This window comes from Ambystoma mexicanum, chromosome 4q (assembly GCF_040938575.1).
Source record: "Ambystoma mexicanum isolate Mex_15411 chromosome 4q, UKY_AmexF1_1, whole genome shotgun sequence".
Classification (NCBI taxonomy): domain Eukaryota; kingdom Metazoa; phylum Chordata; class Amphibia; order Caudata; family Ambystomatidae; genus Ambystoma; species Ambystoma mexicanum.
In genome coordinates this window covers 300,731,605-300,867,893 of record NC_090928.1, presented here as the reverse complement: position 1 = coordinate 300,867,893, position 136,289 = coordinate 300,731,605, and the positions used below count along the sequence as shown (strand labels likewise).

At 45.6% G+C, this 136,289-nt stretch overlaps 1 protein-coding gene across 1 annotated transcript; it reads right to left on the bottom strand.

The window, feature by feature from the left end:
• Positions 1-60,616: 60,616 nt before the first annotated feature.
• On the bottom strand, positions 60,617-124,622 carry CALHM4 (calcium homeostasis modulator family member 4). The gene is made up of 2 exons (XM_069607871.1): positions 123,833-124,622; positions 60,617-61,432 (listed from the first exon to the last, which is right to left on the bottom strand). Exons 1-2 carry the CDS (start codon positions 124,391-124,393, stop codon positions 61,022-61,024), a joined length of 972 nt encoding a protein of 323 aa, XP_069463972.1. The 5' UTR covers positions 124,394-124,622; the 3' UTR covers positions 60,617-61,021.
• Positions 124,623-136,289: the final 11,667 nt, after the last annotated feature.

Genomic DNA, 136,289 nt, shown 5'->3' with positions numbered 1-136,289 from the left:
CATTGACTATCCTTCCCTTCTCACTAAGTCTGGTAGGAAGAAGTTCAAAAAGGATATCTTGGCCTCTAATCCTGGTCTTCCTATCACCGACACCTACTCCAATGCTTCCGCCAGACAGACCCTTACCGAATCCTCTTTGTCGTTCCTTCGCCAGATCTATGGACTCCTCATATGGTCTCTGTGCTCTGCCCTATCTCCTCCTCTCCCATTAATGGTGGCACTCGCTGGGAAGTTCTCATGGCTTCCTTCGACTCCTCTAAAGTCATCATTAATGTCTACCTAAATGGCACTGTCATGGTCCAAGGCCCTCAGGCCAATCTCCTCCTCTTTGATAGGCGCTTCCCTCGCCTCATCAATTTCCTTTCATCTCCTGCTGTCTCCTCCTCTCCCCCCTTGGCTACTTTGCCCTCGCTCTCCTCCTCCTCTGCCCCTCCGAGGGCTCTTTCTCCTCCACAGGGCACACCTCAGATCTGTAACCCTCCCCGGAAGGTCTTTAAGGATGGCAACCTTCTTCATATTGCCACTCTCAACTCTCGCTCTGCCGTCAAACACTCCTCTGACATCTGCCACCTCCTTGAAGAACTAGACCCTGATGTCCTTGGTCTTACTGCGACATGGTACACAGCCAGCTCAGTCACGTGCTTTGACACTCTCCTCCCTGATGGCTACAAGATCCTCTCAGCACCCAGATCCTCCCGGTCCGGTGGGGGGGTAGCCCTGATCTTTCCTGAGTGGATTCCTGCCTCTATCATTCCCACTCAGACCTACTTCTCTTTTGAATGCCTTGTCTCTAGGCTTTCTCTCTCGCCTACCCATTCTCTTACTGTGGTTACCATCTACCGGCCACCTGGTTAAATCATCTCATTTCTCTCTGAGTGGGCAGACCTCTCCTCCTCCCTCGTGGCCTCTACCACTCAACTCCTCCTCCTCAGTGACCTAAATATACATTTAGACTCTCCTTGCTCCTCCTCTGTACTCTTCCGTGACCTCTGCGACTCCCTCCCCCTGTCCATCCTCCCCTCTGGCCCGACTCACTCTGCAGGGCACACACTCGATGTCTTGATCTCCTCTGACCTCCCCCTCTCCATCCCTCTGACCACTCCTCTCTCCTGAAGCGATCACTCCCTCCTCTCATCTCATCTCTCCCTCTCTTCCCCCCAAGCCAAGCCTACCCCAACACTGCCACCTACCTTCTCGGACATCCGGCCCATGAAGCGTGTGTCAGTTGAGGCTTTTGCTGCCACTTTCTCTCCCCCCCTCCACCTTTGGCTGTCTCACATCCTGACACAGCCCTGTCTCTGCTCTACTCTTCAATTTCTGATACGCTTGATGCTCTTGTCCCTGTCATGAGGACCCGTTTGAAGTCCAAAGCCAAAATTCCTAGTATGACTCTGACCTAGCTACACTTAAACGTAAGTGTAGGGCAGCTGAGAGGAAATGGAGGACTTCCTGTTCATCCTCTGACAAACTGGCCTGTCGCCTGCTACAAAGGCAATACCGACTCTCTGTCCTCACCAAAAGAGAGTCCACATTCAAGCTCGTGTCTCTGCGGCATCTAACAACTCGACCGAACTCTTTAAAATCTGCAAGGAGCTGGCCAACCCTGCTGCAGTCTCTGCCCCTCCTGTTGCCTCCCAGGCTCTTTGCAATGCCCTTGCCTCTCACTTCATTTAAAAAACCCAGGACATCCTGTCCACCCTCTCCACCCACACTCCTCCTCTTCCCTCTCCATCTGTGATTGCTGACCCTCCTTTAGCCACCCTCCCACCATCCTTCTCGTCCTTTCCTCTTTTCACCCCTGACGAGGTTGCTAGACAAGTCTGAAGCACTCATTTGTGCATCCTCTTCTTAAGAAACCCACAACTGATCCTTCTTGTCTAGCTAACTATCGCCCAATTTCCATTACTCCCTTTCTTGGCAAACTCCTGGAAAAGTTGGCCATCTCTCAGCTTAACCTTCATTCCAATTTGGTTGGCTGTCTCCATGACCACCAGTCTGGCTTCAGAGCTGCCAGAAGCACGGAAACTGCTCTCCTAAACATCCGTGAAGATCTGCTCACCAACCTTGACTCTAACATTCCATCTGTCCTCATCCACCTCGATCTCTCTTCTGCCTTCGACACGGTCAACCATACCATCCTGCTCAACCGTCTCCGTGAAAACCTGGGTATCACTGATCAGGCTCTGGCTTGGCTAACCTCTTTCCTCTCAGATCGACCCTCCCAGGTCCAACTTGGGTCCTTCCTTTCATCTATCTTCCTCTCTACCTGTGGTGTTCCCCAGGGGTCTAACCTCTCGCCCTGGCTTTTCAACCAATACCTGGCTACTCTCGCCCACTGCATTGCCATTTTCTGCTCAAATTACCAGTGCTACGCTGACGACACTCAACTCATTTTCAAGCTGCCCTCTGCCACCTCCTCTCCTTCTCTCATCTTTGATTGCCTAACTGCCATTCAAGATTGGTGTTCCGCCAATGATCTTCGTCTGAATGCCAGCAAGACGGAGATCCTCCTCATCGGCACACCTTCACCATCCTTTCCCCTCACTCTCTGGCCGGCATCTCTTGGCCCTCCTCCTACCCCCACCTGCGAGGCTAAGAACCTCGGGGTCATCTTTGACTCCACCCTTTCCTTCTCCGCCCACATCTCTGAGGTCTCTAAAAAGTCACATTTCTGACTGCACCTCCTCAGAGGTACTCTGCCTTTCCTCTCCTTCCCCCAGAAGCTCATGGTATCTCAAGCTCTGGTTCTCTCTTGCTTGGACTACTGTAACAGCCTCTTTCTAAATCTACCTGCCTCTACTCTCCGCCCTCTGCAACTAATCCTGAACAGGACTGCAAGACTTGTCCTTGGCCTCAAGCCCTGGGATCATATCTCTCCAGTTCTGAAATCTCTCCACTGGCTCCCAGTGGATGCAAGGATTAAATTCAAAACCCTCTGCATTGTCCACAAGGCATTCTGGGGCCTGGGTCCAAAATACCTTCAGCTATCCCTCCGCAAATACCTCCCCTCTCGAGCTCTTCGCTCCTCTACCTCCAACTCACTCAGGGTCAGTCGTTTTTCTAAGAAACGAGCTGGGGGTAGATCTCTGTCTTCGGCTGGGGCCTCCCTCTGGAACAGCTTCCCTGCCATTCTAAAACTTGAGGAGAACCATCTCCGGTTACGGAAGCACCTCAAGACCTTCCTCTTTTCATCTGCCTTCGCTCCCCCTCTCCCCTGCTGATCTGTTCTCTCTTGGCACCATGCACCTGGCCACCCTCTGTCTTTTGGGCCCAGCTACCTGCTCATCCTGCCACCCTCCCGCACTGCCTCCGGGCCACCCCTTGCACTGGGGTCTGTATCTGTACCCATACAGCCCCCCCTTTTTCTTCCTGCACTTATCAGACCTACCCTGTCTGCTGCCTTAATCCTAGCACTTGCAAATTGCTGGCTGCATTAACACTGTTTGTTGCCTTTATTATTTATTTATTGTTATTTATCTGTTTCTCCTCTGCTTCGCACTTTCCACCTCTCCCCACTTCCATGCACTTTTCCCCTCCCCCCCTGTTCCCCTCCCTTGCTATGTTGCGCTCTGAAACACTTGTGTACGAGCGCGATAGAAATAAAATATCAATCAATCAATCAAAAAAGATACAAGTTCCAACACCTTTATTAAGTTTTGAATGGGGGTTGGAGACTTCCTAGCTGGCCCTAATTCTATAATGGGAGTAGTCTCAACCATCAGAGTAAAATAACGGAGTCCATGTCAGTCAGTCAAACAAAGAAAAAGTCTATGCCAGAAACCTATACTTGCCCACACGCTTTACAAAAACTAAGTGTGGGAAAATGTATGAAAAATAAAAGTGTATCAAAAGAAAGTCAGAATGGCAACAGAGTTGGTTCACAAGTTTAAGTCAAGGGGGCTCTTTAAGAGTTCCTTCAAAGTGGGTAGTAGGTACAGTTCAAAGAATTCACATAAGTCTTTCAGGCTTCCCTTGCCAGACTCAAAATTAGTTCAACATGTATCACAGTTCTCTTTAGGCTTCCCTCGCCTGTTTCACAAAACACAATCACAGTTCTCATCAGGCTTCCCTCACGTGTTTCACAAAGCAGAATTCTTCTCAGGCTTCCCGCAGCTGTTTCACATGACACCATTCTGATATTACGATATTTCGGGTGAATCTTTCACCACGGACCCCTTAGTTTTCCCTCACCGGAATATAGGCCTTTCAAGAGTTTAACTTCTTTCAATTTGTTGTGGGACTCCCTTCCCCAACCTTCTTGGTTGTCAATTCACTTTCACATCGAAGACTTTCCAAACTGCATAGTTTTACTTAGGCCTATGCATGACCACTGCGACACAATGCATCTTGGTTATTGTAGTTCCTTATATTCACATGCGATCTTCTTAACACCATGGTTTCTTATCCCCCATCTTGGCACTTTCTAAAAGTCTCACTTCCTTCATACTTTAAACATTCACTTTATTCATCATCAAGCCCTTTTGGGATCACAGCTTATTTTCTTGTCAGTCTCCCTGTTCGACTGGCTTCAAACATCCATTTTTAACACAGTTAGTTTTCCACTGCCTTTTCTGAGGGAGATTAGAGTTCACAGAGACTTTTGATAATGCATCTTTCTTTCACCGCAGGACCACTCTGCTACTTTGTATTTCCAAAAACAAAAATCGTAATCTTTCTCATCTTGCGTCTGCCGTCAGATGCGTTGACTTGCTCGCAACATTGTTAGCATTTGTGTCTTCACAAGCCGGGCTCTCCTTTCATCCAAGAACTCGCCGGCTGTGATAGATCGTAACTGGCTCTTCTCTGCTATCGCATCCGAGGTCAGGGTATCTTCCCCTTTCCTTCTCAGACCTTCCCGGGCACTTGTGTCACTCCGGGGAAACGAGTAACCTTCATGCACATCAAATAAAGGATTCCTCCAGCTGCCGGGATTTCCTCTTAACACCTCTTTGGCTTCTTGGAGAAATGACCCCCTCACTTTGCTTTCTCTTGCTCTCGCTCACAATATGTCATTGTCTCAGCCTTCCGTTCTCCGCAGCCTGGTGTTCAACAGCCCTTGCTCAGCTGCTCCTTCTCGTACCCGGGTGTCACGGCTTCAGTTTCCAGGCTCAGGAGTGGCACAAACCAACCAACCCCTCCACAGTCGAGGTGCCTGCAAGTTGGAATTTACACAAGCCTCCGAGACCCTGGCGGGGAAAGAGAGTTAGGATCACGATGGTTGGATGGGTTCCGAAGCAAGGGTAACCGGTGAGAGGATTAGGATAGGGGAGGTGGAGAGGGGAGGGAACAAGGGCTGAGAGCCAGGAAGAGACTTATCTCTGGGGTGAGTGCTGGCCTCCTGCCGGCACACTCTCAGATCCGGGGTCCGGAGCAGTATTACTGCTGAAAAGAGAGTAGGAATGACTATTTGTGTGTTTCTTCACACACCAAACATTTGCATGCTTTCATTCACACAAGAGGTTAGTTGCACCCTTATGCATGCTCAAAGGCGTGCCATGCACCCATATGTTAAGTGCGTGCGTTTGTTCTGGGTTATCCCCAACACGTGCGGATTTGTAGCCGTGCGTGGCTTCGCAAAGATTGCTTGCCAAAGGTAGAGGTTTCTGTTAATATGAGCCTCAACGTGGAAATGACCCATGCTGTTAATCACACGTGACGGGTTGCGGTTATTCTGCAAGCCGCGTATTGTTAAGTGCGATAACTTCCTGCATCATGGCACATGGCTAATTAGTATGTTAAACACATGAACTGCTTTCGCGCTGCCGCCCACTAGGATCTGTGCGTGGTTCAAGCTTGCCTTAGAAGAGACTATGACGCTGGAAATGAGGGCGCAATAAACTTAGCTTTCGCTGGAGCAGGAGGACGTGAGAACCCTGGGCAGTGCCCCCTGCGTGTGCCACTTGCCGCAGCTGCTGGAGAATTTGCTTGCTTCCCTTCGTTCCTTCACAACGGTGCGCGCCTTCCCCCAGTGCTGCTTGGGCTCCCTGAGGCGGGCAGGACTTATCTTTAACAGGCGAGGGGCCTGGGTGGAGGATCTTTGGGGTGTGGCCCCTCGTGGTCTTCCCCTTGCTCGGAGCTACAGAGAACACGTCTTCCCTGTTCGAGCGTCTGAGCACAAGCCCCATCCCTTGGATGTTCCTGCGCGAACGCGCGCACATGCTCCGCCCAACGGGGGCTTACTTAAGTAGTTCTTGGCCCTAGGATACCTGGGAAATGTAGTCTGCAGGCTATTTCTCCTGCAAAAAGGACATAGGAGCCTTTTATAAGGCTGGATTCTCCTTCCACCTGCATGTTCCTTTAGTTTACTGGCTATCAGTAGTCTATGACCCCCACCAGGAGCTGGCACACAGTGTTTACTGTCTTGTCCCATGACACCGATCTTGCTCTCTCTGTCTTTCTGTGCTCCACTGCTTATTCTCTGGGTAGCCGTCAATGAGTTTCAGGTGATTGTGAGTGTGACTGAGTGCGTGATCCTGCCTGGCCTCATTAGTGGTACAGGGCCATTATAAATCACTAGTGGTAAACTTCCTAGTCGCAGTCTTCCTCTTCCTCTTCACTGTAGTTCTGCTGATAAAGAAAGGAGGGGAATTATGTGAGTTGCAGTATACAATAAAGGTAGAGGGAATGTGGGGTAAAAAAAACAGTCAGGAAAGAGGGGCTACCATGTCTCACCTTCCAGTGTTTCTTCCCTACTCCCCAAGGACCCCCTACCCAGGTGATCCTCCCTCACTTGTCTACCGCCAGGGCTGGGATCCAATAGCGATGGCCCTTACCTGGCCACCTGAATAAGGGGTACCTGGGGGATTGAGTAGTGAAACACCCTCAGGTGTTTCACAGGAGCTATAGTTGAGCAACAAGGACGCCCATTGGTACCACCTATAGGCCTCCAGAATTTGAGTAATGTTGAAGACTCGGCTGCCTTATTTATACATTTTTAATGAGCGATCGAGATAGCTGGTTGTCCCCTTGAACATTGGGCATGGTACATCTTCTGATGGGCGAGGCCTAACAGGTATTTAAAGCTTTGAATCCCAATGGAGCCATCCCATATTGTTGCATATTATTTATGATGATTAAGTTATGAAATCTGAGCATATTTCCAAGCCATGTATTTAATTTGAGCCACTAGTGTAATGCATTTGAAATAAAGCAAGAAGTAGGGTTTGCATCTTTCTCAGTGCAGAGAATGGCGTTGGTTTGGATTTCCGGGAGCAACGCCAAGATTATCTTGTTTTGGTTCTTGTGGGTACATCGCGTAAACTAAGTGAGACTGTATTCATAACTATCTGGGACGTGTGCCAAAGTGACTTGGTAATAGTAAATAAAACTGATATTGAAAGAACTACCGAGAACTACAGAACAGGACTTCCTGCTAATCTTGAAGCTGCCGAGTAACTTTTATAAGTGGGTGTAAGGTGCATTAGCCTTGCTCTCAACACAAACAAGCTTTTATCTTCAGTAAAATTACGCTTTACACTGATACTAGTCCTGTGAGCTCAACAGCTCTTTGGGGCTCAGCTGCATTTTACTCCCATTAGATAGTGGAGAGGAGTGGACAGTTTAAGCCCAGAAAGCACAAAGGGGCGGCTTCAGAAGGCATAGCAGGAGATTGCTGTCAGCAGACGAAGATCAGAGGCAGAAGGATGGCTGGAAGCAGAAGCACTAAGACTATTATGCTCTATGCAGAGGGGAGGGGTTGAAGTCCCTCATTTTTTTCCTGGCTGAATTTTAAAGTCACTAAACCAGATATTTGGCTATTTGGAGGCATTCGAGTCCCAAAAGGACTCTGTCTATTGACTTTTGAGCAGAACTATTAATTTTGAGTGAGCTGTATGGGGAATCGTTTTTCATTATCCTCCTAAGGCAAATCAGTTCACCACCTATGAACAGATTGTATACTTAAATGGCTACATGCTGGCACCATGGTTAATCCCAATTGACATCATCCCTTTTTAAAGCATTTTTTTCTATATTTCTTCTTTTTTGAAAAAAAAGATCATGGTCTTTAATAGGTGACTTTTGACATTATTCCTGGATTTTAGACCATCCACGGCATCCAGTCTTCCCCAGCCTTCTCATCTCCCTACTTTTCTATGGATAGTGAGTATGATAATTTGTTACCCTTCATTGATGTCACATTGAGAAAGCTGTTGAAAGGGGAGGTGCTTTTAGGTGCGTCTATGAGGTTGCCTAGCAAGACTGGTGAGGCAGGTAGTTGGTTTTAAGGTGGCTTTGATGTCTCTTTACTGATGGGCAGTGATAGGTACATGCTCTTCCCTATCTCTATTCCTATCACAGCCCCTACTGGGGGGGGTCTTGGACACTCCCGTGGGGTTGGAGGAAGGGCTCTGTAGATAGAGGTGATAAGACTCACATCAATATGAACCTCTGAAGAAGAGGATCCTGGAAAGAATGGGCCCTGACCGGTAGCATTATAGGCTATGGCTGAGACATCTACAAGTACGGCAGGGTGAAACTCTAAAGCAGATGTCATATCAGGTGAAGGATTTTCTGAATAAATGGCTGGGACAAAAGACATATGAGGACGATGAAGACATGATCATGGTGGAGCAATGTGTGAACTCTGCTACCTTACCTACAAATGATTGTCTACCAGTTACATGAGCCCTCACTTGAGGAAGCTATTCAGAGAGTCATGTACTCCCGGTACCCATTAGTGGAAGCACGGAAACCTAGAAAGGCCGAACCTGGAGACTGTGTAAGAGAATAAAGTATAACCCAGGGCAGGCTGGCTTCTGGTTCATCCGCCTCAGGTTCAAAGCTTGCATTGCTCCAGCAAGTGGATCAGGGCAAGCCATGACCCAGCACGTGTCCAGATGTAATCTGATGCTTTGCCGGTGGGAATCCCGGGCATGTAGCTCGGTTCTGCCCAGAATTGAAGAGGGAAGAGCCAATGGTGATATGGCTTCTGAACCTGGAACACCAATGAAGAACCTGACCAGCAGCCTGAACCTGACTGTGAGACAGAATCCAAAGCCCGGAATACCTCCTGGTCTGTTCCCGAAGAAGATGATGCTCACGAATTCCCAGCTTGGATTGTATTTACCACATGAGAGGTAGACAGGAAATTTCAGCTTCCAGTGATGGGCCTTAGAAGACCAGCAAAGGGTCTCAGGGAGCAGGAGGACGGCCGTTAGGGGTGCAGATATACATCCCAAGCCTAGGTAAGAATCCAGGTTTTGGGGTAGAGTATGTCAGTTCTAATGATCGTATTTAGCGGCCTACTGCAGGAAGTATAACTTGGGACAGATTTACCACTTTTTGACCAGTGCCTAGAATCCCTCCAGACCGTGGCATGAAATAAACAAGCGAACGTGAACTTCCTCTCTGGACACTCCCAGGTAGTTAGAAGGCCCATGGAGGATGGGGGCTCAGAAGAAGTAGGGGAGTTATGAGGGGCTTAAACCCATCAGGGGGACGAGGGGCCCCTCCCAGCCTGGGGCAGAAGGCCTACCAAGGTCTTTACCATAGCCAGTCCTGCACCAAAGGTGGGGTGAGTTGGGAGGGCCCCAGTCTCTGCCCGCCTGCACGTGTCGTGTTGAATGAATGTGTTGCAACTGTCAATCATGCCATACCATGCCATTTTGATGCTGGCCCGAGTTCTTTATCTATCATTTCAGAAATACCAATACTAGCATACTGTGATGAATCCTATGGATCCCTCACTAAACCCCTGCCTAAAGTCTCCTCCCAGGTGGCCCGGAGAAGACAGACATTTCCTGATCCTGACCTGGGGGTGGTGTACTGTGGGAGGATCACCTTGGAGGAGAGAAGGCCCAAGCTATCCATGACTCATACAGGGTGTGTCACAGAGAATTGCAAGGTCCATGGACCAGGAGCGACAGCAATCATCTGTGGCAAGTACTCCACTAACTGTTGTGGGCCAGAGGGTGAGAGAGCTGACGAAGGGCATATCAGCATTTGCTGAATCAATGCAGGCCAGCATTCTCCTGACCCTACAGCACATCCATGGCCCAGAGTCTGACCAATCCACCTCAGTCACCCCCACAGAGGGGTCATCAGCTTTCAGCCCATGTGCAGCTCATTGCAAAATGTGGCCCGTCCACAGCCAGAACAGCCTGGCAAGTCTAAGAGGGCAATTGTCACAACCTTGTGTAAGACTTAAAGTTACCGTAGGGGTATTGTCCGAATGCTCCGTTTTCCCACCCGATGCACCACTCTCCTCACCTGAGTCTTCAGGGTCTGACGCTCCGACGCCGTGTCGGTGGGCAAGGTAATCCTTTTTACTCTTTGTTGTAAGAGCTCTGACACGGAACGAAGCCGTGGTGGAACTCTGAATTGGTTACCACCTTGGCTCTGGTCCCGTATGCAGGCGGGTAAGGGGAAAAAGCCCGAAGGCGGAAAAAACCCCTGGATCGCGGTAGAACTGCTGGCCGTGTCTTGCGATGAGATATGTAGCCATAGTAATAGTAGAATTCAATTGCATCGGGAATCCTCGAGGTAAACAAAGCGAAGATTCATCCGGAGAAAAAGTGACAAGGAGGGAAAGAACACTGGCAGAAAGCAGGTAAGCGCCGAGACGCAAAAGCAGAGAGAAACCGGCGGAAGAGGGGGGCCGCCAGGGAGACGGAGAGGAAGGAGGAAAAGAGGAGAAGGTCCCCGAAAGGGGGGAAAAGGAGCGAGCGAGAGAAAAGCACTGGAAGCGTCTCACCGTGAAAACGAAAGGAGACGGTTGCAACGCAAGGAACCATGGGTAGCAGGAAGTAAATAGGCGAGAGGAAAGAACAGAGGAAAACACTAGACCGTAAACAGAGAAACGTGAACAACTTGGTGGCAGTATTAATGGCGGCGAAGCCGTAACAACGGCATCCATCGCCAACCGAGAGGGTTCATGACAGCAATGAAATAAAATTTTTACTTCTTGACACTTTTTCACCAGGCATGGGCTAAGTGGGGGTTCATGAATGTTGGAGATGGATGTTTTTCACAGTTCATTATTAAATACAAGTTCCCTTGAAGAAATGCTAGGACATTCCTTTTTGTGTGAATGTGAGTTATCCAAAAATGTGGCTATATACAAAGATGAACAGTAATGTGTTTAGAAATAATGTTCTATTAGTTCTCGCCACACCAGACGACCATTCATTCCATCCTACCACTCACTGTGTGGCAGCACTGCACCTGCAGGAAGTGAGTCATCATCCTCTGGGCATGTCCTCATCAGGGGGTGGGGGAACATTTCGCCTGAGGTAGATTATGTGCAGATGACATAGGCAAGAAATATTTGACCAATCTCCTCTGGCCGATACATCAAGGTTCCTCCATTCCGGTGTAGACACCGGAAACAACGGGCCAAAGGCCGCTCTATGCACAGCCTGGTCCAGATGTGTGCCTCATTGTAGGCCACCTTCTGTGGTGTAGGTGGATTGCGCACAGGTGCCATTAGCCATGGTAGCTGTGGGTATCCAGAGTCGCCTGCAAGGTCAAAGGTCACTGGTGTTCGTCACAGTGCATTGCAATTTTCAAAGACATGTTGATGGACACTCTGTTCATGCTTTTATTGCGCATTGCTGTACAACAAGGTTTTCCATCCCAGCAATTGAATTCAGTGTCATACTATGGGGGCATTGTCATGTTACACTGTGCACACAGCTCCACAACCAGCAGTCAGTTTCATGGCCTGTGATTGTCTGTGCAGAGTGCATATTTTCTGTGTTAGGCCTCTGCATTGCTATTATGCATATGCCCCGATGGGTGATTTGTTGTTCTTGTATCCATTTGCGGTATCTGCATTCCTTCTATTATGGCTTCACATGCATGGTTAGCAGATGACATGCCATTACTTTCTGGCAATGTTGCATTATCTTTGTGCAGTGTGGAACTGTAACATTGGATGGATAGGTAGGTGTTCCCTATGCATTGTGAATTCTGTGTGTGTGTTACTTATTTATTGGGGCAATATGCATCACTGACATACTACTGCATTGCCCTGCATGGCCTAGTCCTGTGGGCTGGTGGCTGTCATGTGCAGGGTGAGAGGGCAGGTCCTGCATGCACAGGGCCTTGACAGGTCATGCATTGATCCGTTGTGGTAATGCCCCCATCACATAGTATTTCACTTGTGCTGCGGGATTCGTTTATGTGATGGCACTTGTACTCACCCAGTATCCATGTCTGTTGTCCTCTGTGGCTCTGCATGAATTCAGGGAGTGTACTGTTCTGCAGAACCATAGCATTGTGTGTGGAACCAAGGAGGCGGGCACAGCAATGTTGGATCACAAGATCGGCATTGCAGGTGACTCTTTCATGAAGTGATATTGCGTCCTGTTGCGGTATGCATCTTTGGATACCTGGGAGGCAACCAATGCTAAATGTGTGCAGTCCAGAGCAGCAATCACGTTGGGCAGGCGGGCTGCTGTTCAGAAAATTGCCTTTGTGGCATTCATCTACGCCGGGGTGGTGGGCAGGGAAATGTACCAAGAGGCATGGTGTAGGAATGCTTCTAGCACCTGCTGAAGCACAAATGAAAGTGTGGTCTGAGACATGCTATGCAGCATGCCCACAGTGTGCTGGTAGGTGCCAGTTGCAAGGAAATTAAGGATCGACACAAGCTACAGCAGCGGGGATAAGGCAGTTCTTATGTTAATCCTGCTCTGTATATCGTCATGGATCAGGGAGAGGAGCTCTACAATGGTCTCCCTGTTCAGCCAGTACAGGGTTATCAGCTGGATATCAGTTAATGCCTAGGGTGAGGGCCTGACCTGGGGTATGTGCACTCACCTTGCATGGTGTCTCCTCCTCCTCTCCGCGGCCTGCGCTGCTGTTACTGCCTCTGCAGATCAATGTGGAGAAGGAGGAGCTGCATGTCTCAGTTAGCGACAGCTAGTGGCAGCATGGAGTTGGAAAGTGTGTTTGGGTCAGGTTCTCCCTTCCATCCACAACAAGGGAGTGGATAGAAGGGAGGGTTGTGACAAACTCATATTGTATAAGAAGATGGTGACTTTGAGGGCTCAGAATGACTACTGGTTGAGTGAATTACCACCAGGAGGTAGTACACGCAGGATTTCTCAGAGTCCATCCACACTTCCCAACTCCTTGTGCATCATTGAATCAGGAATTCAGGCCACATCTCTTTTCAGTTATAGGAGGAAGAAAAGTGTCCCCTCAGTTTATATATAAGCCTAGTCTGAACTAGGGCGACTCCTCACGAATCATCAAACCATGGTTACACAGGTAGAGCAACAGGGAGAGGGGACAAGTGAGATTAGTGTAGTCAAGCACAGCAAAGGGGCAAGTGAACACCTACAGATGAGAGGGCAGAGCAGAGATTGTAAAACGCCTTGGGAATCATTACACTGGGATCAGGAGCAGGTCCATTGACAAAACAAAGAGGAAACAAGGCAGAAAAAAACCAATCAGGACCTTAGGCGATAATTGGTGTAATTGGGAGGTGTCACATAGTGGACGAGGATAAATCATCCGGACAGACTTGTGCTAACAAGCTGTCTTTTGTAAGCACTTTATTAAGCATAAATTACAATTAAAGGATACACATCAAGAGAGCAGGGCAGGTTAATGCAGCATGGCTTAAATATCCTCCGAACAATACAAATCAAAGCTTTACGATATGTTTTTTTTTAAACGCATAACACCGGTACTCTCTAATAGGCCTACCACCTCCACACAAAAATACCAACTAGACAGTGCCTGTTGTTTACAACTTGTCCTTTTTAGATTGTTGCACGTTGGGACAACTTAAACAATTGGGCAGCAAATGATATCATATAAAAGGACAGGATGGGTTTGTCAAAGGGTCAGTGTTCCTCCCAGATTCCCTGTCAGGGTATTTATTCAAATACATGTCTCTGGGTAGCAAAAGCTCTTGTTTGCTTGCCCAGCCTGGGTCTGAGCTGTTTCCCTGTGTCTTTTTGCACATAAAACGTCAATCACAGTCACTGCATGGAAGTGTTCCCTACACTTCCTTCTTGTTCCTTCTGTTCTCCTAGGCACTGCTGATTTTCATACCGATTTGTTATAGGGAGGGGTGGGATAATCAAATATATTGTTACACCAGCATCATGAAAGTGTTTTGAAATGGTAATGCTGACATATATTGGTGTCATCAGCCCCCTGAACATGATTTAAATTGTCAGTACTGACATATATTGGGGCACCAGCACCACACAATTGTTGTAATATGGCAATGACAACATACATTGGGGCGTAGCATGCATTCAAACAACAATAATTACATATAGGGGGTCATTACGACCCAGGCGTTAACCATGGTGCTATTAGCGCCATGGTTGACGCCGGTATTTTACCGATTGCGCCATGGTGGATGGCGGAATTACCGCCCCATTCCAAGGATGGCGGGGCGGTAATTCCCCATTCAGCATTGGCCCTTCCCCATTCCCATTTTTGCCCCCGTAGGGCTCAATGGGAATGGGGACGGCGGTAATTACGGTACCGCAAATCGCGGTACTGTAATTACCTCGAAAGCCCCTTTGCGGGTCCCTTCCTTAATGGCTGGCAAACCCAGCCATTAAGGTGCGGACCCGCAAAGGGACCTCGTAATTAGGCGGTACGGGTTAACGGCGCCGCCACCTTTTACGGCACCGTTTACCCCTTACCGCCTGGGTCGTAATGAGGCCCATAGTGTAGAATACAACATCAGAAAAGACTTTGCAGTGACAGTGATGACATATAGGGCCAAATTCACAGAACGTTTTCCAAAGGGGTTTTGCCATTATAAAATGCTAATCGGCATCATAAACGCATCTAACATTGGCAATGATGACGTACAGTGTGAACACTTATATAGCATACAGCACTCCCAAAGAAAAATGGCCTCTGGTACAGACCAGTATCATTAAAGTGTTATGATAGGTTATTTATAACGCGCTTAATAACCAAAGGTTTCTAAGCGCGGACCCGGGGATCGAGCCTGTGTTGCTCCGTGTGGTCTTGCTTCCAAGGCGAGTGCGTTGCCCCTGAGCTATCCTCCCGTTTGACAGTGCCAAAGATGACATACATTGGGGGCATCATCAGCATCCTGATTTAAAGCTGCAATGACGACATATACCTTGGCACCCACGTCATGAATGTGATTGAAAGTGGCAATGATGACATATAGTTGGCCGAGTGTCTGGAAAGAGTTTTACGGTGACAATGATGGTGTATGGTGTGGATACCAGCATGAAGGTTTTTGACAGTAGCCAAGATGACCTACACTGGAAGCATCAGTGTCATGAACATGATTTAAAGTGGCATGAGGATATATGTTTTGGCACTGGTATCATGACTGTGATTTTAAGTCAGACAAATGACATTGGGCCTCATCACGACTTCGGCGGTAACCCTTAAATCCGGCGGTAGCGCTATTACCGCCGGATTTAAGGGTCTGCCGAATCAGGGCTTCGGCGGATTTCGCCCCAGCTCTGAGCTGGCGGGAAATCTGCCGAAAATTTGCGCTATTACCCGCCGGCGGTATTAGCGTGAAGATCCCCATTGAGCCCAATGGGGAATGGGGCATTCCCGAATGGGCTCAGTGGGGAATGGGGACTTACATTACAGCCGAACTCGTGATCCGGTGCTATTAGCGCCGGGGAGTTCGGCGGTAGGGCTAATACCGCCCGCGCTAATAGCGTTACCGTTACTGCCCAAGTCGTGATGAGGCCCATAGTGTGGACATCATTTATTTGTACATGTATAGCAGCGCATACAGCCCATAGGCATCTAGGTGCTAGTTACAGGTGGAGAAACCGAAATCAGTAGGGATCGGACAGAAGGGAGGAAAGTCAGTTAAGCAACTGTGTTTTGAGTTCCTTTCTGAAAACATTGTAAGAGGGTTCTGCACGCAGGTGAGGGGGTAGCTTGTTCCAGAGAGATGGCCCTCGGACTGGGAAACTGGTGCCCCCCGCTTTGACACGATTGAACCTTGGGGCGACGAGGCAGTGACTGTAGGCTGCCCGAGTAGGTCTTTCTGAGGTGTCCTTTCTTAAATTGCCCGCCAGGTAGTCTGGGGCGTCATTCGAGAGACACCGGTGGGTAAGGGATAGGATTTTTAAAGTGAGTCTATCCTTAACAGGAAGCCAGTTGGCGGACATCCTGACTACTTATATGTGGTCCCGTTTGCCAGTGATCAGGACGGATCTGAGCGCATTGGTCTGGGTGGGTTGAAGTTTGCAGAGGTTTTCTTCTGAAGTGCTGCAGAGCAGGGAGTTGCAGTAGTCCAGTTTCGAGCATATTACTGCTTGTGCAACTTCCAGATGGTTCATGGTGGTGAGGAAAGGTTTGCTGGCGTTGATGAGTTTAATCGCATAGCCTGATGTCGAGGCGATGTGGATGACGTGGTGAGACATGGTAAGCAATGAGTCGAGGTAGACCCCCAAAGTCTTAATAGAGGGTGTTACAATAATGTTGTGGCCATCAATGACGGAGGATGTGTAATCCTTGGGGAGACGCGTGGGGCGGGCAGGAGGCCCAATGGGAAGGAGCCCAGATTGGTCATCATTGAGGCCGAGACTTTGTGCCGCTCGATGGCATGAACTGTGGGAATCAATGTCATGAAAACCTTCTATAGATGCATGGATGACGTATAATGTGGACACTACAATCATAAAAGCATTTTACAGTTGCAATGACATAACCTGTGCATTACAGTGGCAGTGCTGGCATGTACTGCGGGCAGGGGTATATTGAAGATGTGTTGTGAAATTGTACTGTTCAGGACCTTCATTCATTGGATTCTTTGTATGTGTCACTCTACAGACCGGATTCTAAATGGTATTGTGTTTTAACCAGTGTTTAGCAAACTATCGGCTTTAGAATTGACGATTTGGGTCTACTTTTGGCGACTATGTATTGTATCCCCGTTTCTGGGTTACCCACGACACCCATAAGCAATAGCCATAGGACTACGAACCCGCAAAAGCGACCGTAGCAAGCCCGTATGAAACTAAAGTCGGTATTAGTTTTATTATTATTAATAGGTATTTGAAGAGAATATTTCCCATTCATGCAATTTAGGCCCGATTCAGACCAACCTAGCCATGACGCCTGCAGGCTTTGCTTAATTAATGCTAACAATTCCAGGAAGTATGGGTATCGCAAACCAGAACCCCCCTTTAACTCGGCGACCCTCATCCCATTTATTTACGAAGAGAAAAAGAGGCTTAGCTCCTGCCATATCGCCAACTTAATATGGACTTCACGTCACTTTTATGGTCTCGTGTCTGCATTGCATTTTCATATATTGCCAGAAGGGGGTAGTATTACTGCATAAATGATGCCTGAGCATATGGGCGGAATCTATTATGTGGAGGACCAGATTTTGGTGATACATGGCATTGTATACATTGCTTATTTTTTAACAGTCCGCTATGTTCGTTAAGTGGGAAATATTTGAAAGTGGAGACATTATGGGATGAAGTAGTCAAGTGCAGAACGGCATGTTGACGAGGCTTCGTCTGAGTAGACTGAGGGCGGCCATGTTGGAAGCTGTTCTGTGTACACCTGGGTACATGGGCGGCAGGCTCGGACTTGGCCTGCTGTAAGCCAAATACATCGCCAGAACGTCTGGCCCAATATTCTAATGTGGGCCCGTTTTTTGGTCAATGGGTTCGGCTTATTTGATCGCAGTGGGCCAGTTTGGTGTGAAACTATTTTAGTTTCAAACAATTTCACTAAACAAATATGCTTTAGAATGCAGCAAATTTGACCAAAAACTCCCCTCTTCGGAAGTACTCAAACAGACTGTCTCACAAAGTAATAAATTGCAATTTTCAATTGTGGGGCACTTTTTCATTGTTGCTCAGGCAGATGGTATGTCCCAGTTCGACGGTGTCAACAACAGGTGCCGAGGCATCACAGAAAGAGGTGGGCAATGACTTAGGGGCAGGGGAGTTGCTAGGTCTGGAAAAGACCCGGGGCTATGCTGATGTCGGAACTGTTGGGACTGGGGGCTAGCTAGTCTTTTGGCTGTAGCTCCTGAGATTCTATCCGGGGCTACAACCAAAAGATCAGGGGCTATAGCCCCCTTAGCCACCCCCTAGCAACGCCCCTGCTTAGGGGGATCAGATGTCCTGGTTGGGAGGGGGACACCGTTTCAGTGATTTCACAACACATCCCCCTGTCCAGATCAGGTTCTGAACAACAGTGAAAAGTACTGCCTTTCAGAAAAAAAGTGAGATTCTTATCAGAACAGCCCTCTGATTAAGGGTGAGTCTAGCTTGTGTAACTGTGCAGACCGAGCCTGTGTCGGGGGGGAGATGGCGATAACATAATGATCTCCTCTTGCGTCCCGTCAGGGAGAAGAGAGGAGAAAAAAGGACAGTGGGGAAAAGTGGTAGGATAACTGGGAAGAAACTGCGTCATGGGGAGCGGAAGGATGGAGGGGCGTGCAAGGAGCGGAAAGCATGGAAGTAATGGGCAACGTGCCCCCAAAGAGTTTCCAGTGTGCAACCATCACTTTTGCATAAAAATACCTCAAATATCCCATGCGAGGTTTAAAGTATTTGAAAAGCTGTTGAATTTGTTGCAATATAAATACCTTAAATCGGGAAAGCTCTGGTTTGCACTACATGTTAGTCTTACAGCTATCTGTGGGTTTATTAGTTATTTATTTTAATTTATTGTTTTTTTTATAACGAGCTAATACGTACTTGAGTTCGGTTTCTAAGCGCAGATCTGCGATTCGAGCTTCTGTTGCTCTGTATGGTCTTGCTTCCAAGAACAGAGCGTTGCCTCTGCTATCCTCCGTTCAGTTCTTTATATACATTCCAGCATTCAGGCTTTCATGGCAGATTCTCACAATCTTTTTTTGGAGCAAGTGAGGAGATGCACTCAGGCACAGGTCGCAGGAGCATGTGGTGTGTGTGGAAGGAGGCTCCGCGAGAGAAATGGACAAAGGAAACGTGAGGAGGGAGAAAGGGGACTCGGTGGGAGGAGGAGAAAGAAATGGCATAGCATTATGGTTGGCTTGAACTAGGCATTTGTGGCCTATGTGGCAGACCTGGCACTTGTGCTACATGGTGCCTTGCACATCAGGCCGGTGGGCGCTCCCCTAGACTTACTCCAGTCCTGCTTCGGGAGGCACCCAACCCCCCACTTTGGAAAAAAAGTGCATGCCTCCGTCCTGCCCAGCAGCTCGCACTGTTCATGGAGGCTCATGGCCGCCCTGGTGCCTGCCTTAGTACTGATGATCAGGCCTACTGCGGTGCGGCTGCTCTGAGCCTTTTGTGTAGTCTGCTGGTCACACCTATGCACATGGATCTCCTGCAGCCAGGCTTCCTCCAGGCTACGTGGACCTCAGACCACTCCAGTCTATCCTGTGCAGGCCTTGCAGGATGTGAAGTCTGGGAGGCCCCTCAACTCTTTCTCTGGGGATGTTCTCCGCTGAATGCCACAGTATTCCGGGCATTTGGTGTTGCCACGTGAGGTCTCCCAGTTACACAGAATGCTTGCCTATCCACACTTTTCTACATAAGGTTTTCTGGGGAGGGTTTTGTTGCTGTGCTGGTGTGAAATTGCATTTTGATTGATGTTTGATGTTTAATTACCTGCATATCTAAAGATGATTGTCAACCATTGGTACAGTTTGCTCACCGCATTGGCGTAACAGCCCAAATTTGGCCCCTGGATCCCCCATGCATGTCCCTTTGCCCCGACCGTTCCCCCTTCTGCCCAACCCCTTTCCAGGACTTCCACTGGCCCCATGCGGCCCCCTCTAAGAATTATCACACGGAAAGCAACTTGTGGATAGGGGGCAGCTGCTTTATTAGGCAGGAGGCAAGTTGCAGGTGTTCCATTTTCGGCTGTACAGCACCCTGATCGTTGGGTTTCCCTGATCGCCTTACCTCTTACCCCTTTTACTAATTTCTCCGGTCTTTGACCCTCTGTGTCATTTACTTCTTCCCCGGATGTTGTGCCCTTCTCCAGTGTCTTTTCTCCACTGCCCCTTCCTAATATACGTGTTGCTCCCGCTGAACTTGACTCTCTTTGCTTGTTAACCCCTACTTCCTTCCCCCATCCCCGCCACCCCTTCTTTCGCCTACATCCATATGGCCCGAGACTCTGCGGAGGTTGGACCCAGGTGCCAGCACTTTACGTCGGTGACTGCACAGTGTCTTGTAGTTCCCCTGAAGCCGTTGTGCGTCTGGCAAATTTAGCGGCCACCAAGGTCTCATGCTGTTCACCACATCCATTGGCATAGCAGCGACAGCCTAAACTTTGCCCCCGGAAGCCACATGTATGTTCCATAGTCCCACCATTCCCTATTGTGCCCCTGGCCAACCCTTTTTCAGGATCTCCACTGCCCTCACCTTGCCCCGTTGCCCCTTAACAATTATGAAGAACAACTTGTGGATAGAAAAGGCTGCATCTGGTTTATTAGGCAGAAGATAACCTAAGGGTATTCTTTTTTGGGCCACAGAGTGCCAGGGTTCTGCTCTGAGCTGGCGCCCTTGTATCTTCAGACCCTTCACCCCAAGATGATCTCCTCCTTGCAAATGGCGGCCATACTTTCATGTGTATCCCAATTACATACGCTTTTCCAAGGTGTCTTGATCTTTTATGCAGTTACTCATTACCCCCAAGTGGCTTGACTTCCTACCAAATTATTCATTTCCCCAGGGGATTTTTCCCCTTGTTACTTTCACCAGTTCTTGAGACCTCTTACCCCATTCCTTGGTTTCCCCCTGATCGCCCTACCTCTTACCCCTTTTACTCGTTTCTCCGGCCTCTGACCTTTTCTGTCATTTACTACTCCCCCCAGATTTGGTGCCCTTCTCCAGTGTCTTTGCTCCTCTTCCCCTTTCCAAAATACGTGTTGCTCCCGGCAAAATTATCCCTTGTTGATCGTTAAGCCCTACCTCCCCAAATCCAGCTCTGATTTTTCAGTGGCTGGCACCTTGCCTGAAGGGTTCCCCCACCTGCGTCAACTTCTACCATGATAGGCACCAGTGCCCGATTGCCCATTTCCCCCTATCCTCACCTTGCCATTCATCCCCTGTCATAGCATAACATTGCTTTAATACCACACAGCATTGATCTAGTTCAAAGATTTATTGTGCACAGTTCCGAAATTCTCCACATTACCTTCTACAATTAGCCCATTCTCAGCGACCAGCGTAGCAACATTCTTCCTGCCCCATCTGCCCTTCTTCCCACCGGGCTGCTAGCGTCTTTCTGTCAACCCCCTAGATCTATAACCCAATTCCTCCAATGCCTCCCTGATACTCATTCCCATGATTGCCATACCCACATCGGACAGGTGCACCATGTTCGTTGCAAAACAGTCAGGTGTCCTCAGAGTGATTAGTGTATGGCTCATGTACCGCACACTGATTCCCTTTCAGAAATGTCCTTAACTCTGTATCCAACCTCATCTTGGACTGTTCGACACCTTTAGGACTGTAAGCATCTCACCAACTCATGCCTTGATATAGTTTCACTCCATAGTATCTCGGTAGTGTTCAGCATATGTAAGCGTGTTTTCAGCCTGATTCGGTGCTCGGTGGGGGAGACTGCTCATTTTTAGGACCAAAGGTAGATCTTGGCTTTACCACCGGTTAGTATATGGGGGATAAAATATATATCTAGATTCATGTTAGTGGGATATCCGGATCCTAATGGAGGTTGTGAAATATGATTGTGACACGCTACGAAGCATGAAGAACCAGAATGGATTCCTATCACTCCGTGCACTGAACAACATTCAGGGGGCAGGCATTGAAACCAGCAGTGGTTTCAGATCCGCAGAGCCAGGGGTTGACATAAATGCTGCCCTGCTAAATGTCAGGTCAGCAGTGGCTCACGCCTCAGAAATAAAAGACCTCATAATTTCATTTGGACATTTTGTTTTTGACAGAGACATGGCTTATGGATACTTCACATGCCATGTCCTGTGGTATACTGACGGAAGGATATTTGATTCAATATATCGACCGCTCTATGAAGAGAGGAGGTGGAATTGCAGTCATCTTTGGTAACTTTTTAAAGTTTCGTATTTGGAACTTTTGAAATGGGAGGATGCTGCTGAGATTGGACGGTTGGTCTTATGGACATCACCAAGCAGCTCTTGGAGAATACTATTAGCCTATAGGCCACCACACTCAACCAGTGCTTTTTTGGAAGGAATGTACCAGTCTCTCTTTAACATGCAAAAAATAGTCCATAGGCGCCCCTGTTCTTTGCGAAGGTACCCACTCGAGAGTCCGCAGTCACACTTTAGCTCACTGTACCTTTCACAGATGGGAAATATCCATTTGCATATCAGTCTGTCCCGCCCACATGGGCAGTCCAGCACCGAAATGTTATGGCAATTCCTTTATGAACAAGAGTACCAACAGCAACCCCATACACATGTTTCAGCCTGGTTGGGCCTTATCAGTGAGGTGGAGCTGTGCCTCTCCGAGCACAGTGAGCAAGGGGTCCACGTTTGGATGACCATAGGAAACTTAGGGTGACTAAACCTAACTCCCTTAACCAATCAGAAAATAGTCCTTAGGCGCCCCTTTGCAAGAACGAACACGGGCCATCTACCTGTTCTTTGGGAAGGTACCCACTTGAGAGTCCGCAGCCACACTTTAGCTCACTGTACCCATCACAGATGGGAAACATCTATTTGCATATCAGTCTTTGTCCCACCCACATGGGCAGTCCAGCACTGAAATGCTATGGCAATTCCTTTCTGAACAAGAGCACCAACAACAACCCCATACACGTGTTTCTGCCTTGTTGGGCCTCATCGGTGAGGTGCAGCTGTACCTCTCTGAGCACAGTGAACAAGGGCCACCTATGGACTATTTGTTTAATTTTTGAAGGGACTTAGGTTTAGTCACCCTAAGTTTCCTAATGGTTATCCAGACGTGGACCCCTTGCTCACTGTGCTTAGAGAGGCACAGCTCCACCTCACTGATGAGGCCCAACAAGGCTGAAACACGTGTATGGGGTTGCTGTTGGTACTCTTTGTCACACTCGGAGTCCTCAGACTCTTGGCTCACCTGTTTGTTTCTTGATGTTTTCTTTCTTGTGTTAGCAGATTTCTCCTTCTTTATAGAAGATCGGGTTTTGTATAGGAAGGGGCGTGTCTCCTCCATCGCCAGTATGCAGGCAGGTAATGTGTAGATGTGATTTTGGGCTCCTGCCGAGGAAGGATTCGATGGCCCAGAGCGTTCAGTGTTCCAGGAAGGATTCCAAGAAAGGCCGGATAGCAATCCAGGAGGGAAGACAACGATTCCAGGAAATTATAGAAGTAGCTTGCATGGATCCGCTAAGCGGAGATAGCATGGAGCGGCACAGAACAACACAACGGGAAGGAAGGAAAGGCTAACTGAAAGGAAGCCAAAGGATTAGGAAAAGCGGGACAAAGGAAGGAATCAGAGATACAACTTGCCGGAACGAACAGCACGGACAAGCTTATCGTTGAGACGCGGCGAGCCGTGGGGGCGTGTCGGTTTTCAAGGAAGCAACAGGCATTACTGGGAGACTAGACCGTGTGTTTCCCCGCGGCGTAGGCCATGTTGGATGTACAATGGATGCAATACTACGTTGTTTGAGGGACCATGTTGTCCAGGAGGGGCGGAATCAGTGATTCATGACACTCTTGTTCAGAAGGGAATTGCCATAGCAATTCGGAGCTGGACTGCCCATATGGGTGGGACAAAGACTGATATGCAAATGGGTATTTCCCATCTGTGAAATGTACAGTGAGCTAAAGTGTGGCTGTGGACTCTCGAGTGGGTACCTTCCCATAGAACAGGGCAGTGGGCCGTGCTCGTTCTCGCAGAGGGGCGCCTATGGACTATTGTTTTAATTTTTTTATCTTTCTAACATGGCAAGCAAGTCCAAAAACGTGCTTCTTATGGGTGATCTCAATATCTGTTTGGAGGATCTGTTAGGTAGACGCTAAACAGCTAAGGGAAATAACGGAGGTGCATGATATTTTGCCATTAGCAGTCACGGCCTCTTATATACATGGGCACTGTCTGGATGTGCTGTTGATAAGACAGATGGGATTTCCACTGAAGGATACAATTCCATTGTCATGGACCAATCACTATCTAAGTTCTTTTTTTTGTGAAGCAGAATAAGCATGAAGTACAATCATACAGCTCTAAAGGACAGGTAGTAGCATGGAAGCAAAAGGAACTGGAAAAATATCAGGTATGGAACTAAGAAAAGGTTTAGATTTGATTGATGCCTCACTTGATTGTAAGTGTTTTTTAAACAAGGCTCTGTAATAGTAGTATATGTATCCTGAATGCTCCTTTTTGATTAAAAGCACCTTAAAAAAAAGCCTAGTTTGGACCCTAATGACCTGCAGAACTATTAGCCTGTGCCAGGTCTTCCGTGGCCTGGTAAAATCTTGGAAAAGGTAGTTACAATGCAGCTTCAGGACTATGTGGAGAAATAACTTCTACTAGACTCCTTACAATCAGGTTTCCGTCCGAAATTCGGAACAGAGACAACCTTGGTTGTGGTTTGGGATGAAATACTGCAAGTGGCGGATCAAGTGGAGTTGCCACTCCTTGTTATGCTAGACCTATCTGTGGACTTTGATACAGTGGATGATGACAATCTCATTTATTGATATATAACCATAGGGAATGTCTCATCAGCAAGTGCCATCACATGGTACACTTCATTTTTGTCTGAATGGTTCCAACAGGTTAAGCCGGGGGGGGGGGGGGTTCTATCACAGGCACTCCGCAGCATTGTGGAGTCCCTCAGGGCTCCTCTTTGTCACTGCTACTGTTTAACTTGTATCTCCATCCTTTAATGGATATCTTTCAAAAGCATGGGCTTTGCTTCCAATAATATGCTGATGACACCCAGGTCTTTCTTAGACTAGGTGACATCGAGGAGTCTTTTTTATGGGTGAGTAACTGTCTAAAGGAAGTCAGTGCATGGATGTCCACTAACTGGCTCCAACTCAATCTGACCAAAACTGAGGTTATTCTGTTCGGCCCAAAGCATCTGCTCAGTGAGAATAGATCTCCTCCACCATCTTTTCTTCTAGGTTCAGAGTTGAAGTATGCTCGTAGAATAAAGAACCTGGGCTGCATAAGGCAAAGTAATCTGGGTTGCGACGGACACATTGGAGCCAAAGCACCACCATTTTTTTATAACATCCGGCTGCTTCGGCAGGCGCTTTTTTATGTCCCCAAGACGGATCATGCAGCAGTGGAAGGGTCAATTGAAAGCTGGACTATTGTAATCGTTTCCTGGTCTTGGCTCCTGCAAAACAAATATCCTAGCTGCAGAAAGCTCAAAATGCAGCCGTTAGACTGGTGTTCGTAGTTAAGAAGTCCTCGCCAATCTCATGGCTACGCCGGTCGATCCATTGGTGTTAATGAGTCATAGAGGGTGGCGGGGGTGAGATATGATGTAACTCTGCAGACACATTGGTCATATTAAAATGCCTAAACAATCTAGCTCCTTCCTATCTACTTGACCAGTTAAATCATTACAAACAATTACGGCTTCTAAGTACAAAAGACAATCCCTCACTGATGATCCCCTCCTCCCGCTTTATATTCAGATGGGACTGTAGATTTTCAGAATATATTGACCAGGGCTGTAGAACAGTATACATCTAGAGATCAGGACAAAAGCGTTGCTGGCCAAGTTCTGAAGAAAAATGTAAACCTTTTTTGTTTAAATAAAGTTGAGGTGGCGGGTTTAGAGACCGTTTAGGAATTTCACTGTTGGGGCAATAGCACTACAGATAAAGATGTAACATCTGCACCTCAATATAATTTGTTTCTTGATAGTAGCGCAATACAAATCCTCAATCGATCATGTTCCCCAATTGTAGCAGTGTTCCCCCGCATTTTTTGTAGCAATACTTTCCTTCCCTCTTTTTTATGAAACCATTTCCCCCTAGGTGTATCACTGGTATGTGTAGTGCTCCGTACATTCTTCTCTTCTTCTTCACCTCCCCCACCAGCTGCCCACTCTCCTGTACCAATACATTTCTGTTTACTCAAGGGTCAAATTACACCATCAATCTCCTTTTCCTGCTCGTCATGGCACTCTTGCAATAAATGAGTGCCCCATAAATTAACTCAAGCAACCTTTGATCCAGATGAGGAAATGAAAATCATTGTTAAGCCCAGACTGTCAGCAGTACAACCAAATGTCACTGCATTATAAATTCCCCCCAAGCAGACCACACCCTGTGGCAGCGTTCCTTCCCTGTCTTCCCAAATTAAGCGTGTTTATGTCACATTCCTTTTTTTCCTTAGCCGCCCACACCACCGCAGCATTACCTACCTAACCTCCTATGTGTTGATGCCCGCATGGCCAATCTTATCCATTGCACACAGCCATCCACACTGTGGTGGCGTTCCATGACTTAACCTCTGTTTTGTTATGGAACCCTGTGCCACCTTGGCTCACTCTCCCTTGACCCTTCTGCTTCCTCCATCACTGCAGTGCATGAATGATAGGATTTCTGCCCCCCCCCCACAGGTTGCGTTTTAACCTACGTAGACAGGGCCACCAGTGCTACAGTATGTGTGGACTGTGTTCCCCTGGGTCCGTTTTGCACCACGGCTAATGTAGCGGCCATTAAACCCTCACGCTGCTCAGTGCATCCACAGGCATTGTTTATACATCTCTAGTTCATTGTGGATCACAGATTTTGGAATCATCAGAAATAGTGTACAAATGTAAAAATGACAATAGTACCACAAAGCTGAAGCTGGTTACAAAGATCATAGAAATACATAGCATGTACCATGTGCTACAATTCATTTGATTTTTGCAGAACAAGGACTATGAACTTAAATGCATGCTTAAGCCATCTTTTTACTTCAATACATGTTCTCATATTTAGGACACCTGGTTAACCTTTGATCGCTCCATCTGTTACTTGGATAACAGTGGTAATTCTAGAGCTAATACATGCCGACGGCCGCCGACCTCCCGGGATGTGTGCATTTATCAGACCAAGACCAATCTGGGCTCGCCTGGCCGCTTTGGTGACTCTAGATAACCTTGGGCCGATCACACGTCCTCGTTGCAAGTAGGATTGGAACTATTGAGTTGGTCCAGATGGCTTTTAGCTACACTGCTACACAAAAGATGGATGGGGAACGGGGCACGCCCTGGAGTTGATGCTGAATCATCTGTGGTCTCAAATGTACATCTGACTACTTGTGTTATTGATTGTGCTGAATAACTATATATGGGTTATATCTAGAATGTTTCAGCCCTACATCTATTTTGGTGAAAATGATCAGACTATAACTGGGACATATGGTCCAGGCTCTATTACTACATTGTAAGGTGTACGGTGAACAAACAATGGTGGACCTCCATACATACAGATTTTTTACTTACCCTTTTCTTTTAGCAGGCAGTAGCCTATTTAGATAGGATGTTGTACCATTTGCCCAACTTTATCGACCTTGCATGACAAAATGGACAATGAGCATGATGTTATGATGTAATTCACCCCATTTCCCATTGGGGCGCTCTCATAATAACACCACATTTTAAAATTATTTTAGTTATGTTGACTTGGACACACTGGGTTGGGGTGCAGCCCACCCGTATTATACTTAGGAGACATGGCCTGCCTCTTCCAATATGGTGCCCACAATCAAAAAGTGTGCCTTGACATGCACATCGTCAAACCGACACGCACATCGTACACCATGGTCACTATCACGTGACTTCGACTCCCACATGACTATTTAGTTTAGCGTTGCTCCGTTATGCATCGGTATGCAGTCCTGTGGACGCTGAAGGTGTAGAACACACTATTACGATTGAGCAAAAGTAAATATAACCTACCAAATAGACCATTGATGTACCATCTGTATACACCTCTCTTATCGACACCGATGTTATTCGTGTACAGCCTTTAGAGTGATGAGAAACATATTAGTCTCGTTTGTTTTTTCAGAAATGAGTGCATGCAGTTTGGGAGTACGCGCCAAATAAAGGTATTTTCCTTTACTTTGAGAGAGGCGCGATCCTCTGAGAGAACTTCACATCCTGGAAATAGGAAGTTGGAGGTGAGATACCAGTGTTTAGTTATTGGAATAAAATTGGTCGTGGCGCGAGTTTACATGAGTTGCTTGTCTCTTCTAGATATCGGTGACATGATTTTACACATGATTTGATCTAACATAAGAGGCCATGTAGGCCTTTGGCATATTTCCTTATGTTTATAGGGATGCCAACCCTAGGAAGGGTATACATCTTTACACATTGGCTTTGTGGTCATAAACAATTAGGATAATACACTATTGGAGTACACCACGGAAACACTTACCTGTACACCCCTTGGCATGTGGTGACAGGTGATGGTTGCTATTTTCACACGGCTCGGTTGGATTGGAATTGTATATAATGATGACTGACTTACGTTATGATATTTGCAAAGATTATTGGTATTGTAACTGATGGTTCTATATGGATTTTTTTTTAGAGTGCCATTTGCTCCTGAAGAAGAGGAACATATCCCCGAAACGCATTGAGCAACTTTTTGGGCCTCCTCTGGAATATTACTGAATACATTCATCTAGATTATTTCATCAGAATCGTTTGCATCAAATTTGTTATGAGAAACTAGTATGCTACCCGACCAAAACATTTTTTGGGCTGATTTCAGCATATAGCTGTGCGGGGGAATGGGCGTGTCCATAGATTGGACACTTTTTTCCTGCAGTTTGTAATACGATCTCGTGTCAGGGTCGTTACTCCTCTCACCTTGCACCCAAACAGTTGCTATTTGTTGTTAAAAAAAATCTGAATACCATAGTTGGTGTGCACTGACCATCAGTTTTCATTACACCTTTTGTAAACACATTTTTACAAGTAAATGTACAGAAAGCCATAAACACCTAGTTGTGCATTTGCACCCATTCACTGGATGTACTTGGTTGTTTTACTTTTTTATGTCACTTTTCATTATTCAAATCAGGAGCAATGACTGATTTCACTGCATGTCATCACCCCATGTGATGTCACTGCATATGTAATTTAGGGGGCCCCATAAATCCTAGAGCCAGCTCTGCACAGTATGTGGAGGGTGGAATCCTGATTGGCTGAGAATGATGATGGCAGGGAACTCTAGGCGAGATAGCAGAAGAAGGGGAGAAAATAAGGGTAAGCAAGAGCAAAGAAAAACATACGGATGTAGACGGAAGTGGGGTAGTGGCAGATAGACTGGAAACAGTGATGTAGAGAGAGAAATGGGACTTAGGCCAGGGGCGTTGATAGGTCTGTAAAAGATCCGGGGCTACGCTAATGTCTGGACTGTCGGGACTCGGGGCTTGCTATAGCCTTTTGGTTGTACCCATGAGATTCTATCCGGGGCTACAACCAAAAGACCCGGGGCTATGCCCCCTAAACCCCCCCTAGCAACACCTCTGACTTAGGCAGAGTGAAAGAGATCAGGGTTGTGGGGGCGGGAATCAGGGAAAGAGACGGAGCAATGGTCAGAAGGCATCAAGGCTGGCCTTAGTGGCAGCAGCTCCCTGGGCGAATTGGTGCCCCCCCTACCCATGCGCCCCTGGTCAACAGGGGAGGGGGGACAGGATGCGCCAAATTTTTTTCCCTCGCAGGGAGCTAATCATTTGAATAGGGCGCTCATGCTAATGCATGAGCGCCGTATTCCAATGCAAACCGCCTCGCTCCCGTGTTACAGTGAGGAGGTAATCATGTGGTTCATCAGCACCCTATTGTTATTAAATGCGTCCCGCCGCCACTGGCACATTTAATAGCAAAAGGGCGCTTGCTGCGCCTTCTATCACTACGCCAGCTCGGAGGAGCCCTTGAAAGACTCCCCTGAGCTGGCGTAGCGTGGTGCTAATGGCGCTCTGGGGAACATGGCGCCCCGGGCTGTCACCCGGCCGCCCTGCCCTAAGGCCGGCCCTGGAGGGGATAAGGTGATGTAGATGGCGAAAAAAAGGGAATATGGTCCAGAAAAGGAGAGAGAAGAGACACAGTGAAGTGGGCGATGTAACAGGACGCCCCGAGACCTGCGTCTGGTAGTGTAGAAACTCAAATTGAGCAAGGGGAATCAGAGCGGTATGAGGTCAAAATGATGGGAAGTGTAAGAAAAACTGCGAGTGGAACAGAGAAAGAGCGAGAGTATCCAAAGCAGGATCTAAAACCTCTTGCAACAATATTTATTTGGTGACAACCTAGGAAACATTGGTAACTAAGGAACTGCTATGTAATGTACCTGTACTAAGTGAATAGGCTGTAACAGCGCCACGATGCCCACAGGCCGCTGGGCACTTTATAAATTCAAATAAATAAATAAATACATTTATCTACTAGAGGTTTGCCCTACATAGCTAAAGGGATTGCTAGCAGCGGCAGGCGTATTTTTTTACCTATTGCATTTTTTTTTATCTATTACAAAATATACCTGGCATGAAAGGAAGAAACATCTAACAAATGCAAAAAATAATAACAATCAAATTAAATCAAAATAGTTCAACACAGGCTTGATTCCATGCCGCGCAGGGTGTTATCCCTGGTGCAGAGCTATGTTTCAGGCATGTAGGTCAGAAACTCCCACCACAGTTAGATATTTGAAGGAGTTCATGTGCCTGCTTCACCGATGTGTGGGTAACATGCAGGACACTTGGGACACATCTCTCTCTACAAAAACAGAACACGCGTGGCCCGACCCTCACTATTCAAGCCCATCGCCCCAAAAAGGAAAAATAAACACACCGATTAGCTGCTCATAAAAAAGCAATTGGAAAGTCTTCTTCTGGGATAAAAAGGGGAAGACATGTTTTAACGAACAGGTTTTCCCTTCCGCCAGAGCTCTGCAGTGGTCAGTGCAGTGTTGATGTGTAGATTTGGCGTCTCCTGTGTTTCAATGCCCTGAGGCATTGGAGGTTCCTCCCAGACACAGCAGAGGCCAAAGTCAGGAGAGGAGATGGGTTTCTGCCTGGGTGGGGCCGCCACCAGGAACCTGCACCAAAACTGAATTTCCAAGACTCCCGGGGTCACTGCCGCGTGGGGCTTCGTCCCACTTGAAGCCCCCGACTGAGACACGCAGTTAGATAGAATGTCCGGACAGCAGCAGTGTTGATGGGAGGAGCGGTGGGTGACTGAGGCGTTGCGAGTGGGGGTTATAGGCCCAGGTCTTTTGGTTGTAGACCCGGATAGAAGCTCTTTTCCAGACCTAGCAACATCCCTGGTGGGTGACATTGAGTGAGAGCGTGCAAAATAGTTATGTGCAGGGGAGGAAGGATGCCTGAGATGTGCAAAAGGAGAACTTGAAGAGAGTGATGCAAATGGAAAAAGGCATCAAGAATTGCCCACACAAAGGCACCCTATACTCTTTAAGGTTTCATTTGCAATCTCATGCCTCAGATTGATACATTTCAATGCTCACTATTCTTTAAATATCCACACCTTTACCCATTTACTTTCTGTTTCCACGAAACGCCCGAAAGGCATGCATGAAAAGTTAAGGTGTCTGTGGGAGTTACATCATATCTCACCCCCTCCACCCTCTATGACTCATTTACACAGACTGGAGAAGCAGGTTTTACAGCTCCTATGCTGCTGGCTCTCGCTTCCTATGTATGAAGGACTTGGACGACAGTCTCAAAGATGCAGAGAGTGTTAACACAATTCACATTTCGACTCCCTGGCAACTCCCTAAATCTCCTCCCATTGCTGATGGTGCACACTACCTCTAAAGACACCTCGCAGAGATGTTTATGGCGAGGGCGCTGCACCGGCGCCTTGCGTGGGGCAGTGATGTGTCTACCATCTAGCTGAAGATGGGCTTTGCAACTTTGCACCTCTATTCAAATGAGTGGTCAATGGGCATAGCGCTGACAGCCCACACTTGCACCTTTTAAGTGCTGTAAGGAACTCATGGTGGCAACAGTAAAGACAGACACAAGTGATCACAGTTCATGGGTGTTTATTGAACAATGAATGCAGGGTGGAAAAAAACCTAACCGAAATCTAAGATGGGAGCAAGCACCGACCATCAAATGAAAAATAAGGCTGTTCTAGTGGCGTTGTGTCAAAGTAAAAGAGCCTACGCTAAGAAAAACCTATTGCCAATTCCTTACAACTAATTATAGAAAGAGTGTGGAATAGGGTTTCAATAAAGAAAAGAAGTGTTCCAAATAATAAGTCAGGATGTGATTGTCTGGGGTCTCCCTTCACCACATTTTCAGCACGGGACAAGGTGGAACCTTGGAGCACAGCACACACTGGAGCTTTCTCAGCACGAGACGACAGTTCTGTTCCAGTTAGCAGGGTCTTCGAGGGTAAAGTCTTTTTGCATAAAAAAGTCTCGTGCTGATGCATCCAATAAACAAACGAAACGTTATTGTCCACAGTTGAGGTTGGGTGATGGGTTCTCCCCTGGGTCTCCCTCTTCTGGGCGCCGACACCTCATGTATAGTATTCAACCAATCAATTGAACAGTTCCTTTCTCAATGAACTTTGGGTGCTAACATTTCACCCCTGGATCTCCCTTGTCCGGGCTCGGATCCCAAATGATAAGGGGGACAGTTTCCTCCCCCTTGTCTTGCAATACTTCTCATGTTTACAGTTCAGTGTCTTTTTAAAACAAGTTTTCTGGCTATGCCCTTCATCACTGTTTAACCTTTTCTGGGTTCACTCTCGCCACCTTTCGGTTGTCGGTTTCCCTCAACCGGTTCACTTTCGCCGATAGTTATTAGCAGTTCATCATGGGACTTTCGACTTCGCCGCCTCTCATTAGCATCCCTTTACCGGATTCACTCTTGCCACTTTTCAATTTCCTCCTACTTTTTATGATTGCAGGATCTACTTCCATTCTTTCTCAACAGTTTGTCGGTCAAAGACCTTTGATTGTACGGGATTTTGCTCGACCTCCTGTATGACCACTTTGACCTGTCTTGGTGGCTCTCCCACGCCCTTCTGGTATCTGTAGTTTTTACTCAGATGGGGGATGCACCAGGGTTTCTCGGAGCAGCACCCATGTGGTGCCAGTTCCCTCTGCAGCTTGTCTTCCCTTAACAATTTTACAGTTCTTTGAACTCTTCTTTATATGCCAATTTGCGACTTTCATTCAACACAGCCCGGTTCTTATCAGTTCTCCCTTCGACTCACCAGCTGTGATGAGCTGCTTGGCTTTCCTTGGATCTGATGTCAAGGCCGGTACCACGGTAGCAGGAGTTTCCCTCACTTAGGGCTATCAACGTAGGCACGCTCTGTATACCGTTTACATCTGCTGCAAGAACCTTGGGCTATTGTCCACGGCCTTATGATTCCCTCTGCGGAAGTTTCGCCGGTCTGAGTCAAAAAGGGCAGGTCGTGTCTCTCCTTGTCAGCCTCTCGATATTTGCCACCTTTCTCCTCCTTTTGAACTGCCAGGTCTGGAAAGCTGTCTAGTCGTGCTGTCTGCCTCTCGCTCTATGTGTTCGTGTGCTCCACCTTTTATCCCTGTGGGGAAGGGAAACGGCAAGGGCCGTTGGGTGTGTGTGATTCTGGTTCATTTCCTGACTTTGCCTGAACCTTGTATTGGGACGTGTCGGGCAAACGGCTCTGGTGTTAGTCTCTTGTCCTTCTTGTTGTGCAAAAGTGTTCGTGTTGTAAAAGGTGGTGGGGAGTGTTTTGGAATATCCTGAGGGGTAGGAAGGGAAAGAGGTGTTATATGGAATGATAACTTTCGAAAGAGGGGGTTTGGTAAATTCAGAAGGGTAAGATTTGCAAGGGGTGTGCAACAAATGGGAAGGACCAGGATTATTGTGGGAAAATAAACAGGGGGCATTGTGGAACGGGAATGTTTGGACCACGTAGACTGGGAGTGTGACAAACCATAATCAGAGAGAAAAATGACTGGGAGTGTTCGGATAGGAAACAGAAAAACAGGGATTCTGTGAGTTGTGGTTTTTAAGTGTTACATGGTTTCGGCTATTAGGGGATTTGCCAGATATAGAGGGGCCGTTTGATTTGGGTAAGGGAAAGTCTGTGGGTGGAAGAGAGGGAGATGTGGAACAACACATAAAGGTTTCGGGGACACCGTCCTCCTCACCTTCGTCCCTGGGGAAATACTGTGTCTCACTTTGGATATTCCCCCAAACATAATCCCGGGATCCCCTACCCAGGTGATCCTTCCTCGCACGTTCACTCTCAGGGTTGGGCTCTGAGAGCGCCAGCCCGTCCCTGGCCACCCGAATAAGGGATTCTCAAGGTCTATCTGGGAGAATACCCTCAGGTTTCTCACAGTACACAATTCTTCACCCCCCCCCAAACAAGACAACCATTTTATTTTATTTTTTTATTGGGTATTTATAATGCGCCTAAACACAACGTGTTTTGAGGTGCAACAAGACAAGGGGGTGTGGAGGGGACAGGCGTACAAAACAAACGTTCCTACTAGGCCTTGTGACATTCAGATTGTGCAAGTGCAGTAACGAGAAGTGCAGGGGAGAAGGGAGTGGGGAAGGGAAGTGCCGGTCATGGCAGAGGTCCTGTGAGAAAAAGTGAGTGCTAGGGGAGGCCAGGTGGACAGAGCCAAAGGAAAGCAGAAAGTGCAGGGGATGGAAGGTCCACGGCTAAGTGCGAGGTAAGGAGCTGGAGGGCTACAGGGGTGCAGGCCCAGCCAGGCTAGTGCAGGGGAGGTGTGTGGAGGGCAAGTGCAGCATGAGGGGGGGTTCGGGACACAAAGTGCAGGGGTAGATTGGACTAGGAGTACCTGGTGCCCTGTAATTATCTGAAGGAACCAGGCAGCCAGTCAAGAGGTAGATGGGGACATCAGCAGGGTAAGGGGAGAAGGAAGGAAGAAGAGAAAAGGAAGGTCTTGAGAACCTTCAGGAATTTAAGGAGATCTGGCTCAAGTCTGAGAGCGGCAGGGAGCCCCCTCTCAGACTTGATATCTTGTACCCCCTCACAGCACTAACCCACCCCCACCCAAAACACCCCCCCACCTTGAATGTAGAGCCATGACAGTTGTCAAGGTGGAAACATGGAATTAAGCCACGAGTGATCTTACCAGTGACCTTTTTATCCACCACACCTTAGGATTCTGTGGTGGGCGTGGCTTGCTTCTTCCCTCCCTTCCCTGTCGGCTCATCAGGATCTGGCCATGCCATACCTTTCCCTACTTGGATCTTCCCTCTCTACCCATGGCCATTTTTTCTTTTAATTTCAGATTTTCTTTCCCATTTTGATTTTCCCTTCATTCCATCCATTACTTCCCGGGACTTGGTTTGAAAACGTGCATACAAGTTCCCCAGGTTTATGTCCCAGTTCTTGTATGTCCGCCACAGGTACTTGCCTCTAGCCTGTGTGACAACCCCATCAGTACCCTTTGCCTCCTTTCCTCCTCTATTGCTCAGCCTCATCAGTTCCCTACCATCAGCGTGACCCTGGTCATCCCGCTCTGCCATAGGCGTCCCTCGAACTTCCCCCTTAGTTGCCCTTCAGCCACTGCCCTCCCCTTCTCTTGCCCTTTGGCCTCTCACCAACCTCAATAACCCCTGACTCAGCCAAACCTCTGGCTGGTGCCCCTCCCACAGCCAAATAGCACCGCCCCTGTGAATTCCCCAAGGTTACTTGCTCCCTTCTGACCCCATTTCTTACAGTTTGTCCCCACTCCTGGTAGTCAAACCCCCTCTTGTTGGACAACTTCCCCTCCCTTGTTTCTGCTCCGATTCCCCTCAGGTTTTATTTCACAAACCCTTTGATTCCTTTCTTCGTCCCTTTAGTTTCAACTTGTTCTTATAGTCTTTCCCAAGCCTAACCTTTGTTTTTCCCACCACCAACATTGTAGCATAAGTGACATTCTCTTACTCTTCCCCACCCTCCTCACGCGTTATTGGAGTTGGAAGGACTACCAAGCCCCCTATCCCTCCCCTTTTTGTACTGGGCTCTCACTGGAGTCTTGTACCCTTGGGTGCCTGTCTTCCATACTGTTGACTGCGCAGTACCCTTGTGGTTCCTGCCAGTGCTTTACTGTAGGAATCAACCTGTGGTTCCGCCACAACTCTCTGCTTGTTACCGCCGGCAGTGAGTTCCCCCCCAGTCACCAGGTCGTGGCTCAGCCTAATAAAAACTAGGAACTCTAATAAGGCAACACGTATTTATTCGTAATCATGTACCATACATTCTTAATGAGCATTCATACAACCGGAAGGCCCCCCATCTGTGGTCGATGGTGCGATGAAATGAGGGGTGAGGGGTGTTCCCAAGCTCTCACCCCCAAGTGAAGGTGTCTCTGTTGCAGATATTCACTCTCTATTTGTCATCGCGCTCCTCTGGCCTTGCCCCTTTACCTACAACTCCCTCCAAGGCATCCCTAAATTCAATGATCATTATGGCCACGCCAACTTTCGACAGGTGTTCCCTATCCCCCCCACCCTCAACGTAGCGCAGCATTTGCAATATGATCCAAGGGTGCTTGATCCAACAAATGCCCCTACTTTTAAAAAATGTTCCCATTTTTAAATTCACTTTCTTCCTGGACTCCTCTATCCCTTTATCGGAGTATGCCCACTGCCATGATTGCCTAGGTATTATTTCAGACCATGGTAGCTCTGTGCTCCGGAAACTATTTCCCATTTACGTCAGTGCTCCCTGCATTCTACTAAGAATCTCCCTTCTCCCCAGGGTTACCAAATTGTTTCCCACCAAACGTATTACAAGCACATCTGGGAGCTCGTGGCGCTGCACACTTTTGTTCAAGATCTCCCACAATCGTTCCCATAACAACAACTCCTTTGCGAACCACAATGGCTGTGTCCGCAAGAAACCCAAATTGCCGTTCTGTCTTTCCTTCATTGCGCCCTCTGCTGCTCTTGCAATGAACGAATGGCCGATGACCCATACCAAAGTGTAATCTGTGAAGAAATGAACGGATGTTAGTCCTGATGAGGGATGTTGCCAATAATTATTGGTCAGCAACTCCTTCCCCCTTGCCATTAACCCTCACCTAGCCCCCATCCAACCCAACGCCTTGCTCATGCACCAGCAAGCCCCCCATCTATGCATCTCGATCACAAACTAGTCCCCTTTGGCCCCCCTCATGTCTGAAGTACAGCTTATATCTGTTCGAGTCCCATCTGCCTATGCTCTTTATTTCCTCGTCACCTAAGCCTTCCATGTGCGCTGTTGTGGCCGCACCTATCCGAAATGTGTGTGGAGAGTAATGGTCCGTGACGCACTCTGATCTATCTAGAGTCACTACCATTACTTTCTTTAACTGAAATTGCATGAGGGGAGAGCAGTCTGTGTGTGAGAAGAGGCATGTTGCTCTCCAGCCCTTAAACTGAGAATTTCACCCATGGCCACTATCGGGCAAAATTCGTCCTCACCCAGCCTTCTTAACTCCAGGGATCTCCCTTTGCCACTTTGATCATGCTTAGAGAATCTTATCTTTATGTATAGCATGCTGCCCCTTATAACCGCATTCTCTTTCAGCAGTGCCCGGAAGTCCAGAATCCACCCTTGACTGTGGTATCAATTCGCTGATACGCAAGGCCCCAAAAAAGGCCAATGTGAAGCAGGCTTCGAAGAGGACACATTCACAGGATGAATAACACGCAGCCTCAAGCCAGGAAAGCATTCTTTTCATCAAGCCAAAATCAATAGGCAATCTGTCGTTCTTGGTTGCTTTCTCTGCCACAAACCCTCAAGGCTGCCTTCACGTGGAAGCTCTTAGTAGGGTCCCCCAAACCCACTAGCTGGCTGTGAAAGGCTATAGCACTAAGGTGACCTGCCACCCAAGACTTGCTTCTTTTTGTGTCCTGTGCCCATAGCAAAAAGCACAGTACTTTATCCCCCCAATGGTCAGTTTCCATATCCTTGGTTGCCAGCACAAAGGTGTTGAAACTCCTATGGTATATATTCCTTGTACGTGCAGATAGTGCCTGTGCTGCCATACACTTTTCCAGCACACTAAGCTCCACGGATTGTCGTTGAAAGGAGTCATCATAACTTGCGCCATTGGATGAGCCTTCCAGAACCCGGGAAAGTGCATCCGCTGCAACGTTAAGCACTCCTCGTGTATGTCTGGCCTTTATCTCAGTGTTTATCCACAAGCATATCTTTATTAGATGCTGGAGCAAGTTCAAGGTTGCCGGGCAGCATGCCGAATGAGTGTTAACAACCTGAACCACTGCCAAGTTATCTGATCACACTATCAGGCCCTTGTTTGACAGGTCCCTGGACCACAAGTGCAAGGCCTCCAGTATCGGGAACAACTCCAGCACATTGATGTTCTTACACCAGACCGTCCTATTCCATGCATTGGGCCAGTGCCCCCTGCAGCATTCCTGCCCCAGGATGACCCCAAAACCATGTCTCCCATATACATCAGTGAAGAGCTGTACCTGAAAACAAGGGACCCAGGAGCTTGCCACAAGCAGGCCCAATTAAAGTCATTCAAGAAGTTAACCCACATATGGAGATCCTCCTTTAGTCCCACGCTCAAGCGCACCGAATGCCAACACTCTGTAACCGCCCCCCCCCCTCGAAAAGGTGAGCTGCCTCGCAAATCCCCTCCCCACAGGAATAACCCTGTCCGCAAAGTTTAATCCGATCCTTTAATGACTGAATCCTCCTCAAAGGTGCTCTGTGGCATGCTAAAGCCGAGTTGATGTTGGAAATACACTCTAGTATCTTTTCTTCCGATAAACAGGAAGTCATCCAGATAATGTGCCCCGCCCCCTGACCCCCCAATTCATTCAAGGCCAATTCGCAGAAGGAGTTGAAGGCTTCAAAAGAAGCACAAGATATGCTGCAACCCATAGGCATACATTTATCCACATGGATATCCCCCATGAACTGAAAGGCCAACAGGTGACAACTTGCTGGGTGTACCGGGAGCAATCTAAAGGCCACCTCAATATGCACTTTTGTCAGCAGAGCCCCCTTTCCTGCCTTTCTAGCCAGGCTGATGGCTTGGTCAAAAGAGCGTTAGTCACTGAGCACGCCCCTTCACCCAACCAATCGTTTATGGAGTCCCCTTTTGGACGTGATAATTGTTTATTAAGCAATATTCCCCTTCCTCCTTCTTTGGAACCACCCCAAGAGGGGAAATTATTAAGTTGGCCATCGCAGGGCCAGGTATGGACCTGTCACTCTGCCCAATGCCCTCTCCTTATTGATCTTCTCCTTTACCACTTCTGGGAAAGCCCTGGCTTGTTTCAAGTTCTAAGCTGAGTGTGCCACCAGAGGACCTTGTATGGGATCACAATACCCATTGCGAAACCCCTTGTCAAAACATCCCTTTCGTGTACTAGGGGGTAATGAGGCAGCCAAGGAAGTAGCTTCTGTATTCTAATCAGGGAAGGGCCTTTGGCGGTGAGCTCTCTTCCACCTTCGGGCCCCCCACAGTCCTGGGTCCCGCCCAGTTAGCCTATGGCCAGGCTGCCACACATCCTCAGTAGTCCTGACCCTACCCCTTCCAGTCCCATCACATCAAACCTTATTGCTTCATTACCGCTCTTGATGTGGAGGCTAGGTAAGCATTGCGTGAAAACCAAGCAACTTATAACCTCAAAAAAGCGTAGAGGTCACACAGATATTGAAGTGGATTGAAAAGTGGTCTTATGGTTGTAGACAGCTTGAAGACACGCTAGAGAGAACGGTATCCTGCTTGAAGTCTTTTTCCACTGTCACACAGGGAGGAGCTACTGCTACAAGCGTTCTGCCAAGCAGCTTGTAACCTCAAAACAGCACGGAGTGCACGCAGATCGTGAAGTGGATTGAAAAGGGGTCTCATGGTCTTGTGGCTTGAGGGGCGTAGAAAGGCAGAATCAGACGATTGGCAGACATATCTGCTTGACTGTGTTTCTCGTACATGGCAAGCATGGTGAGGAGTGAGCCTGTTATTGACATTGTTCCTTGTTGATTCTGTGTGTTAAGGATACTGTACAACTGCTATGTGAATACACAAATTGCAGAGTGGACGCTTGTTGATTACTAAAAAGGGTTTGGCGGCACTAAAGGAAAGGGAAGAACACATTGCGGGTGGGAAGGGACTATGTTTACCTCCAAATCAGTCCTCTCAAACCCTTTGCTTTCACAAGTGGTGGGTATTTCATCGACTAAGGCTAAGAAACAGATTTTGGCACCATTGCAAGTTCATACTGATGCAGTAACTCTTCCCCTGAACACAGTTGTGGGCATCAGCTCTATTGGACCTAAACATCGCTCTACATTGCGGGTGGAACAAGAAAACTCAAGATCACATTCCCCAGTGGCTGGCACCACATTCCTGACAAAGGAAGGGGGATGTTTGGGCATGAATCCAGACCGGTAGGGAAAGAAAGAACTGTGTGGCCCACAGACAGCTCTTACGACAGTCCAGGAGGTAATCCTAGAGGCATCTGCAGTATTGTATGACTCCGAGCGACTGTGTGAAAACCTGTAGGGCATTACTAATAGAGGTTACAGATCAAACACGTTGGGGATAAGGCCCTCCAGAGAGCAAGTGGATCTGCATTCTAGCCCTGTATTAGGTAATGGGGGATGTCTCCCTCCAGTAAATCCAAAATCCATTCTTAAGCAACCGATGAGTAAGGACCTTTTCACACCTAGCAACATCGAACTGAGACGCAATTCAATGGTGATGCCTCAAATGGATTTCTTGGGGCTAGCGTCTATTTTGTGGTTCCACTTGTCTTAGAGTCCCTGCTTAGGCTATATGATAATATTAAAGCTATTGTCCCGGACAATGCCACTTAACTGGGAACTCTTGATTCCAAGGTTGCACTATTACTGGAAGGTCCAAAGAATTTACATTGTGTTCCTGCCTCGACAATTGGATTTCTGGAAATCAGTCCTCCCGAGTGTGCTGTTGTTTCTGAGGTCATTTGGGTAGCCCAAGAATAAAATGTGCTGCTCTGTCAATTCTGAGACTCCAGGTACTCCAATGGCTCTACTTGATCTCCAGTCCCGGGAGGCGGAGACAGCTTCTGCTGATAGGGATGGTCCAAAAATACCACAGAAATAGAACATGTGGAAATCACAGAAATCTATCATTCAAATAACAAATGATAAAATCCAGAAGAGAATGGAATAAAAAGAAAGGACTAGAGAAGCAAAAAAAAAAAAACAATCTTCTGGCCCCAAACTTAAACAAAAAAAGGTCCAGAACTTCATAAACACACTATTGGACACAGATTCAGTCAAGGATCTGGTAGCTGAACAACAGCAGCAACACCTTTCTCACCTGCCTGCAGTCCCAAATGGTGCCATGGATTCCGGTCCGGCTCAAACTGGGAGATTTAAGAGAAACATTCTTTCTAAACAAAGCAGATTACAACATTCTTGGGGAACTCTGTACCAACTACACTAGTCCATTTGAGCTTAGGGCCCTTTAGGAACGTGCATATGTAATGGATGGGATCACACAGATAAATTCTGAGTCTAAATAATCGGACCAACTCAGGAAGAAGGCAAAGTACTGTTTTATTAACAATTATCTAAAACAGGGAGTTTACAACAAACATCAACGGATGTACGTGATGTACGCTCAGTTTCTCTCAGCGATTTTCACACAAATCATAGCTTTCATATTAAAAATACGTAAGAGATGACGTTATACTACGTGGCAATACTGAAAAACCTATCAAAGTTGGGATTGGCTAAGGGGAACATCCAAGTATATTTTCCTATAAGGACTAGGATTTTGATTGGCTGCCCACTGCCAGGTGGACAACATATGCCTACCTCTAAAATGTCATCTTCAGAAACATTAGATATACAGTTTCTCATTGGTCCTTCATTATATGGATTACTACAATTGGTTGGCACGCTTGCACCAGTCTGCAACATTCGGTTCACTCCGCAGCACATAAGCCCAGACCCAGTTGCAAGGAGATGGGGCATGATGCTACCTCCCCACCCAATTAGCCCAGCATCTCCCATCGTCCATGCCTTCTGCCATGACGATTGTCTTTGAACTTGGCCTTGCAAAGTATCCTTGTCTCTCGGAATACATGGGAGTGAGAGCACTCACTATTGTATTCGAACTCTATTTTCATCCTTGGCTAACGTGACAGGAGACCATGATTTGGTCCATTTTGCAGCTTTTAAATGCTTTAAATGAATTCCATTTGCCACTCTGTGTTCTTTCTTTGCAGCTTAACAAAGGATGATTCATCCTTCGCACATTAGCTAATTTCCAGACTAGATAACTGACAGTGGGTGCTTCAGTCTTGACTCCAGGCCAGACAGCCTCATCTTGCAGCTCCACGATTCTGCTTATTGTTGCTGTGACACAGTTTTCCCTTCCTACTTCATGGCTCCTGGCTTACTAAATTCAGGATACCGATGTCCAGCTTCTATACAATGGCAGCTTTGCCTGTGTGCTATTTACTATGTATAGCCAGCTTCTATTTTGATTTTATTTTTATTTTACATTTTTAAAGCGCTCACACAGCTCGCGTGCTTCGAGGCGCTGTTACAGGAATTGTTTTGTTTATTTAGTTGCGTAATTGTTTTTGTCTTAGTTGCGTATTTATAATGCGCTTAAACACCCAGAGGTTTCTAAGCGCGGACCCGGGGATCAAACCTGTGTTGTTTCGTGTCGTCTTGCTTCCAAGGCACGCACGCTGCCACTGAGCTATCCTCCCTGACTTTCAGCATCTGTACATTCATTGAATGGTTGATTGTCTACAGCACTTCGTGCACGTGTAATCTTCTTTTGCATTTGAGAGTTCACTTGATCCTTTACTTCATTCGTTTTCTTAGGACCCACACATTCTCTTCAGTCAGTACCCTGAGACGTCGTGCTTTCTTTTTATGTTGTCACTAGCTTCTTTTCTTTGCTCCTCATATTCCTACAGGGAGTTCCTCCCTCAGGTTGTCATCACTTCGGGGATGCATTTGGTAGGGTTGTCTCAACGGGTATCTTCTTGCAAACACACGCTGCGGTATTGGCACAACTGCTTGTGTCAAACATGGCACGATCTCAGGTCTCCAACAAATACAAGGAAGGGGGGCAGCAAATACAAGGAAGGGGGGGCAGAGTTTCCTGCAGAGGCATGCAGCTGCTCCTCTACACTTTCAAGGAGCTTGCCAGAACAGGTGGAAGAGATGGCTCGATTAGTGCCGGCACAACCATCTGAAGAGATTCTGAGCTTAAGTCCAAAGGTGGCACAAGTACCGGTACAGGTACCATCTGCAGAGTCTTGCAAAAGTAGGGAGGACACATTTCAAGGTACCATCATGGGATGGGAATTCCCGACACAGGACTCTGGGAAATGGGCCATGAACATAACACAGATGCTGAGGGTATTCAGGAAATCCTCTCCCTAAGTGCCCTACGGTCTGGCGATATAGTGTGTGTGGTCTAACCGAAATCAGGGACTAACAGATATGTGTGCCACTGTACATCAAATTCAATTGCACAAATATTTTGGAAGGAACGAGAACTCCTGCAACTGGTGGGCTTCAAATTATTCGATCTAAATGCATGAACACCAATAACACCTGTCCACAATTTGGACCCTCTGTCCCTGAGTACAAACTCATTGGCAGGGTCCACGGGGTTTCTCTAGAGTACTGGTCTTGGCTGGAAGCAGCCGTGCAAATGTTTTCCCAAATCAAATAGACAAAACATGCTCTCTAGGATCGGGGGCTTAAAATTGTGTCATGGAATGTCTGTGGTTTTACTAATTTAACAAAGGGCATACAAAGTTGTGTGGGAGATGCTGGTATATTTTTAATTCAGGAGTCTATGGCCACCACCCCTATAGTGCTTGTAGGCTTTTACACATATTGCAAGTGGCAACCATGGGTGGTAGGGTACACCCCTAGGTGGACCAACGAATGCAATCGACATAAAGCTGATGTGCCATCATCACAATGTTATTACATCCTCAGACGATCTATAGTCAGTGTGTCCTTTGCGGGAAGTGCAGAAGAGTTCCCATTTGTCAACATATATTGGAATCCAGCAAAGTATGCCCTGACAGTTTTTCTTGCAGCTCTGGATGGGCTTCTGGCGGGGTGGCTGGAGGAGGGCAATACTCACACGGTTATTGTGGGGGGGAAGAATTCAATGTGAATTGTGTAGACGGAGGAAATATCAAAGATTGGTAGGTGTGGTCTTTTAATCCACCACTGGGAGAGGGGTCAGCAGCAAATGTTTGGTAACCCATTTGAACAACTGGGACTTGGAGATCTGTACGCTGGGGGAGGGTGTTACAGGCCAAGCATTCGATACTTGGTTTAGGGGATCCAAGAGATAACGGATTGATCTTTGTATCTAGGTCCCTGCTGGCTCGTTGCGAGTTGCTCGATGGGGCTCCACCTACAGGTAATGATCATATGCCCTTGATACTTATGTTGCGGGTAAACACTGAATTTCTCCCGATGGGTGGTTGACCGCGAGATGGATTGCTGCAGCATGTAGACATTTCCTGAACATATTAGATCAAATGGTCATGTATGCTGGACGCTTGGCAGGACGTTTTTCTGCAGAGGCATTTAGCCTCACTTTAAATTACTGTCTTGCATTACTGGCAAAAAAAGGAAACGATGCCAGTGATAAAAGCTCATCGTTGTAGTTACAATGGTAAAATAGCCAGCGGTAAAAGAAAAAAAAAAGGCAGGATTTGAAAAAATTGAGGTTGATTGCACATTCATTCTCTCTGAGTACAACACAGGAAAAAATAAAATTCAAGCTCGCTATAAGGAACTTGTTAGATCAATTAAGCGAGAGGCCCATATTGTATCAAACCAAGTGATACTTCAAACGCTGGTGAGTAATAATCATGCAAACCTTTGGACCATGGTTAGGGAAACCGTGGAAGACTCCCATAGCCAAACAGGTTGTGAGATATCAGAACATATATGGCTGGCATATTTGAGGGAGAAATGTGCTTTGCCCAAGGGGGAAGTTGAGTGTTCGTCACTTCAAATGGGCCAGGGGAACTGGGTGTGTCTCCATGGGGAAGAAGATATACAGTGGGCCATAGGTTATGCCAAATCCTGCAGAACTCTAGGCCTGATGGAATTCCTCTGATGCTCCTAAAGCACGATCCAGAGGTCCGGCTGAAGCCCTTAGATACTGTATTTAAAAGTATTTACCAAACTGGTAGGGTCCCAGTACCTGGCAGTAATCAGTTATACCAAAATATAAACGGGGGGACAAAGCCGACCGAAAGAATTTTAGGCCTATTGCCCTTTTGGATGCATCTGGTAAATCTTTGCCTCCTTGTTACTCGTAGATCTCTCACAGCAGATCAAATCATTGAATCTACTTTCTACGTACCAGGTGGGGTTTCTATCAGGCATGGGGACTTCCCTAAATGCCACAATAACCTCCCATTTATCAGCAGCAGTAAAAAGATGAGTGTTGAGCCCGGTTTACATGGCATCCATAGACAGGTCTAATGCCTTTAACACAGTGAGCCGGGCGAGGTTATGGAAGAAACATCTGTGGGAAAATGTCCTGGTGAGAACGGTGCAGATCTTGGCATTGATGCATAGCAATTCCTACTTGAGGGTTAGGTTGACCAGGGAGAGGGCCATCTCGACACATGTCCCCACTTTTGTGGGACTCAGACAGGGTTGTGTGGTGGCCCCACCCTGTTCAACCTGTACATGTCAGATCTGGCTTCAGTGTGGGAGACGGGAGTCACAAATCCTGTAAAAAAGGGGACATTGATCCTGGACTTCGCAGATGATATTGTCCTTTCTGATAAAACACTGATTGGACTTCTTCAAAAATTAGCCCTTTTCCATCACTATGCTGTCCTAAACAACTTAAAGATCAACGGGCAAAAATCCAATGTGGTTGTATTTTCGACAAAAAAATGACCTAAATCCTTTTTGTGTAAAGTGGGGGAACAACCCATTGAAAGGATTACGTCTATGAGACATCTAGGCTACAACGTGGCCAATACTCAGTCCATTGGGGCCTGGAAGGCTCTCTTCAAGGCAGGATTTCTGCCCGTCCTAGTGAAAATGAAGATCGTGTGCTCTCAGTTATGCCAGTACTCCTTGGTGCCTTTGATTACATTTTATATGGTGAGGCACGAGTTGGGCCTTACCTCTGTGGCAGCAAGGGCTGTTTGGAAGAAGCTGGCTGAATACGACAACTTCCTCCATCCCCCTACAGTCAGTGACCACATTAAAAGAATTAAGGTTAATATGTGTAGGATTCTGCACTGCACAGGTTTGTCAGAGGATGAACTAAAAGGTCACTCCTGGGGTGGTCAAGAGGAAGTTGTTTGAAGCCGATTGGGCTGAAACCCTGGATTTGTTGGCCACTTTCTCTCTACAGAGTATATGCAAATTTCAGGAGAAGAAGAGATGATACCCCGATGTATGTGTGTTTGTTTCCCTGCCCGAAAATGTGCGTGGTCTAATTGCACTTTCGTCTGAACCAATTCGCTACTCTTGAGCAGAGGAGTCAATGGGATGAGTCGGTGAGGAGTAGTGATGGTGGGTTTTGTTTGGAAAAGTCAGAAGAAACGCTAAAACACATTGGGCCTCATTACGACCCCGGCGCTAAACCATGGTGCTATTAGCACCATGGTCCATGCCGGGGTCCGCCATGGTGAATGGCGGAATTACCGCCCCATTCCAAGGTTGGCGGGGCGGTAATTCCCCATTCACCATGGGCCCTTCCCCATTCCCATTTTTGCCCCATAGGGCTCAATGGGAATGGGGAAGGCGCTAAGTATGGTGCCGCAAATTGCGGCACCGTACTTAGCACCAAGGTCCCTTTGCGGCACCCTACTTTAACGGCTGGAAAAACCAGCCGTTAAGGACGGGTCCCGGAAAGGGACCTCGTAATCAGGCGTTAAGGGTTTAACGGCGCCGACACCTTTTACGGCGCCGTTAAACCCTTAACGCCAGGGTCGTAATGAGGCCCATTGTTTTGCATTGTGCAGCCTTTAGGGAGGTGAGATGGCGTTACCTGGCTGCATCGACCCGGTCTGAAATGTTCTGGGTTAGGCTGATGTGGGGCAACACAGTGAAATTGATTTTGGCTTTGTATGCTTTCTTATGTGTATTTTTCAAGAAATTAGATGAATCTTAATATGTACATTTTGTACGTGAACTAAATGTATTCAGCAAATTGCTACTAGCAAATGATATTTCATGTTATTGTTTTGTATACGTTTTTATTGTGAAAGGCTTATTTTTTGTAGGCTATAGCATAATAAATACAAAATATTACGCTAAGACGTTCATACCCAGTGAATGTACGAGTTCCTCCCGATCCCTTGCCCTCATCTGCTCATTGTACCCCCTTCCATCGCCGGCCATGAGTTACCCCCTCGTCCCTCACTCTTGCAAAACGTTGCTGGGTGACCAAAGATCCAACAAGCGTGCCAATGGCGGCAATTGAGGCCCATTCGCAAAAAGGGGGCTGCCCCCCTCAACCATGGTGAGGGTCCCTCAATCAAGGTTATGGGCCAGGCACTCCCCTGCCCCCATAACCTTGGTTGAGGGACCCTCACCACTCCCACTGGTGCGTTTGCCTCCTAGCTCATCTGAGTCGGTGAAGCGACATCGATTAGACCTGCATTCAGGTTAGCAGATGGAATTCTAGCCTCCCTCGCAAACAACTCCCTCTGCTCCTGTTTTACCATCGGTAAGAGTGCTGTGGACCCAGACTGTGCGTTCGCTACATACAAGCCCATGTTACTTGTTCCCTTAATGAAACATTTCTCTGAAGCTCCCGTCCTAGTTTCCAACAATTCCCCAACCTGCTTCTGATCTCACTTCATGCGTGGGTCGTTCTCTAGCATTTTCCAGAACCACTGGTCTTTCAGGAGCCAGACTAAACCCCCCAACCTTCTCTGCTCCTCAATTACATATTTGCTGTATTTGTTTAGTGCAGAAGCCTGATCAGGCTGCCTTTGAACAATGACCTGTGCCATTATTTTGAATGCCTCCAGACAGTTTTCCAGGTTCTCTTCAGGCCTCACCCTCTTCCTTGCCTTCACCGCTTCCCTACTTCCGTTCCCCTAGTGTCGTGCCCTTGGTCTTGTGTTCATGTAGACAGAAGATATCAATGAATCTCCTGTTCCAGATGTTATCCTTTACCTCCTCTGGAATGTGCCAGCTCAAGTAATTATTTTCAGTAATAGTTGGGAATCTATCGTCCCTACTCTTAGTTAGCCCATCCTCCGGACTGTGTAGTTCCCCTTTTCTGGCCCCTGACATTACTTTGCAGGAGTATTTCTTCACCCCTGCAATCCATCCCTTGGATGAATCCCTAATGCTGCCTGCCCATACCTTGCTAGCCCTGGCCAGGGGCTGGTACCTTCCGACACGTTTGATAGGTGTGCTTCTGGCCTGTGCCAAAGCCTCTGTCAAGGCATTCTCTCCCTGCAACAAACCCATAATAATGTCAGCTTTACAACTCAAATCCAACTCACCCTCCATGCCAGTCGCATTGTCCAAAGATATTCCACCCCATCTAGTCAGGGTGGCATCATCAAAAACAGCATAGCTTCAGTTGATGGTCTTGCCCGTTGGCACCCCAGAAGGTGTTTGAAGGCCCACCCTCCTTTGCCCCACCAATAGGTGCAGTCACTGTAGCAAATGCTTACTCCAACTCTTGCTTACTCTTTCATGACCGGGGACCGCCACTCATCTTTGTCTGCCTTTTCCGAGAATTGTTTAATTCGGCCCCTCCTGATGACACCAGCAACTAGGCGCTGGGGTTGGGATTAGGGGAAATCATGACCCTTGTACTGTTTGCATTACCTTCCACTGGGGGACCCCCTCCATTTTTGCCATTGGCATTTCCCAGCTCACACTTCCTGCCAAAGAAGTAAATTTGACCTAAGATTGCATATTCATCATCCGGCCTGTTGCCTGCGTTCCCCCGAATTCCTCCTCGATTATCACCTCTTCTAACTTGGTTGTTGTCGACTATCTCGAGCTATGGGCTTCCTGGCTCAAACATAATGACAGCTGTTGACAACGGTGAGAAGGGGAGGTCGCGGATTGCCAGCCAACATTATCTCTTATCAATGCGGGCCCACCCATCCCTTAACAGTGAACTTTTGTTATTGAAACATTCACTGTACCTTTGTTCTGAGCTCGTCGACCTGTTCTCAAAGCAAGCGCACCAACCACCTTGGCGTTTATACTAACTTTGATCCTGAAACCATGAAAACTTAAGACCATGCTAGCATCCCCACAACCACTGAGGTCCCCACCGCAGTCCCAAGATCTTGTGGCTCACTTTGATTTATGCTGTTGTAAACCATCCTATTGCCCCTTTACCTGCGCTAAATCCTTTTATTGTATGGGTAGACGTTTTTAAAATCAACTTTAACACTTTAAAGCTAAAAATAATGCGTAAAGAGGTTGTCTGGATGTTTTTCATTGTTTTGTAAATGCGTGTTAATATACGATTAGCGGAGATGGTGACATTGTACCCAAACATTATAAACGCTTTATTGTATGCTAAAAATCCACCCATGACAATAAGGCAGAAATCGTGTAAGGCGTTTCGATTGGATGGTCTTGCAATGCTGCTCAGATTTGGGTATGGTGGTTTGGTGTGGGCTTTCATAATAAAATGGCCCCATTTAGTTTAATCACCTAAATGTTAAAGCTTCGGTCCTTGACCACAAACATGCTTACTAAAAACAGTGTCCTATAAATAGCTTCACATTTAGATGATCAAACATAAAAAAGAGTTAAGATGTGGAGTGTGCATGCTTGGCAATCTTTATATCAGCACTATATTATATGAACCCGCCAGTCAAAACCTTGGTGCTTAATACAAAATCATACACATTTTCGGGCAGGGGTATATGGCGTTGGCTGGGGAGGCCTTTCTAGTTAGTGTTATATGGGATCCGGAGGCGGTGGGAAAAAGGAGGAGGGAGGGTAATGGAAGCGCAACTGAAAGGGGGGAGGCTTTGGTGGAGCAGAAAGGGGCAGCAAGAAACTCGTTATTGGAACACGAGAAGTTGTATCGGCTTGCTGCGACTCAAAATCTGGAACGTGCTGCGGTAAGTTGACTTGACTGCCTCCGGAGCCATGGCTAGACCGAGCAAGACACACATGTTGAACGGCACCTGGACTTTGAGGTTAACAAAGGGCCGGCAATTGCTAACCCAAAGCCAGTGGTTGAAGTGAGCGGGAGCGGTGCTCCTCTACTTTTTTAAATTACCTTTTACAGCTCCTATACTTTTATTTTAAAAAGAAACCGTTCCGGAATGGTTTCGTTTTCAAATAAAAGTGTAGGTAGAAGTTGAAACTTGCACTTTCAGTGCACTACACTGAACGTTCCCTTAAACAGCAGGTGCAAGTGTTTGGGGGTTTGCATTGTGTGTGGGAGGGGGTGTGGCGTTAGGGTTTGTGGGGAGCGTGGCAGGCCAGCAGGGAACATAGGTCCACTACTTCTTTTCCTACACTTCGACCACTGCCCAAAGCATTTTATTGTTAGCACCTGCATTCATCTGCATCCCCCACCGCCTCCCCCCGCGAGGAGAAGTCTCTCTTCTAGCAAATAAATAAATAATAACCTCCCCGGCCACCAAAAGTAGCACCTCAAGACTAGCATGTGCTAAAGTTAGACGCCCCCTGCCCAGGAGAGCCCTCCCCACCGTTACCTAATCTACCAACTCCCACAAAATTGCAGGGGTATGCCCCTGCAACCCCCTCCTGCACAATTTAGGTTTCCTTGCGCCCAGGCTGTAAACTCTCTCATTAGCATTTCCGTGCATTCGGCGCGGACACCCGAAACAGTGGCCAAAGTTTCGCACTAAATGAGTTGAGGGGCTGTGTGGTGCAGATTGCAGAGGAGCAGAGGTAAGAACCGTGTTGTGAGGAGCGGCTGCCTATACGAATCTGCAATCTCACCTTCCGAAGCTATGCCCTGAAGTATTTTAAAACCGGATCCTCCCAGCTAACTGCACAGTTCGGGTAGATCCGCTCTCGACCATAAGCCCTGGAACCGCTATCCTTCTGGGTCACTTTCATAACACACTTATGCACATAGATAATACGCAAGCCCTTCTTTGCGTTGGCAATAAAAAGGCTGTGGCTTTTTATTAAACATGATACGAAAATAAAACAAAGTATTTTCCAAACAAACAGGTGTGTAATGTTCTTATAGTCTGTACTTTTGGCCATCTGGGCCAGGAAATGAGCGCTGTCAGATTCCTTCCAGGCCCATGCCGCCTTCCCGGCTCTTCTTCTCTAGGACTTCCTGACAATGGCCGTTGTCTTCCGTTTGCCCAAATGTACCTTCCCCAAACATCCTCTCCAAGGGGTGGGTGGGATCCGGAAAACAAAAAGCCGGGTCTATGAATGCAGAGTCCAGTCAACACTCCGGTCAGAGTGTTCTTTCTGTAGTGCAAGGTATGCCCTGGGGCTATGCGGTGCCCCTGGCTCTTGTGTTCTACAAAAGGGCAGCCTTTGCCCATACCTACTTTGCAACTATGTGTGTGGCTTCCTGTCTCTTCCTGCATCCTTTGTTTTACGCTTTTCTCCTCCTTTGAAGGAGGGGGTGGGGAGGGGGGGGACCTGTAGTAGGCAGGCTGGCGCCTACAGCACTTAGCATCTTTGGTAATTTTGACATGCTTTTGACTCCTGTTGCCTGTGAGCAGAAGGGCTGACGGGGGGATGTTGGGGGAGGGAGAAAGGAGAGGAGGCCAGCCTTCTGGATGCCTTCTCTCCAGTTCTCTAGATGGCAGCTACCAATCTTAAGGGCCTGTGCCCTACAGCTACATGGGGTGGCCCCTCATTCCGCGGCACTGGTAATAAGCTGTGGAACCGCTATCCTTCTAGGCCATTTTCATAATACACTTAAGTAATATACAAGCACTTGGTTGTGTTGGCAATAAAAAGGCTGTGGCTTTTTATTAATGCTCATTTGTTTTATTATTGTATTCTGTTTATGGGTAATTCACAACAAACAGGTGTGTAATGTTCTCAGTCTGTGCGTTTTGGGGACTAGGACCAGGAAATGGAACAGTCGGATTCTTTCCAGGTCCATGCCGCCACACCCAAGTGGGTTCATGGCCACTCCGGTTCTCCCAAAAGACCCCTGCTCCTACTTGCATCCTCTAGCCGCTAGCATGTTCAGCATCCCTGTATGGAATAATTCCATCCCTTTTACTGACATGTGTGTTCCATCTTTATGAAATAAATCTGGGTCCGAAAAAACTATACTCCGGTGCCTGATAAAATTCAGCCCCCTGCTTATGCAGAATTTGTCTACCCATCCATTCAGTTTTTATCTTGAAATGTCAATGGCCCTCTTTGATGATGCCCCTCTCCATATTCTTCTGGGTAATGTTTCAGACTGGAATATGTCTGTGCCTCTCTAATTTCTAGCCATCCCTGTGAGGGAATCACATATGTCTTGTGTTAGTTACTGCCGTCCTATATCTACTAGGTGGTTACCCCCAGGCGTATTACCAGGTTTTCCAGGGGTTCCCTGAAACCCACCAGATCAGCTAATCTGTCATGTGTATCTTCCCATTTCATGCCACTGGTGCCCCACCATGATGTGATAGTGTTTTTAAAGAGTAGTTTCTCTCTGGTCTCCTCTGTCCATCTTCCTGTCCTACCCACGAAAGAATGGGCCACGATCCATGCCAATTTGTAGTGGGGTCCTTTATCTGTTGAGAGATATTGTCAAATTAGTTCTAGCCTTACATATCTTTTAAAGCAACTTGATGCCCTACCCCCCCATTTTTCTGACCCCTTGTGGTCCTACTCCTCTCCATGCTGACATGGCTGCTCCTATTATAAAGGAGTGAGTTCTATACTCAGCACTGTCCCGCCTGTCCCTGTGATGGCTTTTTTCAGAATGGTCTGAAACTGAAAATAGCAGAGGGCCTTTCCATCCCTATGTATCAGAAACTGTCCTCCCAGGTGAGGGCGGTTTGTAAGGAAATAATTTGTGCTGCATATGAGGCAATTGGTCTCCTCTTCGATACAATCTACTTTTGCCAGTTTTTATTTTTCTTATATCCAGTGACATGCAATCCTTCTCCATGTGTACATCTAACATGGCTATCCCATTATTTGCCCTTGTATTGCAAGCTATTAGTTCGCCGATTTATAGCACCCCAAAGTAGGCCAGTGCGAACGCTGCCCTGAATAGTTTGGTCTCATGTGTTTGTACACACCTCTTCTAGAATTATCAGTAATCTTCTTAATTTTTCAAAATTCAAAGGCTGTCTTCTGTTGTCTCCTCCCGTTTGCCCCATACCATGAAAGCATAATCTATTAATGCGCTGTGGGTAGGATCTATTCCCCTTGCTATTGTTACGAAATATGCTATAGCTGCCAAGGGCATTCTAGTCCATTGCTTTCTTTTTGTTTTGGCCAAAGGCCCATGCCACACATTTGCTGACTTCTAACACCTTTATATCTTCTGTGTTTGTGACATTTGTAATTTCGTTCAATGTGGCCAGGCACTTACTGTATTGTTTGGCGGTCTTTTCTGCCACTGCCCTGGATGCCAACTCCATCAAGACCTTCATGTGGTCTTCAGGGTGACTGGTGGGGGATGGGCTTTGGTAAACACCTTGTCCCGAGGTATGTTTGTTGCCCGCTGGTTTTTTTCTCCTGTCCCCGGCTGTTCGGCGTGTACTGTCCAGCTGTTTCTGTGTCCCCTGACAGAATCTCCCATACTTCTTTTGGTACTTCTGTCATTCTCTGGTTCGCATCTGGACGGAGGCACCGGAAAACATCCCACTGAAGCGACATAAGGCATCGGCCATATTATTCTCTGTTCCTGGGATGTGTCTTGTACTTAATTCAATGTTATTGTCTAAGGAAACGGCTGTCAGTGCCCTTGGCACATTTCAAAACCCATTGGCATGATGTTGTATTACCATTGATGATGCGGACCACCAGTTCTGAGTTTCGTATATATGTAACCCAAAAGTTTAATGCAATCCATATGGGAAAGATTTTTCTCCCTACCAAAGGTTACCTATCCCAACTGCTCACTATACCGTGAAATTCTAAGTGCAACCCTCTGCCCCCTTTGTAGACGATATGAAAGGGCACCAGTCTAACACAATCTCATGGACGCAAATCTAATTCTTGCCCAAATCAGAACAACCCCAAATACCCTCCCCGTAAAAAACAGTGCCATACATTTTATGATATGTCTGTGCCCGAAGTCAGTGGCAGATTTTAAGCAAAGGGCTCCATAGGCAAGATTGACAGAGGGCCCCGAAGTGGGGACAGGGCTGGGCAGAGTTTAAAGTTCTCTGGTGAAAGAAAGCATGGCAGGGAAGAGAGACAAGGAGAAAGAAATGGATGAATGGAGAAAGAAAGGAGCGGGGAGTGGATATGCAGCCACAAACACGTTCTAATGGAGGCCCCCTAGATGATGAACCAGCTAGCAGAACGTTGAGTCAAACAGGATTGACTGCGTCATTCAAGACATAATGAGACTCAGTTGCACATCTGAAGGGCGCCAGATGAGGTGCATTTTAGGTAAATGATGAATGGAATTTGTGAGCTCTGTCATCTTTACTTGTAGAGTAAGCATTGGATGCCTAAAGCTTTCTCTGGGGTGTATTACCACTCTACAGCCAGTAGGCATTGATATCTTCCTGCAGTGCAGTGTTCATCTTATGGGCATTACTGAGTGCAAGCGGGGAGCATAGTGTGCTTTTTATCGGTGGGCAGCACCCCTCTGATATCAGATGTCATGGGTGGGTATAGCATTCTCCCCGGCCACCAAGGAGAGAAGAACGGTAATGACCCTTCAGTGAGTGGTCCTACATCATACAACTTACTTGAGCCGCTGTCCGACCTTGTTAGATGTGATCCATTGGCCGAAACACATCTCTCAACTAGACCCATGTCAGGTAGGTGATGCCCAATCCCAGCTTTTATTTTTGGCTCATAAAGGTGGCATTTAAAATTAATAAAATGGTAGGGTTAGCAGGCTTGGCACTTTCCTTTCAGGTACTTTTGAAGGGATACATGTTCACCTGGCACATCCCCACTGGCACATCCTCAGTCACATTAATAGGATTTAGAACAGCCATTGCTTCAGCTTTTTGACAGGTAATGGGATAATGTAATTGATTAAGCTGCGCCAGATATAATATAAACCCGTTAGACACCTGATCAGCAATACAGCATCCAAGCCACAGCCCTGAATTAAAGTGCATAGCTTCAAGTTGAGATGGTCACACTGTTGGGTAATATCAGAGCGGTTAGATGGCAATAACCTTTCCGCCAATTACACTCAGATTTTTCTGACCATTCATTGCTAAAGTAAACTTTTCAGAACACTAATTTCACTTGAAAATACTGTGCGTGTCTCTCTCATAATACAGTTGACCACACTTGATGATCTATTGCTTATGGCTCAGATATAAATACATGTGACAAGCATGGTAAAGCGAACAGCTTTGCTTCTGGCCTGCGTTATCTAGTGCAAGTGATAGCAGAAGGGGATTTTCTATACAGAAGACCAAGGAATACCAAGCCTAGTAGTTGCACGTTCTTTTGTTTTGTAAAGAAAGACTAGTAAAAACAGAGTATTCGTTTTCTTGGGATGGTTTGTAGAACAATGGATTATATAAAAGCTGTAATGTTACAAATATGAGTGCAGCAATTTTCTGCAAACAGCAAAGTGAAACGGGGTTGCCTTACCATTGCTTGTTTTCCTTGCAGTTAGGGACTTCTAGTCATGTTCTCTAATAGAAAAAATAAACAGAGAACTATCAGAATGCAAATATAACAGGACCGAATGAGCTACACCAACATGACTTGGGACATGTGCTAATATTGAACACTGATGTTGGACCATCAGATCTGGTATATGCTGGAAACGAATGGAGGCGGCCTGACGCCGGGGCAAGTGCAGAGAATAGCACCCAGCAGTGAAAATGATGTCCACTCCTTCCTGGATTTGATCCCAGGCCTGGCAGCTAGCCTTCACCACTCTAACTTCAGCTGGCGGGGTAGACAAGGAGAGGGGCGGGGGGGGGGTAGATCTTGTTTCTTGTTGCTATGGGTCCGAGGTCGCCATCTGCATGGTTACCTTCGGCATTCAGTCTCTCAATGTCTCCCAGCACTTTAGATTTCAGTCTTAGCAGGATGGGTTGCTCAGGTCAATCCGTTCTGCTCAGATTCCTGTAACATCAGGTACCAGGCTACAGGATTCCTCTTTATAATCCCTCCTCCCCAGCCTCTTGGCACCTGGGTCTCCAAGTCTCAAAAATGCAATATGACCCTGCTTCCTTCACTGCACATTAACTCTCCAGCTCTAGGAACTTGGACTTCTAGCTCCAGAATGCAGCACTTCTTGTTACACTGTATTTCTCAACGACTCTCAGAAGCTGGTCTCCCGGTTCACCCCGGGGCCGGCACCCTTCCTCGTCGCTCGCAGCCTGGCTTCAAATGTCCTCGCAGAGGTTGGACATGGGTGTCTCCTCACTTTGCTGGGAACTTTCCCCTTGTTCTCCTTTATGGTGCATGACTTCTGCAAACCCCTCTTCCTTCTCTAGGACCCCAGTCTTCTCTGTCTCACCTTTTCATACGGGGCTTTCACTCATGGCTCTCGAGCAGGAAATCTTCTGGCAGCACCTCGGTGCAGCGGTGCTTGTTGCTCCCCCTTCACATGGCAGTTCAATCCTTTTCTCTGACAGCCAGATCTTTTTTCTCATCCTCACTACAGCACAGGTATTGATTGTCAGACATCTGAAGTTTCTCCCTCTTGTAGCTGGCTTCTTTTGACTTTCCCAGGCCTGTGTGGACCTTGTTGTGAGGCCGTCTAGTTTTGCTTGCGCCTGTTCTTTTCCTGTGACTCCTCTTGCAAGAATCCTTCTAGCCCAGGGTATGCATCACATGTCCATGAACCGGACTGACAGACTCCCAATTCCACATGGGGCTTAGTGTTGTCAAAGGCACCCCACCCCTTTCTAGGTCTCTTGATTCTCAAAAGGTGTGGGGGTAGTGAGACAAAGTGTCTATATTTAGGGATTTGCTTCCACTCAGAGGGTTTATGATGATGTTGTATTATTGCCAACATCTTGATACACTAAAGTTATATTTAACTGTTTAGAACCGCCAATCTTACATCAGGCGGATTCACCGAACCAGGTATTTGTTATAGAGAGGTTGTACCCGGTATAGTAGGGACTCCCACTGAGTTTAGTATCAAAACGCAAAGTTTTCATGAGATTGGGTCTTTTTTACTCTGTTCTTACAACTTGACAATGAAGTTAGTTGTTTGTAGCAGAGCCTATTTTCCCCCTTTTTTTAAAAAGAAATATTTTCCCAATAGTTTTGGGTTCACTGTGCACTTTATTATGAGTAAGGATGTTTACGAGATTCTTAATGTGATTTTAGGCTTCTAGTGATTGTTTGTTTTTAACAAATATATTTTTTGTAATAAAATTGAACAGTTCAACATGTCAATTTAATAAAATATTATACTGATTTAGACTATTCAGTGGTGTATATGGTTTACTGTTTGTAATTTTCGACCTTTGGTGAATTTCAATACCTAAGAGGGGGTCCTATATGGAGGCTGCGAGATTCTTTATGTTTTGAAACGACCGTAGGCCGAGTTAAGGGGGACGAATTTCGCAGCTTTATCTAGTAGCCCTTTTTGTCTTCTTTTGGTTAATGTTGTTCCACTCAGATAGTGCCAGGAACCATTTTGATATCCACGTGATATTTGTTCTGGGATTACCAGATGAGGGGGGCATGGTCCGGCAGAAAAGTAAACAGTCTCCTTCATAAATATTAAGAGAGCCTCCACTGCCCTCTTAATGGCCAGACACTCCTGCTTGATAGTCAAATAAGGAGTCACACATGGGAACTGGATCTGGCTGAGATACCGGAAACGCTTCCTCTCTCCATTTCGATTGTGTGATAAGACCACACCAAGTACTATCCATGAAGCCACAAGCTGGAATCGAAAGGGCTGGTTTAAATCTGGGGCGACAACCATGGGTGGACTGCACAGAGGACTCGAGACCACAGAAGCCCTTCACTGCTGGCCCACTCCATCTGAGTGGGTTGGGTTGGTTGTAAGGCAACATACTAGTTAAACTGCCCGGAACTGAGGAATACACCTATGAAAGTAGCCAATTAGAGCTACAAATAAACATACGGTTTCGTTTTCCCTCCAGGAAGGTGGCGCTTTGTATGGTGAGGCTCTTTGTGACTTGAGGATTGGGTGCTTCATTACGCATGTGGTATCCCAGATATTTGACAGCGGATGCAATAAGGTTGCACTTGGATTGATTTGTGGCCCAGAATCTTGGAGAGTGGAACACCACACAGGGTGCACATGCTTTACAGGCCCTTCCTAGGTGGAACTGCTGATAATCAAATCAGTCCGGTTGACACCAGTGTCATCTTTATGACAGTGTAAGAGTTGGCAAGCCGTGGTTGCTGCATGCAGTCCAAATGGCAGAAGAACACACATACACATCTGGGAGTGGGGGAACAAAAATGTAGTCTCCATGTCATGAAGATACAAGGGACCTGCCACTGTCCTAGTGTGAGATCCCTCGAGGATGTTGACCATTGGTGCATGGATATTGGACGGCCTATGAGTGTTACTTGACTGCTGGCGGTCAACAAAGTTATAGTTCAACATCTCGACTTCCAGACTCTCAAAGATGTGGCCATTCTGTTTGCGGTATAAATTGGAGGTACATATTCATGATCAACTTGCATTTAATCAGGATGCCAAGATTGGTGCAGGAACAATGCTGCATCATTCTGTTAGGAGACTGCGTGCACTTTGGACCAATAATGAGACAGTATTATATTCTAGAACAATGGGTATAGAGGGCGGTTAGTACGCCACTCAAAGTATAATTCTTAATTTAATCAATCGCTCGACTGCTAAGTCAGTTAAACATACAGCGCTACCATGTGTCAGGACTTCTCAGGTGGTAGGGGGAAGCATGCAGTGCCAAAGAACTGCAGGCGTTGGAAAACACATGAATAATGTTACACAGGGGTTAAAACCTCTTTACTTCAGGACTTTGCTTTGTGTCCTATGTAGGCAGAAAGCTAGACTGTGGCAAACAAGCCTTCTAGCCCTCAAAACCAAGAAAAGAAGCAACAGGACTTCAATTCCCAGCAGCCCCGCGTGCCCAAGAGCCTCTAGGAAGCTACAGGACAACGCCCGGCCGAGCGCGCATGCGCAGCGCGAACACGTGGATCGCTGCTTGCGCTACAGGATCTTGACGAGAGAAGACGTGTCCCGGCAGGCTCCTGCAGGCAGCCATCAGCGGGGCCACACCCCGCCTGCGACTTCTGCAGGCCACGCTCACCCCTCAAGATAAGTGCATCTTTCCTTTGTTTGCTCACTGTCAGCTCGAACACTCGTAGTGTGCCGAGCGCTCTAGGGGGAATCATATTCCGTGACAACGTGGTTCGGAGCCCGGCATTGTTTACATTTGAAGATGCGCAGCTACGCACCCTGCAGCGAAAGCTAACAGAGTCGGGGCACCGGCATTGTTAACCCTTACTAGTCCTACGAGCCGGAGCACCGACACTGTTCTTTGTGCTAATCTTACGAGCCGGAACTCTGGCATTGCTAACCCTTGCTATTTCTAACATTTTAGAGTTACTTATGTGAAAGCTGGGTTCCGGCGGCACAACAATTTGTGATATTTGAGGCAATTAACACTGATTCCTTGATGTAAGCTCATTCCTGTTTTTGATCCTTTGTAGCGGAGTTCCGTTGTTCGCACAGCACGACTAGAACATTGGTGAATTAACCCCGAGTCACCTGCTGCACAACCGAAGCTAAGTACTTTACTTTTGTAAGTGCCAAGGACGAGGTATCTCGTCCTTGGGATTACCTCCCCAGTGCCAAGGATGAGATAGCTCGTCCTTGGCACGTAAGGGGTTAATGAAGGAGAAAATGTTAGAAGGCTTTGCATGGTGAAATACCGAAATCACCAAAAAAGGCCTTGGCACTGGGGGGGGAAACCCATGGCAGTTAAAAGGTTAAACCAGTGTTGTTTTACATATGTATATGTTCATGTTTGATGAAGGATGACCAGTGGGTATGTTAGTAATGCTCATTAAGCCCAATCACTAAGGAAAGACTAAGACAGTAGTAAAGTCAATGAGGTTCAATTGTGTTCTACTGTGGGGTTCAAGCTGAAGTATCATCCAGGTTCATAACTAAGCATATGTATGCTAGTGAAGGAGTGAATGGGCGGAGATTCAGCAGTTTTACGAAACCCCAGGAGGGGCATCACATCGAATCCTCTCAAACCTTCCCTAACCCTCCCATTTCCCTTTCCTACCCTTTTACCGTGTTTTCCTAACCACCCCTTCCTATCCAACCAGCGGACCCTAACCCTTTTTCCCCGAAGGGTCAACGAAGCCTGTGTTGTTAACACTCCACGCCCCAAGACCCAACTGGGAGGTAGGTGTACGTGTTACCTCCACGCAAGACCAAGGTCGTGACACCATGATTGGGTAAATCGAATCTTGTACAACTATGTTTTTCTGGGATTCACATCCCATTTCTGAAACGAAAAGGTGCATTTTGCATTTAGAACTTTCAGCCAATTATCTTTCACATACAATATATTGGAGTAAAACGTGCCGCTGCTGGGCTACTTTTTTTTCTCCAGTCAATGAACGAAGTGCAAAATCTTGCAAACACATTTGAGAGCGGTGTATTTCCAAATGCAAGATCATCAGACCCACCTCTGAAAGAATATAGACAGACTCATCAAAACGAAATTTAAGTATATTCCCAAAGGAATATATGAAAAGGTATACAATGCAGACCACATTTTTAAAGGTTCTTGTTGCAAATACTGGTGTAAATTACCAGATAGAATTTGTGCAAATTCTATCTACTGCAAAGGTGCGCCGGAATAACAATGCCCACTTTACTCTTTGTGTTCCAATGTTTTTTTTTTAGTTTTTCTTTTAAACAAGTTAACGGATCTACCAACAGTGCAGTCTCCATTTCAATCTCCCCCCATGACATTAACTGGAGAAAATAACACCCAATAGAGACCACCAAGCGTTCAAAGGCCACCAAACATTATAACAGTCAAATAAATAGCAGCTCTGCAATATGACACCATAGGCAAATAGCAGAAATAGCGGTAGGTGTCCAGTGGGTTTACGATGGTGCTGGGGTATCAAGTGGTGGTTCTTCTTCAATGGCGACGTGCTTCCCTTCCGGAGGATCCTCGTCTGCCCAGGCGTGAAGGAGACTGTAATGGCAGTGATCGTCATCAATCACAGTCAAAAGATCAAGCCCAGAAACTGTTTGCCAGTCCCAGCGCGAAGGGATCCGGATCGCCTTGACATCCTTGCTCCCCGGGGTGAAGCCAAAAAACTTCTGGATGTGCTGCGTGGCGTACAGCCTGGAGTGCTGGTCGGCCGTTTGCTCAAAGAGTGTCTGCTCATTGTTGACGTAGCTTGTCCAGTACCGGAGGTGCAAGAAGCTGAGTGGAGAAAGGGATCGCGCCAAACACAGGGAGAGGAACACAGTAACTGCCACAATTGCAATCAACAGCCAGCCGGACACCTGCATTGTTGAGAAAAAAAAAACAAGAGAAACACGCAATTACTCAGATGAGTAGGTCATGTTTTTTTTTTTTAATTCACATGCTTGGAAAAAAATCCGTGTTACAGGACATCAGAAACTCCTGGTGATGCAGTTATATCAGTATGTAATTTTGTTAACAAAAAAATTTTTGAAATGCCATTTTTGAGGCGAAAAATAGATAAGGGGAACAAAGGAAAGGGAGGTACTGCGGGTTCCCTAATACACACAAATAAATCATAAAACAACTTTTGAACTGTCGAAGGCTGCAACATCAGCACAAACAATGGTATGCGCCCCAATATCACCTGGCAAGTTGCGATTTTGGAGTGGAAAGGGAACAGTTGTTTGCCAAAGATTTGTCTTCAGGAAAAGCACAAAGTTGGAAGTATTGGAGGGGATTGGAAATGGTGGCGGTTGATATATAATGCATAACTTAGAGGTCAAAGGTGAAAAGGGGCAGAATCAGACCCTAGCGATGTCTCCACATTTCACTTCACTCCTCTTTCACTAGAGGTGGAACAACTTCAAATCTATCAAAATAATGTTACTCCTCCCGCCTCTCTTCCTCTCAATACGCCTTTGCCCCTCAAAGTACTAGAAGAAATTTCAGATGTGTACCAACTCCCCAACACACCAGGCTCTTTTCCTTATTCCCTGCACACGTTCCCCTTCCAGTTTGTGAGGAATGAAGCAGGAAGATGTAGTATTTAGCACAGGGACATGATTCAGGAACCAGTCAGGATACAGACAAAAGAAGTGTGATGAATCCGATGGAGTCATCACTGCTTTCCTGGTGGGGACCTTCCCCCATGTGACCAGGGGACGGTAGCCACTAGCTGATCCAGACCCTGGGGGTGGCTATATGAGGGAGGATCACATGAGGAGCTAAGAGTCGGGGGGGAAGACAACCTCTGGGGAAGAACCATGACTTAATTGAATGAGACATGGTATCCCCTTTTTTCTTTTGGGGATACCCCCACTCCATACCGAATGGCTTAAAAGCATATTGTCACACCGTCCCTCATTTACCTAAGAAGAGTACTCAAAACTTGTCCATAAGACCTGTATGCCAACCATCAAACATCTGACTTGGCTTGTAAGACTCATGAAAACATCTTCTCAGGCTCTATCTGATTTACCCTTAAAAATCACTTAGAACGTTTACCCAGACTTTGTATGCAAGTCGTCAAGAATGGACTTTACGTCCCATAAACACCAGGACAGCAGGATCGAGTAATGCAGAGAGGACGCCAACAGAAGAAGCTGGCTCTAGTGGTTTTAAACGCTCATCTACGTGGGGAAATTTAAGCAGCAGAAACAGCTGAGTGAGGCGAGCTGCTGGCGGGAGAAAGCTGCATCTTGCGTTATTGACCGACAGACCGTTGGGCGAAGAGGTATTCTGTGGAGCCAATCGGCTCATCAAGAAGGAGCCAGAAAGCGGACCACAAACAAGAACATGCTGCAGGAATGCCAGAAGCCGACACAAGACTTCTGGGCATTTCCAGTTGTTAGGAGAACGCCTCCACCTTACCGAAGCTAGAGACGAAGTAGAAGAGCCCAGAAGGAATTGCAAAGGGCTGAGAAGCAGAAGTGGCGAGCAGGGAGAAAATGCAGAACGACCGCTAGCGGCTTAATAGGGTAGAAACAGAACATACCAGCAAGAACCAGTGAATCCAAGGGGAAGCATGCACACCAGGACATATTGGCAGCCATGCCAAACCCATTTAAGTAACAAGGGAGTCCATAAAAGAGAATGTGCAAGAGAGCATTACTTTAAAAGGGGAAACAGAACCAGTATGAGGAGCGTGTGACTGTATGCGAGAAGACCTGGCCCGATAATTTACCAGGCAGATAGAATATCAGATAAAGCAAATAAGAGACTATCAAGTCTGGAAGTGTGTGCAGAGGCCACATGAGAAAGGCCCTGGCAGGAGAGTATATCAGGCAGTTAAGGTGCAAAAAAGTATACATGCAAGAAAAGCTCTTGCAGGAGAGTATACCAAGTGGATGCAAATTGCAAGAGTATTCCTAAAAGAAAGTCTGGCAGGCAAGTATACTAGGTGGATACAAGGTTTGAATACGTTTATGTGAGGCCCTGGCAGTAGAGTATACCAGGCCAATTGAAGGTACAAGAAAATCCACATGTACAAAAGTCCTGGCAGAAGTGTATATCAGGCCGATGGATGCTAATTGGAAGTGTGCTCCTGAAAGAAAGTCCGTGGCAAGATAGTATACCAGGTAGATACAAGTTATGAACATGTTTAAAAAGTCCTGGCAGGAAAGCATATCAGGCAAGGTCAAGTTGTATGGGATGTAAAAGGACATTAAGCCAAAAAGGGTCCCGATAAGAGCAGCTCAGGAAAAGGCTGTAGAAGGAGGAAGACAACTTGGCGGGGGAATACATCCAATAAGACAAAGACCAAAAGCCAAGTTGTTTTGTGTAACCATTGTGTTGTTGACCAAGAGATACTCAAGAACTGATATTACTATTGAGAGCATCCCGCTAAGTCAGTTACTGAGATACAGATGCATAATCTCAGATGAGGAAGAGTTTCAGAGAAAATCAGTTGACCTTACAAAAAAGTTTGTGGAAAGAGGTTACGACCAACATAACATTCAGATACAATCTGAGGAAGTTAAGAAGATGACAAGGGAAGTGGCATTGAAACAAAGTGCCAAAAAATGGGCACAGATTTGGTATATGTTAAAACTTACTCCCAACAGAGTAACCAAGTGAAGAAAATTGTGAAAAGAAATTTGGAGTTTACTAGCGTTGGATCCTACATTGGTCAGACTTTTTCCAACAACACCCATAATTGCATATAACAAAAGTAGAAGTATTCAGCACTTAATTATCAAATCAGACTTCAGTCACAAGAGATGCACAGCATCAAGAAATTACAAGGGTACAATAACCTGAAATAACTGCAATTGCTGCCATAACGTTATCAAAAGGAAATATCAATCACCCACACAATGGACAGTCGATTCCTTTGAAACATTCATCAACATGTGACACTACCAATGTAATTTATGGAATTAAATGCCGTTGCCAACTATATTATGTTGGTTTAACAGGAAGAAAGGCAAAGATAAGATGGGGGAGCACAAAACATCAGGCAATCCACACCAAAATCCCCAAAATCCAAACTTATCCAAACTCTTACAGCAAAGGGAATTATATTGGATTGATAGATTGGACTCAATGTACCCAAAGGGGATGAACCTAGACTGGGACCTGAGTTGTTACCTATAGCAGAAATGAAAGAGACTTCGAAACCTTTATGTCTGGGTATAAAAATAACAGTTGATTGAGATTGAAATTATATGCCTTTTGAGACTATACTGTTACGAAACTAAGAGACATGTAGACTGTATGTGTAACAAGGAACTTCCTATGGAAGATGTGTATGTATTAGGAGATAAGGATGTATAGATGTATTCTATGATGACTATATCAGAGCGCTAGAGTGTCACGTGTTAATGCAAATGTAATGAACAATACATCAGTGTTTTAAGGACTTAGAACAATGAATAATCACAAAGAAGTTTAAACATTATTACTCGAAGATACGCACAAAAAATGGTTGATCTGATTAATAATACACCTATGTTGAAGCACATGTTTTAATATACATGTACTCCTCAACTTTCAACCAAATAGTAATGCCCTACAATGAATAAATACTAAGATGAGTTAGAACAACACACACACCAAAGATGGCGGACGTAGCCGGCAAAGAAAATGAAAAAAAGTAGTCGCGCTAGAACATTTGAAAGAAAGTACCATCCAATAACATGTGAGTACACAAGCTCACCAGGAGTTGGCGTAAAAACTAGTATTTAGTTTGAGGGTAGATCTCCAGCCGTTATACAGACGTGCTGGTAAAGTGGGAGATAAGGAATTTACAGCAATGGTATATGGAAGAAACATGCATGTTTCCAAGAAAATGAAACAGCAGGGCATAACTGAGCACTGTGCGCATTAAGTGGAAACCTGAGGGACCACTTGCAGTAACGTAAATAAACCGATATGACATACAAATGTCGGAATTAATTATGAATGCATGAAATCATTCGACATCTCACTAATATGAGACCTACGAGTCTCATTACAGAAGTACTGTCTCAGAATGTGCAGTAAGGAAGACCTGGCATGTTCAAATTTAATCCAGTCCCAATAACTAACAAAAAGTGAGTAGATTTATTCTAAATAGGAATGACCTGAGTAGTAGGCTAACAGAAAAATTAGTTTAGTAATTCGAATATATCTCTCTGTAGATTCCTCATGTGGAATAGTGGAGGTGAATGACCAGTGGCCAAATCCAGCCACAGGTTAGTGCAGACTTGTTACTTACTTACCTACTTTTTTTTTTATACATATACTAATAAGACCCGAAAAATAGTATGTAAATTGAATATCCCTGTGTTTAAATTCACAGAGACATAGTATCCAGATAAATCTTATTTGAAGAAAGGCAAATGGCGCCCGAAATGCGTAGTAAAGGATAGGAATACGATCTACCAACCTATCAAATTATCAGGATAATACATGTGAAAACAGAAAAACACTAGAAATACTGATGTGATTGTGTAAACAAAGCAGATGTTTAGTTGTAAAAAATGTGTATTTTCATATGTTTTCAAAGTAATTGGATATCTGTATGTTCGGAATTTGCAAAACTATTGTATTATGCGTTATGAATTTTGGATACCCAAAACAAACTGAAAATCATATATAAAAAAGGAGAAAGTTATATGATAAATTGTGTCTTTAAAAATGTTGTTACTTAACTTTTATAACCGATTAGTTATACTGTGTGTGCCCCTAGTTGTATCCAGTCTTAGTACGAGGTACCTTTTCCTTTAGCATAATAACTAGATCTGGTAGCACAGATCTACTAGGGAGCACCTGGAAAATATGTAATAAGTATTACTTATATGAAACAGTTACATCTAAAGACTAATGTGTGCACCTCTACACCTAACCTTAATTAAACCAAAAAGGTCCTGATAAGAGCCCATCAGGAAAAGGCAGGGGAAAATACATTTAAGGAGAAAAAGAAACCTGGCAGGAGAAAACACCAGGTACCCTAACACGAGAAAAACAAAGAGCAAAGTTGTTTTATTGATCAAAGAGAAAATCAAGGGATTGATATTCTTGATGGTGAACCATAGTGACGACAAATCCTTGTTCCAGAGGGTGGTTCCCTTCCCCTGGAACTCTATCCTTTTGGGAATTTTTGTGTTGAGTTACACATTTTCTTTTTGAACATTTATACAGCACTCAAGGCAACAGACATTTTCCCTTTTAACTTTAGAATTGTTTTGTTAGAATGTGAGGGCCAGAATAGAATGTGGGACACAGAATGTTTTGTTTTGAACATTCTGACCCCCTGATGGATCCTTAGTTTTTGTTTTCGGTAGGGAAACTCCTCTAAAGCAGGGACAGAGGCATTTCCCAACCCCCTTTTATTTTAATAGAAGTCTTTGAGGAAAACGTTGAAACCCTTGTGTCAGAGTTTCCTTCTAAGCTACTCACTGAAGTAAGTACCTTATTCTTCAGTCACAGTTGAAGGTAAACAGTAGGATAACAGGGAGACACATCCTTCATACCAAAGCTCCCATGCTGAAGTCACCAGCAACGGTCACTCTCAGAACTACCAGCTACAAACACTCTATATTCCATCAGGCATTCCAACAGCAGCACCCAGCACACAACATGCAGATACCACACACACCTCCTTCCCTAACAGAACACAAGAACCAGCCTATCACTCAATCCTACGCAACCACCCACTCTGAACCATGCCATACTGAATAATAATGCACAACAGGACAACTCGCACTGCAAAACAAACAAATAAACTCCATTATGTCCTGGTCTGCCACACCAGGGCCTTAGGTCCGCCACACCCAAGCACAAACTACCAACAATAAGGTATAACCACTAAGCAAAAGCAGAAACCTAACTACACTCACAACCACCCATACAAAACATAACCTTATAATGACCTGGCCCATCACACCAGGTCCTCAGGTCTGCCACCCTTGAGCGCATTCCAGCAACAAACCGAAATCCTGTCACGCACCAATAACCTACCAAACATCCTGAGAAAACAACCACCAGTGCCACAAACACCATAACAAAACACGACCGCGACCACATGTACGTCCCCCTAGGAACAAATAAAAGGAAGAAATGGTAGAAAAGTCAATCGCAGCACAAAGGTCACACTAAAACAAAATCCACTGCAAGAGAGGAGCATGTTAAAACACACAAAAACGGGAAACCAATCCCATGTTCACATGTAACCTCACTTGACACCCGAACACAGGTTGGTTACTCCCACGTTCAGACACCACCAAAATCCCTAAAAATATATAAAATGATTACAGCAACTAGCCAGCTATTGAACAGTGCACCACATCCTACACCACCTACGTCTGCCACAACACACCAACACAACTGCTAAACAGGACATACCAACATGCACAAAAGTGCTATGTCGTCACCATATCCCTGACAACACACAACTCCAAATGGCAGAAACTTAATGAAACTAATAAACACCTTGTGTAACAACTCCTATCCAACTCCTGCACAACTGTGCTAGAACGCCCTACACCTCCAACTCCAAGACACTTAAAAGCTCCTAGGTAAACACCCCTGCACAATAAGTGCTAGAACGCCCTACAACTACATAAACACCAAACTCTTACCTGGTGTCAAACACTCTTACCACAATGGTCAAAACCTCCTACAACAATATAATCAAACGGCCACAGTCTCAAAAACTCCTGGAATTTATTACACTTGCACTCACTCAACACTAAAAAAACTACATCCACTCCAATCGTCAACGCCCACATTAAGAGCCACACATAACCCTACACACATGTATTCTAAACGAGAATGCAACAAAACGCTATTGGAGAGGTATTGATCAGACTCCTCCCGCTCCTCAGTGTCTCCACGATAAAACCCTGTCCTTCTCACAAAAACGTCTACTAAAGTGGCGTGTTAAAATACATGTTAATGGTGTACTACTCTACAACCAAAACCCCTCAATTAAAACGACACACCTAACCCAACATCACATCATACACCACTTAAATGCTCCACAAGACATTCATTCACTGCGTTACACACCGATCTAACTAAACATACCTACATGGTGTACTAACAACACCAAAAACATAACATTCTCCATGGTGCACACCCAAACATGTGCATACATCTTACAATATAATACTAACTCCCATTAATGAACTAACATATGTACAACACTCACTGCAAACAATGTGCTAACAGTTCCGTACTCTCACATTCCATCATAAATTGCCCACATCATTACTCTTAAACAACTAACAAATAATGAAATCTCCCAATTCTCAACTGTTGGAATACAACTTCAATAAAATACATCCCCAAACTTAGCATTATTCAAATCCAACTTCTGGGCAACATCTTTGTTGAGACATCTTCCACTGTAAAAATAATGACATCTCAAAACTCCACATTCCATATCCAAATAATAAAAATACATCAAGGGCTTCAAATCGCTGCATTATAATAAACCTCTTCATTTTCACACACATTTACCTGACAAAACGGCATGATGCACAAACCTAAACTTATTCATCAGAAACACTGTTTAAGAGTTTCTTAGCCGATCTTCTAAACCCTTGCAGCAATAACGAACCTGGAACTCCCAACCACAGCATTAGAAAACGTAATTTCCCTTCCCAACCCTCACCGACGCTGTGCAACCCGGGACCTCACAGAAAATGCAGACAGCTTTAAATCTTGTAAAGTTCCTCTGACGAGTGTCGTCCTGACAAATCATGACAGTAAATTAGAATCTTCAATCACTGGTGCCGCCGCGTAAACAAACAGTACCTTACTCTGCACCGTGCCCACACTGTGCTGTCTGCCGCCCTTAAAATGGAACTACAGTACCTGTGAACCCCACTCTTACGAGCACCGTTAATCCGTATAGTCTCCTCACGATGTTTCTCATGGTTCAAGTTCTCCGCAATTTCATCTGTGATGACACGCGCTCTTCCATCTCCCTGGGCATTGCGCCGGCAAACACAACTCTCTCAGCATCTGCCCATTCTATTGGACACAAAAGTGACATCTCACGTTGAAACATGCCAACTGCACTCTTACCCACAGTATGTGTTCCAGCCAACGGTCTGTGCTGAACGCATGGGCAAACCCAGAGCACTAGTCTGCTCGACTTCTCCTTGAAGACCAAATCCACGAATTTTACCGCTGCAAACCGATCACTGCAGGGACCAGTCAAAAGGGGACATGTCCCATGATACACCACCCCTCAGGGTGCAACAGCATCCCATCCTTGTCGCCAAAGTGTAGTATTCAGCACCGGGACACGACTCGGTAACCAAGTAGGAGATGGTAAGTACAAAAGTAGGAAAGTACTTGATTCTTCAGTTACAGTTGAGGGTCAGCAGTAGAACAGGAAGAAATCCTTCACGCCAAAGCTCCCATGCTTAATTCACCAGCAACGGTCACTCTCAGAACTCCCAGCTACACTACACGTGCACTCCACATTCCATCAAACATTCCAACAGCAGCACTGAGCACACAACATGCAGATACCACAAAAGATCTGGTCTTACACAATTTGGCCACTGCATGTAAAACTGTGGTGCTGTGCCGCACCTCAGGTCCACCGTGCAGCATCCAATACTAGCAGGATGGAGCTAGCTTTAGGCCATGCACATTTACACAGTACTAGCTTGCGAGACAGGGGCCAACGCCCCACAGCTTTGGGCTCAATGCTACATTATAGGCGGATTCCTATGGCTCCTTTCTTGCATTCAGCTTTGATCCATTGGGAAGACACTCCTCCGATGCACTGGCAGTCATCTCTGGGGTTCGCCAAACAGCCAGCGGTCTGCTTCAACAGATGGGTCTCTTTTAAAGGTTCTCTTTTCCAAGGTGTTCAGGAAGTATGGACTAGACTCCGTTCTGCTGTATAGCTGGAACAACCCCTGATCTGAGTATGGCTAAACATGCAAGCACTCATGTCATCTCCAGAGTACAGCAGCCTTAAGGTACCCCTTCAGGTCTGTCGGAGATAGCACATGCATTTTGTTCTGCTCAGTAAACGATTGCAAGTTGGTCCCTGTCAGAATTATATGGGTGCAGGCGCATATGGGTTAAAACGCATAGATTCTGGTACTTCTCATGCATTGCAGTAACCACGTGTTGGGCTCCTACTTAAAGGGTATTTCTAGCAAAGATCTGCTTATTGTTTTGCTGCAGTTCACTACGGACTGAACGGCAGGTGGGGAACACATCATTTGGCATTCCCAAAAGAAAGGCAACCTTGCCTTACTGACTCAATGAGAGGATGAACTTATTAACAAACTCCAAGAAGTAAAGGAGAACCATGACTCTTTTCAAGGGCTGGTAATTGGGCACACATGAAGACTGGGACATCTGCACACTTGCTGGTCCCACACATAAATCTGGATTTGGAGGGCAGACGTATCTCTAAAGAGGCCTTTTTGACAAAGTTGTATGACCTCTATCCTCTTGAAAAGCATTTGAGACCCCCTCTCCCATGCCAGTCTCAAGAACATTCAGAGTATGTTTTGAACTGTGATTGCACACAGATGGGCCTTGAGAACAGGTGTGTGGTCTTTGAGAATCTACGAGAGGAGGGATTAGTGGCGCAAGGAGGAATAGATGGCTAGACTTTTAAGCTGTGATAAAGCTAGATTAAACTAGAAGTCATACACTTGTCACATTTGGCAGCCAGGATAACGTTCAGCACATTCAAGACCAAGTCATCCTCAACTGCAGTGCAAGTCTATGACAGGCCAAGTGGTTTGATGAAACATCAATTTGAGTGGAAACCGGCCCACTTTAGAAGCAAGTATTTATATTGATAAATCTCCTCATGCCGAAACCTGTTTATGTGAAGGTTTAGGGGGGACAGTTGCATTCATATACCTTGTTTCTTCATTCCCCAAATCCCAAAATGGCATTCTTGGCATTAGAGTGCACCAGTCACTAGTGGGAGACTGCAAGACACTAACAAATCTAGAAGGAACAAAGGGGCATCTGGGGTGGCTCATGCCGTATGTGAAGGCATCATGAAGCAAGACACAGACAACAGATTCAAAGTTCAAATAAAAAGTCTTTATTACCTTAAATGTCAGGATGGTGTAAGGCCTAGTTCAACGTAAGGGTGTCTGTGTCCAAAACCTATACTTGCCCTCACAACCAAAGCTAAACAATGTGTAGGAATGTCAGCAACCAAAATGAAGGTTCTGAGCTGCTTCCAGCTCCAGGGTTACTTCTGGCTCCCTTCCCCAAGTTCAAGACAGTTCCACAAAATGGTCTCTGCGTTCCCTTCCCCAAGTTCAACACAGTTCCATAAAATGGTCTCTGCGTTCCCTTCCCCAAGTTCAACACAGTTCCACAAAATTGTCTCAGAGTTCCCTCCCCCAAATTCAACGCAGTTCCTTAGGCTACAAATTCACAGTCTCATCAACTTGTTTAGTTTGCCTATTCTTTCCATCACTTGAACAACGTAGGCCGACCAGCATCAGCCTCTTCACTTCTCTTGGTTTACTCCAAGGAAGGGTTCCTCGGTCTAGGTGTAGTTGTCGGGCCCTTACTACTTTAAAACAGTGCATTCCTTCTCACAGGACTTCCTTGACAACACAGATTTCCTTTCTGCATCTGTGCAGGATATATGTCTGGTTCGCTTTACTGGCTTTTTGCCATTATCAGCATGTGACTCTTACACACTTTCTTTCATGGTATTTCTCCTGGTTATCACCTTGCTGTCACACTATGTTTTCTTTTTCGCTCTTTCACTTTGCTGGCAATTTATTTTCTTTTTTATTCCTCTCATTCACAAATGCACTTCAATTTCATTCCTGTGATATTCTTACATTGTTTTCTTTAATTCAGCATTCAAAACATATTCATTGCTTTTCAACTTGTTTGGTATTTTCATATTTGGTCATCCGACCCATTTAGCAGCATTCACTCCTCATTTGCTGTGCAGCCGGTGCTCTGGTCTCGCTTCTGGGTTCCTGCTCGCTCCTCTCTAACTCCTGAGGAGCTACAGCGAGCAGTGCTCCACCCCACCAGTTCTTCATGCAGCGGTCGGTGGCGTCTTTGCCCACTTCCAACGGGATAACACAAAGCAACGGGCTTCGCACATCTCCAGACTCTCTCGCGACCCGCAATGTCCTCTGCGTCTTCCTGGCTTCTCTGCCGTCAGCGTCCGTTTCACCGGCCCATACTCTGCCCGCTCGACATCATATGGCTGTGCTTTCCAGCCCAACTGATTCCCCTCTCTGCTGCCTCAGACTCTTTTTATACACCGGCAACCATTTAACAGGTTGCAGGTGTGAACACTTAGTTTCACTTGCCCGACCATAGTTATTGGGACATGCCTGACCCTTACAGAAGTCCTCAGGCCTCCACCTCGTCTCAGTACGAGAGTGGTGAAATGACCTGTTAAGTCTCCACTACTCTTAGTTGCTGCTTCCTCGTCCCAGTAGAGGAAAAATGAGGCAAGATGGTTTACAACAGCCTACAAAGCAGGGGGGGGCAAGGTTGGTTCTCACTAGAAAAGGGGTGATACCATGTCTTGTCTGCGGATATCCTGTCCCCAATCTCCACGGACCCTTCACCCAGGTGATCCTCTCTCGCATCTCCACCCGCAGGATGATCCAAAAGTGATGGCCTTTTCCTAGCAACTTGAGAAGAGGATCCAAGGGGAGTAAGTGCCGAAGGGTAGCTAGTCAATTCATCTAAATCCATTCCATCCAATACCATTCCATTGAAATGTTTTCATCTAAAAAAATGTCCATCTAATGCATGTTTGTGTGGGGTAAAGGGTTAATTTTTGTTCAGGTGCATTTTAAAGGGTAAAACACAGGGTTTGGTGGGCCCAAAAAAAATGAAGAAAAAATGATTAGATGGATATTTTTTAGATGGAAAAATGTCGATTGAATGGCATTAGATGCAATGGTTTTAGATGAAATGACCATAGACCAGTGCGAAGATACCCTCATTTTTCTCACAATATATATTGCTGTTTTAGTACTTTGCCAGTCAGGTCCCCACTATAAATACCATTTCAACCACCCCTCAGAAACTAAATCACCCTCAACATTTCACTACTAAAAGGAAAAAGCAACAATTCATGGGATTGCTCCAAATTCTAATGACCCCGTTGTAAGAGGTTTCTGATTAAAACACTGTGACATCTATCAAGTAAACAAAAACATAACACAAAACATGAGTACGTTAGGTGTATATTACACTTTTATGAGAGTATTGCTATCTTTTTCTTTTGACATGACCCTTCTTCCACCAATTTTACTCCCTGAGAACTTAGGCTGATTGACCACTGTTTTTGATTTGCTATGCAACATATTAAGGAATATGGATATTTTCAAACTCTTTTGTCCTGTTGAAACGCAGAAAAGAAACGTGTACTGTGGTGAAATGGGAAAAATAACACCATTCCAAGTATGCCTTTTCTGTGACAGAACATGTGGCCAGTGCTGTGGGGTCACACGAATAAAAAAGGGATGTCGGAAGGAGAAATAGGAAGTAGGTGGAATCCTGTTAGAACTGCCAAGCCCATTGGAAGGGTAACAGGTCAGGAAGTCAAAAGGTAGAAAGTCAAAAGAGGGCCAGTCTGGCAATGTCCAAAACTCGGGAAACCATCAAGGTTGAATGCCAGTTGTGAGCCAACAAAGAAGGCAACTGCAAGAGACCCACAATTTGGAGGCAGGGTGAAGGAAATTAAAATAGCTGCACTTAGATTACAGAATCGCCAGGGATGAGGTGGGCAGGAGAAATGGAAAGGGACAGGAAAAGGAGCTGCCCGACCCAGAAGCTGAATTGACAAGCTCAACAAAACATTCCCAAGAGTGCAACCCAGAGAAGGGAAAGCTATGGACTTCAAGAGGATATGCTGACCTAGAAAGGCTGGCGAGCAGACAGGAGTACAAAATGAGGCAAGCGATGTAATAGAAGAATTGTGAGAAGCAGAAAGCTGAGTGAGTGGAAACTAGGAGAGAAAAGCTTTTGGGCGGGGATTGGATGAGCACGGAGGTGCAAAGAAATTCTGTTTCGGGTTGAAATGCCATATGGCAGAGTAAGGGGAAGGTGTACATTACATAGAAACATCTGGAGGTAAAGACAAAACATGTGGACCTATTGGCATTTAAAAGTTAAGATTAATTCTTTTAGACCACACTTCATCTGGAATGCATTGTGCATTCAATATTTTACACAGTGTGTTTTTTGTTCCCAGGCCACTTTTACTTGGGCATGTTATGATTTGTAATTTGAACATGTATGTAAATAATCCAAGGTTTTAATGACCCGTTAAATCAACTGGATCACCATTGCGTTAAAGCCTTCTTCTGGACACAGAAGGCAGTCTCCAAACTATTGCACAGTTAAGGCACGTACGTGTAATAACTAGATACTGTGATAAAGCGGTGATGATTCCTCCCAGAAACCTGTTCTGGGACCCTCCTCATGTGATCATGAAAAGTAAAGTGTCCTTAGTTTGTGGACAATCCCGTCCCCTGCACACCTAGTATACTGACAGCAAGGTCAGTCAATAATCTGGATCATATTAGATATTCACTCTGGGTTAAAGTATAATATTGACTAAAAGTCAAGTGTGATGGACATTGTTATATACCAATCCAGTACATTTAAGTAAAAAAGATTTATTCCCAATTTTCAACAAATAATACAAGTGTGCTAAAAGAGCTCAACTCGTTTTGTGAACTCCATTATCTGATGAAATCCATTTATCAGAAGCAAAGATTCATAGTTTTCAAAGTTAGGATACTTGATTTCATCTTCAAGCTTCAACTTTCTTTTTCATCTATAAAGTAAACCAAAGCCTGTGATCAGTATCGATCTATCGCACTTAATAGCTTTAAATTACTCATGTGTCTGGCTGTGTATAGAACGTCACATCAATGGATGCCCAGGGGTGCAAGTCTGCTTACTGTACATCAAAGGATTCTTTTCCACTTCTAGGGTCACTATTATCTCTTCTATTCTAGAAACTATATCGTATTTGTCAATTGCTGATAAATGATATGGATTGGAGAGCAAAACCCTCATTCAAAGCAGCATACCTTTCTCTTGGTTTTTGTGCACCCCTGAAGTATGGCGATATTTCATCTCCATGGCAATCACAGGGTTCCTACTGTTTCTTTGAGTCACCTCATCTAGAACGAATGCATACATGCCAATCAGGTAAACATTCTAAAAACGTACTGGAGTGCTTTCTTGCCTCATTCTCCCCATTTAGAGTTAATCAAAATGAGGTTGTAGGGATTCAAGGTTTCGAATAGAGGGGCAGGAGGTTTCAAATACTCCAATTTAGATGGAAGTGAATATCAAAATTGTATCTCGGCCACAATTAAATTGTCAAAAGCCAGAGCAACTTGCCACCGCTGGGCGTGTATTATGGTCTGCTCGGGATTAGTGTAGAGACACAATGCTCTCAAAATGGGTGTTTAAAAATGACGCTCAGCAAGTCCATGTGGGCGTGCCAACATCATATGTCAACAACTTATGGTTTGTCCAACAGGTGGCAAAGGCCGTGCCTGCCTGGACCTCACAACTTCTATTCTTCGTGTACAAAGTATCTCTTGTCAAATATGTGTTAAGTTAGCAATATGGTAACCATAATGAGTTCCTTTGGAGTAATGATTATATCAGATCATGTTAGATACAATTGGTAACCACTGTTGGAATGTCAAACAATATCGTCAGTGCAGCGGATCAGTGATTCTCATCAAGTATCCTTGTTAAACAACGGCATCAATAAATACAGTTAGTTGGTATGTCAGCTGATGTAATCAATTTAACAGACCAAGTTATACATGTCAAACTTTATTTGTCAAAACAATGGCATCAATAAATACATGTTGTTTGCTATTTTCGACAAAAGTGCACATTTCAGACACATGTTCTAATATCTTGGCTTACAAATAGATGGTCGTTATTAAATCTCCTGTACAAGACACCGTGTTTGAAGTATAGATGCATATAATTGTAGTTAGGCTTTACAGTCAGCATTCTCAACGGTTATCATGTATTATTGTGTGCAAGTGAGACATCAGATGGGGGATCACCTAAAGTGATATTGGTGGCATCACCTAGTAATAATATTTACAGTACATTCCATAAATGGACTTCTGAAATCAATGAGTACCTCTTTCAAAGCTACAGAATGGACTGACTATATAATGTGTGGTCCATTGATGGAATATGACACTTAATTCAATCTAAAAGGTCCAAAGTAATAATCATTCAACATTTCAATGTGACCAATCCCTCTTAGGTGTTGTATGTCTGTGTGATGTCTACAGATTTCACCTGCTTGTTCTGAGAGTATCCTGCTCCCCTTCCCCCAACTCTGAAGTGCAGAGGCTGCACAGTGGAAGATGTGCACGAGACCTTTTCCCATGTGGGCCTGATTGCCATAGTTGGCGAGCAGCGGACGTGCAAGAGAAAGAGGCAAGAAGCAGTTGTCAAGCCTCGAGTCTCAGGCACGAGAGGGGCTCCCTAAATATGTGGCCAGACCGGAGACACCTTTACAGAAGAAGGGTGTGCATACCTAACAAGTCAGAAGCAGTAGAACTTGTGTCAGAAGGCATGGAAGCAGTGTGACCCACAGAGTAAGTGTCAAAGAAGCCGGTGAGTGAAGCACAGCATTCTACCACTTTGCGCGAGCATTGCTGGCAACGGTATCCAGTTCCCTGTTCACTCGCAGCGAGTATAAGTTGTTTGTTGCAGCAGAAATACCAGAACAATGGGAAATGTAGCACGTGTGTCCCTAATCAAGGAGAGTGCACGCTGATAAGACTATTACCAAATACCTAAAATTGACAATACAAGTGTTACAACCTTCAACTTGTGAAAACAACATGAAAGAGTGATAGTGTGTGCCTAATTGTGATTCCCAAAAGGAGGACTGAACTCTATCCTTCCCTTTCACATGAGAATACAATTCTATACCAATCTTTAAACTTTAAAAACGATATCAAGAAGTGGTCGCATGTGCCTAATTGTGATTTCTAAAGAAAGACTGACTTCTATTCTTTATCTTAACATAGCATACTTTCCATTTAAACGCGTGTATAACTATTGAAGAGAACACGCATTGCCCAAGCCAAGAGTCTTCCTTTTGTAAGAGTGAAAACTACCTTTCTCAGAGTTAAGCAGCAATCTAATTGTACTGTGAAGTTAACAACAGTTAATTGGCCTAAAATACAAGTGCATAAGTAAGGGGGGGTTCTGGGAGTTTCTCTCTACCGGCCTATATCACGGGTTTGAGTCTCAACCAGAGTCTTCAGCTCACCATCCTTTCACAGAAGAGAAATGTCCACTACATACCAGTCTTTGTCCTGCCCAAGGTATGGAATCTGGGTAAGGCTCTCGTAACCAGGACTAATGACTGGCAGAGACACTTGCAGATTTGCATACTTTAAGTAGCTTTGGGTGTCACCCTAAATTACTAGGGGAATCCAGACGTGGACCCTCTATTCATAGAGAGGCACAGCTCCACCCTACTGATGCGGTCCAACCAGACAAACACGTGTCTGGGGTTGCTGTTGGAACTCTTGTTCAGAGGAGAATTGCCTAGCATTTCCGTGCTGGACTGCCCCAGGGCAGGACAAAGACTGATATGTTTTTGATAAGTCTCCTCTATGAAAGATAGTGAGCTAAATAATCTGGGTAGTACTCTCATAACCAGGACATGTCTGGCAGAGAGACTCCCAGGACCCCCCTTTGCTAAGATATTGGTGTGCAAGCGAGTCTTAAAGGCAACCCAGGTTGTTATTGTGGCAGACAGCCAAGAGAGGCAAAGAGGCTGCCCCTTTTGAAGAGAGTCATTCAGCGGAAGAGTGCCTTGCCTACTTGAAGTTGTTAAAGTTCTTTTAAGTATGTCTTGTCAAAGCATGTCTAGAAGTACAAAACACTGAACATGTGGTAGTAGTTCAAGGTACTGAAGTTGTGGTGGTATATAAATGTGTCAGTAGTGCTGTGATACAAAAGGTGACTGTTCTCATAGTGAATCACGTAAAAGTGAAGTTGTTGAAGTCGAAGCAACAGCACTAAGAATTCATCCTGACAAATATACCTTTGTGAAGCGTAGACCTGTAACCAAGAGAATAATAACTGTTAACCATGAACTGTGCATCACTGGCAGTTGTGGATATTGCATTTCTTTTGAACTGTGGCAAATCTTCTTGAGGCGGTGACAAAGCATTGTGCCTGGGATTACCATTGGTGCCATTTGGTGGAAGTGACAAGTGGATATTTCACCAAGGAGAAGAGATTTGCCATCACTGGAACTTTGGATAACACACTTTTCTTTCGACTTTGAAACATCAAACACTGATTTGAGACATGTCTTTCATTGGTTGAACATTAGCAGAATCGACCTTAACTGGGGAAGGGAAATCACCCAAGGGTATTCAGAGACTTTGAAGTGTCAGTTATCCTGTGTTAGAGTGTTTCTCCTTAGCTTTGACTAGGTAAGGAAATCCTCAGCAAAGTAGGGAGAGTGAGGCATTTTGTTATTTTTTTCAAATAAAATGGCATACATTAATGAATCATTGTCGTCTGCCTCACATTACTGAATCCTCACAATACAGAAGAGCTTCTTTCAACTGCTACTCCTCTGGAGGCACTAAACGCACATTCAGATAGATGGCTATTGCAGTGATCTGGCCACAACTAAAGGCACAACACCCAATCTTTGTAAATTGGAGTTGGTCCTTTTTAAGCACCGTTTTGGTAATTTGGTAGACATTTCCCTTCAAAAACCGGAACACAACCTGGCAATCATAACATCATTGGAAAATCAAAGATTTTGGAACTCTGTAGATAATAATTCAACACGTTATGAGAACACCTGATTTTCTGGTTGAGGTGGCACACCCTAAAATAACTACGATTTCCTGGACTTTGTTTGACCAATTCTACAGAACTTCAATTGCTTTACAGCCGCAAAAAATGTTCATGATATTGCCCAAAAGAAATTTGAATTCATAATTGAATTACATGTTTGTGAAGCTGCTGCTGTTTGCAGACTAACTTCTGTCTCGCCCTAGGCATAAAGGGCTCAATACAGGAAGAAAGACTTCCTCCCCTTTTTGTTTTGCAAATGACGACTTATCACACACATCTATGCTCCACCACACGTAGAGAGGATGTCAACGAGCTTGTAGCCTTTCAGTCATAAGGCTGTCTACTGCACATTGGGCAGTTCATCATCACTACACACTGAATATCTCATCAAGGATTCCAATACTAAAAGGGACGCTCAACCTTCAACACTTCTCATGCCAAAAATCAGAAGGAAGGACCAGCAAACCCAAGAGAGAAATTTGGCATCTCTACTTTATGCTCATCCTAAACGTTTTAACCATTAACTGAAACAGGCTTCTAGGAGCACCATGCTGTGTGTGAAACTGGTCCTCTCTGGGTATCTAAGAGTATCTGGAGGAACAACAAGTCTTACTACGGTGTATGGTGCAATTCTTCTTGGACCATATCACAGGACAATAGAGTGCCAGGTTCCTTCGGACTCTCAAAATTCTATTTTTAATAACTTTTGATTTGAGTAACAGATTTGACCAAAATTTCAAAATTGATTAAGGACTCGACCCCCCAGGCTGCAAAGTTTCGTAAAGATTCATAAAGAAAAAGTTATTGCAAAAAAAAAAAGAAAATCTCCAAAAGTGTGGCCTATTTCGCATTCGTTTTCCCCATAGGCAAACAAGGTACATTTTTGCCAAACCGGTGGGCGGATTTGGACCAGGTCCGAAACAACTTGGGCACGAAGCGTTGACTCGCGATCCATGCCTGGTTTGGGGTTATTCCTTGCAGTCGTTTTTTTAAACATTTGATGGAGAAGGGGGTTTTCGGGGGTTTTTAGAAATGAAACTGCCGCCATCTTGTTTTTCTCTCGATGCAAGAGATAACTGCGGCTATAGTGAAGGATATGGGAAAAAGAAAATCAAGAAAAAGCTATTTGTAGGTCAGAAACATGCAAATGCCATCAGGCTAGAGGGCACCAAGTGAAATTTGCGAGTTCGAGGGGGATCTAGGGACTGAGTTTGCAACACAAAGTTTTCTGTTGCCTCGGCTATAGCCTTGAATAGCCGACATCTCAAATCAAACTGCGTCACAGAAACAGTGCGTTTTGTGGGGGGAAAGGGAGAGGGCAGGGGAGGGGAGGAGGCCATCTGAGGAGTGGGGGAGCTGGCACAGATGAGGGGGGCACTTTTTTGAGGGCCTGGGAAGCATTTTATTCTGCCTATTTTTCCCGAACTTCGTGGCTATATTCGTGGCTATAAAGGACTAGAGATAGCCAAAGGTATGTGCAGCTCAGTACCCACTGTTACAGTTTTGTTTTTTTAAAAGATATTTTTACAGCTATAGTGAGGTCGGGGGGGGGGGGTGAAAAATCACTGGCCATGGCCAAAGGCATGGCCAGTTACACGATTGCCGTCCAGGTATCCCATCCATGCAGTAAACAGGACAGACCCTGATTATCTTCAAAGTGAGGAAAGGGCCAGCCTCCTCAGGCCATGTTGCTTGATAAATGAGCCAAAATTACAAGACCAGCTAGAGAAACGGGCCGGCCCTTTCTTTGCTTTAAAGCTAAGCAAAGTCAGTCCCACTTTGAAGCTAAGCGGGGTCAGCCCCGGTTACTGCATGAATGGGCAACCGAATGGGCTTCCAAATTATTATTATTTTTTTTTTAAACAGTTCTACTGTCAGTCCTTGAACGTTTTTGCCTTTTGCTGAATTGCATTCTAGTATTTGTAGTCTCCCAGTCAATAATAATAATAATTAAAAAAAAAATTAGATATTTGTACAGCAACTACGGGTTTCCCACCCCGGTATTAACTGGGACGAACTGGTATTTGTAGTCTCACAGTAAAGATTTGGGGGGGAGGGGATAATGCCACAATTGTACACTTTTTGCCTAACATAGTTCAATAAGGATTCATATATTTGAGTGACACTACGGTATGTGTACATTTCACGTTCGCTTTATGAAGCAGAATATTGTTGAAAGCCAGACATGGGGTGAGGAGGGGAAATTATCAGAGGGTAAGTAAGTCGTGAGTATTTGGCCACGATGTAGTAAGAGAGTTTGCAATCCTGGACACTTGTGCAGTTATTTTCCTCTGATTGGCTGCTTTTCAGGGTACCAGTAAAGGACACATGTGGGTGGACGGCGTAACTTTGTTTCAGAGGATGGACGCAACCCCTTGGGTTTTTCTGAGGTTGGCAAGCTTGCTCAAGTATTTGGCTGCACTGGGAACATGACAACCTGAGTAAATTCCTGGTAGACGCTTACTCACAAGACCACAAGCACTTGTTTAGTTTTGGGATTCTGTTTGTTAACCAGGGAATATTTCACGCCAGATTTCTGGGTTAAAAAGGTGAGCACCTTTTATACTTTGCCAGCATATTTATTGGAACATGTCCTCAGGTTATTTTTCTGGTGTTCATACCTTTTTTTTTTTAAAGTCCAATGCTAGTTTGTCTTGCATACTTTCTTCTAATGGGGAAGGTCAAATGAACTACATTTGCATATTTCAAATTAAGATATATGTTCCCTTACTGTGTGTATATTCATGGGGGCCAGCTTTTGATTTCCGCTATGGGTGCAGAAAGTACCTGGGCAGGCCATGGACTTGGCCATGACAAAGGCTGGGGCCACTGGCCAGCACCCAAGGCCATAGCTATTGGTCGGTGAGTGTTAAAAAATGCCAATGTGCATGGTTAAAAGCCATGCCTAGTAGCCCATCACGGTTTTAAAATATACAGTGGGCAACGTTGAAAGCTTTAGTCAGTGACCATAGCTAAAGGCCATAGCTAGTGGCCATTAATATGTTAGAATATACAGTCGGCACAACCAAAGGCTGTGGCCAATGGCTAGTATTGTGTTGAAGACCATTGCTATTGGCTGGTTAGTGCTGTATAATACACAGTGGGCACTGCCGAAAGCCATCCCTTATTGCATCTTTTTAAAAAAAATATATACAGTGGACATGGCCAAAAGATGTACAAACTGCTCACGGTCAAAGGCCATGTCTAGTGGCCCATGTTAGAATATATAGTGGGCACAGCCAAAGATTGTGGCCACTGGCCAGTATTGCGCTAAAGTCCACGGCTAGTGCCTGATCAGTGTATACAAGATACAGTGGACACGGTTGAAAGCTGTATCCAATGGTAAAGGCCAGAATCTATGGTTGGTAGCCTGCTAGTGTTCTAAAATATTCAATGCACATGGGTGAAGGTTGTGACCACGGTCCATAACTTAAGGCCATGGCTAGTACCCATACATGTGTTAAAATAGATTTGGTCATGCACACTGACCATGGCTAAAGGCCATGCTTAATGCCAGTTACAGTTGTAATGTAAATAGTGATGTCATCAGTGATGTGATCTATGATGTCATTATTGTGGCAATAGGCTGTGCAACAGGGAGGTGCAAGGTTGAGGTGGCTTCAGCTGAATTTCAGGGGTTTTGTTGCGTTAAATTCTCACCTCAACATCCCTGCAACTAACGTTTTTTCCTCAACAAATATATATACACGATACATGGATACACACACACACTGTAGACATCTCTCATATGATGATACTTCAGGACCTAGACAGAAAATCATAAAACTTTCAAGTAGATTTGCTGCTCTGTAAGAGTTGCGTTATGTGGTTAGAGTTGTTTCCACAATACTTTCAAACGGCAGTTATGGGTCTTCCTCTTTGCTGCACGCTCTGCCACTACCCCGGCCACAGATGGGCAGTTTTTGAAAACCTCAAAATTCATTTTGAAATAGTTCATGGTTGAGACATCGCTACGCTTGTGATCACGTTATTTTTGCAATTGGCATAACAGGTTTAATTGCCTAAATGAAAATAGAGTTGTAATATTTTGTCCATGGTTTTCCATGTCCTAACATGCCATTTCCCATAGGTTCGTGGTTCTAGTTAGGTGCCATCATGAGACTCAAAATTAGTATTGGAGTTCAGTTTAGCAAAATGGAACCCATACACAATGGACCATCAGCCGAGGTCTAGGATAGGATTAGACTGGGAGTTACTGTTCGGGCTAAACAAAAGAGCGCTAAATAGTGCACGATATTTTCAAAAAGAATATAATTGGCTGTAAAGTGATGCAGAAATATAGTAAATGAACAGCATTAATTTAAATAAACAATCCGTTGCACCCCCACACAGTGAAGCCATCCCTCCTGCCTAACCCCTCACACATGATCTGTGTCATATTGCACAGGAGCACTGGTAGAAAGCATGCAGCCTACTCTAGGCTCAATATACACTCATGAAATTGAATGATCAGGGGCATACATTAATACAAATTAGCCTGGAGATGGCTGCACAATCTATGCTGGAGAGATGGCAATTTACATGTCTTTCTTGAGGCTCAACATTGGGGAACTTGCTTTCCCCCAGGGGAGGTGGCTAGCTGTGTTGTGGCCCCAATATCCATGAACCCCACAAGCACTGTGCTCCAATGCAGCTGCCCCTCCACTGTAGCCCCGACTTCTGATCTGGCCTGTCGGGAATGTGCAAGAAGGAGCCCATTTGGCCAACGTATGTGTCAACATGGCATTGTCCTTAGCACTCCCTCAGACCTCTTACAGTCTCTCCATGGCGCAGTACTTCCAATGGAAGCTGAAGCGGGCTTCACTCTGGGATGTTCCTCCTGACAATGAGCCCCTAGCAGTCAATGTGGTGTTTCAAGATAAAGCCGATGAGCTTGGAGCACAGGGAGCAGAGTTGATCACTTTTTGCCTCACTCAGTCTGGTGGGTGCCTCCTAGACTGGTGCTGGCAGAGGTGTCCAGCGGGCCTTTGCTATGGTGAGACCCCGCCACACCACCAAGTCCCAATCTGGAGCTTCCGCCTCTTCCATCTCTAAGGCCCACCAGCAGAAGGCAATTAAACTATTTTACAGACGCAATGTTCATTTTTCAAATCCCCTGCAAGGAGTCTCTTCACAACACCATAACTTTGGCTACAAAGCACTGCCAAACTCTTGTTCAAGCTTATTAACTTCACATATATAACAATTGATAATTCTTCTGACAAATTATCAATGCTATAACAAAAGATATTTACAAAATCTAATCAATTCTATGCAGCCAAAAACCTCATACAGCAAATTGCAGTGTAGACACCGTGGATCAGATGTGAAGTGCTCTGACAAACTGTCCGGTGCAATGCAAGGTCTTGATAAGAAACAGTGTTTTACAGCGCACATGGTTACCTTTATATTCATAGATCCGCATACTCTGGGTGGGCAAAGCCTACAGGTGCAGTCCCCCTGTTGTTTAGTTGGGATATGACAATCAGGATTACACCTAGTCTCTTGGAGAGGGGAGGGCAAATCCTTCCTCCTGACATGGCCAGCCTAATTAACTAACAAAGGCTCCATGGAGCTGCCCTATCCTTTGATTAGTATGCGAAGCTGCCACCAGCAGAGCTAACAGAGTGAATTCAAACAGCTCCACGGGGGCCTGCCCCAAAATCTTTGATATGCACTGTGTCAACCTGAAGCGAGCTCCTGCCCCTCAGTATCAATGGCAGTTACGTGTCATGTCTGGTACATGTGTTTACAGTCAGCAACCCCCACAGGGGGACCCCAGAGGGTAAGAGTATGTGATTTGATGGAGACAAAGTCTGTTCTCGCCACAGCTTCAAGCGAGACCTGCCGCTTTAATCAGGAATCACAGAGAGCACAATTAATCAGAGAGACCCTTTGATCCACAATAGACTCCGCCAGTGAAGGAAGGCCAGGATTTCCAAAGAGATGAAGCAAGATCCCACCCCTAAACATCTCCCAGGAACAGAGGGGGGATACTGAATCCAGAGGATCCTCTAGCAGCTCCAGAACTGGTACCCAGCCAGCACACAGAGTGCCGAGATAGGAAGCTTGTTTGCAGAGCCTAGGTGGGAAGTGCCAGAGTGTCTCTGAACCAAACCAACCCAAGGACAAGGCTGTTGCCTCCAACACTCTCGTCAGCTTTGGGCATTGTGCCTTAAAGGACGACACAAGCCCAGTGAAGAAGCTAGGAGGAGTGCATTGACGAGCATCAACCAGCGTCCGCCTTAAAGGACATTTTCAAGCCATTCAAGCACTTAAAGCTGCAACCAACTGCACAGCTGACTGTTGTCATGTCGCAGTCGCCAACGTCATCCGAGACGTATCAACCAGTGCTTCAGACCCGCCAACCAGCACTGAGACGATTCCTGATCCTGATCCACCGTGTAGGTCAGCCTGCAACTGTCTGTCCAGCCTCCCTCACCGAACTGCCTGCTGCCTGATAGCCGCAGCGGTCTCCTGTCTTGAACTCTGTCACAGGAGCTGCAAAGCACCCTGAAACCGAATCAATCCTGTCGAGCACCAAGAACTTCTACAAGCACAAGGTACATTGTGGCTTTGTCCACCTGGAAGGCCCATGGTGCCATTTACCCATTGCTCCCTTTGTGCTGAAACCAAGTATCCTTGAACTCTTGTGATTAATTACTTTACAGACTAGCCTCCTGTCAGTATCCAGAGTGCATCCCTTATCCTTATTTGAAACGGTCTGTCCTCATCATTCCTATACAGGGTGGGTTGTATTTTGTAGTGTGCTGGAACTGTCTGTTGAATAATAATAAAGTAGACATTTGTATACACCTTGACTGGACTGTCCTTTCTATCATTGGGTAATTGTATTTTCGCTGTGTTGCAACTAACCAGGGCTCAAGTCGAGGGCACACGCGGGTGGTTGGAGTCCACCCAGTTTTTTTTCAGAGGGTGGACTCAGTCCTCCCCAGCTAAAATGAGAAACATTGAATGTCCTCTTTGAAATCATCAATTAAAGCCAACCTCAGGTATCAAACCGCAGTTGTCAGGTTTGCAGGCCTGACATGTCACCACTGCACTATATAAACAGATGACAAATAAACTAAAGGTGAAATGTTACATTTCGGTACTGCAAGTTCCAGGGAAATCATTTGTATTGGTTCTTGGAGTTTAAAACACCTTTTAACGTTTACAAAAACACTATTAGAAGAAAATATCCTCTTGGTTTTGTGTGTGTGTCGATTTCATGAAAGGCAAATGCCATTCGTCCTGTGCAATTTGGGTGGTAGTGCAAAACCAATGTAATGAAATGTGCATATTTCACCTTGATATGCTAATTTCTGACGACGCCACATCCTATTGCGTTTGTTGATGAGTTCCCCCCCACTTTAATTTTTAGGACTTGACCCCTGAAACTAACCAACGATCCATGACCTTGCAGAGATAAACCTTCCGTTTCATCCACGTAAACAAAATTGGACAAGGGGGTTTATAATTTGCTTGTGTTTCCAATCTGTTCGGATCCCTTCTGGTGTACTAGAGGTGTGGGGCTTATTGAGGGTTTAGAAATCAATATTCATCCCTGGACCACTGCTGCTCGGAATTTGATTCGTCACAGTGCTCCTCTGCGACTGCTCCTTAGAAATACAGAACTGAAGCAGGTCAAATGCAAGGCAGCAAACTCCTTGGTTCTCAGTACACATCCACCTCAGAGGAGCTCTAGAGCCCACTCACCAGAACACTTCACCAGCAGGTTTCAAGGGCAGACTGCCAGAGACTGACTTTCATTTGGGTGCACTGTTGTCATCTAAAAGGCAGCGGTAGTCAGTGCAATTAGTGCATACAAATATTTCAGAAGGGACGCTTGACTGCATGCCAAGTGTCATCAAGTACCATTTTCATGGTATTCGACCATCCGAAAAAGTATTTTCCAATTCTAGTGGTCGAGTGGATTTTGTGAGGCCTGTTACTGTGTTTTCAATCTCACGCTCGCAAGGCAAAGAACCCAGATTGTTGATTAATGATAGTGTAGTGATCGCAAACCACTACAGGAAACACAGTTATGGGCAGAGTTTCACTTCTGGAAAAAAAGGGCTAGGAAGAAGGTGAGATGAAAATGGAATAAAGAGGCAGGCACCAATGCCGAACCACTCACCCTTTCCTCAAATGCAGGTCTAAACGCAACACACCTTTCCAGTGAAACACACTTTGGGGCCTTGCACCATCATCCCAAAGTATACCAGGGATAGCATTTAATGCATCTTCACCGGTGCTGCAACCAACATTCTGGCAGTGGTTGCAGCATCAGCTTTCTGGCACACATGTAAACAAAGGAAAGACAGTTCGGAGGAGTTGCTGGAAGGGCAATCTGGTGAACCCCAAACTCTGTGACTCTTCAAATCTCTGCGACTGCACATCCACCTTGATCCAAGACAAATCTTGGCCAGTCCACCTCCACCGTAAGCGCGGACAAGACTCTTCCTGTGCAGCTTCAACCTCCCTCTGTTAATGCATCTACAAGATGGTCCTGGGCAAAACTCTGCCACCGCCATCCTGAGCGTCCGCCTAGCTCTGCCAATGCTCTGCCAATGCTACCATATCCTGGGCTCTCTGGAAGAGCTCAGCCAAGACGCCTCAAACTTAATCCCACATAGCCAGGTCTATTCACCTCCAGCTTAAACCCCAGCTGAGGTCAAATAACGCACCACTATCCTGATCACCCAACAATTTCTCAAATAAACCTCTTTCATCAGCAGTGTTCTACTAGAGCACCTGCGGCTAAAGCACCAGAAAGGCTTTCCCAGAACACCTACCGGTTGAATCCAACAGAGCCGGAGCAATGAACCTCTTCTTCAGCGCCCACACAAAACAATGCACCTCTGCCCAGAACACCCACACTTCTCTGTCAATGCACCTCTATCCCCAAGGTAGATTTGCACTTTTAATTCCACACACTGCAAACCCAGCCAAAGAGCCTGCTTGCAAAGCAGCAGCTCAGCTTAGCCAGAGCAGCTTGGTCCTTGGCATCACAGTTCCACTCGGCAAACAGGTTTGTGCCCCCAGCAAACGCCCCGCACATACATTTCCACCTTAAGCAAACCAGGGATCTAGGCGCATCAGAGCAGGCACTTTAACACGAGCGGAAGAAGTGTACCGAAAAGAGTAGTGGAAGCCTGTTCCCAACCGTTCCCGCTCACTTCGATCACTGGGGCACAGCGCATCTCTAGGCGCAATTCTGTGTTATACCAACAATGCATTTCCACAACAGCACAATGATTCGATTGAGATCCAGAATTTTGGGCACGTTTTTTCTGAATTTGTGCACATAAAAATGTATCCCATGTATTTGTATCACTGAGCAGACCGCATACATGCCCCACTGGAGCCTGTGAAGGTCTGAGCTGGGGCACAGGACCAGGAATCTTTTATACGTTTAATAATATTGCGGTACGTGAAAGCATGTGAAATGTCAAGTTATATGGTGTAACTTGGGGTTCCCTCCCTTCAGTCTAGTCTGAGACAGCCCAAGCTGAGAAAGGGCCATCAATGTGGATCACACGTGTTGTGGCCGCAGTTTTAGCTCCCCCCCCACCCATCTCTATTTTCTATTCTGCGACTTTGCAAACACACACAAAGGGTACCCTTTATACCCAGAGGACTGTGGGGGTACTGATAATGTTGGGACCCAAGATATTTTAGCAGAGGATTGTGGGGCCTTTATTTTCAGCAGAAAACATGAACAGCAAGAGCCCACAATCATATCAATACTGAAAAATCAATGGCTTCTGACTCCCTGCACAATTTAACCTGTTGCTCCGCCCTACCTCCCTCACACTACGCACACTAAGCCAAGCCCTGCAGACCGTGATGTGCTATGAACACGCTGCATTGCGGGGGCTGGGGGTTGTTGAGGAAATGTGCAGAGATGTCATAAGCAGCCAAACAGCTTCTGGTGTGTCAAGGGCCCAACAGAACGATTTGTCAACAGCTGGAAGCTACAGATGCAATGACCAGAGTCTAATTCTGCAGGGTCTATAGAACCATCTTCGAGGGGGGAGGGAGGGAGAGGAATTAATTTCTCTTGTGAGAAGGACACTTTAAAATAGTCATTGGCAAAGCCAACATTTTTGGCTTTTTGTAGGCATGGGATATCCATTTGCCAGGTACTGCCCTAGCGGTCCCACCGGTCCATAAAATTGCAACAGATGGAAAATGGTTGAGTACTTGGACATATGATAGAAGTGCTTGGCACATGCATAAAACCTATACGCAAGCCAAAACTGGTGGCTTTGCCAATGCTCGTTTTCAACAGGACTTTGATGCAAGGAACAGATGCGAGGACACACATATGAAGTGTCAGAAGGTAAAATTGGCTAATCCATTTAGATTACACCAGGGACACATTTACAAATGCAATTAATCCATTAACTTTCACATGAATGCCTAGAAAGAACACTGGGGTCCCCCCTATTCAGCACAACGTATTGTGCTCTCAAAGAGAGCACAATAGGATGGGTTTTGGGTGGAGAGGGCACAGTTAGTGGGTATGAATTGTCATAGGGATTAGCATAGCCAGGGAGTGGTAACTGGTGGGTAAGTATCTAAACAGCCCACAGGCTGTGTGTCACTTCTCATATCCCCATCTCCTTCAGATCTGTACTCCAATTAAATAGTTTCAGCCTACAGGTGGCGTAAACATTTAAATACCAACCCCCATTGACCACTTGATGCTTTTTGTTTCATCAACCTGTTATGTCATGCTACGAATTAAGGCTTTTTGAAGTGGCAAGTGGAGGGGTGGGAATACAGAAATAAAAAAGGTACATATCCATTTCTCTGCTTCCCAGAGAGGCTGGACATCATCTTTGCAGGGTTCGATACTTGTTCTGTGAGATAAGCGACCGTCAAATCGAAACGGACCATTCAGTCCAGTCCCTAGGAGGAGCCCACCTCTTGAGAGGCGATTGCCTTTTGTTAAATTCACGCAGGGAGCCAATTGTTTGAGCACAAAGCCAGGGGTACAACGAAACCTATATTTCGTGAAGGAGACGGGAGGGGGGCTAAACCCTCAAATGTTGGGAGGCGCCAACTTCAGAAGCGGTGGCAGAGGGGCAAACTTATTTGTGTGGGGGAATCCAACTTCTTCACACCTAATGAGACTATTCTAGTGCAGCTTCAATGTCACAAGCAGTTAACTCTCTCCGTTAAGTCTCAAAACACGCACTTAAGGACTGCTGTGAGAATGAGCCGTCTCCTGTCCCCTTTCTACCCTTCCAATCACTCCTCTGGCATGCAAGTACTAACCCCACATCACAATTTAATTTGCCTAAACATGTATGCATGCATATATAAATGCACGTGGTCACAGTGAAATGCGCCCAGGCACTGTTTAATGAATGTGTCCTGTTATGTCGCAAGCTCAGGCGCCATTTAACATCTGTGTCCTGTTCTGTCCGGCCACGGCTCTTCGTCAGCCAGGGAGAGTCAAGGGGCAGGACTAAGCCCGGTCAGCTCAATGGTGTTGCGCCACTGCACACAGCGGATCGATTATCAAATGGCATTTGGTTTCACTAGCAACGAATAGCTTGTGAAATCGTGACAGTGCGAGTGCAACTGGTAAAGTGACCCAACATCATCGGCATGAGGAAAGCCCCGTGTGTGTGGAAAACGGGTCGAAGATGTTCGTCGACTAATTATGCAACAGAAAAAAAAATGAAAAAAAGCCAACCAATGGAGCTAGGTCTTGTCCTTTGAATGTCTTCAATATGAGAATGTTGCATGTCTTACACATCTGATCTAGAGATGTATATGCCCCAGCAATGTCAATACCTCAGCAACTGGGCCTTGTGGTCTGAAGTCAGTGGGAACTGCCTGCATGTTTAAGGAATGACAGTGACGACGAATGGAGCAGAGCAAAATGGAGGAGGCACCCCGATAACCCGGGCGGTGTCCTCCTCCTGTCCTCCCCCTCCTGGGAAGAAGGGGAGGCGCCGGCCAGAAGCACGGCGGGATAAGGGGGGAAAAGCACGCGAAAAAAGGAAGGCACGGCAAAACGTGAGGAAAGCCAGCAAAGGGCAAACAAAAGAAAGGGGAGGGGCTACCCCCTTTATAGCGTGCGGCTCTTTACTGCAGCCAGCATCCAGCCGCAGCAGGACGCCCGCCCGCCTACATGGAGAAAAGGATTTCGTTTTACACCCACCCTACAAATAGAACAAGCAGAGAAGCCTGGTCGTCGATGTCGCAGGACGGCAAGGCGGTGTGGCGGTGTTTGGCCAAACAAACACAAGAGACAGACTCCGGATGAGACAGGAGAAAGCCGGAAGGGTCTTTCCTCTTCTCAGACCAGCGCCCCATGGGAGCCTTAGCGACAGGGGCATCTGGGGGGAACAACAAGGGCTCAGCTTCCCCCAAGGACACGGCACTCTCCCCGCCCAGGAGCACCTGCACTTACGTCATTGCTGGCTCCATTGTGTCGAAATTCATGCCTTGGCGGCTTCTATTGTATTTGCCGCCCGACCACCGCCCATTTTCCTGCAATGTAGGTTGTATGCAGCCTTGCAGACCTGCCGACACTGGCGGGTGGCTAATGTTTACCTCTAGTCATTCCACGTGCATCTTGCACGACTGCTTAGCTTTTATCTGGAAATTGGTGTCGAAATTTCATATGAACGGTGATAGACACGCTCATATTTTTTTCACAAGACTTGAAACGTCGTAAAAATCCCAGTCTGCGTGCAACGTGCACTGATTATTTTCTTTGCACATCGCATTTTCTGTGCATATGGAAAGTCCGTCACTATCGTCCTGTTAAATGGCCCATTTTCTGTGCGGTTTGACAGTGAAACATAACAGCTAACAGGTTAGTAATGCTGCAAGCACAATAAGCACAGAACAAAATGTGGCATGTTTTTAATCACTTGTTAAACATCTGACTTTTAAACAACCCTCTCTCCACACTCAGTCACATACACACACTCATCACACTTGCACCAACACTTAACAGAATCACATACCATGTTTAAGGGAGCCCTTTTAAAGGAACACGCCAACAGAAGAATTTAGTAGCTTCAGTCCTCCTGCCACCAAACGTCCAGCTTCCTTAAAAGTCTTACCACTGCTGAGCTAAAGACAGTTTGTGTCCTTACACACTTTTGTACAAGACTATGTTGGTCTGAGAGAGCCTACCGTGGTGGCGACTTGGTACAACATAACTTTGTTTTTAGCATACCAAAAGGGGAAACAACAAAAATGGGTGAATTTGCTCGTTTTTCATTGGGAGTTGTGAACATGGAATATTCACATTTCTGACATACACAATGTTGTTATTGAAAGTATTTCCAGGTAGATTGTCAGAAGACAACATGACGCCAATACGAAACCTAGCCAACCCACTTAATACTTAACGATGAAACAGCCCGAACAGAACACAACCCACATCCTGGGGATAATAAGGAGAATCACCAAGAAGACCACCTAAAGACGCAAACAAGAACAAAACATGGCACTATAAAGAAAGACATGCACTGCAATCTAATCAATGGCAGGTCGATATCCAAACACACAACAGCGATCTACGATCTACTTTGCGATAGGAGAATTGACATCCTACTCCTCACAGAAGACTGGCAAGCTGAAAACTACAAAGTCGTACTACACAGCTGTCTACTTGACAACCCTAAATGCAAACAGGAACACAGAAAAGGAAAAAGAGGACTCCTCGCAGTGGCTTACAAAGAACACCTACAGATAAAAACAGCCAACCCACTGAAAATCTCAAACTGCAAATCCCTCGTCCTTAACCTGACCTCGAACCCACAAACAAACCCCACATTTATAATTTGGGGAAAGGATAGCTCAGGGGAAACACGTTTGTCTTGGAAGCAAGGTAACACGGCGCAACACAGGTTTGAATCACAATACTGCACTTAGAAACCACTCGCCGATATGAAGCACGTTATAAATGAACAATAAAATAATATAAATAGACCACCAATCTATGACGCAACCTTCATAGACACCGTTTTAGAAGCAGTCACGAACCTGGCTATCAAACATGATCACTTGATTATTCTCAGGGTCTTCAACATATGGTTCGAAGAAGAGAACGCAAACTTGCAAAAATCTCTAGCAACTGGAGACAATACTACGACAGATAGTGAAAGAAGCAATGCATATGGCAGGACACACTCTGGATGCAATCTTCACCAACAAACTTGATCACAACAGCACAACCAACCCAAATACTATGGAGCAACCACCTCATTATACCCTTTGTGATCCAAATACCATCAAAAGCATCCAAAAAGCCCCAAAAAGAACCCCCCTGATCTGGAATAGAAACTGGAAAGCAGTCAAAAGCAGCAAACTAGAAGAACAACCAGAATCCTCGAAGCCACGATTGCAACCACAGACGCAACTGACAGATGAAAAAACAGACAATCCTGAAATGGATCACGGAAACAATTGATAGCATCTCCCTGGAAAACCCCCTCATCCCATCACGAAAGAAAGTAGTGGCAAGATGGTTTACGCCCCACCTCAAAGCAATGAAGAAAAACTAGAACAAGACTGGAGAAAAAACTATGACCAATCCAAAAGAATAACATATTTAAAACACATCCAATCATACAAAATGGAAATTCTCCAAACAAAAACGAAATACGATAACCAGATCACAAAAGCTACCAAGGAAAGAACTATTCAACATCGTAAAGGAGATGAGAAATTCCCTCATGATGCAATAATACGCTAACCGGTGCAATAATACTTTGCAAAAACTATGATTATCTTGCAGATAATTCTAAGAATAAAATCACAAACATATTTCAGATCATACAAAAATAGACTGATGAACTAGACTGTGCAGCATTTCCTACCAACCCCGGGACCTCAGAACAGGCTGAACAGCTTTGCCCAAATATCAAGAGAAATATTCCTCAATTTGGTAAAGAAAAAACAACAAGGTAGGCTTCGCAATGGGCCCCTTTTCACCAGACATCCACAAATCAATCCTTACACAGGGTACACCATCAGAATGCTACCTATACTGCTTCAAACCATCACTTTCAACAGGGAGAGTAACGCAAGCGTTCAAACCTGCCTACATCACAACGTCCTCAAGGATACAACAGGACATGTCGAAGACCTCTTAATCTACAGACCGATCTCAAACATTCCTTACTGGGCAAAACTATTAGAGACCTATGTCTATGAACAAATACTGGCTACGACCAAAATTACCAACTATTCGGCCAGGCACAAGTAGGCTTCATACCCATGAGAGGAACAGAGATGGCACTACTTTCTATATGGGACCTAAAGATGAACTCCAATGCAAACTCTGTACCGATACTACTCAACCTCTCTGCAGCATTTGACAGTCAACCAGAACATCCTCATCAAGAGATTGGAAGAAATAGGGATCAGCGACATGGCACTGCTCTGGATTAAATTCTTCCTGTCTGAAAGAACAGAAATGGTATGGATAAAACCATTCAAATCCGCACCGTGGGACACTACCTCTGGAGTACCACAAGGCTCCCCATTATCCCTGCTACTCTTCAACATCTATATAACACCACTCATCAAAAGACACAGCTTCACATGCTACAACTACGCAGATGATACCCAAATCATCTACAAAATTGTCGATAAAGAATACAAGGCTAATTGACTGTCGAAGAACTCCACCAATGGATGAACACTAATAACCTCAAAATCAACCCAGACAAGACGGAAATCATGATTACACCAGGAAACAACTAGTACATCCCATGGCCCACATAACTGGGAACGCCACCCACACCATCGAAAGTTGTCAAAAACCTTTGAATCCAAATGGACGAGTTCACTCGAGAACCACACATAAATGCAATAAGAAATGCTTCTTCCAACTACACACAATCAAAAAGATTCTAGCATTTCTCTCCTTCACGCACAAAACACTGGCATCATCTCCGTCATCATGTCCAGGACAGTCTACGCCAACAGCATATATCTCGGAATGCCGGAATACTTACTAAGGAAACTACAACAAATACTGAATGCAGCTGCCAGACTTCTCCTCAATCTCTCACAAAAAGACCATATCACACCAGTGCCAAGGATGTTACATTGGCTCCTAGTCAAAAAACGAATCACCTTCAACAATGTGCATAACACACAGACCGATACAAGGCCAAGGAACGGAAGTCATACGAAAGAAAATCACTATCTACAAGCCAACTAAAACACTTATATTCAGTGACATCAGCTTAGAATCTAAACTATACACGAGGAAAAAACCTGTGGGTCAGCATTCTCTTGCATAGCTGTAAAACTTTGAAACTCTGCCCAAAGAAATACGAACTATAAAGGACCATCTAAAATTCAGAAAAAGTCCTAAAAACCTCTCTTCAGCTCAGAATGGAATGAAAACGAATGAACAACTTCCACACACCATGAAACAAACACAACGGAAAAGGAGTGGGGAGTAGGCCGGACCGGAGTTGAGTGGGGGGCTGGGGAGAACAGAGGCATCCGACTCTGAAGGGTGGTTTTAGAACTGAAGTGTACCCCTCCCGATAGAGAGCCAAAGGTAGAAACAGGGGAGGGAGATGTGTCCCATTTAATCAGACGACCAAGGGTGAAACTTGTCAAGGGCTTGATGCAGAAACCAGGCAGCCCCCGGGCTGACCACGGGGTACAGGAACACACTATCTGTACAGATCTCATGGGGGAAGTAATTGCTACACTCTATATTGGTTGACAGGGGAAAAGATATGGAACACATTTAGTCAGAACATTCGGGGTAAGAATTGTACTGCCACTAACAAGTCATACTAAAAACTCACCCTTCTACATACACCTCTCAAACTAAATGCAACCATAGCTCTACAGCACCACAAACCACACGTACTTCAAAACACCACAACGAAACAAACGACACATCTCGTCCAACATCGCATGACAGATAAAAACCGAAAAAAATAAAAAAAAAAAAAAAAAAAAAAAAAAAAATAAATCACACCTCTGCTCACTGAACTGTGTATCAAAACTGAAGCTGCAACAGCATATCACAGCTCTCTTGCTCTTTTTTCCCCGCGCAATCCTACTAACCACCCCCATACCCTCCTTGCATTACAGATCCACCAGAGCACCAAGAAACCATGCAGGTGGCAACAGTACGCGGGAGAAGAACTTTACAACATAAAAAGACACGTTCCCTTCTGTTTCACCTGCATTCTCTCCACATTGTCTGGCTGGCTGAGGGGTCGCTCAGTACTGAGCTTTTGGTGCACTGGTGTTGCAGTTTGCTGTATTGAGACCTGGACTACTCCAGAGCCCTATGAGGCGGTCCAACTTTGACCTAAGGCAATGACAGAGTGTGGAATAGCCTCATAGTAACAGTCAAAGCCTAGTAACATCACATGAGACAAGGGGCATAGTCTGTCTCTGCATACAGAAGGACAGACATCTTGCCATTCTCTCCCGACCAACCGTGTTTGGTCGCGCTTCCACCTGCACCTTTCACGTAGTACAATGAACACATCATGCATAGGGATAGGGTTGCGTAGAAAGGAAAACCGGAATTCAACACACTATTTTCTGCTTCTATGGAAAAAGTAGACTTCTGTGAAGTTTATGCCATTGCAGATTTCCGTGATCTTTATGCGCCTTTTCAATGATTTGTTGCCAAATTCCCCAAGCAAATAAGATTCCGCAGATTTCTGCACACCCTCGATGCCAACATACAAACTCATTGTCTAGTCCGACCACATACACAAACTAACGCATTCCGCGAGACGAGAGATGTAGGGACAAAAGCAACTGCTCAGCTTGTGTAATTGCAGCTCGCATGTGGGCATTGGATGACTGCTGTGCGGGGGACGAAAGGCATAATTACACTTGTTGCTCCTGCACGGGGGATTGGAGGAGTATATTGCGGGAGATGCGCATGGGGGAAACAAGTTAAAAAATCCCAGCAAAGTTCTACTTCCGTGGGAAAAATAAAAATATATCAGATAGAGGGCGTTATCCCCATGGAAGGCTGATAAAGTGTACCAAGCATCTGAAAACTTCAGCGAAGTGGAAAGAAGAAATCTGCCCACCCGTACATAGGGAGCTCAGGCTATATGTTCTCACTATAGAGGAGAAGCATTACTATACTTTTAATATCCTACTCCCGAGCAAGGCACCATCCTGTATAAAGTATTAAAAAAAATGTGCGCTACATGACATGGATCACAATCTTAATTAGCACCCTGGGTGGGATCAGGTCGCACGAATCCCAGCCTGAAACAGCTAATCTCAGCCCACGTTCCATGGAACCCTCTGACTGCTTCCCCCAGCAACAACCGCCACTGCTTCTCTCCGTATCCCTTTTCTAGCCCCCACGCAAATGGAAGAGGGGCTCCATAAGGAGCCACGCCTTCCATCTCCGTGGTGGCCATCTTGGAACACTATTTTCTATTAATGATTCTATGAATGAACGGGATGCAGCGAGGCGTCACGTTCAGTCATAGAAAAGACCCTGCTATCAGCACCCCGGGTTAATGGATTGGCAACCTCGGGTGCTAATGATGTAAGTAACCAGTTCCACGTGTACCGAGGGGCGGGGGGAAACATCCTGGTGCCCTCTTTATCTCTGGATGTCGGCCCGCTACGCCCAGGTATAGCCTGTTGAACCGGTTACTAACGCCATATTATAACCTTATTATAACCTTATTGACATTCAAGTGCCAGGTCTTTTTTTATATTTTTATTTGACCACTCCATTCCCTTTCTTTTATCAACAACATATACCCTATAGTCTATTCTGCCACTCTTGCCTCAGGATTGGCAGTCATAGAATTAGCATTCTGGAATTTGAACTGGGGTACAAAACGTAGAGACACCCAGGCACATAAACTACAAAACTTCCAGGATTGACACACTCTCAAGCCACTCATGCATCCAACATTATATACCGATTAACTATTCTCCAAATTTGCCTTGGAAACAACCCAATTATCACAACACTTCATCTGCTTCCTCCCTTTTGCCCAATCACGGTCCACCTAGGATGGGATGTGTGGCAGTCCTAGTATAACAAACCTTTCCATTTCACTCTTTCCCATCCTCTCATCTAACGCTCACTCATTTTCTTTCTTCCGGCAGACTATGGCCTGTATAACCCTGCTGGGGGCACAGAACACCACTCCATAGACAAGTCTAGGTGCTTGGACACTAATACAGTGGTGACTTGGCACAGTATTCAAGCATATTAATAGAACATAACTGTTCCGAGTTGCGTGTACTTCTCTGTGGTTTTAAAGGCTCTGAAATTTGGAATCCCATAGGCCAATCAAAACGCCGGACTGCCTCCTTTTCACCATACAGAGCGAAAGATACATTATAAACACGTTTGTTGCTGGCAAAATACTGTTAGTGAACACCCAGCACACAGCTGCAGAACTGAACAAGCCAAACATGTGTGTAGAAAAGGCACAGCTCTTTCCCTTTGTTTAAGTGAATAGTTAACGGTTCGAGACTGGCAGGTCATGTGGCGTGCGTTGAAGCCCCAGTGCTCTCAATGACGAGGAGCTGGCGCCCACCCCCCTAACCTCCCACCCCTGACTACCTAAAGTTAAAGTTAAAGTCTACAAAAGGTTGGGAATTACAACACTAAGTTGTAAACTAATATTCTAAATGTAAAAGAAAACAACACGGTTGTAACCTTAACGCACCCTCACGAATAACATGTAAAAGGTTAACACCAGCACATACGTATACCTTCCCAAACATACACAAAATTACTAAAAACTCATCATGGTTATCCTACTGTACTACGCAGTATATAAAACAACAAAAACAGCGAGAGTTCCTAAAGCATGCAAAACATGGCCACCACCAAGCACTGCTAATGAGGTAATTTAGCAAAGGTACAGTTAACAGGTTGCACGAGCCGTTAATTACTGCTCATTGGTTTGCTTTATGATGTCACACATTTTCTTTACTACAATTCTATGAAGAGACACTTGTTCTAGGTAAATAGTCAAATACGCATATGTTCGTCAAAGTAAAAGCCACGAATGACATCACGTATGCTCAGTCTCGGGAGGATAGCTCAGGGGCAACGCGCTAGCCTTGGCAGCAAGACGACACGGCAACAGAGGTTCGATCCCTAGGTCCGAGCTTAGAAACCTCTGGGTATTAAGCGTGTTATAAATAACCAATATATATTTTATATATTGACATTGAAAATAACATTTTGAAAATTCTCTTTTGGGGGTATTTGGTCTTTGTTTTGTGTTGGCCGCCAAATCAAAAGTAAAATTCAAGATAAGGAGTTTGGGCTGCTACTGTTTTTCCGTAGTGATGTGTGTTCCTCATATCCTGTTGCAAATGAGGGTATGTGCTCATTAGCTGTGATGTCATGTGTGACATGAGCAGTGTATGGTGGCCGAGTTCTGGCCATGCCTAATAGACAGATTGTCCGCAGCCATGTCACTGGCACCTCCTTTGCCATGGACTCTTCCAAGCTACCCATTGTGTGCACTTGGCATGGCTTCTGGAACGCCCAGTTGCTCCTATGAGGAGGAAGGATAGCTCAGGAGCAACACGTTTGGTCTTGGAAACAAGGCAATGCGGTGCAACACAGGTACGAATCCCAATCCCACGCTTGGAAACCACTTGCTGGTATTAATTAATGTATTTATTTATATTTATATAGCGCGCAAGCAGCCCAGGGGCATTGAGGCGCTGTTACTTGCAATAACTTAGTTACATGGTACACATGATAGCGATTGTTGATTAAGCGAGTAATAAATGAACAATAAAATATGCCCGCTGCACAGCCTTTGCCCATGCTCTGGGCACCTCCCAGACACTTATTTTGCCCACTGACCATAGCATGTGGACATGTCCATTGGAATCTTCAACCATGCCTCAGGCACCTGCAAGACACACAATGTGCCCACAAGGGCATGGTCCGTTACCATACTCTTGGATTCCGCAAGAGTGCGAAGGAAGCCATGCCAGGCATCTATTTGTTTACAGTGGGCATGGGCACTTTAAGCCTAAGCCGAAAACTGCTCGTCCTCTGGGGAGGACAATTAAACCATAAGATGAGTTAGCAAACGTCCATGGCCTGGTTTCTTCCAAATTATGCAGCGGATGCAAGTTGCATGCCGAGGTTTTTTGCTGCTAGGTTTATAACATATCCGCTCCGCCTTACTCATTCATTGAACAAGAACTGGCTATGCCTCTACGTTCGTCCTTTCTTTGAAACATGTACACATTGTGCTCAATCTATATTTCTACCACAAATAAACAATGGTTTAAAAAAAAATGTTCAGAACAAGGCAAAAATAAGATGTATAACTTTAAAACACTCGGATTTTGCCTTCGATGTGTGCTACACAAAAGTGGTCCCGAAACGAATGCCCGTTTCCCCCCAGGGGGTACATTTCATCGCTGGACAGCTTAGCGTATCAAACACGTATAACGAACGGACGTTTAAGAGAAGACAGCTCGAGCTCCGTCTCGAAAGGCTCTTTGGAATACCAGCCTCCCATAATTCTTCACATTTTAAAAAGACACTTTAATGACATTTCGCACCCCGAGATACAGGGACAATGCTGATCCGCGGAAAGGATCGATCAAAAGGGCTTACAAGTCTTCTGCACATGTAAGCACGCGGTTAGAAAACGCGTATAATGTCAAAAGCCCCTTTCCATTCACGATCAACAAATCCCATCATTGTGCTTACTCAACCAGCAAGCCCGCTTTAAGACGTACTTTCACGGCACGCGCTCGCCGTCACATGACGGTCTCCGAACCAAGGAATGTTATTGGTTGCACATGACACCCATGCCGGGTTCCGCTTAACAGGGTTATCTAAATGGCCGTTAATTCACTTTAAATATATGTTTGACCAAACGTTCCATTTGTGAGTTTATTAAGAAATTGGCAGTCTGCTTTAACCTGCTGTGCAATTGAACATTTGCCACAAAGGAATCTCGGAAAACTATCTTCGCTACCCAAACTCCCCGCTGAGAAGGACAAAAGCATTGGCAAAGGCAATAGTTTGGGCTTTTGTATTGTAAAAATATGTTGAGTTGGCAGACATTGGCAACTGGAGCAGGGTCTACCCAGACATCTTGCTTAGTGCGAACACAGCACTTGTGGTCTTTTTTCATTAAAATGACACTTTAATGCACTACCCACAAGCTCATTTCAATACATAAAATAAAGGTGCAATTTAAGCTACTTATACACCAGGGTATCAATGCAGAGTAGCGGGCTGCTAGTAAAGGCCAGTACAAAACTAAGCAAAAAAGAACCACAAATTCTGCACTCTCTAGACAACTGTCCACAACAAAATTACAACTATTCTCGCAGTAGTATAGTATACTAGTTTTTGAATAGTAATACATACTCTTGATTCAAACCATTGACCAGCATTCGAAGGGTACATCCACCAGAATGAAAGCTGTGGGTCTGCGCAATGCACACTGAAGAGCAGCAGCGAGACGGTCGGCGCGTGGTGCTTTTTACTGTTGAAGCAGTTTTAGAAACTCATTAAGCGCACACAGCAAGTTAGGGGCATGCTTCACGCAGGGCCGTTTCTAGACAGTTTGGTGCCCAGGGCGAAACACTAAATTGCACCCCCGCCCCTCAACCCAGCACCCGTGCCACTCCCAAACTACACCCTTCGGTTAAGTAACTCCAACCCAACAAATGTGTTTTTGTACGATGAATGTGCTGCACACTGTTTTGCCCAATGTGGGCCAGCTTGATGAGTTCTTTCACTATGTAGGTATGTAGCACTATGTAGGCTTTGATTTCGACAGGGGGCTCCGATATGTTTCAACAGGTGCAGGACACCATGTAGTGAAGAGGGTAGATGCACAGCGCTTCAAATTATCAGCATACAGGCCTGTGACTTATATCATGGTCGAGTACATGGTCTCTTGGCTCTAATGATGTTGAAAATCTGCTTCCTATGTTTCAATTTCTATATATGTTTCGGTTGAGCGTTTATTTTGCATGGGAAAAAAACATAACAGCGGCATAAGAAAACATTTGTGAAAGTGCAAATGCTGTTTGCACATGCAGAAATAGGTGTACATATGTATGTTCAAATGCACAATCAGCGTTTTCAAATGATCACAACGTACACAAACATTGCCTGAAAAGTAACATGTCATCAAATAAATAAACTAGGTCGTGGCTGGGACTGGCTGGGACTGGAACTTCCTCTGGTGACGCCTTGCACGGGGTCACCAGAGGAAGTTTGCTTTTCATGCAGAAGTGCCAGCCAAAGCGTTGCGCTGGTGCTTTTTTTCCAGTCACTGCTTCTCCGCCATATCTTCATTATGGCGGCGGGAAAACGTCCTGTTGAGGTTGCGGCCGGGACGGGGGTCGGGGGGGTGGGGAGCAAGGGTCCAGCTGAGCTTCACTTTTTGGAGACAGACCCACTTACAGCACGGCACCCAACTATGAGACTGTAGATGCCGTGCACAAAGACCCATCTCTCGGCATTCCCCAGGACCCTCCCATTATCCCTCTAATCCTCAGACACACGCACACATGCAGAGAGGCAAAGCTGCCTACAATTCACACCCACTATCCACACCCCCACATCCCAGTGCACCTCCCCGCCCATCAGAAGGCAGGCACGAAAGCATTCAGTGATAATGGCCCATCAGCAGATTTGGGGGGGCGGGGGCAGCTGGTCTTAGCTGCAGGGGCAACTGAACTGTTTTTATTGTTGTGCTTAGGAGGAAACAAGCGCAACAATAGCAGTCAATTGACACTATAAGCGGACAAAACCCGCGACAAGCGAACAGAAAAAAAACACTATAAGCGGTCATGGCAACACTGCTGCTGGCATTCAAAAGCCGGCACGAACACCAGGTATGGTTACCCGGGGCTTGCACATAACATAATCACATCAGAGGCAGCGCCAGCACCTGCTGCCTCTACTCTACTGGAGACATCGCGCACAGCCCAAGGCAATGGTGCCCACCCCAAGGTAAATGCACCTCCAGGGCAATTCAATTCAAGCCCACATCAAGGTGGGTAATTGCGCCACCCCGGGGCGATTACACCTGGGCAGTCTCCCGCTTCGCCCGGGCCAAGAAACGGGCCTGGCTTCCCACACATGGTTATGCTACATTCATACGGGGCTGCCCTGTGGCTGACAACACACTGGTGTACTGTCTAGAGAGCAAGGGTAGATGGGGAGGTTGAACTTCTGAAAAGGAGTCAGCAGACACGGCACGCATTGAGGGTGATGGTTTCATTTGTGATTGAAGGAGCCTGTAATCTTGTCAAAGATGTGGATTGTTGTTTACGGGTGTAAAGTTTCTTTTCAACAATGGTAGACCGGTGATCGAACCCACACTTCACTGTCTGATCCTATACGGAAGGCGAGCGCACTGCCCCCGAGCTATCCACAGCGGGGAATTTCCTGAAACACGTACAGTAAATAGCTCTCTAAATGGATTCGTTTGAAATGGTATATATTCAAAAGAAAAAAAATCTAATGCTGGAAAACCAGCTGATGATTGAATGAATTATTAATTCTTTGCTATTTCATTACATAGTTTGCTTTATGAAATATAGGTCTTTGACGTCATGGAATTGTAAAATATTCTTTTAAAGTATTGAGATGAAAGGTCAGTCATCACTAGTGTGTGATGGCAGACAGTAGCAAAACTAGGCTTTGAAAAAATCTGAACCGCTGGGGTACCGCTTTGGGCAACCTTCCATGCCACCGTTTTTTAGCCCGTCTGCGCCAATGCAAAAGGGGTTCAGTCATATGCAAACCAGTCAGGTACTGCCGCCAATGGGAGCAGCCAAGCCCCAAATGCTAGGCCGCACAAAAACACAAGCGAACCCCCAGAACATACCACACATTGTTTCATGTTACCAACTATTGGAATCCTGTGCCTAGATACTCAGAGCATAGTATAGAAGAGCCTTCTTAACTAAGCACAAGCAGATAATAGGAGCTACTTTGACTCTTGGGTTATAATAATAATAATAATAATAATAATAATTAGGCTTTTATATAGCGCTACAAACCCTCAGGTATCTGAGCGCTGCTTATTATTACCCACGGTGTGTGGTGCTCATTTATCGACCTCGGAAGGATGAAAGGCTGAGTTTGGCCCCGCCGGGATTCGAACCTGCGTTAACAGGCTCTGCACGGGTGTCAAAGCGGGCGCTCTACTCGCTGTGCCACTTGACCGGCTGGTGTTATCTGGTGTTATACAAACATGTGTAGGAGATATTAACTCCATCTTTGTAAAGGTCTATAAAAAAGGACCTATAGGACACATCCAGAAGAAGCATAAAGCACTGTGGAGGACATATAGCAATTTAGTAACAATTTGGTTGTGGAGGACGTGTGCTGCAGGTAAGCAGTGGACATCCAGGACTGGATCAATCTGAGGCAGGCCTTGAGCCTGCGGATGTCTTCGATGGAGGTAACTTGAGGTAGATCTGCATGTCCTCTGCATATTGGTGGATGTGGATGCTGTGTTGGACAAGGATGGTGCAGAGTGGTTCCATGTAAAGATGGAAGATAGCGGGGGACAGGATGGATTTTTGCGGCACTCCACAGGTGATGGGTAGAGTTGATAATCTGGAGAAATCCAGTTGTAGGCACTGTTGGCGATTAGCAAGGTAGGATTTCAACCAGCTGAGCACCATCTCGCTGATCCCCATGTGACGATCTAGGTGGTTGGCGAGTAGCTGGAGGTCTACTGTATCAAATGCTGCCGAGAGGTCAAGGAGAACCAGAAGGCAAGGATGGCCATAATCGAGACATTAAAGGGCATCGTCAATTGCCTTAATCGTATCTATTTCTGTGCTGCATCTGGTTTACTCCCTTGCCCTATTGCCCTTCTCATTCTCTTGCACGGCTGTATCCCTTCTTTGGGCATCCTCCTTTGAAACTGTGCACTCTCCTCCTTGCATCCTGGTGGCTATAAGTGTAAAATGTAAAGAACAGCAGTAAACGCCCAAACTATTGTCTTTGCCAATGCATGTTCTTCAAGTGGTTGGCAGGCTATGCAGGAATCAGAATATCAGTTTTTAAAGCCTAAACTGATTGACAGCAATGCCCCATTCATCAATGTCATGTACATAGCATAGGGCCGAGAAGATTTTCTGGCCTTAGTACTGCAAACCAGACATTCCGTTCTGTGTGTATCCTTTGTTGCAAAAGGGTACACATAGTACAACATTCCAAGGAGTGCATGCTTCCAGAGGAAGGGTTGCAAGAGCAATGTGAGCCCTTGTAGCTTCAAGGGAGCAGGTGCACTACAGCCGTGAAGGAGCTTTTTAACACCTGGCCAGTGATGTGGGTACCTGGGCATATGGTGGAAATAACTGGCAAATGGAGAATGCCTAGCAAATGCCTTTTTGAAGCATATGCAAATGCCTCAAGCTAGTGCCTTTGCCAAGAATTGGTATATAATGGCCGTGTGTGACATTGTAATCCCTAAAGATGGGTGGGATGCACAGTACTGGAGGCCAAGGGAAAAAAATGACCCCTGTACCATTTTTATTCCAATAATATGTTCAGGTATTATAATTGCCTCATAGCAAATGCATTTCAAGTAACATACAGCTGTCGGCTGGCATGGTGAGATATAGTACAAGGGGTCCCTATTGTAAGGGGGTCCCTAATTACGCTCACACCAGAATAAATACACCCCTCTAGGGAAATAAGGCCAAGAGTCTATCTTGTAAGGATAATACGTTTAATCTTACAAAAATGAGGATGGTAGCAAGGACTCTGCTGCCTGAACGGTCTTCTGTCCCTCATCTGTTCCTTTCTCCTGCCTTCCCACATACACACACTGCAACTCAACCACCTTCCTCCCTTCCTTCCTTTTTTTTTAATCACAAAAGACAGCAAGAGAACATTTACAAAAATAATTGACTAAAATCTGGGCCCATTCCTTATACTGAGCCACTACTTTTTAAAATTATGTCCTTGTAGTACCACCTTTGCATTTTTTTTATATTTTGAGGATCCCATTGCTTTTATCATCATAAAAGAATAACGCGTGGCACTACCGTCTCAACCTATTATGGCTGAGGATTCTTACTTCTCAGTCTTTATACACGGAGGCTCCCTTTCCTCTCAGGCTTTATACGCTGAGGATCCTTTTTTCCATTATAAAAAGTAGAAAAACAGAAATACATGACAATTTCAATACATAACCCAACTCCTATCCAATCTATACCTTGACATATCACCTGAAATCCTACCCTATCTATACCGCAACACATCACCACAGGTCCTATTCAATCTATACCATAACACATCACCAAAAGTTCTATTTAATCTATATCATAACACATAACCAAAAGGTCCTATTCAATCTATGTCATTGACCTCGTACTTCATTCACACCAACATACTGTCAAAAATACATGTCCCCTTGTTTTTATCTCTTACAAGAATATACTCACATGTGCATATTCACTCGAGTTTCTCAGTTACGAAGTCCGACTACTGGCCTGTCTTTCTTTCTGGAGCCACGCCCTGCTTCCGTGAGCAGAGAGGAATGCTTTTAAAATGGCTCCCACTAAAACCACTCAGGAAACACGCATTTTTTGATTTGGGGGACCGGTCTCTGTAGATGGGCGCGACTCCTCCTTGGTGACTAGGCCTGGGTCTTCGCAAAGTACAGGGGCAAACTGACATCACGCTGGGAACGTCACCACTTGTAAGGGTGTCCCTAATTGTAAGGGTGTCCCTAATTACGCTCATACCAGAACAAATACACCCCTCTAGGGAAATAAGGCCAAGAGTCTATCTTGCAAGGATAACAAGTTTAATCTTGCAAAAATGAGGATGGCAGCAAAGGACTCTGCTGACTGAACGGTCTTCTCCTGTCCATTTTCCGTTCCTTTCTCCTGCCACAATGGTCCCGGGCAGGAGTTTATATAATCCGGTCTTGCTGTAGTAGCGTCATTGTATACGGGCCATGACTTCATTGCAATCAATCCTTCCATAAAAGGGATGATCCAAAGCCTTCCTTTCTTCACTGTCAGCAGTTCCTTTCAGAACATGCTGCTCTACATTTTGCTACCTTACATAGAAACACACTGCAGCTCTGCAGACTTTTACAAACCTTGAGGCCTAGCCCCAGGAACACCTAAACATTTATAAACAATTTTAATTAATTCTACTCATGTTATCCGAGCCCTGTAGGTTCCGCCTACCCTTAATATGTCCCATTTCTGAATTTTGTGCACAGAGCATGTAAATTCCATTTAAGCCTGCATGTGCCCTTGACAGACAGTAGACAGCTGGTGAGTCACTTTGTGTGCCAGTGCTAGTGAACACAGTGGATGCCTGTAGTTCATTTTTAGCACAAGCCACATTTTTGGGAAGGAGGGGGAGTTTTGGATCTACCGTACTAAGATTTTACAATGCATAGGATCATGACATTACAAATGTATCCAGCTAATAGCTAATTGTGCTTTATATTTAAACAATAACTGCCTGCTTCAGTGCCTGCCCATGTCCTTTTTTCGGTGCTTGCCCATGTCGGTGTATGTGATTATAGCTGAGAGCCTTCCCAGTGCCCCTCCTCCCCGCTAGTCCCTTATAGCGCCTAAAAGAGGTCTTGTCTAATTCTAAAGCCTTGGGGGTGCGAGAGGAAGATCGGGAAGCAGTGATGCACTCACACCCATGACCCCACTGTTGCAAACCTTGATTGCACTGCTTCCTGGACAGTTTCATTTTGTAAAGAAGGCAAATATTCTCATCTGATCGTAATGATCAGTACATACTCAATCAGATAGGCTGGAAGAAATGTTACAGTTCCTATTTTACCAAATGCTTCTAAGGGATTTATAAAGTGCTACGTGCAAAAGAGGTCACATCAAAGCGCCGGGAGGGCAAGGACAGCAAACAGAGTGAGAAGAGAGAACATGGTAGGAGAGAGAAAAGAGCAAAATAAAAAGAAAGAAAGAAAGAGCTAAAAAGTGGAGAAAGAAACCGAGCAAGAGAGAGGTGAAGGAGTCAGGCTTAGTTACTTGCAATTATTCAATGGGTGTGATTAAATACTGCACAGAGTCTCCAAACACTGTACTGCATAGAGAATGATTTTTCACGGCTTTACTACCGTTATACTGTTCACCCTCCTCTGTTCCTCTTGCATTCTTCAGCCCCCTCGTCCTCCATCCTTGCTCACCTTTTGCTGGTATCTCCGACTATCCCATCCCCAATTCTCACTTTTTCTCTTCCCCTATGTATGAGCTTCCTAATTGTGTATTTTATCTCAGTTGAAATCGAATGATTTTGCTGGGTTTTGTTTATTCAACTGTGCACGCACTGCCTGAAGGGAAGCATCTTGCTGTGGACCCATTATGGAGAAGAAGCAAGTGTAAGTCACTTTTGAGAAGAAGGTGTGTTCACAATGAAGTTAACTGAGCATGAAACAGGGAACCAGTATCGGATGTGTTACAAGCTACTGTTCTACATGTTTTCTAACTTTGCTGGCAGTGCACCGTGCGAGCGGTAGTGGGTTAAAAGTATACCCACTGCAAGCCAACCTATGAGACATGACCATGCTGGCTAACGAGCTCCCCGAAGTTCGGGCAACATCACTAGTTCTCCAGTCCGGAGGTGTGGGCATAGCAGACCACGACTCGCCCCCCTCGTGTTGACTGCCAATACAATGTGGTCCCACATCCCCAGCACAGCACACATTCAAATTTAATTTGCTCAAGAAAACAGCCAACAAAATATTTGATGTGTGCATGACTGACAGTGGCATTGTTGGCTATTTGCATACCGCCTCAAAGGAGTCAATGCGGCCACACCCGTGATGCCCCACCGTTGTCAAAAGAATTATGCAATATGTGTGAAGCCCTTCAGGCTGCGTGCAGAAAAGAAAACAGTATTGATGCAGGATGTGCCCATGCACAGGCAGCCATCTTCATCATGCCCGGCCCACCACCACACGTATTGCTTTGCTCATAAGGGCACACTATCTAGTGTCGCTACCTGGCAGAGGTGCTGCACGTTTGGTGCAAGATGTACATGTTTTAAACATTTTATTGCGATATAGTTTAAAATAAACTTTTCACAAATGTGAAATACATTTAATATACATAGTAAAATCATTGTACACAAAATCCAGTTCATTTTGATATAAAGTTATTCATCTAATAGATTGTGTATTTTTTTAAAGGAATCTACCAAGTGTGATGATCAATGATGTTATTAGCCCGTAATTACACAAAACCAAAAATCCTACTTTTTCACCATGCTTGGATTATTCACAAATCTTCCAAACAATAATCTTCTATAAATAATGTATAGCCACACAAATTTGGGGATGGGCCTTCAATCACCTTAACCCAAAACAGGCCCACCACTTAACAAGCGAGTACACGGTTGTTCATAAGGCAAGTTTATTGTACAAAGCTCCTGGGAGCGGTTTGTGGTGTTGCAGGACCAAACAAACCCAAGCCTCAACAATACAACATCAGTTGGCATCTTCTATACTTTTTGCAACAATTTAAAAAACATTACAAGATGATTTATAACAATCCACTCCCAAATATGACTGGACCAACCCTCTTCAAAGAAATCCTCTCTTTTCCCTATTGTTCCATTGTCAATGGCCAGTCTTATCTTGATTACCATCTTCAGAACATATTCAGATTATCATCTTCAGAACATATTCCAAACACCTCTTCTTGCAATTCGTCCATAGTAGGTCATGACATCAGTACATGGTTAAACATGGCATTGAAAACACAATTTTCAATGCTAGCATTAACTTGCCGATTTTCTTTGATATGCTGAATGCGATTGCAATTCCCCAGACTCCTGGCGCCTCTAAAACACCCAATTTATGCGGCCACATACAGCCTCTGATAACCTTGGAAAAAACACTTAACCGATGTACCCTGGCCTCAGGCTTCAGGTTTATTACAAACAAATGATTAACCCCTCTAAATATTGAAATACAAACGGCGGGATAACATCTGTTCCCTTGCAGGACTGTAAACCTTGTCCTGTTCGTACGTGGACCTTCTTACTAAGCAACACATTTTTCTTTCCGTCAAGTATGTCCCTGCTACTTAGAATTCATGTGCAACAGCTAACCGTGGAGCAAAGCACCCCATTGTGTGGATTGTGTTTGCGTTGCATTTGCAGTTTTAATATTGTATCTTTCTACTTGCATGAAGATACAATAGGTTTACCTTCTAAATGTTTGTAACACTAAAAGTAACATTTCCCATCCATAATTAACTCCATTCGATTAATATGGATTTGCAACACTGCCCCGTTTCGCTGCCATCCCACTGTCATCAATATGGTGTGTGGAACATGAATCCCTGTAATAATGGGGACCCTCATTGACCACTCGGACCCAATAATATATAACAAGAGGTTTCAACGTTTTGCATTGTAATGGATTGTTGCATAGCCTACAAACACAGTTCTCCTATCAAGACCACAAATAGAGCCCCATCTCTCCAAGATTCCCAATAATTTAACACGGAATCTCATAAAAACATACCAAAAATTACTTGTAGGGATAACAGATGACATACTCTGCAGATTAATGTACCCATCTAGCCATTTGTAGATACTCTTTGAATAATTGATATTTATATCGTTTTTGTAGTTGTTGGCACCAATTATATGTTTCTAATTTTTCTCATCATCTTGTCCGATTTTCCAACAAGGCTAAGGTATTACTATCCAGTCCGACAGAATTAGCTCACATTCATGGACAAAAATTGATAGAAATGTAGAAGTATTTTCATGATACATGTTATTCAAATCATTATATTAAGGAGTTGTTGGCTAACATGGCTGGATTTTAAATAATATATGAAGTATTCAATTTGTTCCAATTTACTATAGAAATCCACAATTGAATTTAAGACCCAATTTGTAACAGATCCGAGCTTGGGGGGAAAGACCCTTTACAATTTCATTAGGTGTAGGTAGAGGGGGATAGCTCAAGCCTGTAAGTGTAACTTTCCCACAGTAGAATGTATTCAAAGGGATTAACGTCAAAGGCACAATACTGTGACTTGATTTTACGCATTTGTGCCAAAAGTGGAACCAATTTCCTTTTTATAGTCTTAATATAGTATCTTTGCTAATGGGTTTTTCCTCGATGTTAAATCCCAAATAGGTAAGTTTGTTAGATGTACAATCTTTTTTCCCCCTCAATAAACCACGAGAATTTCATTTGTTGTTCTGCCTGCCTTGGTGATTAGGATATCCAGTGCTCCAGATAAGATTTGGAAGTGGGAGTAAAATTATTTTTTAAAGGAGTAACAATGTACATCCAGTTCCCTAAGCAAGTAAGAATATATGTTTTAAGTGGACAACGGAAAGGTTTTTGTAATAATTATCATTTCTTTGCACCTAGTTACTCATGCACGTTAAAATATACATGTTTACGTCTTCCTAACAGCTGTTATAATAGTCGTTTCTTCCTGTGGTATTATGTTTACTAGTACAAACATATCCATGGAGCCGTGTGGGTGAAAACAGGGGAACACATGGTTCTATGTGTCCGTTTCCTATTTTTTGTTGGGAGTATTTTTACTCCCCATTTCTATTTTTTGTGAGCATTTGCATAGTTTTAGGGAGTAAAGTGGCCGAAACACTCTTTATCTTTAGGGTTCAGGATAGCTGATTTTGCAGCAAAGTTGTTGTGGTTCATATAAAACGTCCAATGAAAAAAAGATCATGTTGTAATTCTAATCACATTTTATCAAACAGCATCATATCATCTGCCTATTGATCTGGAGCATTTGCATGTATGAATTTTTCAATTTCATCCGCTGAAAAACTGCCATTTCACAATTGGAGGGGGTCATAATTAAAAAGCCATTTCGCCAGAGGACTGTGCAAATGTCCGCTTTTAATGACCGACTCAACATGATCCTGTATAACATCTAAGATCACATTTTTTTGGACAATTGAATAAGCCATTAATGCATTTCCAGAATAAGTGGGTTGCCTTTTTGTTCAAACTAGATAATAACTTAATTGTCATTTATGCAAGTGATATTGTTGTTTAACTTTCCTAATCCTTTCCAGCGTAAGGAACTGATCACCATTATAGTATATGCGTAACGTTCTAATATTGCGCTTGTGTTCCTTTCTCGCCAATGTTTCATCATAAAAATGAGGGTTGATCCAATACTTTTTCTTTGGTATTTTCCCATTACTTATTAAGTCATCATATGCTTGCTTGGCCAAGTAAATATATGTGTCCACTGTAATAAGATTCGAATCAATATACATTTTTGGGTGACCAAAATATTTAGAGTGCTGACAATATTGGCCACCCCTAATATGTCTCCCTTAATTATTGTATGATAATCCAAAGGGAGATGGGAACTTGTAGATAAGCAAGCATAATCACTCAATAAAAATGGGTCTACTCTCATCGATAATATATATGTCCAAAGAGACAGTGAGCAAAAAGCATAATCAATATTTCAGTAACCCATCTATCATCTCCATGTGGGCTGACTGGGAATATCACCACAGTATTCCCATTTACTTTTTGGATGCCCCATGCGAACATGAATTTTGACCAGCAACTTCCATTAACTTGCGAAACATACTTAATATGGTAATAGACATCCTTCTCCTCTTTAAAAAAATAAAAAACAAACATATCGGGGCAAAAGCCATTTAAATAACCTGTAATTAATATCAGATTTCATAGCCTTGGTGAAAGCTGTACATTTTGAATCAAAACGTCCCGTATCGCAAGAAACAAGAAGGGGCGGCACTTTTCCCCCCAAACAAATCAGCGGCCACGGATAGTAAAAAACAGGACATGCACAAGGAATCTCTGGCAGACCAGCAAGAAATAGTAAATCTGCAAAAACAGTACAAAGTATCACAACGAGCAAAGTTTAGAAGAAACATAACAAATCTTAAAATTCCATGGTCTTATGAACTGGGAAGAAGAACCCTCACAGTACCACTCGATTTTTCCACTATTATTTATTGTTCTAATCCATATAATAAGAGACACATTTAATGGTTGCCAAAGAGACAAATCATACATGCATTCCCAAAAACATACCAACTTCTTCTACACCACTTGTTAAACATTTGTTGAATGATGGTCCTTGACGAACAATGAAGAAATAAACTATGATGGCACTATACGGAATTGGGGCAGCACAGCTAAAAACTTCAAGGCATTATCTGTGCCCACTAACAGAAGCCGTATAAGGCCCCCAGTCACATGCCATAGACACATGTTTATTTTATGCCATTTTGCATTTTTCCTCTATCCACAACAACCTAACAAATCCCTCCCATCTTCCAGGATACAACAAGTGCCTGGAGACTATACAAATGGCAGCCGTCCATGGTATGAAAGTCAATAACATAACATTATCTAAACACATTATCCAATACATGAGAGAAAACACTACCTCACTTCCCATTACATATAAACATACAGAAAAAAAAGTGTTCTTACAAAAACCATCATCAGCAAGTGTTGAGAGAAATCAAGGATGGGCATGACATCCACTAGAGAAAGATGAAGCCGTTCTAGTAGGAGGCTACCCCTACCATAACAATGCCCCATGGACAAAAAGTTATCTTTCCAATTTGAGAAGCTACTGTAAAACATGTATACAAAGTATTTAACGCACAAATCAAAGCCTGGGGAACCCTAATGCAAAAAGCTCACAACTCGAGGAAACTACTGTACTCGATCAAGTAAGTGAAAACCTCTTTATGTCGGGATAGAGGAAGCTTGCTCTCTGCAGCCCATTGCGGATATATATATTTCGAGGGATCCCAGCTGCTGCAAGGTGCAGGATGAGTGCATACGCCTGAAAGGTACGCTGTAGAGTCAGCCATTCGATGGAGCGAGTGGAGCTGTCCAAGTAAGGGAGTGCTTCGAGAATCATGCTTTTAAAAGCACGTTTCATTTTCTTACTTTGCCGCTTGGTACATTAAAGTGTTTTCCACTTTAGTGCTGCATTACGTTGTGGTTGGGTTTGCGTTATTGTGGCCGCCTCAATTTGTGTTGCCAAACTACATAAAACTAAATTCCTAATCTATAATGGTCACCATTTGCCAAGCAAATCAAGTAGTCTTTTCTTTATTTCTATAACTGATCAGCCGAGCCAACAGAGCATAGAGTACCAGCCACCATGGAGAACAGCAGCCCCCTACAGAATGGAACAGGCAGCTGGAAACAAAAAGAAAATGTATTTTAAATATCCACTTCACCTTCTCACTCAACCTGTACTGCCCTTCTGCGAGGCAATATTACAGACAGAGCACTCTTGAGCGTCACTCTTAAAATGGATGGTATTGTGGGTTATGTGGGTTGTTGTTTCAGATATGGATTGTTGAAGGAAGACAGATGTCCGAATTGGGCTTATCCACTTGGCTACATTAGGATCCTTGATGGATTCTTCCTATCGCCCTTACTCGCTTCCATTATCTGCCAATTGGAGCCAAAGAGCATTATTGATAAAGAAAACTGAATATTGCATTTCTTTCCACAAACCGAATATATGCACTCTTGTTGTCTAGGGGGGTTGTAACACAACATGAATGACATGTAAGTTTATGGAGCACATAGGTCTCTTGGCCAAGCGGGGCAAGGTACCCAGAGCACCAGTGATCTCTTCTGTCCTGCATCAACAAGTGCTTTGTGACATGGACCGCGGCAGCAGAATGCCAGCATCACCCACACCAATAAAAGAGAAAAAGACTTTCCAATGGCCACTGAAGCTTTCACCGACCCCTGGAAGCAATTACTGCGGGGTTCTGCTACTCGGTTGCCAGCGCAGGAAGGCACTTTATTCCACCTCCAACCAGGCAATTAATATTCGGTGGAGAGGTAGCCTAGAGAGTAAAGTACCAGCAGAACCAACCGCAAGTAATTCTTGTTTCCCCACTTGACTGACACCATTTGATTGTGATCACATCGCTTCCCCCTCTATGCCCCTTGTAGCCAGCATTGAGAGTGCTTAGAAACGTCCCTAAGCGACACCATTAAGAGGTAGAAGGGCATTTATTTTGAGCCAATTCAAGTATGACGGGCCCATAAGAGACCGGGGTGTTGGTGGGGCAGGAGGGGGTGCCATGATGGGCTATAAATGAAAGCATAGTCCAAAGAAGCTCCACATTGCTGGGCTATAAATTAAAGCATAGTCCAAAGCAGCTCCACATTGCTGTCCTGGGTTTGGGGTGTCCCTTCCCGAGCGTCCATAGCTCCCTTCTCCTCTCTGGCTCCGCGTGCTGCAATTAGTGTGAGTGCGCAAAACTATTTAAAAAGGGAGACTGTCGCTCGTTTTAGAAAAAGTGTTAAAAACAATGTTTATCTCTCTTCCTCTTATTGCACATGGCAAAATGTATACAGCATCAATATAAATGGATATGCAAATTTTTCCCTCTTTTCTTAAAATCCCACCCACTCCCACACCCCCCTGTTCCAAAATACAGATGTGCGGGTTACAGGCAGGTCAAGGGATGGGTTTGAAATGGGTCACGTATTCATAGGCTGTATGTCCTGAGCTACTTACATTTGGGTGGAGCGGGAAGTTATGTACAGGTGCGAACACCACACACCAGTGTGGGCCTGGATTTGCACAGACACACAGTCACACACATTAATCACATTCTTCCTTCCTTCGACAATAGTTCTCCGCAAAACTACAGACTATCTTCAATTTCGGAAGAACCTAAAGTCTGATCTGTTTTAATGTATTAATTAATTCATATGTTCCGGATCTGTCCTCATCTGTCTCGTATAAGCGCCTTGATGCCTCTTCTGGTCTTTGTTTGCACTCTACAAAATTACCATACAATACAAATCAGACCCAGCCCTCTTTTTCCACCAATCGCCACACCCAATCCCACATGGGCACCCAGCAAGCATCCACACAACCCTGCCCATCCACCTATCCATCCTCCACCACAGTCATGCTCATGAGCCCATCCATCCTCTACCACACAATCGTGCTCATGAGCCCATCCATCCTCTACCACACAATCGTGCTCATGAGCCCATCCATCGTCCACCACACAATCATGCCCATGAGCCCATCCATCCTCCACCACACAATCGTGCTCATGAGCCCATCCATCCTCTACCACACAATCGTGCTCATGAGCCCATCCATCCTCCACCACACAATCATGCTCATGAACTCATCCATCCCCCACCACACAATCATGCTCACGAGCCCATCCATTCTCCACCACCACACAATGATGAATCCATCCACCCATCCATTCTCCACCACTCAAACATGCTCAGGAACCCATACATCCTTCACCACACAATCATGTTCATGAGCCCATCCATTCTCCACCATACTATCATGCTCATGAACCCATCCTACACCACAATCATGCTCATGAGTCCATCCATCCATCCATACACCCATCCTCCACCACACAATCATACTCATGAGGCCATCCATCCTCCACCACACAATCATGCACATGAGCCCATCCATCCTCCACCACACAATCATGCACATGAGCCCATCCATCCTCCACCACACAATCATGCTCATGAGCCCATCCATCGTCCACCACACAATCATGCTCATGAGCCCATCCATCGTCCACCACACAATCATGCTCATGAGCCCATCCATCGTCCACCACACAATCATGCTCATGAGCCCATCCATCGTCCACCACACAATCATGCTCATGAGCCCATCCATCAGACAATCATGCTCATGAGCCCATCCATCCATCACACAATCATGCTCATAAGCCCATCCATCCATCACACAATCATACTCATGAGCCCATCTATCGTCCACCACACAATCATGCTCATGAGCCCATCCATCGTCCACCACACAATCATGCTCATGAGCCCATCCGTCCTCCACCACACAATCATGCTCATGAGCCCATCCATCGTCCACCACACAATCATGCTCATGAGCCCATCCATCCTCCACCACACAATCATGCTCATGAGTCCATCCATCCTCCACCACACAATCATGCTCATGAGCCCATCCATCCTCCACCACACAATCAAACTCACCAGTTAAACCTTGTATCCACCCAGAAAGAAACACCTACAGAAACCCAGACCTATGTCTTCTGTCAGTTCATGTTTATTTTACTTTGCATTCTAAGAATTTTGCAGAAAAGTGGTGCAAGCAGGCCTCTTTCTTGGCTCGGGCGAAGCGGGTGACTGCCCGGGTGCAATCACTACGGGGGTGCAATTGCTCACCCTGGTGAGGGCTAGAATTGCCCTCAGAGTGCATTTACCCTGGGGCAGGCACCATCGCTTTGGGCTGTGCGTGATTACTCGAGTAGTGTAGAGGCAGCAGGTGCTGGCGCTGCCTCTGATGTGCTCCCGTTACGTGCCTGCCCCGAGTCACCATACTCGCAGCTGTTGCGCCACTCCTTGGGGGCATAGAAGGGTGGCTGGTGTTCATGGCGTTTTTTGGATGCCAGCAGCAGTGTGTCATGTCTGCTTATAATAAGCGACTTTGGGCTTGCCTTTCACCAAAGTCACTTTTTTTCCTCTGCGCTCGTCGTGGGTTTTGTCCGCTTATAGTGTTAATAGACATCTTATTGTTGTGCTTGCTGCATACACCTCTGAAACTCCAAACCAAACACAACCAAAATCTACAGCACAACAAACCGCACAAACTTCACTACATTGCAACAACAAAACAAAAACACGCATAGTCTTGCACAACGACTACCGGCCGCAAACACCCCAGGCCCAGCCAACTGACCCACCGAGCTGAGGCCGCCAACAGCACGTCACTGCTCTCTTGCACTTTTCCTGCCTCCTCCCACTCACTCAACCTCCCCTCCTCTTTTAGAGCCGCCAGAGCACCAGGGGACCACTCCAGTGGTGATAATGTTAAAGGACATTTGTACCGCGCACTAACATTAACATAAGCCCAACAATAAAAACAGTTGAGTTGCCCCTGCATTTAAGACCAGCCCCCCTCCCCAATCAGACTGGATGGAGTGCACAAAACTGGTAATGATGAGCCATTAGTCACTGAATAGTTTTGTGCCTGCATTCTGATGGGGGGGGGGTGCACTGGGGCGTGGGTAGTGGGCGTGAATTGTAGGCTGCTTTGCCCCTCTGCAGGTGTGCGTGCTTCTGAGGATTGGAGGTATAACAGAAGGGTCCTGGGGAATGCCGAGAGATGGGTCTTTGTGAACAGCAGCTGCAGTATCATAGTTGGCGGCAATGCTTTAAGTGGGCCTGTCTCCAAAAAGTGGAGCTCCGCCGGGGCCCCCCCAGCCTGGCCACGACCACGGCTGCAACCTCGACAAGACATTTGCCATCGCCAACATGAAGATAGGGAAGAGCATCTGTGACTGAAAAAAGCACCAGCGTAATGCTGTGGCTGGCACTTCTGCAGGAAAAGCAAAATGTAACTTCCTCTGACCAGAGGAAGCTACAGTCCTCAGTAACAACCAGGTTTATTTACCTATTTATGCAATGTTTGTCTGATACCTGTATCAGACAAACATTGCATAAATAAATATACAGGTATCCGACAAACATTGCATGAATAAATACCCCCATTAACATTAAAACTATCCCACGCGATGCAGCCACCCAACTGCTTTCAGAGGGGAGCTGCAGGAGCTGTGCCGGGTGTGGTTCAAGCAAAAGAAAATGTTGCTTATGGCAAACAGAAATCTGCAGGTTTTAAGAATGAGGTTGCAGGACAATCCCTCAGTTTAAACCAGGATTTCCCCACAGATGATCTGCGCTTTCACCATTAGCTAGAGTCATTGCCATTCTTAATGATTCTTGCACAGTCCTCCTCTGCATGAGCTCAGATCGCAGTGCAGACTAACATTGCTGTTGCTAGTTTAGGTGCACAGATGCCTAGTACAGTTTTCATCTGTGTACATGTGCTACCGATCATCCTGTGTACTGAGCAGGGTCGGACTGGGCCATAAAATTGTCTCGCCCACCAATTAAAAAGTGATCCATAGTTGTAAATGGCAATTCTTTCCTTGTGTGACGGACTGTTTAGTACCAAAGGAATCGGAGGGCTGGTAAAAAGTGATGCAAATTCTGCATTTTAAAAAATATTTTTTTCAGTAACAGTGATCAAAACTACTATGCACATGCTGAAGTAACTGGTCAAACGAACCACTCATGCTACATACTTTTAGATATCCGTTAAGTGATTTAGACAACAGCATTAATCTCACACACGTCTGAATGCCCCATCACATTTTCTTTTCTTACCCTGGGTGTATATAATGTTTAAAAGACTGGCTTGCATGCTAAACCTCTGGTTGTACCTGGAGAGCTTGTGGGGCCAGATGATCAGCGGCCCAGAGAGATGACGGGCCAGAGGACCAGATGAGCAGCGGACCAGAGAGGTGACAGGCCAGATGAGCAGATGAGCAGCGGACCAGAGAGGTGACAGGCCAGATGACCAGATGAGCAGCGGACCAGAGAGGTGACGTGCCAAAGGACCAGATGAGCAGCGGACCAGAGAGGTGACAGGCCAGATGAGCAGCGGACCACAGAGATGACGGGCCAGATGAGCAGCGGACCACAGAGATGACGGGCCAAAGGACCAGATGAGCAGCGGACCAGAGAGGCGACAGGCCAGATGACCGGTCTACCTATTTTCAACCTTTTGGACACTGAAGCTGCCCCTTGCAATGTGGCACTTTATAAAACAGCTAATCAAATAAATAAAAATAAACCCATGGTTGCAAAAAAAAAAAAAAAAAATCACCACATTATTGTGTGCCAATGGATCATTTGTGGTCATCAATATTAATGACACGTTACTTTTCAGGCAATGTTAGTATACTTTGTGATCATTTGAAAATGCTGTTTGTGTATTTGAACATACATATGTACACCTATTTCTGCATGTGCAAACAGCATTGGCACTTTCACAAATGTTTTCTTATGCTGCCGTTATGGTTCTTTCCCATGGGAAATAAACACTGAACCGAAACATATCATAGAAATATAGGAATCAGATTTTCAACATAATTAGAGCCAAAAGACCATGTACTTGGCCTTGATAAAAGTCACAGGCCTCTATGCTGATAATTTGAAGCGCTGTACATCTACCCTCTTTGCTACATGGTGTCCTGCACCTGTTGAAAAATATCAGAGCCCCCTGTCGAAATCAAAGCCTACATAGTGGGCTACATACCTACATAGTGAAGTTACTCATCAAGCTGGCCCACATTGGGCAAAACAGTGTGCAGCACATTCATCGTACAAAAACAAATTGGTTGGGTAGGAGTTACTTAACAGCAGGGTGTAGTTTGGGCGGGGCGCAATTTAGTGTTTCGCCCTGGGCACCAAAAGGACTAGAAACTGCCCTGAGTGCAAGTACCAAATGCAAAGGAGCAGGTGTAATTATCAAACTGAAGGAGGGTGGGGGGGGGCAGCTTGAAATCTCAACACGTCCGTTTTTACGACTAGTCTTTGACACGTTTTCCCGAATAAAAACTGTTAAAGAACGTTAGTGCAGGCAGTTTATTCCTTAGAAAAACGTTTTGTGCAGGTACCAACAAACTATAAGCGTCAGCAATGGAAGTAAAACAGAGGACTCCGTGATCGTCTTGAACACGATACATTCTTGTGCCTGACCCCCAAGATCTGTCCAGGAGCGGTTTCAAAGAAATGGCTGTGCAGTCCAAAATTTATATTAAACTCCCTGGCAGAAAATGAACACCTCAAAAACCGATGCCATTTTATCTGGCCTACGCCGTCAGCTGAATAACCCATCCTCTTTCCGTCCTCCTCCCACTTTCTTAGGTCACCACAACGTCCAAAATAAGAATCTTGGGAGTTTTAAGGGACACTGACCTGAACTTTAATTCTTAAATACGTGAAGTGATTAGAGCTTCTTTTTTTACTGTTTGTCAACTAAAACAGACTCTTCAATGCATCATATCATGGTGGGGCTCTGGTTAATTCCTGGCCAGATTATGCCAAAGCCGGTGGCTGGGCTCTGCCTGCAGTTTGCCTCTTGGCTTCAGGCCGTTCAAAAATTCCACGGTCGGCTCCCCTGTGGCCTTGGTAAATTTGATTCTATATCCCGTCTGCTCATGAACTTCATTGGCTTCTGGTTGACAGTCACACAGTCTTCAAAATCTATTGTTTGGTGTTTAAGCGCTTGCATGGACAGGCCAGGCCTATTTGGCCAATAAACTGCATTCTGATTGGCTGGATGGCCATGCTCAGCCACACTGCTCCTCTTGGCTAGTCCACCGTATAAATGCAAGACCTGGGGCAGCAGGGGCGTATCCGCGCAGGGGAGTTCCTGTTCACCTTAATTTCCACCTTCATTAAAGAACTTAAGACATCGTCTTCCTATAAGGATCGGATACTCTTCTGGTTGGCAGCACACCAGGGGGCGCTTACATTAGCTTCACAGCATTTCATTAGAGCACTATAAAACAATCGAATCCTCAGCAAATCACACCCACTCAAAAAAACAGAACTCTACGCCACCAAATATTACAATAGTGTCACGTGTGGGTTGTTCCCATGAAGCATTCGCTGGCAGAATTCTTTGGGGGCGTGTAGGAACCCGGGTGGACATCTTTTCCCACTTGACTGGGGGGTAGTGGGGTTTGCATTGGAACGTACCCCCTACTTTTCGCCAACACTGTAGTTCGAAGCGTAGGCTCTTGCACTACAAAGGATATCCATCTGCGGCCCGGCCAATCAGCATCCACTTTCAGCTTCGTTTGGAAATTGACCTGCCCAACATGTACCTTTGAATTGCTGCGTTCAGACTTAGCAAAATGGAGTCTCTCTCTCTCTAGGCATCGCTCCACACTGGAGATTTACTGCACAGACACACTTGCTGGCACTAGTACGCCTATAATGTGTGGGATTATGAAGGAGGTGTGTTGCCAAAGAAATAAAGTGACACTGTACACAGAGGCGGTCCACAGGCAAGGACGTATGGGGGCTCACTTAAGTCGGTTGCTGTGACGTAATAGTGCTTTGGCAGTGTACAGGAAGAGTCCATAGGAGAATCTAGCAGTGTCACGGCCCAGGCAGAGCTCAAACCAACTCACACCTGTGGAGCTCCGGTCTCAAAAGATGCTCTCCAAGTTCAGACAGTGACATCAGCTATGACATCACACAGCTGGTGGTTTTGTGAATTCTCGAATAAATATATACCAGTAGGAAACATGACATTTTTCACATACTGTACAAGGCTCTGATGCTGTTGAGCTAGGTCCGCGCTTTAAACAATAAAATAATTTTTAAAAATGCATAATATGCAAAGTGCAACTCATTTGGAGCGTTACCATATTTGAAGAAAAATAAAATGGATTAACTTGGCGTATATACATCTTGGGTTGGGGTGCGAAGTCAGCAGCAACAGCCTGGGGCATCTCACGGTTCCAAGTCTCCAAGAATGTTATAGTCATTTAGGCTTCTGTTTTCATGGCTGCAAAATGAACTGCTTGTTTTCCACCGAACATTTACTCTACCTGAAGCAGGAGCCGGCGTAACCCAAATGCGTGAGACTGGGGATGAAAACACAAAAGAGTCGATAGCTTTCCTCTCGACCTGTTCAGCATTCGCTGGTGAGACTAGATGTTCCGGGTTTTTAAGTCAAGGGAAGTTTGGTGGGACGCAGGGCTTTAAGTGAGCAGGGGCCAGACGGGGCTGGGCCCCGGCAGCCTCCAGAAAAGGCTCCCAAGATAGCCCCAGCCAGCCGACACCTCAGGCAGTCCATGTAAGAGGCGTAACCGTGCAGTGTGGGCTGCCTAATGTCTATGTACTTGAAACAGTAGGAGGGCTGGAGGGCACAGTCTCTCCTTTAGTTCCGAGTAACTAGTCAGCATCCAGTCTCCTTTTGTTCCAGTAACTAGGGTGCTGACTAGTTACTCGGAACAAAAGGAGAGACTGTGCCCTGCAGCCCTCCTACTGTTTCAAGTATATAGACACCAGCAGGCTTAAGTGGGCTCCTTGAATTAAAGGACTCCCTGCTGCATGTGAGCTGGAGCACAGTTATAACACCTTTTGGTGCGCCCAGCCCCTACTTTTGTTTAAAAGGAGGGGCGGGGCGCATGAAAGGTAATGATGCCAGTGTACCCCAGCTCCACCTCTTTTACCAGGCGACCCCACCACCCCCTTAATCGAGGTGGGGGGGGTTCTCGTTAGGGGGCGTGTCCTTAGACCACACCCCCTAACTAGAGACCCCCTCGATTTCCAATTCCACTTAAAGCCCTGGGTGGGAGGGTGATTAAAATGAAATTGGGAGAAAACATGGTTTCTGTAGAGTGAAAATTACTCAAAGGCGGGTAAAACCCTCCGAATGAGGGAGGGGGGGGGGGTATTTCAGTCAAAGCTGCGAGGTATGTTGCAAATATATTTTTAGCCAGGAAACCTTGGCACCACAGTCAATATTTGGACTGAAGCCCCGTGGACACTCACCTGGGACTGGTACCTGAGGTCCAGGAGCACACCCTCCCGGGCTCGGGTAAAGTTCGGCCGCGTGAACTGCGGGCAGGGGAAGGTAGTCAGGATCTCCCGGCGCTCGGCCCTGCTGACGTTTCGGAAAGCGTCGTATTGCTCGACGGAGGCAAACTCGCTGAGCGCGCAGACGTAGTAGGAGCCGTTCAGCAGGGTGACGGCCAGCCAGGTGATGGGCGCCACCAGGGCTCGGCCGGTAATGTTGCAGAAGACGAAGCACATCAGCTTGGACTTCATGAGGCGACTGCGCTGGCTGCTCTCCAGCGGCGCCGACGTGTGCGAGGGGCCCGTCAGCAGGCGCCAAGTGTGGTCATTGAAGACGTACCCCACTATTAGCAGGATGAGCGCCGGCACCCCGATGAACGCCAGGCCGTAGTACAGGTTCTTGGCGACCTGGCAGGGGCAGCTGAAGGCGAAGAAGGAGAAGAGCTGCTGCCCGCCGATGGTCAGCAGCGCCACCAAGCCGTTAAAAATCAGAGACTCTTTGCTCTTCAGAAAGGACAGCAGGCCGGCCGCGGACATGGCCCCTTTCTTTGTTGTGCCTGTTTGGCTCTGTGTTGTTCCTTCCTTCCTTCTTTCCCGGCCTCTCTTGCATTGTAGGCTGCGGTTATCCGATCCATCTGGTTTTGCTGGGTGTGCCTCTGCTCAGTTTAAAGCCCGGCCCACTCACCGCTTCCCCTGTTTCCCACTACCAGAAGACCATGTGGGAGGGGCGGAAGCCATGCGCACCGTGCATCAAACCTCACTGAATCCCATCGCCTTTTTTTGCGTGGGCCAAAAATGGTCATCATTAAATTCTCTCAAGTAGCATTTCCTGAAAGTTATTTGCATTCAGTGACTTTTTCTGAGCGCGTTACAAGTACACAGCAGAATTAACTTTTAAAAACATGAGATTTATGCAACAAACACACAAACTTCCAGGCGCATTGCACGCTCCATTTTTGGTTATTTAATTGGACAGGTATGCAACACGAACATGTCTACCTATAGGTTGGCAGCTGTCATGTTGTTCTTTTTGGCCTTGTTGGGTTAGAGGAGGTGTTAGCGAGGGGGCTGTGTTGGGCAAGTTACGTGTCGTGGCAGGAAACCTCAGTTAAATGGAGTTGAGACCAGTTTCTTTCTGTCTGGGCCCCCATCTGTGCGCGCGCAGTGCAGCATTCAAACCCCAGGATCCAGAGGTTTTACTAAGCGCGACAGCCAACCGTGACCCTGGCGACAAAGATCGGCAACCCACGACACCCTGGTGGGTTTTGCCCCGACGTCCGCATGCCACCGACACATGTCGCAGGAGCGGCCTGCTTTTGCTTGGAAGCTCGGTCAGTGACATTGACTCGTATTGTGAGCTCACACGGAGCGCCCGGAGCAGAGCGGGTGACCCGCACGCCAGTCTGCTTCCCAGCCATAACTCCCAACCATAGCGGGAGTCGCGCGCAGAGGCAGCTGAGCGGCCTGCACATAAGGAGGACCCCGCCTAGCGCTGCCAGAGCTGGTGCACGCAGCCTGCAGAGGGCACCAGCAGGCTGCAGGCTGAAGGTGAGGTAGGGAAAGCCTGCTCACGGTGCTCAGCAGGCATAGCAGCAACTATCTTCATAAGGATTTGCCAGTAAGAAATGAGCATAAACATACGTGGAGGCAGACAAAGAGGACACCAAACAAGCAGTGGGGACAGAACAACACCATACAGAGGCACCAATAGCTAAGGGTCGGAAAAGGGCCCCTAGTGGCAGCCCGGCAGGAAGTCCACTCCTCCTAGGCAAACACCTAGATCACTGCTCTACCATGTCAGGGGATGATGTGCCTGCAATGGTGCCTGCATGCACATCAGAGGTCTTTCAGATGGCTTAAGGAGACATTTCACCCTGGTAACTGGCCACCATATTTGATCTCACTGACACTAGCAATCTGGTCCTGGGATGGATTCGCTGGGGGGAAATGGGCTTCATGGATGACAAAAGAACAAACTGAGCCTGGCAGTAGGGTCATCAGTGTGAGACATTTTATATGCACGAGTAGATGAGGAGAAGGCCACTTTCAGGGAGATGCAGGAGGCACTACCAACATACTTTGCCCCACACACCAACATGGATTATGAAAGGCACATCTTTCAGACCACCATGCAGGAGAGAGGCAAAACGCTAGATAACTTTGTCATGCACCTCCGCATAAAACACTGCATTTAATCGATATTCACACGAACAGGTGCTACGCTCTCAGGCTATAGTGGGGTGTGAGTCTCCCAACTTCAGGAAAAAGTTACTTAAAAAACAATGGTCCCTGGACGAGATCCTAGCCATAGCACGGACCAACTCAGCCATCTTGCAAGAAGTTGTAAACATGGGCAGAGGGAAAGTGTCACCAGCGCCAAGAGATCACGAATTGGTTAAGACTCATTTCCTCTCACTTCCCACTGCTTACTTTCACCCCTAAGTGTCAGCTACTCACCCATGGCTCCACCCATTCATACGCACTCTCCACACAGACACGCATTGGCTGCTGTGCAAATGGAGTCGTACCCACTCGGATGAGGACCTGAAACTCTACCTCTCTGCCCTGAACTCGCTCAAGACCACTCTTTATGGAGCGAAAAGGGAATTCTACCTAATCCTCATTGACTCACTGCAGCCACCCTCAGCAGCTACAGGGCACCGTAAACTCACTCCTGAGTCCTAAGTCTATGACTATCAACTCCACTCTCATAGCTAATGACCTAGCTGAATACTTTGCCGCAAAAAAATTCAAAAATTTGAGATTCTCACGTGAACTTCCTCACACTCCCTCCCCCTACAGTTTACACTCTGCCTACTCTAGCATCATCCTCTGCCTTTATCTCCCACTTTAGTCATACTAATACTGACAAGGTGCATTCTCTACTGATGAAGGATAACCCCTCTCGTGCCCCATCAAACCTCCTGCTGCACCTTAGCTAGTCAAGCCTATTGCACCTTTAGTCGCCTCTCACCTCGCTGAACTCTTTAAAACAGCCACGATCATCCCTCTCCTAAAAAGCCTACCAGCTAACATTTTCCATGTGTCTCTCTTTCTGCACTACTCTAAAGTGCTTGAAAATGTTGTGTTCAACAGTCTTACCAATTTATTAGACATCCACAACCTCTGAGACCACCTACACGCAGGTTTCTGCTGCTGTCACTCCACAGAAACGACTCTCATGAAGTTGTCCAACTTCATTGCCTCTGCTAAGCACTCCAACGATCCTCTATCCTAATACTTCTTGACCTGTCTGCTGCCTTTGACACTGCTGATCACTCTGATCATCTTAATGCTTTCTTTCTTCTTGGGATTTGCGATCAAACCCTTGCCTAGATTGAATCCTACCTTGAACCTCACTGGTTTTCTGTGTCCTGGAGCAACAACACCTCTCAACTCACTCCTCTAACTGTTGTTGTTCCACAAGGCTCTCTCTTGGGTCGGCTTCTCTTTACACTCTACACCTCTGCTCTTGGGTCACAAATCTCTTCCTTCCGGTTCTCGTATCAACACTTTCCAGACAGCACCCAAGTCATCTTCTCTTTCTTTTCTTGAACTCTCCTCTGATCTTTCTATCACATTTTCCAACTGTCTCTCTGCCATTAGCTATTGGATGGTTTGGCACTCTCTGATGTTAAATTCTACCAAAACAGACGTGTTCTTCTTCCCTGTCAAAAGCTCACTCTCATCTCTTACTCTGCCTACCCAGTTCCCACCTGACACTCACCCCTAATATTCTTCAGTTAGAAACCTCAGCGTCATCTATGGCCCTTCTCACACCTTCTCTACTTTCATCTCCAAAACTGGAACAGCAGCTCACCTCAACCTCCTAAATATTAGGAAAATCAGGCATCTCCTTCCTTTCAACACCGCCAAGCATCTCCTAACCACTCTTGTCTTCTCTAAACTGGACTACTGTGCCAGCATCTTCTTTGGTCTCCCTAACTATGCTTTCTGTCCTTGCAACAAGATCATTAACTTCACTACCAGAACTCTCTTTGAACTCCCTCACTTCACACCTACTTCCTCGTACCATCACCAGGCTGGATGACTAATGACGCAAAACCTGGCTAGATAAAAATGTCTTCTCCTGGTTCGAAAATCTATCCATGGTATGACAACACTGTATCTATTCTCCTCTATACAACTCTACAAGCCTCATAATCTCTGCTCGGCCTCCTCGACTACCCTTGTGGCTCCTTGCCCTCCATGTGTTTTCTTTTGCTTCTGCTCTTTCTCTCTTCTTGCTCCACTTGCATGGAATTTTCTTCCCCTGGACATTCGAGAAACAGTTCACACTAATTTGTTCAAAACCATACTAAAAGCCTACCCCCTCTTCTCTGAGTTATCTTCTTAATCTACCTCTCATCATCTGCCTGCTACCTAACATTTTTCTCTTGCCTCTAGCCTGCCTCTGTCCCTCACTTCCTCGGTCTCCACTGTAGCACTTCACCACCATGATCACATCCCGAGTACAGCTGGCCGTACCGCCTTCCAGCACTTAAAAATGTCCATTGTTCGTTGTCCTTAATCTATGTATGTCCACATATGTTTGGTTCCCGGTGACTGTTCCATTTACTCCCCTCCACAAGCTGGTCAGAATGTCCCTCAAACTCACCCCATTGTAAGAAGCTCACTACTTCCCGTCAAATCTGTACATTCTTTTGTGATCAAAAGAGCAGTGTTCCTCCCGTATATAAATAAATAAAAAAGTATGTCAAAGTAAGTGTCAAGAAAAGACAGACATATGTCCCATGTTGAGACTGAGTAAAGAGAAGCAGAATACTGGACAACATGGATAGCATTGTGCACAGGGAGTGGTATTATTCGACTGGACAAGAATCCTAAGCGAATGTATATGGGTATTTATTGAAAGTGGTAGGTCCAGTTAGCTACCATGATGGAAGACAATGATGAAAGGCTATTACAAAGAGCAATGATGAGGGACTTTGACAAAGGATTATGGTGGAGGGCTATAACTTAGTGTCATGTCCCTCCGTGATTACAGCTTCTTATTGCTTTGATAGAGGCCCCTTTGGTGATCTGGGAACTGAGCTACAGACTAGTCCTTTTTCTCAAGATGGCTGCCGGCACTCCAATGCATGCTGCAACGCCAACCAGATGACAGCCATTTGGACCCAGAACTCGCCTCGTTCAGTTTGAACTGCCTGTAGGGAGATGTGTATTTTCTTTTTCCTACCGGAATTCTTCGGACTCCTGTATTCCTCTGTCTATCGGTTCTGAATCCTTGATTCTGTACTTTGATTTAGCTTCCCCTTCAGTCTAACCTGACTTCCTTCCATCTTACTTAACTGCTTGTCCGACGGGTTCCTGTTCCAAATCTTAGCGCCGGGAGGATAGCTCAGGTGCAATGTGTTTGTCTTGGAAGCAGGACAACATGGAGCGTCGCAGGTTTGAATCCTGGTCCCGCGCTCTGGGATGAAGCGCAGTATAAAAGCTCAATTCAATTTAATTTTGGTATCCATCTGTGATTTCCGTTGGACTTCTGCAAGGAGGTTTTTCGCTCATGGGTTTTTCACCCTCTCTGGTCTGCCCTTCAAGAACCAACTTGCTAAATGTAGTACAACTCTCATGGTGCTGCAGGTTGGCACTATGTAGGGACAGGCCATATATTGCTTTGAATCCCGCCATCACCAGAAGGAGTCGGTAACTCCAGGTACTGATGGTTTGCAATGCATAAGAAAGTGGACATAATGGACTAGATATAGGAATCGATGGATGCACTCCACGATTGTCTACTTAAGTGCAAATACTGGATAACCATTTGCTTTGCCAAGAGGTTGCAGCTAGCGTGCATCTTTTGCTTGATTTACCTGCAAGTGAACTAGGGGTTTCGCGGTATGACAGCACACTAAAGAAACTAAAAGCATTTTGGGACCAGTGTGCGAGGCTGTTTGCTTTCTGCCTGCATCTGTTCATGATGGACCGAACAAAGGAAGGTTTCCTTGTGACTCATCTGGAAGGGAGTGCCTTGCCCTGGGCCACCCCGTTGGTAACAGCTAATAATCCTATATTTGATGATTCTGCTGCCTTTGTTACCATGTTCAAGGACATGTTTGAACATGTTCTCCACATAAGAAGCCCTAATGTATTTTACCCAGGGGTCTAAAGACATCTTGTCTTGTGAGCCTCGTTTCAAGAAATTGGCTGATGCGACTTGCTGGCTGGAAAACACCCAATATATATTATTCAGGCAAGATGTATCTGAGGAATTGAAGGATGAATTATCATGGGTGGCCCATCTGGTATCCTTTTCAGAGCTCATAACCCTGGTATTGCAGTTAGATTATTGACTGCAAGAGTCTAAGATGGAAAGGAAGACGCACTGAATAAACCCAACCCAACCATACCCCGAAGAGACATCAGGACATACCATCTCCATTGATGAACCTTCTGAGCCTATTCATATGGGTAGATGCCCCTGTCAGAGTAAGAATGATGACATAGACGTAACCAATCGCTCTGTGTGTATTGTGGCAACAAGGACCATATGGTACCTAAATGCCCCTTGGCATCAGGAAAGAGATTGTGAAACGTAGAAGGGGAAAGAGTCTGGGAGAATGAAGAACCCCCCAAGATTCTGCTAAAGTTTGCCATGGACCCATTTCTGTTCGTGGTGCAGTACATTTATCGTTGCAACAAACCGAAGGCCTGTCACACTCCACAGTTACCCTTTTGGATTGCAGGGTTGCAGGGATTTTTATGGATCACACTTGGGCAAGCCAACAACAGATACCAATGGTGGTCAAGTCTGTGGAACCACCGGTTGAAGGAGTTGACAGAACACCCCTGATCCCCAATTCTTTCAGGTACAAATCCACAGAGCTTAGTATGGCAATTTCATAGCGTAAGGAGAGCCTGGCATTTGATCTCATCCAAACGGTTCATTTTGCAGTAATCGTAGGCCTACCATGGCTGAAATCTCACAATCCTTATATTTAATTGGAAAGCAGGAACCATTTTTTCCGGGCTGGGAAACCTGCATTGAACATTCTATACTCACTGTGTTTGAGCCCAATTAGGAACCCATTTCAAGGTACCGTAGGATGGAAAGTCTGAGCCTTGCACCACAAAAGTATGCAGAATTCATGGACATCTTTAGCAAACCCTAAGAACATGAGCTACAGCTCCACAGACTGGAGGATTGTGCCATTAAAATTGTACCAGACTCCTCAATACCGTTTGGTAGGATGGATACTCTCTCTGCGCCTGAATAAAGAAATGCTGTATGAGTAGTTACAGAGAACCCTTAAGAACATGAATACTGAGCGTTGAGTGCCTCTTTTTCATACCCACAAAGGATACCACCAAGATTTGTCCCTGCCTAGATGTTAAGTTTTTAAAGAAAATCACTACAAAAACACATACCCTCTCTCTTTGATTTCAGATATCCTGGAAGTAGTCCACGGACCCCAGGTATTTACTAAGCTGGATCTGAGGGGAGCCTACCATTTAATTCGGATTAGGCCTGGGACCTAACGGAAGAAGGCTTTTCAGACCCCTTTGTATGAATACAGGGTCCTGATGTTCGGACTACCTAACGCCCAAGGGGGGGTTTCAACGCTTTGTAGATAAGGTGTTTTCAGACCTCTTGTGCTGCTCTGCAATTGTATACCTGGATTGTAAACCAGTGTTTTCACAGACCAACAATGAACATGAATTGCATATTTTGGAAGTACTCAGACACCTAGGCAAAAGCTGGTTATAGGCCAGACCTGAGAAGTATACATTCGAGGCCTTATTTATTTCCTATCTAGGATTTATCTTGTCCGATGAGAGGATACCTATGGATTCTCAAATGTGCCTGCTCCCACCTTCATGAAACAGTTACAACAATTCTTGGGCCTGGTGAATTTCTATAGGAAATAAATTTCCAATTTCTCCCTGCTGATTCAGCCACTAACCAACTTATCATGGAAGGGCGTTCCGTTCCTCTGGACTCAAAGGCTTGATAAAACCTGAAGTCGGCTATCACCCAAGGACTGATTCTGTGCCAACCTATCACCAATGCTCCATTTATCATTGAGACTGATGCATCTGAGACCGCTATTGGGGCAGTCCGATTACAGATGCCGTACAACAATCTGGAACATCCTACCCCATACTTGTCATGCATCCTCACAAACAGTGACTAGCACTATTCTGGCTTAGAACTGGAATTATTGGCACTAAAACAGGCCTGTCAAAATTAGAAGCATTTGCTTCTTGGAGCAAAGCAACCCCATGGGGTCCAAACTGATCACAAGAACCTTCATGCTTTACAGCACATGGAATATCATAACGGCAGAAAAGCCTGTTGGGCAGACCTTTTTTGCACAATATGGCTTTTTATTTGTACATACCTCTCTGGTTCCAGGAATATCATAGCCATCACGCTGTCCAGGAAATCCGTCTCTTTCCATCAATGTGATCCCTTGCCCGAAAACCTATTGTCCAAAAAGCCTTTCATTTTCCCCTTTACCCCTTTCATGTACAAGTACTTCAGGCCACTCAACCCATGAGAGATAATACAGACTCACAACTTGTGCAAAAGCATGAATTGGTACATCTGCTGGACGCTATTTGAAGGATAAAGAATTGTTACTATCCACGTCCTCCCTTCAGTAACAAGCCCTTCAACTTTGTCATAACACCTTAACTACACGACATTGGGGAGTTTGAACCACTAGCTCTGAGGTTACACAATACCTCTGGTGACCATCTTGGCACACGGACGTCACGGACCATGTCTCCTCCTGTCCTGTCTGCACTCAAACAAAGTATATTAATGCCCCACCTACAGGCAAATTGATGCCTTTACCAATTCCTTCCAGACCATGGGAATCCATAGTCACTGATTTTATTGTGGATCTACTGCTGTACAAAGGCAAGACCACCATCATGCTCACAGTCGATCCTTTCTCAAAACTGGCACACCTTTCAACCTTGAAAGAAATGGAACATCGGGACCACCTAAAAGGGTATTAGACAAAATGACTCCTTATATTTTGTATCTAAAGTATTTGGTGATCTTCAGAACCTGCATTGCACAATACAGATAATAACTGTAAAAGAAGTTGGGGTACCCTCCACTAGTGCAGGTTGCACAGTAGAAACCACTGCATACTCAGAAAAAGATGCTTAATTCCTTATATTGTCATACCGTCATATCGAAACCACCTGCAATACATTGAACCTCAATAACAGTCTTCCTGGTTGGAAACAAGGGTGCCGATAGCAATGTACCAGCACCCTTTCCGGACCAGCAGTCTACAACTCTGACTGCCAGAGCAGATGCGCCCGGCAGGTCTGACTTGCCAGGTGCATCGGCCCCGGTAGGCACAGTTGTCACAGAAGCACTGGCATTGTTACTAACGGTGCCGGTGCTTCCGATTTCCCATTCCAGTATCAGACTCCACGGGAATGGGGACTAACATTTTCCACCACCTAATATCCTGGGCCGCCGGATTCTCAGGCGGCAGAAACAGTCTTAAAGTCTGGCAGCAATGCGCCAGTAGCACTGGCGGGTTACCGCCAGACTTGGAATGAGGCCCATTGTGTCCTCTACGTGAGAGTTGTATTCTCAACTTTTTGCTCTAAGCCACTCTATGTTGTGTTGACACAGTACGACGTTCATTCATCGTCAGTGTTTTTTCACTGAATTTTCTTGTGAAAAAAACCATTGAAAAAATAAAGAGGGTTGTGGGTAATGGTATAAAAGGGGTGAGGGTTGTTCAATAGTGTACAATTAATAGGGGAGGGGGATGTTTCGATGGGTTTTGTCAGCAAAAGAAATCATCAAAACACCCTCAATGAATGAACATAGAACCGTTGACACAACTGATTTTGTAGTAATGAAATGCTGTTTTGCTCCTGTCGCCACTTGATGTCAGCTACTACCGCCCTGATGGAGTACAACGTTCTTTTGCCAACAGTAGTGTTTTCAATGGAATTTTAACCAAAAAATGCCATTGGAAAATCTCATCGAAATATATATGGGCAGGTGGGTAAGGGGTTGAAAGCCGTGGGAAGGGGACAGGGGTCGGGTTAATAACATAGCGAAATGGGTGGTTTAGGGGGACCCCCCCAAATTAACAAAAAAGAAATGTGATGAGTTTTTTCAATGGATTTATTTTGGTAAAAAATCCATCCAAAAAATGACTGTTGGTAAAACGACATAGAACCGATGAAGGTCCCATGTGTCTGAAATGCACCGCCCATCCTATCTGACTTTCAAGCATTTATGATAAAGGAGCAACTTTAAAAACATGACAATATAAGGACTTTTAAATTCTGCAGCAGTTTCTGCTAGCAGGGTGCAATCAGCACTGGTGGAGGTTCCCCCAGTTCTATATACACTTTCCAGCCTTAACTAATCTCCTGACTGCCTCTGAAATGGCTCAGGTATTTTTGAAGGATATCTTCGGTCTACATGGGCTACCCGACTGCATAGTCTTGGATCGTGGTCAATAGAACATCTCCAAATTTTGGAAGGAACAAGGCAGTCTCAAAGGCCTAAAAGCTTCCTGATTGTTGAGTGCACAAGGCCGAGGCTGTCGTACATTCCCTATTCTTGGGATACCACCTGCAATCCAGAACGTCTCAACCATGTCCAGTTACAGTATTTACGGACACTTCACAAGATAACTGGACAACACTCCTGCCCACTGATGAATACGCCTACAGTAACTTGAACCATAACTCCATTTAAACGAGTCTCTGTCTATGTACTTTGATTCTTCCTTGAATAAGTGGATGCTACCCTTCAACACGCATACAAGGATGCCAAGAAGAAACTTCTGCAGGCTCAAACGTCCATCAAGAACAATTCAGAAGCTAAGAGAGGTCAGGACCTTAACATACAAAAAGAGGATCTTGTATAGTTGTCCTCTAAATACATGCCTAGACACTTGGAGGCTGATTCTCAAAAATAACAAAGTGTGCAAATCCAAGGTTTGCCACAAATGTGCCACGAATGCGCCAGAAATAGATGCTCCAAATTCACAGAATAACGCACCTGGTTATAAAAGAAGCAGGTAATGTGTGCAAAAGATGTGCAACGTGGGAGTAAGGTACAGACATATACCAAATTAAGTACACAAAGGGGGAGTGACCAAAGAAAGGGAGCAAAGATGCACCAAACTCTTGATTCACAAAACCAGACCACATAATTTGCTAAAGAAAAATGTCCTTTAACATTACCTCCTTTCAAATGTGGAGCAGGTGGCCCAGAACAGAGTGCGACTGATTTGCCCAACCCAAGAAGCACACAGGTCACACCAGTCACATCAGTCACACAGTATAAAGGCCCAGTACAGAGAGACAGGTACACATTCCCATAATTGCTGATCCATTAGGTGTCATGTTGCTGCGCTGACTGATGAGGATGGAATTGAGGAGGATGAGAAGGGAAAGGATCTTTAGGAGGAGGATCACTTTCATCCAGCTGGCTGATGAAGTTTCACCTAGATGTATAGCTTCCCACGGCACATCATTCTGGAGGTGGTGAGTCAGTTGGAGGGCCCCTTGCCACACCCTGAATGCGAGGCCATGACATGCCTCCACCAGTGAAGGTACTGTCAGCCTACCATTTCTTTGCCACAGGCTTTTCCCAGAGGACCATTGGCATCAGCTCGGGGATCTCCCAGTCCTCACAGTCAAAAACAATACACTAGGTCTAGCAGGTGATCTCAGAACAGCCAGGCAACATATCACAATGCCCCGTGAGGGTATTCTGTAACCTAGTGGGTCTCTATAAGGAAGGCATGGCATCAAACAGCGAAGACATACAGAAGTGATCATAGTTCGACAGTGTCCATTTAACTTTAAATGGGTTGGTTAAAGGCCTATCTAATCCCAACTCTAAAGATGGGAGCAAGTCATATTCAAATAATAACGCAGTCCTAGTGGAGTCTCTGTCAAAATAAAAGGGCCTCTACTAATAAACCTATTGCCAATCCTTACTTCTACTTGAGAAGGGTGTGGGAAACAATGTTATGCATAACGAAAAGTGCTCAAGAAATGATATGTCAGGATAATTGAGCAGATGGCTTCCCTTCCCCACCTTCGCACACACTCTGGCTTCTCGGCTACGAGGATGCAGTTCCAAACATAAATATCAGGGCCTTCTGCGCCAATGTCTCTTTAGCAACCACAGTCTCTTATTACAGAGGGCAGATGCAACAAACAAACATCAAAGTTCCTTTCTGATTTGGATTTCCACATTCACAAGTTCTCAGGTGATTCACTGATCACCATGGGTCCCTATCCGCCGGGCTCAGACCCTCCTTTTTACCACAATGTTTACACTTGACCTTTCTCATTCGGGCTCAGAACATGAATCTCCCTTTACTGCAATATTTACATTTGGTCTCCCTTGTTTGGGCTCAGACCATGTAATCTCTCTTTCTACATTTTCCGCTTGATATCAAAA

Excerpts from the sequence above, each read along its gene's own strand:
- CALHM4 (XM_069607871.1), bottom strand. The coding sequence starts at position 124,393 with ATGTCCGCGGCCGGCCTGCTGTCCTTTCTGAAGAGCAAAGAGTCTCTG. Across the intron at positions 61,433-123,832 it reads ACCTCAGGTACCAGTCCCAG|GTGTCCGGCTGGCTGTTGAT; the intron begins GTGAGTGTCCAC and ends TCAACAATGCAG.